Source organism: Brachycentrus maculatus, unplaced genomic scaffold (genome assembly GCF_059751285.1).
Source record: "Brachycentrus maculatus isolate JH-2025_06_01 unplaced genomic scaffold, ASM5975128v1 h1tg000086l, whole genome shotgun sequence".
Taxonomy (NCBI): Eukaryota; Metazoa; Arthropoda; class Insecta; order Trichoptera; family Brachycentridae; genus Brachycentrus; species Brachycentrus maculatus.
The window spans coordinates 2,436,097-2,580,275 of record NW_028280840.1 but is presented as its reverse complement, the minus strand read 5'-3'; the positions used below and the strand labels follow the sequence as shown (position 1 = coordinate 2,580,275).

Genomic DNA, 144,179 nt, shown 5'->3' with positions numbered 1-144,179 from the left:
GTCGATATTGCTGTCAGAATCGAATTCCAGCCTTATACAAAACTAACCTTCGCTTCATGCTTTAAGTGTTATAGTAATACATATCTTGTAGGCATAGAGATGCGGTTTTCTGAATATTCACATCACAAAAATAACCCTAATAGCACTGTTCATAAATTCCAAAATAGCTCATCGACTACAAAGGATGACAAAATACTTAAGTTTACGTTTCGTTGGTAAATATTAAGACAGCCTCAGCACTGCCCTTGAGTTTTTAATGTGTACTTTGTTTTGTACCATTTATACCTCTCAAGTGAAATACCTACACGTTTCAAACAGTATTCCTTCTTAACACATTTCAGAAGGGTATTTTTTATACCTGCGGACCTTTGGCGACAGGATTTAATAATAATGTACATACAGTTAAGACCTTAACAAAGAGATTGGAATATAAAATTCATATAAAAACATTGGATAATTCCTTCTTTTATGCCTTTGAAATGTGGCTGGCGTAAAAGGTAAAAATACCCTTCGCGTCGTTACGCATCAATTGAACAAATGTGTAGAAATACCTTTCCCATCGCACGCCCCTGCTTTTTAATGTACTTCTAATCTAGTTTAGCTATTGCAAGTGATTTTTTCAATTAAAAAAGAAATATATGTGTAATGATTTTGCTGTATATACCGTATCTAATTCATACTGAAAAGTATCGGTTTATTCCTAAAGTATTTATTCATAATTCTGATTAATACTTACATTTCTCAAAAAGCATTTTCCTTGGCAGCACAGCTTTCAACTCACATCCTGGTTGGGGGCTTTTTCCACCATTGACATAATAATCTGCATGTCCCATAGCTTCTGAAATACCTATTTGAACAGTAAACAGTATAAATATTTCATCATTCTGGCTACTCAGTAGATTCATATATAAAATTAGTTTTAAAATAATTAATTACTGATATTATGATTAAAATATTAAATTCAAAAAAACATTTTTGATGGTTTATAATGGACCATAAAACATTGAATATTATACCAAATATTATGAGTTTTATTATATTTTAGATGATTCAATAATATTATCAATAAAATAGTCTAAGGGGTGTATAATTTTTTTTTAAATAGTATAATTATACAATTTTACAAAAATTCATAATTTCATTTTGAATAAGATTGTAAACAGGAATATTCTAAAAGAAGAAATATCCTTATGAAAGAAGATGGATAATACTACTAGTGACCCTTATCCGCACCCAATGGTGCATAAGGCACTGCATTTTATCAATGCAAAGGTACCAGTCCAGGGTAGTATTAAATAAATATTTGAGTGAAAAAATACTTTATGAAAACTTTATGAATATTTATTTTGACTCTGCTGGGAATCGAATCTGAGACCACCAGCATGGTAGTCAAATGTGGTAATTACTACACTATGGAGGCAGAAAAAATGAGATGGATAATATTCGAGAATATATCAACCCTTCCTGCATATATTATTGTAAAATACAAATTGAATTTTTTTTGTGCTCAGAGTACAAAGTATCAAACATCGAAAATATTTAGAATGAAATGAATTTATTTAAGGGTTATTACTACAAACCAGACAGTTAACTTTATTTTTTAAATAAGTTTTTATTTTTATTTTTGGAATGAATTACAATATGTATTTGATTGTAACACCCGTTTATCGATATCAATAAAACCAATCTCAAGATGGCAATAAGCGGATTCCACTGTAATAAAAATAAAGTTATGGTTCATACAGTGGGGAGTGCAGTGCGTATATATTACCAAAAATGCCCGCATCAGTGTGGATTATGTCCACGAAGTGTGCGTCGCTCCGGTCCAGGCGGTGCGAGAGGGGCAGGCCGGGGAAGAGGGGCAGCGCGGGGTCCAGGCCCGTGATGCGCGCCGGGCGGTGTCGCGCTGCGCCACCCGCCACGCCCGCCTCCTGCGCCCCCAGGCTCATCCCCACCAAGTGCAGCATGCCCGGATCTAGTCCTCTTGTGCAATTGTTGACCCGCCATTATTCATTCGTTTGCATTAAAATAAGTTGGCACACATTTTCAATCAATTATGCGAGCAGTTTCTTCCTTAAACTATACTAAGAAAGTTTTAGAATATCGTCATTTGGGATATAATATGATGTTTATCGAAATCTATTCATTCATATGATGTCTAAGCTGGACAAAATTTGGAAAGACCGGGGTGGTAACAACACCAAGATAAAGCTTTAATAAAGATCAAGTCAAGAAAAGTCAAGAGTCTGATCCACTCCATGACGATGCTGCTGAAACATGGACCATAAAAGCAGTAGAAAGGAGAGAAATTGACACAATTGAAATGTGGTATTGGAAGCGTATGCTCCGAATTCCGTATGCTGCATGGACAGCTAGACGCACCTACGAGTCTATTCGTCAGGAGTTACACTTGGATGGCTTGATTTGGGCCAATGTCTGTACAAGTTCTTCAATGAGGCAATGAAAATAGTCTGGAATGACTGATTGTGATTGGTACCCTGGAAGGGAAGAGAGGGAGAGGAAGATGGACCGATCAAGTTAAGACAGCAGCAGGCACCTTGGTGGTTGGAGCGCTACATGCAGCGCAGTCAACGGATAGCTGAAGAATATTCATTGCTTCAACAAGGGTCACAACCCTCAGTAATAAAAACTAAGACTGAGAAGAAGAATTAATATCAATTGTTTGATTTGCTCATTCGCTTACATAGGGGAGGGTGGGGCTAGTGCGAATCCTTTTACTTGAATGTGTCAAAATCATGGTTATAATTTATTTAAAAGACTAAAATTTCGCAGAAATGTACTTTAACTTCCTATTTTATATGTACTATTATGAAAATACATTTGAAAAATAAATAACAAACATTGCTCTTGCTAATGTGATTTAAATTTATCGAGATTTGTGTAGACAATGATAAATTGATTACAAAAAACATTCCTTATGACTATTAAAATATATACAAAAGAAGCTGAAGGATATCATTTAGTCGTGCATAACTATTGACGAGGAATATTCTGTTTTATCAGAATAGAATGAGAGCAATGTGATAGATATTAGTTTTAGCATTGTATCTTTAACAGATTTTTATCCCCTAGTATCCTAACTTATTCAATGTCTTTTTTTTATCAATTTGCTTATCTTTTGGTCATTAGTTTATAAGAGCGAATCACCCGAACCTTTTCTTACCTGTCATATAAATAGTTAATAAATTGTGCTGAGTATAGTCCTATGAGCCACGTATTTCTCACGGCAGCCGGATACCACGGTCCGGCTGATAATCGGATCGAGGAGATAATTATCAGATTATGGTCACCTCTTATGCTGTACGCTGAAAAGTATGTATATCAACAATAGCTGCATAATTATTCTGTGAAACTGGCATATGAAAGTAATTTATATTCTTATTTGAGGACATTGATGAATTTTTTTTTATAAAATAGAATTTCTTTTAAGAAATACGGTGAATTTGAATAATTATGAAGTTTCTATTAGATATTTAATTTACCTTGCTTCATCATGTTACTGCTTGTGGATTCAGAACTTTCAAAGAATCCATGATAAAATATTGTTGTCGGTTTTCTAAAATCTATATGAGATTCTTTTAGTGATTTATCGTCTCCTAGCCAGAGTCTTTCTGCCACCAGAGGATTGTATCTGGGAAAAAATATGCATGTCTATGAACTTTTTACTATTGGAAAAGCATTTCCATTGACCATGAATGATATATTTATAAAATTAATTTGTTCAAATGTGTAAAAAATTGTATTACCGTTAATCAAATTTCTTTTATGTATAACTATTAAATACTTTTATTTTTAAACTTATTGATATTTATAGTAGGAAGAAATGAATGGAATGTTTTTAACACTAGTGCAATAATAAAAATTGTATAATATTTTAAAATCGAATTTTGTAGATAAATCATTCATAAGAGTTTATAGTAAAACAAATATCTGTGAAAATACTATGTTGTTTGTACCCCTCAACAAATGCACCCAAGTGGGATTTTTTTTATTTTGAATGAATGTTTTTACTATTAATCGAACAATGGTTAGTTTAGTTAATGGTCATGTTAGGTTAGACTTAATGTCCACGTTTTCTGCCCCTATAGTATGTATAGTGGCTAGCACATTTGACTACTGCGCATGAAATTTTGGATTTGATTCTGACTTTTTTAACATGAGAAAAAGAGTGTTTTCACTTTAATCATTCAATATGCCATACCAAACTTGCATCTGAAGCACAACACCGATCACTATGACTTGATTAATGAACACTGTATAAAATCAGTCCAATGCCTTATGCTTTGCAATGTGCATAAGCGAAATGGTGTGAGAATGGGAAATCGAATCCCAGATCTCAGATCTGAAGTTTTTGACGCTACCACCGGTCTATGACCCGATTTGTTAATCTTATCTTTTGATACTCACTTTGTGTATAGATCGAACGTGATGTCTTTACTAAGGTCATGGTGTGGACACTTGGCTGCATCCACTGGGTAAAGTTGCAAATATGCATCCTCATACCTCACTCCCGGAGGACCTGTTCCGTGAAATACTTACAAATTAGTACAAAAATGGCAATATTTATCAGCGCGTTACTAGGAATGATATTATCTACCGGTAAATGGGTAAAAATATGAAGTTTATACCCGTTTTAGTAATTAAGAAGGTGTCAAAAAGTGAATATGTTCATTATTTTATGATATAAAATATGAGTAGCAATAACAATATTATAGTCAGTATTATATCAGGTGAACTATAGAAATTTTGTCACAAAACACACAAACTATAAATACTTTGTAACTCATCATTAGCAAAATAGAAGGGGTCAAACTTCTCATAGTAGTCATAATCTTGTCAAGGAGGTGCAAGATGATACATTTGAATAACTGACTTGAGCCCGAAACTCAATTTTCGTAATGGTCCGTCAGATACTCCAGTGAAAAAAATCCTCAAATTTTAAGTACAAACCAACACAGAAATGTACCCATGGGGTAGAAGAGTTTGAGCGTTTTAACGCTTTTTGTGTTGCATATATTAATCTCACTGCCTTTTTACGAAAAATTGCAGATTTAAAATTTAATACTGGTCTCCGTCAGATTTGGTCCGAGTAGAAAGGGATTGACATCTTAATGATACATTTTTGTAAACTTTTTTGTTTTTGTTTTAACATTTTATTATACTCTGCGGTTGCAGTACTAGCAGACGGTAGACAATTGGCGATAGTCGACTGTTTTTTTGTTGGTTAGAAAATTATTTTGGTAATCAAGTAATGAAATTTTTTCATATTTACAAGGTAAACTAGTAATTTATGCCCTAGGATGCGCAGTTTTTTAAGAATTTATTTATTAACTAAAGACTACTAATGATTTCTACCAATGAATGCATTGTTGTTAAATAAATTAAAATAACAACTGATGTTTATTATTTCTTCAGACTAAATAGTTACCTAGTTATTGACTAAATACAAAAATATCACTAGAATTATAAATTGTATTTGTATTTATTTCCAATTAAGTTACATTCATCCAAATGCACAGAGTAGTTGATGTATATGATATGTAATTGCAATGTTTGTTGTATTGTAATATGATAATTATGCATTACGTGAAGCATGAAGAATAATGAGTTCACAGTTGAGCAATTTGTGTTCAAAAAAAAAAAGTTTTTCCCAGCTCTGAAACTATCTGTGTGAACTTAAATCACCATTTCACCTCTGGTGCACTAGAAAAATCACCATATAAACGACGATGTTTTATAAATTCAGATATTGTGTATTATTTAAGCAGATAATACTATTTATTGATTTAGCGTTTAATTTGTAGAACTCCATTTCAATTTATTGATTAATTTTTATATCAAACACAGTTTTTTTGAGTCTACTAAGTTGTATTTTATTTAAAACATATAAAATTAATATTGTGACAAATGTTCCTAGTTATGGCATTTTCAAAACTCGTTTGTGTTTTCAATAAAATACAACTTAGTATACTGAAAAAATCTGTGTTTGATTTAAAAATTAATTCATAAAATACAGATAATACTAGTTACTGCATTCCGAAAAACCGTTTGTAAAAACAATCGACAGCCTATGATAAAATTTTGAAATAACATAAGTAAAAAAGTTTACATCAATGTATCACAGATATTTTTACTTGCATCACGTCTAACTGTGAACAGTTTTGAATGTAAAAAGGTAACCCCGTAAGGTCCACCTTCGTAGTGTAGTGGTTAAAGGATTTGGCTGTCGTGCTGGAGGTCCCAGGTTCGTTTCTAGGGGGGTCAACTTTTATAAAGGTCATTATTTAATGTCACCAAGGACTTATTTGGAGCGCAGGACTGATCAATTTGTTTTCATGTAATAAGCGATCAAAGTAAAACTGGTTCCATCCAATGAATTGTCCTATGCACCATTGAGTTCGGAAAAGGTTTTTTTTTTTTTTTTAAAACATATTACATACATACATACTTAAGTCACATATATATTATTTCCAATAAGTAATTTCCATTGCTCATTTTGGGACATGGGATTAAGGTTAACAAGACTGGTTAACAAAATAAGTAGAAAAAGGTACCAAGATCAAAAGTGAACTAAACAGAGAGTATGAAAACACTTCTTGTGAGTACATTTCTGTGAAAACACATGAAATCAGTGGAACAATAATATTATGGCTCCATAGGATACTTAATTCATATTTCGAAATTTTTTTGTGAAATAAGGTCAGATTAAAATTTTGGTGATTATTATTTATTACTTTCGATAGCTTAAAAATAATATTTGGCGTTTATTCAATTATTTAACTGATGATTCTGTTTTTTTTTTATTAAAAGCCTTCACTGAACAGTTTTACTTTAAATTGCAGTACAAAGTTCGAATGTTGCGAATACCAGTTTTTAATCTGATATTTCATTACTCACTGTTTAAAAAAAGTTATAAACACTTAAAACGAATGTCACGCAAAACTATAAAAATAGGTAATTTCATTTCAGAATATTTTTCATTCAATCACAGCGAACGTATCACGGTCCAAATGCATTTTATTGCCTCGTGATTGAATATGTGAAATATTTATGCTTACATCATTAAAAAAGATGCATATTTTAATATCAAAATTCATTGGAAAATGCAATTACCATTTCATAAATAATAGCTGCTTACTCTCGGACATTTTCTCTGCATTTTCCAATCTTTTGCAGACATATCCTGCATTTATACAGTTACAAGTTTGTCATTACCTAATTTCCGAACGACTACAAAATTCACATGGCCTATACGCCTATACACATCGCGTACCATATTACTACATGGATGTACTGGCGTATAATAAAATAATATACGTATAACCTCTCACCGAAATAATTTACCGGTTTCAAGACGTACCCGTCTCTTCGTCAGGACAATCGCTACACTGGCATGTAAGCGGCACGATTCACACGCTTACACCTATAGAAAACATTTTCTCGAAATGTCTGACAGCAAAATCATGGTAAAAAAATATAAAAAAATAGCCAACCATCACGCCGCTTCTCCGCAGGGGTAGGCAGAGAGAATAGAACGCCACACCAATATGTTTTTGCACACAATCTTCGCCTCCTCCACATTCATACATCTTTTCATACATACACGCCGATTATTCCGAATTCTGACCTGACCAAGTACTTGAAATACTTGATCATCCTAAGGTTTCCTCGGTCTTCCTCTGCTTCAACCATTCGCCTCGTAAATTTACTATTCTTTCTTCACAAATTCGATTCACAAAAATAATGCTTTGAATATTAATAAAACGATTAAGGTTGTATTCCGTTACCAATATTCCAAGAATGCGTAACTCATTTTTACTAGTTAAAGGGATAAAAACAACTTTTTACGATATTTTTTTATCGCGGCAAATATTAATGATTCTTTTTAAATATTTTAAAGGAAAACTTTCCTTTTACTAAGAAAAAATTGTCAAAAAGGCGTTCTTGTAATATTGGCAATTATTGTAAAGTATACACGTAATCCTTTCTTGAATGTTTTTCGCAGATACTTTGTGGCATATTTTACAAACTTTATAAAATAAAACATTTTTTTTTGTATATTAAAAGCATTGTTTACTTGTGGTATAGTAATATAACACACTCCTACTACTATAATACTCTATTTACACATGTTCAACCACGATAAAAAATGTACCAATAAAAAAGTGGTTAAAAACAAAGTAACTTTATTTGATAAAGTATAATTGTAATTGTATAATACAAAAATAATGTAATAAATGTAAAGTAGGTAGGATACTCACCGGGCAACAACGCTAGTAGGCAGGCTATAGCGTAGGGTGAAAGTGCCATCTCTGATACTAAAGTTCATCAATTATGCACTAAATAACTTGCAAACTTTTACTGTAACGTCATGTACCTCATAGTGTTAATTTACTCAAACATTTTTCATCAAATCGAGAAAAAAATCCTATATCTCCAATGCGTTTAGATTGTAATTGTCTACATATAATAAGCCAAGGGATTTCTAATTGTGATTTCAGTTCTCTGTCAATTTTTTAAGTGCTCTAAATAAAATAAAATGTTGTTTTTCGACATCTCAACATAGATGAAGAAGAATATGGAAGTCTGGGCATTTACGGGGGTTACGACCGTCATAGGCTGGTTTAAGTGATCACTTTACACACGTGTATCATTCACCAATTCTTCCCATGATTAACAACCACACTACTCAAATTCTCGGAAGTTCTATGTATATAATATATATGATCCAATTTCGAAACATTGTACAAGAATCATTAGAATTTTCACGAGAGACGTCTATTGGTGAGATGAAGGAATTGTAATTCTTGTAAAAATTATTAAAGGTGGCATATAACAAAAAAAAGATTAATGAATTTATATTACAATGTTTTGAAATTGGATCATATATAGAATTTGATTAGTGTGGTTGTCAATCATGAGTAGTATTGGTGAATGTTACACGTGTGTAAAGTGATCACTTAAACCAGCCTATGACGGTCGTAAGCCCCGTATATTTCTAGACTTCCATCTTCTTCTTTATCTATGTTGAGATGTCAAAAAATAATATGCGAAATAACTCATATAATTGGAGATAATCCAGATTTGTGAACAAGTATTTGGACACACTCAAAATGTTGTTAAAATAAAATGTTTTTATAAAATCATACACCTTAACAATTTAATTTACAGACACGTTAATGTGTGTGCGTGTATAGAATGTTATAACACAATTAATGTGACATAAGTGTGTCATAAGTGTAATATGCCAGTGCCAACCAGTGATAATAATTTGTTTATAAATAAGTATATAGTCAATAAGAAGAACCCAATATTATTATCTTGTAATGATTGATGAATTCTTGTAAAAATTAATAAAAGCGGTATTTAAAAAAGGTTGATGAATTAATATCGTTGTCATTATTTGTTAGTACGTTTGGCTACCGTCCCGGAGGTTCGATTCCCATGGGGTTAAAATAAATGTAAAATTTTCACTGTAATAATTATTTATTTAATATCACTGGTACTTGAAGCGCAAGACTCATCACATTGGCACTTCATAATTAACGATTAAGACGTAATTAATACTACGTCGATGTGCTGCAGTGCTCTATGCTTCATTGGGTGCGAATAAAAGTTAGGATTTTTTTCTTGGGTGCCAAATTAAGTTTTTTTCTCTCAATATTATAAAATAAATTTATTTTTTTATCATTTATATTTCTAAACGACAAAATGCAGTTATTGCATTAAGTTGGGTGTACGATATATTGTGCGCGAAAATCACCGCACGCCACTGAGTATTATTATCTGTGAACTTTTCTTTTATTATATTTGATCAAATTCTTCGAAAAAATCTTAATTTACGCTTTAGGATATTTTAACTATCTATCACTTTTAAAGTTTTATCGCATTTGAATAGATAAATACCCTCGTTAAATGCACTCACTGATTTTTTTGTCAAACAGTATTTAAAAACAAACAAACACGAAAAGCACATTAATTTGTAAATGACTCGTTTTACAATGCGCTGTGATTATTTTACGTTCACTATCAGAGTATATGGTATACGTTTTCCTTTATCACTTTAGTTCTATTTACCCCTACCTTACTCCGGTTGCATCATCAGCCCCCACCCTTCGCGTATTTGTAACGAATCGCGTACCCTAGACCTCCGCATTTTCCGTGTAATTTTCTCGCTACGATACGAAACACTTCACATCCCCCGTATTTTCACAAATAAAATATGCGTATCGACCTTTCTCTTGTATGTTTTATTTGTCGTAATTACCTACGTAATAGGCAGTTCTGCCGGCGAGGAATCGTGAAATCAACTTGACCCGATGACATAGATGCCGAACATCGATATGTTGTGTTATATATCCGCCTAGGTATAAAAAAATGTATAACACGTTGTCGAACCGGTGTCATATAACAAATAGGCCTAATCGCGTCGAAGTGTTCGCGAAAACTGTCGCCGTTACCATTTTTTTGAACGTGACGCGAAAGCTTTAATCGTATTGAGAAACCGGTGATGAAACTAATCATCGTTTTAACATTCTGGTCGATTTATTGGCGGTAACAGCTGTTTCGTCCTATGAGGTCATTGTCAAACCATTGCCCCGTGGAATCTTAATTAATTTTATGTCACCATCATCATATTAGTATGTTACTTTATGACAATGACGATTCGTATGATTTTCCATTGATGGGATGGAATATATTATCGCGTTAATTTTTTTTTTACCTTTTTTCTCAAATTAAAAATGTGTTAGAACCTTTCAAATAAAATTATTTAACTTACATTTGAATCATTTGTATAGATTGCAGTCAGTATATCGTGGGAAATAAAATACACTTTTTGCAGAATATAAAAATCACATAAATCTCCCTATCTTTATAAATTGATTACTGTACATCGTACAGAGTGGTCAGTCTTGGTCAAATAAAATAAAAGTGGAAAAAAAACTATATAGTTGTTATTTTATTATAAATGTGTTTTTAACAGTAGAATTTGATCAGATCGATTGATAAACGATTAATATAACATGGTATAGTTCGGTTACTATTAACATTGTATAACCGGTTGGATTATTATTTCGGTTTTACACTTTTCCCTTCACCTGTATGCCCTCCAGGCGCCTATAGGCGCATCGTCTACGATGCCTATATCTTGTACCGAAACAAGAGTTCGACAATTTTATTTTGCATTCATCTGTAAACACCGACCTTTCTGATACACCTTTATTTTGCATAACGATTCTCAATCGATTTATTAAACATTTAAACACGATTTTACCTTGAAAGAAAGAGAAAATTTGCTTTTTCGTTGAGTAACTTAACTATTGCCAGAATTTTTATCGTTCTATCATTACAAAAAAACACTTATTTTATAGTGTCCATTAGAATAATTTAAACATTACGTTCCTATTACAAAGTTTTTTTTTCTAAAGCGTGTTTTCTTTGCATTTTTTCGTCTTTAATACTGAATCGTACCCATTAGCGCTTTCAACGGGAGCTAATGTGACTGGTGTGGAAGCTTGCGTTTTCTTTGTATTTTTATTGATTTTTTTTAAATGTATTTTTATAGTAAAAAATTACAGTTTAATTAAATGTTGAGTAATATAATGTAAGTTAATGATTGATTGACCTTAACATTTTTGACTTTGTGCTTTTAAGAATTGAAATGATTTTTTAAAGTTTTCAATTTTTTTAACGTTTTTTTGTTTATTATTTTTCTATTTACATTTGTCAAATAGGTTGGTTTACATCCCCTGTTTCATGCATTACAGAAAAGCCAGCATGTAGTTATGTCCAGAAATAATAATAACACAATATGCATGTAAAAAATCTCAAAATGCCGAAAAATGTCCCGTCGCGAATCGTTTTAATCGCAGAAGGGCGTATGATTTTATTATACTATGAGATTATACCTACATTCGCATCCAATGATGCAAAGGAGACTGCGGTAATGGAGTGATATATTGACCGTAAATTACATAAATGCAGGGTAATCAACCTTTCATTTCATGTGAACTAGTGAAGTCTAGGTCTGGAGTCTAGGGTAATATTTTAAATTTTACAACTTTAAAACACTGCGAATGTTGAAATCACAGGAATCAAACCCGTAACCCTGTATTTGGTAGCCAAATAAAAATACTATATTATGAAGGCGGAAAAATAGTATATAAGTACATCTTTTAAAAGTACTCTCTTATCAAAATAACCGTATAGTATTTTTAACGATAAATTTTGTGTGAATTCATTTGATTTATAATTTCCTTTTTTCATGTCGAATGAATTCTTAAGTAATATAAAATTTCTCAAGTCTTCAAGGAACAATGAATTAATTATGAATTCGCGGTTCTATAAAATCGAAGGTAAAGGAGTTCACCGCAGTCGCGAGACATTTTGTAATCAGTCGTCGATAATAATTAATATAGGTAAGGCAGTGCCAGGTGGTGAGTGAACTGCATACTAATTAATTAATACACACATTAAGAAATATGAGTGCAACATGTTTGATATGCATCGTTATACACTTAAACTTGCAAACTTGTGAGAAATAAGAAAATGTACTGCTTGTACTAGGTACTGTGTACTAATTAACTAACTTACCATCACGCCGCTTCCCCATATGGGAAGGCAGAAAATAGAAGGCCACACCACTCCGTCTGCAAACTTTCTTCGCCTTTTCCATATTCATGCATCTCCTCATACGTAACCGCCGATTATTTCGACTGCTGACCAGACCACTTTCAAGTATTTGAAATACCTGATCATGACAAGTTTTTCACAGTCTTCCTCTGCTCTTTTTTTCAACTGCATTCGCTTCATAAATACTCTGTACTATGTTTTCATTTTACGTAAATATGATCAATATATTATAACATTGTCATTTATTTTAGACGAAAAAAATACGCTTTGTTTAACTTTGCTACGTTCGGATATAACAGCGATAGTAACTTTTTTTGCGATTTCTAAGTATTAACGGTGAAAAGTTTTTTTAGTACTTTGTATTCCTATTATATCTCTAATATAAATATATGTTCCAATACATGATTAACAAAATTATTTTGTTTGGGTGGTTTCACGGGTGTGCCAGAAATCCCCTTGCATCGCGCCTGCCCGCGTCACGCTGTCACTTTACAAAACCACTTCTTTGCTGATTTTTCAGTTGCGCTAAAGTTTTCTTATGACATGTCGCTCACTCCTTTCAAGAACGTCATAAATCAAAAAACTTGATTTTTCAGGAGAACGTTTTTAAAGTTCAAACATAAAATACAATGAATGAAAAATAAATATCAAGCCACTTATTTAACTATTTACTGTGCAACAGATCTTTTTAGGTAAAACCTGAATATTTTTTCTCCATTTGAAAAATATTTAGTATATTTTAAAAAATAATTAAACAATACCTTTTCTTCAAAATGCAAAAATAACACTTTCTGCCCTGTAGCGGGTAAATATTAAGTTAAAAATATGCCGCTTTTGCTGGGATATAGTACATTTTCTGGGCATTGCGAAAACATGCACAACTCAAAATTGACGATTTTTGATTTATGACGTTCTTGAAAGGAGTGAGCGATGTGTCAGGAAAATATTCTGTTTTTATTATGGTTGTGGCTACAGAATTTCCCCTTGCATGGGGCCTGCCCCATGCAGGGGGGATTTCTGTTTATAAAAATACTTCAAATAATAATTATTTTTACTGATGCCGTTCTTTCTAACCCTTATCCACACCCAATGGTGCATAGGGCACTGCAATTCTAATAATGAACTAAGCTAATAAAGAAAAATATTTGTAATAATAGGAGCTCATTTTTGTACATGTATTCACATTTTATAATGAGTAAGGGTGTACTCTCGAATATACAATTAAGTACGCGACCGGCTGCACGAGAAGCTACTCTCGCTCTTTTATAGAATATATATTGAAATTAGATTTTTTTACAATATATGTATATTGAAAAAATATTTATCATATATTTTTTAACTCCTTTCCTTTCAATAATCATTTTCTTTTCAAAACCATATATTTATTTCAAAGAAAAACTTTTTTTTTAAATACGAAAATGGTGTATTAAGCGAAAAATTAAATTACGTTAAATGTTTGATTAACTGATTCAGCAGTCACTTTGTGGTGAAATTTATCCATTTTTAATTAAAATTTTACTTAGTAAATACCACTATTTCTTAAAATATTTGACATCCGTGACACGTGTTTCGATGCATTCCGCATCATCTTCAAAATCGTATACGGTGTTAAAAATGATGCGGAATGCATCAAAACACGTGTCACAGTAGATTTTAAGAAATGTGGTATGTCCTAAGTAAAACTTTAATTAAAAACGTTAAATTTTACCTGGGTTTAAAGAAAATTAAGTTGCGGGCTATCGATTATCCCGCCTTAATACACATTAGACATCATAATGTCATGTTCAATTTTTACAAACTAATGCACGATATAGTCCCTCGCATCGTGAGGCATCATTTGTTATTCACACACGCCGAGTTTTGTATACGGCAATATTTTTTCGAAGATTTTCGCGCTCGCTCGAGCGTGAAGGAAAATATTTTACAATGCAACGATTGGAAAATTTTCCTCGAAATCTTGTTTTACTTTGGTGGTCTGAACATTTGGATCATGGCTCAGAATGTGGTAGAACAGGTTAGATTGATTTTCCATTTTCATCTATTTATCAATACTTCGACCTCTACCAACTACTTAATAGTGTCTAAGGCACGACATGCCTCCATTGAAATCGTCTGAAATATAAGAAGGAAAAATAAACGGTATCCATTTTTTCAAAGTATAATACATGCGCAATATTATATTTATATTTTAAACATTTACTTTGTGGCTAGTCATTTTTCATTTTTACTTTGATATTTTTTTACAAAAATGTTAGTAATATTAGTACATAACCACTCGTCGAGATTTTTGTGTACCGGTTTCGAGACGTACCCGTCTTATATTCTAAACTTACTTAATTTGGTATTAATTCGTTGGGTTTGATGAAACACAATGATAAATATTACTCAAACAACGCGTGGTACCCCATCTGTTCATATATAGCGTCTGACGTGTACGTCTACAACGCGCGACACTATCTTATTCTATCGCTTTGTATCTTTGTATTAACGTCGGTTTCTTTTGGTCTACTCCCGTGGCGTCGGTATGTACTCGTATAGCTCTCTTTCTCCTCTTCATCTCTCTAACAAGAAAACTAGAAAATCAAAAAATCGACATCAGAAATACAAAAATTAATTATTTTAACTTTCACGCGCACCCAGTGGTGCATAGAGCACTGCATCGCACCTACGAAGTATTATCTTGATCGTTAATAACGTGAAAGCAGGAAATCGGTCAGATAAATGTTAAAAGTGTATATTCACTTATATTTTTGTTAACCCCTCCGAAAATCGAACCCGGGACCTTCATCGCGATTATTAAACTCGCTCACCTCTTCACTACGTAGGCAGACATACAAATAATAGTCAAATAATTTAAAACTCAACATTCGAGAACTCGTAAATCAAAAAATTAAGAATTCAAAAACTCAAAAAAAGAAATTAAAATCGTAACTCAATTTGTTTGTTTGTTAAAATTTTTATGAAATTAGCTACAAAAAATATTGCTTTTAAGCAATAAATCAAGTCGGATTCCGATCTCGTGTCGCAGAATCTGAGACAAAGTCTCTAAGTTTGAGGCCACTCTACCACAACTTGATTCCCATTTTTATTGATGAGCTACTTAGATCTACGAAAATACTATGAAATTTAAATATTAATGTACATAATAAAGCACGAATGTTCATACTTCTTTTTATTTTTCAAATCAGCAATTCGAATTGAATAATCAATAAAGATTTTAAAAAATATATATTTCAACAGGATTAACTGAAATAAAAACACATAATTTGCAAACACTTATTAATTCAAGGCTATATATACATTTCAGAGCGGTATGTGGCAGACTATCCGGAGTATTGGAGAATGTTTCACCTCCCTTTTACCTGAATAGGCCCCATCTTGCGCAGAGTAGTTCTGCAGAACAGAGGAATGCCATGCGAGCACCGACCTTCAGCGTCAACTGGACCACAGGACAATCGGTAAATACCTGTCAACCAATATCCTTTTACCTATCTATTTAGTTTTCATATCAATAAACTAAAAATATAACTAATATATTATCAAGGGAATGAATGTAGTTAGATAAAGAAGCAGAGGAAGACCGAGGAAAACTTGCCACAATCAGGTATGTCAAATACTTGAAAGCGGCCGGGTCAGGAGTCGTAATAATCGTCAGGTATGGTATGAGGAGATGCATGAATGTGGAAGAGGCGAAGAATGTTTGCAAGAAAAGTGTGGTGTGGCGTTCGATTTTCTCTGCCTACCCCTGCGGAGAAACGGCGTGATGGTAAGTTATATATTATCCATATTAAGGGGTCTACTAACCAGTGTTAAATTCTTATAAGAACCTTTCCTTTTATAATTTGAGCTCCGTATAAACCATTAAATTTATTTACTTTTCAGACTGGCGAAGTGATAAATGCGGTAACAGGAAAAACGGAATTGGGAAAACCATCCAGACTTTGTAAACAAAATTTGTTTAAGAGATGGCTCGACTTGGTGCCACATCTGAGACCCCTCACACAGTGCTTTGATACTAATTCTTACGAATCATTCAAAGCTAATATCGATCATTGCGGATATGATACTGCAAAATCCAAAGCAATTCCCTATCAGGTAATATTTCCTACTTCTATTTAATCGGCTCGGGAAACAAATTAAATTTGTTGGTCGAGGTATTACTTATTTTATCGACCCCCTCCTAAGTAAACTATCACTTCCTTAACCCGTAAATTGGTAATATTAAGCATTGTTTATGTATGTTGTATGTATTTCATTATGTCTTTGGTTCCAACTACATATGTAATAAAAAAATCTTTTGTAATCGATTACATTTTCTCCTGGATATGAAACCTTCAAAAGTTAAAAATCCTCAGTTTTTTTAAATTTTATCTGGTGATTTACAATAGTATACTTGGAGGGATCAATTTTATTATCTTAATGTATAATATTAATTTTTGTTTGTTTTTGATTTTCAGAATTGCAAATTAAGTTTGTTTAAGGCATTTCAAAAAGCTAATCTTGGCAATTGGCTGAAGAAGCCTATTGAACAAGATCAATTTTACAAAATAGACTGAAAATGGATTGTTGAGGATTCCTGTTTTTTTCCAACATTAGAAGTATTATTTTTATGCTTTTAGCGAAACGATGGCATTAAAATTGTAGTATGTAGTAAACATTATATTAAGGATACACTATACATTTTAATTTTAGAGGTGGCAATATACCACTATTGGAAGATTTTCATTAGTACAAGTTTTGATGTGACAATTTATTTATTATCAGTGACAAATCTCGAATTACGGAAAGCTTAAGGAGACCTTTTTATAGTGCAATAGAAACATTTAGTATTGGTCAGGATAGTTACATATATATAATTATGTAAATTACAAAAATTAGCATTTAGTGTGTATTTGTACAATACAATTTAAAATATTGGCAAATGAGTGGTTAAACATTTTCAAAACATGTTACATCCAATCACATTTTTTTGATGAATTTCTCAGTCTTTGATTATTTCTTGAATGCCTTTTTACATTCGGGGACCCCGAATTGCATATATTTTTAATATAAATATTTTGGATAGAAAACATTTTTATTTTTTGTATTTTTGTATTTCTGTTTATCAACCTTTTTAAAAAAATATATGTCATTATGTTAGTCAACAATATTAATAATAATAAAATAAAAATATTGTTATTCTTGAGATCGTCTAGTTCTGTCCTTTACTGTAACCAACATCTTACCTAATTAAATATTTTCACTAAATGTAATTGAATGTCAGCCAATCTGATAAACATGATGTCTTATTAATGTTAAAATACTATCCTTAGTTTCTCTGAAGTGGATTAGATTTTAGGCTAATCTGTCACTGTTTAATATAGCCACATTCCACTAATGATAATGTTAAATATTTTTTAATTAAAGTATAATCTATTAGAAGGCATAATTAGACAAAAATATTAACAGACATTAAATATTACATTATATAAAAATTCAAATAGTACAAGTTTAAAAGTGTAACACCTTGCAACTTAGATTATTATTCTCAAAGAATCAATATGGCAGTTAGTTGGTTAAGTCAGAACTACTACTAGAGCATTGGGGACTATTAACTACCGGTCTATTATAACAACAGATTAATTATCATTAGTAAAATAGGACGATAGAATTATCTTGCAACTTATGTATATAGACTCTCTATGGGTACCTCCTGGCTTGTTCAAATAAAATCAATAGTCAATATTAAGGGAATTACCCACTGAGTGTCTAATTCTAACAAGTTAATATTGTTATAATGTAATTTAATAGTGAATTTTCAAATGTTGAGTAGATGATAAAATTAATACTATTTCATTTTATCCAATAGTGAAAAGTATTATTTTACTTTAAAAATATATATATATATATATATATATATATATATATATATATATATATATATATATATATATATATATATATATATAACCCGAAAACTCGGCCTAATGTAGACTGAAGTGTTCCCAAGTTTTTGAAAATGTCGTGTTATCGGGAACGTGGTTGAAAAAAAATAAGTACGAATGTTTCCTCAGAAAATACAGTACTGTACTTGAGAATTCAACAGAGAATAAATTTCCCAAATATCATTACACAAAGGAAAAGTACATACTTCGTTTACTAATTTTACTCATTAGCCTTTACTATATAAAAATGAAAATTAATGAATACCAAGTTTATAGTAAAGTACTTTATGAAGGCGTAATATTAATCAACTAGCCGACTTTGCAAGAACTGGCTGGGACCTTGAACTCGTCAGAATGTGGCCGAGTTATCTGGACTGCCGGGTTTTAGAGTGCTGAGTTTTCAGGACTCTATTGTACTTTGTTTTTATTCTGGTCGTATAATTTTTATGATGTATAATTTATCATATATGTACTTATTATTACTTTTTTTATCATCATAGTCATATCCTTGTCCAGCTAGATATTATTTGTGGTATGAGTACACTAACCATGCTAAAGTGACATCTCCATCTGACCAAAATTTGCAAAACCTCAATACATCTAATTACATGGTTTTCTAAATATATGTTAACAAATCTAATAAAGTTTTTACATTGTTAAGAATATAACTTATATAATAAAACAGATCATTGGGTTTTTTTTTAATTTTTGCTGATTTTTCTTTATTACATACATATTAACAAAAATCCTTTATAACAGGGGCTCCCAACCTTTTTGTACTCCAGAGCACATTCTAAAATATCATTACGTACTGTCAGCAAAGGAACCACTCATACATAGAATATCGCAAACATACGGATGTATGTAATAAACCTAGGCACTCAAAAAAATTAAAACTAACAAATATAAAAATATTAATGTTTATGATAAAATAATGTCTCTGTCGAATTGTGGTGGGCACATACGAATCGTTCTGCGGGCGCCATGGTGCCGCAGGCACGGGGTTGGGGACCTCTGCTTTATAGTATAAGTTTAAGTCTTGTTAAATTTTATCAAATTGAGATGTCTGGATAAGCACAATAGAGTCTTATTTTATATTGGTCAATAATGACATGTCGTTCGATCTGTCAAAAATATGTTGAACAAACTCTTAAACTTGTCAGCATGATATGCAGAGGAACTCAAGTGTTATGTTCGTAAATAAAAAAATCAAAATACAAAACCATAATACATATTAGGTGACAAAAACCATGAATTACTTTCTTCTCTGTTTTATAAACATATAATATTTCATCTAACATCCTTTAAACTAAAATAACATACATCTGTTAACTACTTGATATAAACATATGCACTTATTAAAATTTGTAGATTGTATTTTTTTGAATTAATGTTCAAAATGAAGAAAAAAAATCTTTACAATGAACTTTGTTTTTTTTAGAGCCCCCTTTGTTTGTACCTATGGTGTATTTATAAAATTTTATTATCAATCTAAATGTTTTTTTGAGTACATAATTTTTCAATTATTGTGAATGTGTTATATTAATATGTCCGGGAGTGAGTTTCTGCGGATAAAACTGTATCTGGGAAGTCAGTTTTTTTGCTATTTTTTTATCATAGTCGATGCTATAAGCAATATATTTTCTTGAATAATTTCTTTTATTTACACCAGTCAACATGATTTATCAAAACATCGATAATTTTGACATAAATCATGTTTTAAACATGTTTTGATGTAAATCAAGTTTTGTATTGGCCGTACATGTATGGCCATACTCCTTTGAGGAAAATTTATTATGGCTGTACATGTACGGCCATACTCCCCTACAGGTTAACAAAGTGTTAAAAATTTCACTTTGAATTGGATGCTGTCATAATCAAACCAAGCTCAACAACTGCTAAGAATACAGATTTACTAAAGGTAGATCTACAATGGATGCTGGCATTATGTATCATATCTTTGGAATGAAATGGGAGAAATCACAGGATGCTATTGGGAGTTCCGGATATAAACTATTTTGTGCTTAGTTCACAAAGTATTCACAGTGCCTATTCAGTCAAGATTGTAAAACAAAAGTATCCTAAGGAACATCCAATCGTATTTATTTTATGGCAAATAATGCCTTTTATTATGACAAATGTCTTTTCTTTTCATACCCTCATCTGCACCTGATGATGCGTAGGGTACTACATTGGATCGACGCGGTGCTCACTTGATTATTAATAGTACAATCAGTCCTGCCCTCTACTTAAAGTACAAATGATGGAAATAACGGAGCTCAGAGTGAATGACATTACTGCTATATAGGAAAGTAAATAGAGGAGGAACAGAATTTAGTTTAAATAAAAAATAGGAGAATAGACGTCATGACTAAGTCAGGGTTATATACCCGTACTCCTACAACTTGTGTAATGTGCAATCCCTTGAGGAAAGATAATAGAAGTAGACAAGTTGATATCCAAAGAAATTGTAAGAATAATTTTTTTTCTAACCCTTATCCACACTCAATAGTGTATAGGACACTGCATCATATAGAGGTAATGTTATCTTGATTGCTAAATACACGAAGGAAAGGTGATCAGCCTTGCGTTTCAGGTACCAGTCCAGGGTGATATTAAATATTTATTAGACTGATAAATCATTAATATATATATTGAACCTCTTAGGAATCGAACTTGGGACCTCCAGCATGGTAGGCTAGCGCGCTGACCATTACACTACTGAGGCGAACCATTAAAAAAAATCTAAGGCATAAACATTGATTTACTAAAGTAATCCACGAAGCGGCTTATTTATAATTAAAATCACGTGGGAATAGAAAAAGTAGTTTTTGCGATGTATAAAAACAGGTAGGTACTTTTCTGGTTTAAGATTTTATGAACAGAAACATCATGCGGAAAATTTGTGAACAGGTGAATGTCATACCATTTAGCTTTTTGTCTTTGGTTTATCTGTCATTTTGTAATTTATCAGTAAATAAAAATATGTGTTCATATTATTTTATTATTATTTGACTCGGGAATAATTAATACAATGGCTGATAATGCTGCTGCCAAACTGGCAGCAGGGAGAAAAATGGTAAATTATTTTTCTTCCTTTACATGTCTTCTATATTATTATTTCGTTCATAAATTTTACTCTGCAGTTGGAAATTCTGTGACACGTCACCTTACCGCTTGTCAGTTTTTAATCAAAATGAGTGTTTTGGCGATATTTCATATAAAACCTTCAATTTCTTATTTTTTTAGCTTAAAGAATTCCAAAGTAAAAAGAAAACGGATACGCATCCCGTAGATTCACCATTTAAAACAAACAAAAATTCGGATACCAATGACCTGAGTGAACAACCTAATGCTATGGTATATGATCAATTCGATACAAAACCCAGCGGAGAGAATGATAACTCAACTGTTGGATATTTTACTACTAATGACAGCATATTTTCCCAAAGACAACCATTAGACATCGATGCATTCACTGGAACACAAGATACTTCACTAAGTTCTCACTTTTTCGACAAACTCGCGTCTCAAGGAAATCGAAATTCCCCTTCTAATGATGTAGCTGTAGAAAATGGTCTTCCATTAGCTGGAATTTTGTTTTCTAATCAAAATCAGTCACCTAATAGTTATATTGAAAACATTAAACCAGCCGGGTCGCTTGTGTCTGAAAATATCCCTCATGATGATACAACAGCGAATAACACACAAAACATTTATGAAATCAGTGGAACTCTCCCCGAAGAATGCGGAACATCGACTCCCGATATTAAAACTCAAGTTGAAATTTCAAAACTGCAACAACAATTACAATATCATATTAAAACTGTAGAGTTTTTAGTTTCAGAAAAAAATGAGCTCTTAGAAAAAGTCAATAGTTTTGAAAAATCAATATCTTTAGAAAAGAGTCAGTCAGAGGATCTAAGTGGTCGTCTGAATATATCGCGACATCGCGCCTCGCATCTCGAAATGGAATGTAACAGTCTGAAGCAGAAGAACCAAGATACCGAAAGTCGTATTGCGCAATTGTTACAAGAGAACGAAAGATTGAAGAATTCTGACAATTTCCTAAAAAGCCACCAGAAAGATGTGGAAGAAGAGCTTAAAGAGTTAAAAACTCTCTTAAATGACAAGGTAGTAGAAAATAAAAAGTTTAGCAGGCAAATTGAAGAAATGTCGTATCAATTAAATTCCAATCAATTACGGTTTCAACATATGCTTCAATTGCAAGAAAACGCCCCGCCGAGAATTGAGACTCCACTCGCTGAAAAGTGTCAGAAGCTGCAACAAAAGGTGGAAAATCTCCAACAGCAGTTATCTGAACTGGAAGTTGAGAAAAACCAATGCAGTTTTCAATTCCAAGATTATGTGCAGCAACTTAATCAACAAATTGAATCTTCAAATGTCCAACAAATCAATTTAGCACAAGAAAATGAACAGTTAAAAGAGAGAGAAGATCAGCTTATTAACCAAATTAGTGCCTTAGAGAAGCAGATGCAACTGTTACATCGGCAAAATTATATAGAAGAAGAAATACAAGCCAAGAAAAGCAATGAATCATCATCTATAGACATTTTACAAAACGAAAATGATAAACTAAATGTAAGTAGTTTTATTGTACATACCATTAAAGGAAATTTTACATCTAGACAGTTAAAAAATACGAAGTAGTTTTTCTTTCTTCTCTTCTTTTAACCCTTATCACTGTACCGTATCGACTGAGTGTTATCTTGATCATTAATTGCATGGATGCAAGGTGATCAGCTTGTACCAGTCCAGGGTGATATTAAATAAATATGAGAGTGAACATCACCCATATTTATTTTGACCTCTCTGGGAATCGAACCCAGGACCTTCAGCACGGTAGCCAAACCCGCTGACCACTACCTTACGGAGGTGGACACATAGTTTTTAGGAAATAAATAATTAAATTTAACTGAAGAAGAATGCCTTAACTTTATATTTTAAAGCACAAATTAATTTTATTAGTTGAAAATAATCCTTCATTTGATTAGGTACTTATCTCAATTATATATTTATTTTTCTGATCACCTAGATAATATTGAAAGGTACATACCTATATTTAAAAAAATTAAATTTGATGTAATTATTTTCTTGAATTTTATGTACATCAGCATTAGGGCTTTCGACATCGCTGTAACTAGATGTGTGTGTTTATATTATTATTAATAAATATATACATCTCTTTCAGGCTGATTTAAAAAGTATGGAATCTTCTTTGCATGTCAATATTGAAGAGATGAATCATTATCGGAGACAGGTGGAAGAACTTACTCAAACGATTCATCAAATGCAATCTGAAAGGCCTGACTCTGCCAAACTTAATGCAGCTATGGAAAGTGACCGGCTTGCTGCGCAAAAAGCAACTTCACAAAATGCTAAGATGAAATTAGATCTTCAACATTTGGAAAAGGCGTTTGAACAGATGGTAATTAATATTCTCTTTGGATATTTTTATTGAATTAAATAAACAGGTTAATGATTTTCTTTGTTTTGGTGACTGATAACCACTTTTATCACTGTTGACTTTATCATGAGACTGGTAGGTTTTATGAGCTTGTATGATTATTTGCAGAAGAAAAGAAATTATAGTATTAATTTGAATATCTATTTTCCAGAAGTGAGTTTCGATAAATAAAACAGTTATAGGAGAGAGAATATTTTTTATGACAGTAATTTTTTTTTTTTTATACCATATCATTTTTTTTTATACATTTCTATTCAGATACTCAAAATCATAATACATCATATAAAAGGGAGAAAATATATTTTTTTAATGGAATTGTTAATCATTGGTCAATCAGGCACTTTTTACTTGTAAAAAAACTCATTTCGTCATAGGATGGCAAAAATGTAGTTGGGAGTATTATATTATAACTGTAATTATTCTAATAACTTAAAAAAATATTATTATCTTCCTATCTTTTTGTTTATCATACAAAGTTTGCAGTTTTTTTTTTCTGTAACTGCTGTCAAAAATATCATGACATTAGCGGAATTTTTAACTAAGAATTACTCCCATCGCAAAAAATTAGTTCAAAACTTCAAAGAGATCTACTGATATCACTTATGTTTAATTTTACAAAACAAATCGGGTTATAAACAAATAAATCGACGTATGGGTGCAATCATTCTTACTCTAGCAAAGTTTTGTCTTGCTTTGTAGGTACGGCTTAATAATATCGACAGATTAATACATAGTATCATGTTGACACAACATACTATTACTATATTCTTCTAAATAATTTTCATTTTTGCAAGTTTGTATTATTCACCGGTATTCATTTAATCATACTGGTTTGACTGGTCTGACGATGTCGGTTACGACGAAACCCGGTTGCTGGTCAAATAAAATTCATATGGAAAAAATTACATAGTCGTTGTTTTATTATATAAAATGCAGTTCCACCAAGAAATGTTAGTACAAAACTTAAATTTAATAGCTAACAAGGATATAATCAGACCACTAAATGAATTGTCTTTTTAATATTAAAGTTATTTTAACACATTGTAGTCGGCCGCTTCGAACAATAGACTCTAGCCTATAGCGGATGTTTTTCGCGATTAGCGCAAAAATATATCGCCTTTTAAAAAATTTACACATTTTCTAAACCAAATAATATTTTCGCTTGAAATTTTCAAACAAATCATATATGACATTTGATCATCAAAAATAAATTTTAATTGCTTTGATTACATCATAATTTTTAATTAAGTATTCACAATTTTAGAAGCATTGTAAACACTAAAAAATAATTTTCCCCTCCGAGGTATCATTTCTTATACAATGCTAATATATTCAAATAATAAAATACCAAACAGTAAACAAAACAGTTGCGAGCGGTATGAAAAATAGTCCAATATGTGAAATGACTCAAACTAAACTAGAGATTGAGATCACATGAAAACTCTAGATTTCTGGTGACGCCTTTACACGCCTTGTCCGGATTGGCACACTAGCCAACCCGGACAAGGCATCTCAAATAGCGTCAACAGACTGTCGCCTAGCACCCAGGTAGTAAATTACTATTCAGGCGTTTTATTTCACGCTGATAACAAACCCGTATATTGCCGTTTCCCGCCAAAAACTGACAGTCGACATAAACGGCATTTGCCGTGTCCCGCAGTTGACCGACAGTCCGCGAAAAATGGCAAATGCCTTGTCCCGACGACAATGTGTTAATATTAAATTTTATCTTTTCAGACCCATAGTAAATTGGAATTAGCAGAACTTCTTCAAGCGGAAAAAAACCTTTCAAAAACATTGACTCTTAAATTAGTAGAAACTGAAGATACTCTAAAAGAAACTCGCTCTCGACTTCATGCAAAAGATGAAGAAATGATCAGACTTCAAGCAGTATCCAGCGATCTGGAGAAAGAAGTTCTGAAACAAGCTCAAATAGCTGATCGACTCAACCATTATGAAGCTCAAGGACAATCATCCGAAATATTACAATCAGAATTGCAAACTACCAAAAATATTGTTCAATTTCTGACCGATGAAAATGAAAAGCTGAAAAAATCTTTACTTGATAAAGATATTCCCGAAACGCATTCCAATTCTGATAATCGATCTGAAGCTGTAGAAGCAAAAGAAGAAACTAAAGTTAATGAAGAATATTCCACTATTTTACCAACAGCTGACGCTATGATTAAGTTAGAACAAAGGTTCACAAAGTTAATGAAGGAGGTTGCTGATCTATCAGATGAAAAACAAAAATTAGAACACATAGTTTTACAATTACAAGGGGAAACAGAAACAATATGTGAATATATTGCTCTGTATCAAAAGCAGAGAGGTATTCTTAAACAAAGAGAAATTGAAAGAAACGCTCAGTTAAATATTTTATCTAAAGAACGTGAACATATTAAAGCTCAACTGGAATCCCTCCGAGGCCTTATCAAAGAATTTGTTCCGTCTAATAATAAAATATTGACCAATGGTAACACTGACAGTGGAAATATTGATCATCCAAATGCGGCAGATAAAATAATGACTCTGCTAACAGAAATTAAGGGAAGTCATCTAATAGAGCCAGATGAAAACTGTTTAGGATTGGAAAACTTTCATCCATGCCCTTGTTGTTCTGGAAAGCTAATCAATGTTTAACAAAACATTAATACATGTATATCATTTTCTACTTTTTATAAGTTTAAAGTTGGCCATACGCTATGTTGAAACTATTAGATAACGATCCCTATGCAATTTTGAAATATAGTACATATACAGTAAAATAAATTATCCGTACTTCAACTAATTTTTATTGTATACATATTATAATTTTAAACCATAAACAATTTATTCATAATCTAATATTACATATTATTATAATTAATGAAATATATTTTGATTTTTAAAAATAAAAATAAATACTTTACTGTGCTTTACTTTGCACTCGAAACATGATGTATAAAAACAATAATGTAATGATGAAATAAGCAAAACAAAACAAAACAAATTCATTCATAATTGGATGAAAATTAGCACAGAATAAAATTATTTTATGGTAAACGAATGTGAACTGGCTAGCAACACATGCGTTAGATAAAAAAGGACACTGAGTTGAGACAGTGAGTGGAAGTCGGGTTAGCAGAAATTGAAATACATTAAGTAAATGTGACAATCTATTCAGTGGCATATTTGTATAGACAAATGTCAAGATGTAAGGTAAAAAAATAAGTCACACAAAAGCTACCGCAAAGTCACACAAATATTGTGACAAGTACAGCAGTCACATTTTTACAATGCAGGAGACAGACAGATATCGGGTTAAGTGATACTTAACTGCTACTCTATTTAACCATATAATGGACTTGCGCGATTATTACAAGACAGAATATCATGGTTGAGATGGTAAAAAATATTTAGACAAATTTGTTTATGCTGACCATTTGAGGCGTTTTGTGATTAATTAATTTTTAAATGAAACAATTGATTTTATTTTATTTCTTAATAATAATCTGGTCACTGTATTATGGACAAAAAATATTTGTCAAATTATGTACCAAAGTAATAATTATTCTAAACCAGTTTGGAGGGTTTTGAAATTAACGTACATAGAAATTTATTTGAAAATTGATTTTTTAAATGGATATAAATATATTTTGCGCTAAGTAGTGCCACGGTAAAACACATTTGTCTACTATGCTTAAGGTTCCTCAAGCTATATCGACTGCATTCAGGAAAAGGGGTGTAAAACCTTTAAAACTGCATTTTTCAAGAGGAATTAAAAAGCTTCTACATACTTTTAATCCAAACATGCCTCTGGATAGGATATAGATTGTAGTCATCATGTTGGCATTTTATTATTAAAATCCAGTTAAATTTTACACTTATTCAGCCAAATTAAAAATCTTATGCTGAGGATTACATTCCTTTTCCTAAACACAGTTAATATAATATTGTCCTGGACTGGGACTTGTAATTTACGGTCAAGATAATATGGTTTTATGCATCTCAACCTGAGAAATCTTTGCCTAAGCAACAAAAAAATACAATTTCTTTTCATAATTCATATTGTTAATTATAATAGAAATTATTTCTAAATGAAAAAAATATATAGAAGCTGAATTTTTATACTTCAAAATCTTTATTTTGTTTTTTTTTTGGCACAAGTCAAAAGCCCATATCAGAGAAGTCAAGAGGCCGCAGGCATTTTATAGTATTATTTATTTATTATATTTTTTAGCATGATATCCAAATTATTATCATTGGATTAAAAAAATACATGTACATATTTCTCTATTTTGTCTGCTTAATGTGGAAAAGTATCCAACTAATATTTTGTATAAAAATCCTAAATATTATGTTAAATATGTACATGTTCCCAAATTTGAAAAAAAAAATACAACGTGTATTTGAAAATTATGATTTTAAAAATAATTTGCTTGTAAGTAATTTGAAAAAAAATGTATCATATTTAATGCATCTTTAAAGAAATGTTTGTAATTAAAAGGCAATAAAAATACAATATATTTAGTTTATCGTTGTCTTTATTTCCTATTCTAGTTCTCTGTAAGGTTTTCATAGTTAGTGATTTTTGCAACAAATTGACCATTTACTTCTTACTATATCTTGTTTTTGTAATATGTTCATTAGTTAATACCAATGTCAAATATTTGGTTAAATTCATTTGTACATTTTGGATTTCTCAATAGTGTTTTAGGCTATTAATCAAAATATTAATTCATTAAAAGTACGATATTGCAACAAAGATACCCTTTTTATGCCACTGATGCTTGCACAATAATATCTAACTGGTGTAGTATTTTAGATTAGCATAAGATTTTTATACTGTATTAAAAAAATTATATTATCATTCTTTTTTTTAAAATGAACATTTATTAATAAATAATTATAAAATCATTTTTATTATTTGATAAAAATATTCACAAATTACACATTTTAGCTAAGAGTGTTAGCTATAGAATGACAGATCTCCCCTATTTTTATTTTGCTAAATATTTTAAGTAAAAAATATGTTTAACTGGCCATCGAATATATATGTATAAAGAGCTGGATACAATATGTATATAGCTACAGGAAAATTGCAATGATAACCCCAAGAATGATGTTACTTTCCGAATGCGGCAGCATTCTGGGTCAACTTCACACTGATTTGAGATTTCCATGGTGCAACAAGATTGGGTTGCCTGTATTTTTTCATTTATTGATATCAGGAATAAACACATATTTTTTTTGTTGTAAAAGACATCCTTTTTAACAAATACGTATCTCAGTTACGAGTGGTGGCATAAGATGCTGAATATGTCAGGATAAGCAGTAAGAAAAACATCTGAGAACTTTATATTTGAATACATAAACTTTATATGTATTTCTATAAAAAAAAAAACAAATAACTACATTCACATGGGTATCACTAAGCTGCTGCCTGTAGGTAATGTGGGAATAAATTATTTCAGAGGTTTTTTTTAGGAATATGTACCTGGTTCTAACAAGAATTTGCTGTTCTAATAAAGATGTCATTTTCGGGTTTATAAGTATCGTAAGGCACCTATAATCAGTGCCAAATCCACTATAGGTTTACTGAGCATATCCAGCCAGGAATTTGTTCACAAGGGAGGGGAGAATAATATGTCCATGTTAATTTACAAATATGTAATATTCCTGTTCCTTTGCAGTGACGAGGTGTCGTCTATGATGCTAAACCAGCAGTTTTGAGTGAATACACATACATATATTATTTAGTTGACGAGGCAGATCTAGTTCTGTGCTTTTGATGCAACATGAGGCAGTGTAGTAAAAAGGGCGCCGCATTCGAACGAGCGTTGAATTTTTTAAATTGTAGTTCTTCATAATTTAGAAAAAAACAGATAGTATTAATGAGTAAGGCACTGCTTTTAAGGAACTATCATTAAAGTTAACACGTTGTGGTCTGCTCACATATTAGTCTTCTTCACTAACTTCAAACCCTCATCTGCACCCAGTGATGCATAGGGCACTGCATCATATAAACGCAGTGTTATCTTGATCATGACCACATGAAGGAAAGGTGATCAGCCCTCCGCTTCAGGTACCAGTCCAGGGTAATATTGAATAAATATTTAGAGTGAAAAAATCACTTATAATTATTTAACCCCCCTGGGAATCGAACCCGGGACCTCCAGTATATTACATTACAGAGGCGGACAGTTAAATTTTTACTTGGTAAATACCACTATTTCTTAAAATCTATTGTGACACGTGTTTACATGCATTCCACATCATTTTCAAACACCGTGAAACATATTAGTACATGCGCGTTTTTGTCATCAGTATCAGATGACCATTCACATAATACATGTTCATGTAGTCTGGTTTTTTATATTAGTTTATTTTCTTTTCATTTTTGTCACTATTACGAATCAGCACAGAAAATGGGTGGCCGTAAGAGCTGGTGAATTAAAATTATTAAGTAAAAAAACACTGATCACCATGGTTATACTTTGTGGTTCATAACACACAAGTATGTAAAAACAATAGCATAAATTGCATTTTGACTTAGATAAATGCAATCAACCCTAAATGTATAAGGAATGGGGTGAAGATGAAGTCAGTGGAAATCAAACATAGATAGCTCCACTGGATGTTAGTCTCAGTAAATTGATATTTTAAAAATTACACTGGACAACATAAAATTAGTTTCAAACGTTTCTATTGGAATTGTTCTTATTTCAGATTAAAGTCATGTCAGAAAGTGGATATTTCCCTAGATCCATTAAGTGAATTGAGTCAAAAAAAATGTTTGGCATTTTTGAAAAATCAATACGTATTATTACAGATTAATTTAATAGACATTATTTTACCTCAAAAGACGTTTCAAATACTTTTTAGTTATTATTTAGAAGTAAAATCCATATAACTCGATGGCCAAATTTTCATTGGTTGTGGGGTTGTCTAGGTTTGATTTGCACTGACTCACATATATACAAAATAAAAAAGAATGATGTGGGCTTCAAGATTTTATTTAAATGTTAACATCACGGTTTATGCCTTGACGGCGTACACTCTTGGTTTGTTTTTATAGTTGTGTCGGATTTCTTTCCTTGTCTTTAATCCGGATTCCCGTTTTGAGAGAGCCCTACGGATAGCACGGGTCTTCTTGGGCCTCAAGTCCAAAGGCTTGTACTTCTTGTTCTTGTAAAAGCTTCGGAGGTTCTTCTTTTGCTTTTGGTGCATCACAATGAACACTCGCGCGATGGCCTTCCTCACCACACGGCTGAAATCAAATATAACTTTTTAGTATCAAACAGGAATTATAAACATAGCCAAAATTAAACCCAAATAATATTCAGGTTATGTATATTCAGTAGGTATACTCTTCGCAAAAAAACGTTAAAACACAGATAAATATATAAATTGCATAAATAACAAGACTAAAACAAAGTAACGACTAGCGAGGGTGGAAATTATTTATCCTCCAACATAAAATCGAGCATGAAGTGTTCTTGTCAGCATCTAGTAAAAAAAACATTCACAAAAAACATTCACTGGTGAAGAATCTATGTGAAGACACTATTTACAAATCCCAAACTATAACAAATGATATTAAAAGCGAAGCTATACATTGAATGTTAACGAATTTCAAACTAACTAGTGTTAAGTACTGAAGTTTAGATTTTCAAATTAAAATATTTGAATGAATTACATTTTTGACAGCTTGGAAGCCGCTCCTCCCGTAACCTTCGAAACCCGAAGGTTTGTGAGTTCTGTTTTCAACTCATCGAGTTGCTTGGTAAGGTCCTTCTTGTCTTTCGTCCTGAGCTCTGAACACTTGACTTTACCCTGAAAGGATCCAACAACAAACACGTTACAAAAACAGAAAAGATTATCTGTGCAGGAGAAATTATCTGAACACACTGAATTAAATATAACGACATTAGGCCAGGGGGATATGTTTTAAAGATAATTTGGACGTAAAACATTTCTAACAAACAAGGATTACGCCGAAAACGTCAGATTAATCATTTTCCATCATCTACGTACCATGTTGAAAGCCGAAAAGAATCACCATAGAGAAATTGAAACACATTACATAGAAATTTAATTTATATTTCGATGACGTACATAGACAACATTTCCTCGTCTATAAGATAGCCAGCACACGGACGTTGAGCGTCCTAACCCACCGAACCTATCTGCAGGCTTTTGAAGTTTTCCGCCTGTATGCAGATTTTTCCACTATTGAATTCCGAATGCATGAAGGAAAATTATATCGACCAAACAGTCGTTTTTTTCTGAGAATTTTTTAAAGAAACTAGCAGCGTCCATTATGTCCGAGTTTTTTTTTATAATGAGTTTAGGTTGGCGTTTTTCTCTTCCAGAACTTCATGCGCAAATAACTTTACAGTGAAAAATATTCTGCGTTCGGAGAAAAAAAAAAACGCAGACGGAAAACATATGCATACATTCGTATCACAAACCATGTAAAAATATTACTTTAACACGCTAATTTTTTACATCTTTATTTTGCCGTGAACGCCGAACAGGCCGGATTTTAACAATAGGTGCGGGGGAAACATTTTATTGGTTGCTACGGACAAAAATTCGTAAGCACGGGTTTTCTCTCGTAATAAACCTAGTTGGTTGTAACTGACAAAGCTAAAAGCGATTGTATACGAAAGGAACCGAAGTTTTTTTTTCCGAAGAATTTCCCATTCAATGATTTTTTTGAAATCGCCGCGTTATTTTCCGTTATAACAAAAAAAAGTTTGGTTGCCTAGTAGTGACAAAGTACTGGCTTATTTCCAGGTAGAAACGATTTTCAATGAAATATTTAAACGCCAATTTTATGGAATACATCAACTTTATAACGAAAACTCCACACAAAAAAGATATAAGTCGATTCTCATGCCAATTATTGTAGTACTTGCGTTCAATTTTGAATTTTAAGACATAGGGTATGAAAGAGTGTTGGCATAATTGTTTTCTGGATAATATCAATTTATTTCGAGATAAGATTAAGATAAAGTGGTTGAGGACAGTAGAAATCTGTTTTTATATTGATTTTTCCTCATGAGATTTCAAGTGACATTTCAAGACAAATTTCAAGTGCATTGTAAAAATAATAATAAGGGAGGCTTGCATACAGACTTTTCACAATCAAGATAGTTTTTTGCTTTTAATTTTTCAATCTTTAAAGACTGAAAATTTATAGGATAATTATTTAGTCAACAATTATATTTTTTTTATAAGAAGTGATGCCACAAATTTAATTTTATATCATTTATCAGAAAAATTTTGATTTCTCGTCCATAACACAATTTTTAAAAAAATTATCTGAACCAACCATTCATTCAGTGTGTAAAACACTTTTCCGAATTTAGAATCTGAAAACTCCCGAGTTCGAAAAACTATTGTGCGCGCAATGCTTCAAATGAAATTAGTCATAGATACCGGAAAAATATCTCGACGGCTGAAAGAAATGTCATAGGCGGTTTTAGGGAGAAACGGTCCCTGTTGGCAAAAATATTATTATCTTTTCTGAATATAAGTTGCTTATGAGTTTCGTAATTTAGAAGCTGAAAACATGGAGCACTACGATGTTATGATAAATCAACCTGTGGTGATCGACAATGTAATATATAATTTTTTCCAATACTTTTGAACGTAATGACACTCCTCAATTTTGCGAACAATGCTTACAATACTGCTATTAGATCTATAAAGTATTCAACTGATCATATAAACTGATATTAATAAAAACTGTTCCGTTTTTACAAAAGTTTATGGTATGTTTGCCTGCAAATGGGTTCTATTATTTCATTTAAGGGAGGTTAATTTGCCGATTTTCCATTTATTTTTCCCTAAAATTTATAAAATGTTTCTGTAATGTTAATTACTATCAACGAATAAAGAAAATAATTTAAACGTTTCAATGAACTAAAAATAAAATATTTTTAACGTTTGAAGTTTGTAAACCTACTACTACTACTACCATCACGCCGTTTCGCCGCAGGGGTAGGCAGAGAGGATGGAACGCCACACTCTTCTGTCCTGACATACACTCCTCGCCTCCTTCACATCCATACATCTAGTCATACATGCCCTTCGATTACGCAGACTTTTGACACCGCCAGATTTGAGGTTCTGATTGATCTGATCGTGCCAAGTCTTTTTTTTTTTTTGTAAACCTAATTTTATTTAACATTTAATTCTTATGACAACCGCGTATTAATTATGGTTTTTGAATATACTCAATTTGCAAATTAGATAAGATGAATCTACTAGTCTTTTGCTTAAATGCTGTCAGTATTTAAACGATATGCAAAGACATTGAGTGCAGACAAGTAATTCAATTGCAGGAATTGTGCCTTAAAATTTTTCTTGCGATGTAGTTCCAGGTTTATAAAAAAATATTTGAATTCTCTTTTTACTCGGTTTTCTGTAAAGTAATATTGTTTATTATTATTTATTTAGGGTTCCGGGGTTATAAAGGCAGGTTTTGCAGGAGACCAGATACCCAAATGCAGATTTCCGAATTAGTAAGTACTGTGTATTTCAATGTTCTATAAATATTATCTTTTATTCTAAATGAAAACATTTCTGTTAAACAACTTCACCCTTTATCTATTGAAAATATAAATTATGTTATCAAAATGCCTTCAAATTATTGAGTATTTGTTGGGTAACGAAGTTCAACTTTATCATACGCATTTTATACATAATTTTAGAGAGAAAAAGAATAGCAAACTTCAAAATGCAAACAAAACTTGATTCCTTTTTTAAAACAGGATTACCGAAAGCGAGCACGTCGATATCAAACAGTAATGTCACTTCACGACGAGTGTGCTAAAGCAATAAATAGAATTTCATTTGTGTTTTGTATTGCTTATTTATATCTAAATAACGTGTTCATATTTTTAAAAAAGAAGTTTTTATTTATTAATTTTAATCCTATTTTTATATAACGGACTTTCGACTTTAACAGACACCCCTTCCCCCCTGTTATATCGAGGTTTTTCAGTACTTAAAAAATTAAAAGTTATACGTTAAATACTGTATCACTGTGCATCGTATGAAATTGAAGCAAACCCGCATTTGTACGTTTGTCTTATAAACTCGACTTTTACAGTTGTCATCTTTGAACTTTGTTGCTCATTAAGTGTATATTTACTTTTTAAAGCATCGGACGACCAAAACATGTCCGAGTTATGGCTGGTGCTCTGGAGGGTGATGTGTTTGTGGGACCGAGGGCCGAAGAACATAGAGGACTCTTAGCTTTGCGATACCCCATGGAACATGGCATTGTGACTGACTGGAATGATATGGAACGAATATGGAACTATATTTACAGTAAAGTAAGTTTTTTGTTGAATTATTTTTTCTTTTATGGAATTTTTATTGTTACAGTACAGGGTTTACTATGCAGCAAGCTTTCCTAGCATGCTTCGTGTCTCAGATCTGACGTCACAGAATACAACCTACAGAATATCATCTGCTAAAGTTGCCATTTAAAAAAATATTGTTACAAGCATAAAAAAAATAGATTAATCACTACAGACCAAATGAGAGAAATCTGATAGCTTATGTGTTTGATAAGCTCACTTTGGGCATATATTTTTTGTTTGTTTACAGGATCAATTATCCATGTTTTCCGAAGAGCATCCAGTGCTGTTGACAGAAGCTCCTTTAAACCCCAGACGCAATAGGGAGAAATCTGCTGAAATATTTTTTGAGACTTTCAATGTACCTGCGCTATTTGTTTCAATGCAAGCCGTACTAAGCTTGTAAGAAATTATTTTTATATTTATATTTTTTATGGATACAGAATTTTTTGTTATAATTTCAATTCATACTAAAACTGTTTTTGTGATGCAGGTACGCTACTGGTCGCACGACTGGAGTCGTTTTGGATTCTGGGGATGGAGTAACTCATGCGGTGCCTATTTATGAAGGATTTGCTATGCCACATTCCATTATGAGAGTTGATATAGCTGGAAGAGATGTTACCAGATATCTCCGGTACATTATTACTTTTATTTTTGTCATTATATATTTTTTTACCTTTTCAAAAAGCTTAATAAGTATGTCTAAAAACATGTGAAATATTTACATAAGAATATATAAAGAGGGCTGCTAGCAAGATGTACTGTTTGTGATTTGAAGAGAAGCCATATTAATTACTCTTTGAATTATGATTACACATTCCTTAACCGATCTTTTTACAGGTTATTGTTACGAAAAGAAGGTGTTCAATTGCGAACATCTGCCGAATTGGAAGTTGCTAGAGCAATTAAAGAAAAAGTTTGCTATTTAGCTGCTAGTCCTATGAAGGAAGAAGCGTTGGATGCTGAACGCTTACAATATACTTTACCTGATGGAAATGTTCTGGAGGTAAGATAATTAATTAGATATTTATAAAAGCATGGTGAAAATTAGAGCTGTACATTATTTTCTTTTTATTATAAAATGATATTGATAATAAAAACTTTGGTATTCTTATCAGATTGGTCCCGCAAGATTCCGTGCGCCCGAAGTACTTTTCAGACCAGACTTGCTAGGGGAAGAGTGTGAAGGTAATAATTAATAAAACATTCTCCTATATTTTCAATAATTATGATTTCTTTTAATGATCTTTAAAATCATTTTTGTCACAGGTATTCACGATGTTCTAATGTTTGCTATTCAAAAATCTGATATGGATCTCAGGAAGGTTTTACACCAGAATATAGTTTTGTCCGGGGGATCTACTCTGTTCCGTGGCTTTGGTGATCGTCTGCTAACTGAAATCAAACGACTTGCACCAAAAGATATGAAAATAAGAGTAAGTAATCATTGATATTATAAATACCAGGTGTACAAGTATGAAATGAATTCGGAAGAATGAGAAAAAGTTGTGCATATCACGCTAGCAAAAATCTTCCCCTTTTCCCGCGAACCTTTCATCTATCTATTTTTTCACATCTTTGAATGAACCAAAGCGCTGCTCAGTAAATGCGTGGTTCATCGATGCAAACAAGAGTGTTAATCTGAAGGAGCCAAGTCTGGTGAGTAAGCCGCATGGGGTATCACTTTCTATGCAAAAATGACTTTCTTTTGTATCGTCCAAGCTATGTTTCAAATGTGATTTTGCACTTTTTCATCTGCCTCTCTTGTAGTATCAGCTTCAGCTCATGTGGTATCCATCTGCCGACCATCTGAATCTTTCCCATCTCTCGTAGGCGATTAGAAACAGCTTCTCGACTAACTTTCAATTGCTTTGCAGCTGTTCTTGTGTCTAAGAATTGTCTTCCTCGGGCAATGCTGGAAATTTCACATGTTCATATTTTTTTGGCGGTTTTCCGTATTGCTTATCTGCAACATCAAAATCACTACTTTTGAAGTGTCAAATCCATCATATCTTGTGATGAAACAGTTTTTTTCAAATGAAAACTTTAAATGCTGTCCGTTAATGCTCTTTATTTGGCACAAATTTTAACATATATGAAAACAGTACTATGCAAACACTTTTTTAACTTGTGCACGTTGACTTTTGTTGATGGCAGAAAATGCTGGGCCCACGCCAATGCAGCGTGTTTCTCCATACGAAGTACCGTCTATTGTCTGAAATAGGCACTTCATACTTGTGTACCTGTGTGTACATACAAGTCTATTATTATTTAATGGCTTTATCTCATACATGCAATAAAAAAATATTAATTTTGTTCACTCAAAAAGTTGAGAAAACCTTTGAAAATAATAAATACTTTAAAATTGAATATTCATCTATGCGATAAAAAATTAGTTATATTGATATGGTATACATATTTGGTTGAAAATCAACATTTACTGTACAAATCTGATTGAAGTGACAATAACTTGGGTCCAACATTCTGAATATGTCTTCATAGGCAACAGCGTTTGATGGATATAAAATATTTTCGTTATATTTTATCTTATCGTCTTTCAAAAAAGAACACAAATCGAAAAAGATCAGACCTTCAACAAATTCTTACATCATTGTCATTTAACAGATGTAAAATCTGTGACTTCCTGTTCCCATCTCAATAACTTCTCTGTAACAACTCAATATGGAGTTAAATCTAGCATTTATTTACTCTAAACATTGGTAATGGTAATCCTTGTTAGAATTAGGTGTTATTTTGGTTTTTCATGAATAATTGTTATTTTAGATCTCTGCACCTCAAGAGCGTCTTTATTCTACATGGATAGGTGGCTCTATTTTGGCTTCTCTCGACGCCTTTAGGAAAATGTGGGTCTCTAAGAAGGAATACGATGAGGAGGGTCAACGCGCCGTTCATCGGAAAACTTTTTAGTTCAAATATCACTTGCTGGCCTAAGTGTACGATGGACTCAGCCCAATATCAATGTTTCATAATTATTGAACGCTTTATAATGTTATATTTATTACAGATTTGAAATTTAATTATTTTATAATTTAGGTTAGAATAAAACTTTTTTTATAACGTAATATATGTATACATATACATGTAGAAAATAAAAACTGCTTTTGGAGCTAAATTTTAGCAAACATACTTGAAAGGTTTAAATATTTATTAAATAATATTCAAAATGCTTTTTTATACTTACGCTCACAACATTATTCTACTAATATTTTATATGATAGTGAATTTTGTTAACTCCAAACTGAAACCCTTTACAGTCACAAGTAGTTTTTGCATAAATTTATATTCTATAATACAAAACTCAATTTTCGTTTTCGAATCAATGGATGAAATTGCTCTCTGTTTATTATTTCTAGTAAATATCCAGTTACATTTATGGTTCAGATTTTTTTTTATATAAAAAAAACGCTATCTTTTATATTTATGTAGATGATAAATTCAAGATTCCAGTTTTTTTTGGCTTTGCTGAAAAATCATGTATACACGCACTATGAATGTCTAGAATATATTTTCACGAAATTGAAAAATAAATGAGGCAGCTCTTTCTCAGCAATTGCAACATGCATATTTATACAGTGCAGAAAGTTGTCATAAATATAAAGACATTAGAATAATATTTGTAACACCTGCAAAGTGGACGAATTAACAAAAGCATGCTATCCATTTTTGTATTACAGTATTTATTTTATAGCATAAATTAACTTTATACAATTTTGTGTTTTATTTATCCTGTTGTTAATACAACATCATCAGTTGTTGTGAAATATATACTTTATACCTCTGGAGGACCGTTAATACTAATAGAGTAGGACCCCTTTAATCCATGACCTCTAAAAACGGTATGGACGGAACGCAAAAATGGTGGGTGCGATTATCAGAAATACAGATAAAGTAACAAATATACTTGACTAAAAAATGACGATGCATTGTTCTCAAGCAAAAAAGATCACCACAGTAGTACATAGATACACATTTAAATTATAGATAGCCTATAGTAAAAAATTACTCAAAAAAAAAAAAATAATAATTCGTTCATCAGGTTCGAGCATGGTCAGTTCTACTTGAGTGGTGGATCAGCCGAAGGTGGACGAAAGTGGTTCTACTGTACATTATTAGGAGATTTTCATTAATTTTTTTTATTATGAAACAAATATGTACAAGTCAAATATGTTCCAAAAGTCAATATTTTTTTTGTTACTGCACCGTGCTCAATCTGGTTGGGGGAGATCTAGTCACAATAAAATTCAGTATGTTGCGAGCATCAGTAGAATCAGGATGACTGATCCTTATTTCGAGACCACATCATGACACGTGATAGCGGAACAACATTGGGTGATCAAATTTAGCACAAAATTCGAGAAAGCTGTCGAAACTCTAGAATTACTCAAGCAAGCTGACAGGGACTCTGCTCGATCGCATGTGCATGTTTCGAGGTGGTTCAAGGAGGCCCAGGAAGGGATGGACGATGACTTACACTCTGAATGGTTAAATCCATGAAAATATGACGTGTGTGCGTGAGTTATTAAATTCTGGCCCAACGGCCAGAATTCAACAATGAGTGTTTGGTTATTATCTGACACTCTGAAATTCCGAAAAAAGTTTTGGGTCCCATCAAATTTAACATGCGAAAGATGTGCGCCAAGCTGGTCCCTATCATAACATTGCACCCAGCCACATAACTTTGTGCGTCCGCAAGTTCCTGGTGAAGCGCAACATTACTTAACTCCCCTCATTTTAGTATTTGTTGGTCAAGCTTCAGATATGGTCTTGTAAAATGCTGGATTCTTACCACATACTATTATGAAAAAATAAAAAATAAAAATACACATATAATTCAAATATATATTTTTTTCAACACATTTAAGAGTGACAAAACAGTAAAAATATTAGTATTTGTTCTTTTTGAATCCTAAGAAAACCCAGATTTGCCAAATATCTCAGATTTAAATATGCATACTATTTCCGTCAGAGTATTCGCACACACACACACACACACAAGTAATTAATAGCTTGGTACTATCAGAATATAGTTTATATATTTTTGTGCTCTTATAAAGTAAATATAATTATTTTTGAATATGTATATATTATGTATTTAAAGAATAAAAATTGCACATCTTTATTGTGCTGTTTCCTTTTTTTTGTATTACATCTATCTTTTTAGAATTCATCATTCTCGAAAGGGTGGTACTTGTGACCCAATGCCCTGAAACAATTAAAAATATTGTATAATTATAGACAAAAAGCACACATGGTAGCAAAATCTCTTCACTTTTCACCTTATGAATAAGTCCTGTATTAAATTAATATAGCATGTTTGCGTAATTTTTTTAACAACTGAGACCATAGGGAATTTTGTTCGTTACATAAATTAGGTCTCTTCTTCTTTGGCTTCTATCCGTACGCAAGTGGTATACATATAAGGCACCACACCGAATAGACACGGTGTTAATTCAATCGAGATTATATAAAGGGAGGGTGATCAGTCTTGCGCTCCAGATTAATGAATATAAAAGTGGAATGTTTGATAGGATACAGATGACTCAGATATAAGGACATTACTGCAATACAGGAAAGAAACTACAATAGGAGGGAAAAGGGAGAAGAGCAGTAAGGGATAAGTGAGCCAGGGTTGCATACCTTTGTAACTCATATGTACTAGGTTGTGTAACTTGTACACTGCTAATATGTTAAAGTATTAGCAGTGTACAACTTACACTAACAACTCACTCTTAACGTGTCCGGGAGTATGGCCGTACATGTACGGCCGATACGGAATATGATTTATGACACGATTTATATCAAAACATGTTAAAAATATGATTATTCGATAATTCGAAAAATTTGATATACTTAAATCATGTTTACTGGTGTAAATATTTTTGTTTATTCAAGAAAATATGTTGCTTATAACATCGACTATGATAGAATATTATAAAAGTAAAAAACAATAGCAAAAACAAATTCAATCCTTAGATACAGATTTGTCCGCAGAAACTCACTCCCCGACAGGTTAAATGGTGTGTGCAAATTTGAAAATAACACTCAGTTACTAAATTATTGAGGATTGACATTTTTTTAGGATATAGTTCAATCTGTAATCTTCTAAAAATGTTGTCTTCTGAGATTCTACCTTTCCCACTGTGATTTTCAATTCTAATCAAACATTTTTTTTATTCAAAATACTTTGATCAACCATTTTAAAAACACGCCAATACACTTTTTTTACATATCTAAAATATTCCTTTGACATTTTTGTGTTAACCATAGAAAGGATTGAATAATTATATTTACCCAGTCATAGGACAGATTCGCCCATTGCAGTCAAATGTGTCGATGAGTTTCATGTCATCAGCAGTCAACTTAAATCCAAAGACGTCCATGTTCTGGGCAATACGAGACTTGGTCACTGATTTGGGGATGACGATGTGTCCACGGTCAATTTGATACCTAAAACATACAAATTAGTTTAATCAGTGAAAAAATTATTTAGTGCGAACCAATTCTAAATGACAAGTAATTTTCAAAGATAAACAGTTTTCATATGGGTTTTGTACCTTATCAATTGGTTAAAAATTATTAAAAAGATGATATCTGTTAAAAAAATATCTAATTTGATAATATAATTTATTATGGGTAATAGCATTGTTTATCTAAAGCCAATAAGTAGAAATAACACTAGATTTATGTATATATTTATTTTATAATAATATTATATTTCAGAGGTTAAAATAACAGATGTGAATTTCATATCAAACATCATCGAATGGAGTATTTTTTATTGAATGTGCTTAACTTTGTTCAATGATAAACATTCACAGACATCAAATAGGGAAAGGGAATATTGCAAATATAAAAAAGTTAGTTTACTAAAATTATAAAAATAATTACTCGCCGATTAGGAATATAAAACACCCATTTTTTATTTGAAATCATACAAATAAAGAAATCTTTTATATTTTTGTATTATTATAATATAATATATTGTCCTCGTTTAATCAAAAGTCAGCAACTAGAAATCATTACCCCTTTTCTGTAGAAATTAACTTCCACTTTCATATAAAAATTAAAAGGAAATAAGCAAGTTATTTCTGTTTAAGTTCTGTGTAAGGTGTTTGTTAGTGATTTATTTGAACACAGATAACGCAATAAATAAATACCTGATAACTATCTGAGCTGGCGTTTTCTTGTATTTCTCTGCAATAGATTTTAGCTTAGCGTCTTCAAGGAGCTGAGGATCTTCAGGCTTAGCCCACGGCCTGTCCGGGGAGCCTAGCGGGCTATAGGCAGTAACGAGAATTCCGTTTTCTTTGCAAAATTTGGAAAGCTTGATTTGATTGAGGTAAGGATGGCATTCAATCTGTTAAGAAGAATCAAAATTTGTAATATTCTAGATATTGCAAATAATTGGCAACCAGAAATTTATTATTTCGTAAGCATATTGTAATTTTAAAATCTACACATACATTGCATTATTACGATTCAATGTTGGATATTTAATAAATTCTAATGGGAGAGACATCACTCGAGGTTGACTGCATCAAATATGGAGGCCATGGTGGGTACAAATATAATTAAAATAAATTATCAAAAAGTAATACAGTAACACAGCAAATAATCTAGCAGTAGTATGAATATATAAAGGCAGCATACGTTGAAAGAATGCCGTATTACCTGGTTGGTGACAGGCTTGATGGTTGCCTTTTCAAATAATCTCTTCATTTGAGCTACATTGAAGTTGGATATACCGATACTGCGAACCAGACCAGCGGTCACTAAGGATTCCATAGCTTTCCATGTATCTATGTAATCCACATCTGAGAATTGTATTTGGTTGTCGACTGTAGGGAATAACGAATCCTGTTCTTCCTATAATAGAGATTCAAAGTTAGAAAGTGCACAAGTCCAATATTGAACTCTTAAAAAAAGTAAAGTGTAATAGATAAGCTACTATTTTATGCTTACTTTATATGCAAAAGGCCAATGAACAAGGTACAAATCCATATATTCGAGGCCAAGATCTTCCAGGGTTTTTTTGCAAGCTGGCAAAACCAAATCAGGGCGATGGAATGTGTTCCATAATTTTGAAGTGATAAATAAGTCTTCCCTAGAAAAAATAATAATACTTACATTACCAACATTAACAAAATAATAACTATCATATTTAATTGAAATTATCTTCTAGATAAAAATAAAACAGCATTTGATCAACAAACAGAAAAACATGAAGTGCTGTGCAATTACTAAGCATATTTTGCTGAGTAGATAAGAGATCCATATTTTCAATTTCATATCAGCTAAGTAAATATATATTACGCAAATCATTAAATATTATCATTAAAATCTACTAAAGCAACAACCATAAAGATGATAGACACGATTTGAAGATATGATATTATTTATTACAATATGAATGAAGTTTGTAAAAGCCTTTCATTGCAATGATTAATGTTCTCAAGTTAATGATTGATAGTTATTGTAAAATTTATACATCATTCAGAAATGCAGAAATAGAAATACATATAAAAGTGTAAACATATATTAAAAGTTACTAAAAGTAAAACTATTGATAATATTAATATTTGTGAATAGGGTAAAACGTTTTTGTCTTTGGTCACTGGTTTTTGATAGTTGCTAAGAGGCATATGTGTAATATTTATTGCTTAAAAAAAAAAAATTAAGTTATTTAAATAATCATTAAATAAACAAGTAAAATTTTGATAGAAATATAAAAAATGAAAAGCGATCTTATTTTTTTAATACAAAAATGAAGTTTTATATATTTTTGATCAAATTTATAAAATTATTGAACGAGTATGTATGTATCTATCTAACAAACAATAAAAAACTTAAATATTTCCTTTAAACAAATATGTAAATGACAATAGTTCATTTTGAAAGAGTGGAATATGATAATTTAAAGAAAAATTGGCTCTAACTTTTATGTTTTAAACTAGGTGCATTAAGTACATAGATAAAATTAAAAGCCATAAATTACGTTACAAAAAGAGAATCCTATCACCACAAGTAGTCACTGAAAAGTGAAAATTGAAAGTGGTCAGGTCAGGAGTCGGAATAATCCGCTGGTATTTATGAGAAGATGCAGAAATGTGGAAGAGGTGAATATTGTTTGCAAAGACAGATTGTGTGGTGTTCTATTCTCTTTGCCTACCCATGCGGGGAAGCAGCGTGATGATTAGTTGGTTAGTAAGTTTTACAAAAAGAGAGACCATTTTAAGTATGTATGTACATATTATATTTAAGAAAACAAAATGATTACTTAAAATAAAATAAAACATACCTTTTAACAACTCCTGCGCCAATTTTTGCCTTAAGGGCTGCGCCAACTTCTTTTTCATTTCCATAAACATGAGCACAATCAATGTGCCTATAGCCCACATCAATGGCAGCTTCAACGGCAGCTTTCACTTCACCAGGAGCCGACTAAATGCATTAAAAAATATGACGTTGATAAAGATTTGAATGAGTTTTCGAGATAACACAAAAAACAATAATTTTTTTAACTGTTTAAAATGTAAAAAAAATATCTGATTCTAAATTATTAAGGATTGTTTTAAAATGTATGTTATTTTAATTATTTTTCTTCAAACAATTCATTTGCATGAAGGTGAGGTTTTCGATCATTAATTACACGAAGGTCGGTGATGTTTATAAATATAAGAATTAAAAATCACACATATTTCTTTTGATTCCCCTGGGATTTAAATTCTAGTTTTCCATAACGGTAGACAAATGCACTAACAGTTACACTACAAAGGCGGACTGTTACGTATTATATCAAGTTTATTGTGGAATCTAAAATTCAATTGTGGAGTTACTATTGCATATTTTTATATTTTATAAGCTATGTTTTGAAGTACGTTTACTTGTTTCCCAAAATGCTTAAGTTCAGACAATTTTTTATTATTTTTAAATAACTCGTTTATTGTAAAAAAAATCATGAAACAAAAAGAATGTTCTAATTTTTTTTATTACTTCGTACTTTTACATTTTTCAAAAGAAGAAATAATGTAGTTCAAACAATATTTCTTCTGAGCCTTATCCATTTTCAGTGGTGCATAGAGCACTCCATCAGTTAATACAAAATGTTAAGTTATACGAAAGCAAAGTGATCAGTCCTGCGAAGTACCAGCCCAGGGTTTTACTAAATCAATATTAGAGTGAAAATCTCATTTATTTATTTTACACTCCTATAACCTCCTAACAGACATCCATCAAATAAAAAATAACCCTGTGTAATAAGTAACAACATTAAAATATGTTAATTCTTATTCAAAATGTTGGTTAGATTTCTGGAAAAGTCTTTACTTTCCAAAAGGTTTGGTTCGATCATTGAATACTATATCTGACATACAAGGTTTGAGCTCGAATTTTACAATTAGTCTGTCTTGAATATGCTATAGTCAAACGGTTTTGTTGGGCTGGACAAATGGAGAACCGTCAATTTTTGACATGGATAAAAAAGAAATACAGCTACATATTTATATATTTTATCCAACAGCATCTCAGCCTTGAATTATTTTAGACATCACCAAAAGGTGCAAGGTTTATTTTATTTTTTTAAACACCTAACCCCCTTTTCAAACCTATAATCGGAAGATACATGTCACTTGAATAAATAACTCGAAATACATATCGTTTGTTTTATACCCGTAGCCAGAAATTTTTTGTAAAGACTGATAGGTAAACATCGTTTTGTACTAATAAATTTACTCAAAATAAACGTTTGATCTGGAAAAAACATACACGTGAGGAATCCTTAGTGTCCTTGAATTCAGACTAATATCTTGGATTATTCCAAAGTCTGTATGCATAAGTATTTTGAGGATATTTACAAAAACAAAACGATCTTTATCTAACCATCGTTCACGATCAGAAGGGAAAAGGTAGATACATTATTATCCGACAGGTACTTTCCAATTAAATAAGGATAGTACCTAGAAACCGGCAAAAAATATTCGTCTCGTTGTTGTTAAATAAAAGCGATATACTGTTTTTTACCTTCCATGTTCCTAGTCCCAGAATCGGAATCTCATGACCATTATTGAACTTCAGTTTCGGAATTGTATTAGCCATTTTAGACGGTTTATTCACTGGGGTTTTTAAAGGAAAATAACTTCGCGCTTCTAACCTAACTCGACGAATTCGTAAACCGGTATGCGAAATTCGGTCGAGTGTGCTGTAATTTATGAGTACCTACTACCTACTCACAGTAATAATTTTAATTTATCGATTAAAAACGCGTCAACGCGTTATCGGCCATGATAATAGAAGAAAAAAGAGACGACACGAGATTGCGAGATACATTCTCATTCTGTCTCTTTCTGTCATTAGGGGAAACTCGGATAATTTCGTGCTACGGGTAATTTTGAATTTTGATGTACATACGTAGGGCGTTTGTGCACTACACGGAATTTTACCGTCCGGTACTTCAACCTTTTACTTTGTGAAACCTTTTTCCAAAAAATACAAAAATCTTTAAACAATTTTTTTTTTGTTTTCTTAATTATTTAAATGATGTACATCACAAAATTATAAATTTAAATGCGTACATAACTTACGTATATAAACTTACGTAAATAAATATTTAAAAAAATACAGAATTTTTTTAATGAAATAAATAATTTAAAAAAGGGTTTAAGAGTAGAAATATCTTATGATTGTAACAAAAGAAGGATATCCTGTTAGAAATGTGACTACCTATCATGAAAACGTCGATATGTGAAGATAATAGATTTGATTGATTGCTGGAACGCTTGAGGAAGGCTTATGGCATCTGTGATAAAGCACTTGCATGGTTTGCTCATACCTCTGAGAACGTGAATATTCAGTCATTTATTCAAAATTTCAAATCCCCTAATCATTCCGTCTCCACTGGTGTACTGCAAGGAGCAGTCCTAGGTCCTCTTCTATACCTTCTCTATACGAAAGACGTAGAGAATATAATAAAGTCACACGGACTGTGGTCTCACTGCTATGCAGATGACACTCAAATTTATTTTTATTGTTAACTGGAGGAAAAAGATGAACTTGTTGACTCTATAAGTGCATTGAGAGAATAGGAGAATGGATAGCTGAAAACAGATTGACATTAAACCCGTCCAAAACGGAACATCTCTAGATAGCCACACCTAAACGACAGAATTTGATTGATAACACGACACCACTCAATCCAAAGAGTACCACTACACCGGCCGTCAAACTGCTCGGCGTGTTCTTAGATTCTGATCTCTCCCTTGAGACTCAAATTAGCAAAACAACAAGTACATGTTTTTACCAGCTAAGGCAAATTAAAAGCATTCGCAAGAATCTGCCAGTTGATGCTGCCCGTCAATTAATAAATGCGTTTGTAATATCTAGAGTCGATTATTGTAACGGTATATACACGGGTCTACCAACAATAAAATGACTCGACTGCAATCAGTTAAACTGAAACTGCGAGACTGATTTTTGGAATTTCTAAATTCAGCTACATCACCCCACTACTTTACAAACTGCACTAGTTACGCTTTCCCGAAAGGGTTGAGTATAAACTCTGTCTACTCATGTATAAATCAATACACAATATGGCTCCAGAGTATCTAAAAGAGCTGTGTATTCCAAATGAATTGGTCGACAGACGTCTCACGCTTCGATTGGCTACAACAACTGCAATGGGCAAAATGATATTACCAGCTCGCAATCAGCGCGCTAAAATTGGCGAACGTGCCTTTGCTGTTGCGGAGAGATGGCGTGGAATGCTCTTCCACTAATGGTTAGAAATATTGAGAGTGAGTTGATTTTTAGAAAAAAACTTAAAACACATTTGTTTGCCAAATCATTTCCACCATAATATTTCCCCAATTCATTCGCAGTGAAGCGCCCTTGAGGTAGTATTTTACAAAAATGGCGCCATATATATCTATCCAAATTTATTATTATTATTGATTGAGACAAAAAGTTTATACAGTATATATACCCAAAATATTTTTTTTGAAAAGCGGATAGTTTTTTGTTGTTGTTTAAACTAGCCTTATTACGATGATATCCGACAGTTACCTCTGAGCAAACTGCAGTATCACAAATTTAGATAAAGGTATTTTCAGCAGATTTCAAAAACGTACAATTTCTAAAATTATGGTTTTGTAGAAATATTGTGTTAATTATGTTATTCATATAATAAAATTATGCAACACCGCTTATCATGACCATACTTAAGTTTCAAATGTATTGTTTTATAGCCAATACCTACTCATCAATGGATTTACTCTATATATTTAAAGTTATTATAATTTCATGTAATTCATGAGTCAAAATTCTAGTAAAAAACACTCCCTAAAAATCAAGTTGTATGAGGGTCGTTTAATGGAAATCTAGCTTTGGATAGATGGCGTTACCTAACAACGAATGCCATCTATTTGTTTTGACATCTGCCATCCAACAATATTGTTCAGTGATTAAGTTCCTTCACAAGAAAAGGAAAAACAATACATAAATCAAAGTCGAACGGAATGATGTTTATGGCGAGTTTGTTGCTGGAAACAGTCAATTTTAGAAAACTGAATTTGATTGTGGTTGTACGCGTGTTTTTGATAATTATTACCCAGGGCCCTCAAATATTGTGCTCGCTGCTCAAACATTGAACACCATCATACATAAATATTTGGATATGAAAAAGCTATCTGGGCGATGAGTGCTGCGTAAAGTAGTGATTGAACCACTGAACCACAAGGCCTTAACGAGAGCCAATGACTACCATGTACCATAAAACCCAACTAGATTATTATACTTTACTATCATGTATATTAAGATTTTTAATGTATAACCTTTCTGATGGCACCTAAAGTGTAATCATCTAACTATTGTGTAATTAAGGTTCTGGATACAGTTACTAAAAATGCATCGTCCTATGCACAATGGAAATAAAATAAGGAAAGATGCATAAATATTGATTCATGGCAATAATATTTATCCATAAGCATTCAATGATAACTTACATTCATTTAATAAATTAACCATTTGAAAACTCACAATGAAATCCAAGATAAAAACCTGACTGAATAATTGTATCCATCTTTTGTCTAAATTACAATATTGTTTTTACATTATGTAATTCAAATGATAGAAAATGTATACGAAAAATGCGTGTTTAAAAAAATATTACACTTGTTAAATTTTATATATACAGTAAAAATGTTATAAATGTATTAATAATATTTTTTTTACATTTAAGTATGTAATATAGAGAGAAAACCATGCTAATAATCTGTTTTAGCAGTTCCACGGGAGATCATTATTTGTAAATGTTAATTTTAATGAAATATTCCTTCTGTCCTTAGGGGGCTTGTGCACTACCCGGAATTTTACCGTCCGGCAGTCCGGTTTTGAAAAATGAAAGCGACTACGACAGTTTAGCGTGATCGAATTTACGCGCAACGTGTTCACGCACCGATCCGAAGAAAGATGAACAAAAGCACAAGCCGATCCAAGCCAATCATCGTTTTAAAACGCTAACTGACGTGCCGGACGGTAAAATTCTGTGTGATTGTTCACCATATCAATTGTTTTTGGAGATCCTCTTCCCTCAAATTCTTACCTGATCCTAATTACTTTGCCTTCATTCTGCCATCAAATTTTAGTCACAAAAATATTTTAATATTATTACTGCAATATCGTATACATTATGCTGAATTTGCAGCAAGCACTACCTGCCCACATTCAGATAGCTATTAAAGGTACAAACCTTGACCATTCATAAATGTCTGTTTTTGGTTGGTTGGATTATATTACTTTTTTGCAATAAGCTTCCCGATGTACATACATATTATACAATAAGCAATAAGTTTAAATAAATTGACATTTACATAAAAAAATAAAAAATACAGTAAAAAAAATCTCCAATTCAATGTTACCGACTAGTAACACTGAGATACAGATTTATTAAACTGTTTTTTTTAGTAATATTTAAATGTCAATTTATTTAAACTTATTGTAAAAATAAATAATAAATGAACATCCAAGCAATCCAAATAAATTTATTGATGAAGTAGTTTGCTGTACAAAATAATTATTATTTTATCAAAATATTAACAATTTTTCATCTTCATCTTATGTTAGGAACTTTGTCCTTCTTGAAGTGCTTGATTTAAATGCATTCTGGGTTCTTTTAAAAACCCTTTACAATTCATCTTTTTAGAAAGGATAGTATTTGTGACCCACGGCCCTGAAAAAATTACAAAATATCATTATTATAATTGAACTGTGATCTAAAACAAACATTATGAATGAAAAATCATGCACATTATTATACACACTTGTATAATAATTAATTAAAAACATTGGTAGATGAAGTGCTTAATGATTATTTTGTAACATAAATTGGTTTTTTATGTGAATGTATTTGACACTAAATAAAATATAATTTATTTTTATTTTCAGAAAATCCCTTTCAATTTCAAGCTTCATAAATTTTAAATTGTGACTACTTTACTGTACATGATGTTAAGGTTTCATAAATCTCTTAAACATATCATTCCACGTGGAAAACATACATTGTAATATTCTTTTGTACATCGACTTTATCAGACAATAAATTTTTATTTGAGACTGCTATATTTTGTGTTAAATTTACATCACTGTCCATTTCCGTAGAAGTAAGCCTCTTTGGCTACCGTGCTGAAGGTCCGTATAAATATAAGATTTTTTTGCGTTCATAAAATTAATCGTAAAGTAAACATTGCGTCGATTCCACCCCTATATCAAATTATTTGATATAGGAGTGGAATATATTTGATAAGAAACAGGTGAGGAGAAAAAAAAGATGGTATAGGTGGAAAAGGAGATCAGTGGAAGTGGCTAACATACCCCTTCTCGTACAAGCTTGTGTGCAAGAATTATAATAATATTTATACTTACTCTGTAAAAGGACAAATTCGACCATTGCAATCAAATGTATCAATAAGTTTTATGTCCTCTGCAGTCAACTTGAATCCAAAGACATCCATGTTCTGTGCAATGCGTGACTTGGTTACTGACTTAGGGATGACAATATGTCCACGGTCAATTTGATATCTTAAATATTAAAATTATTTCAGTTAGTAAATTTATATATATATATATATATATATATATATATATATATATATATATATATATATATATATATATATATATATATATACACACAATTGGTGCAATTTTGGTTGGCCAGGCCTGTTTTACTGTATAAATATGAAGTTTTAAAAATGTCAATACAAAATAATAATTAACAATTGCATACCTAATGCATATCTGAGCAGTTGTTTTCTTGTACTTCTCTGCAATAGTTTTAAGTTTTGGGTCTTCAAGGAGTAGAGGATCATCAGGCTTGGCATACGGCCTGTCCGGGGAGCCCAATGGACTGTAGGCGGTAACGACTATTCCATTATCTTTGCAGTACTTGGAAAGCTTGGTTTGAGTGAGGTAAGGATGGCACTCAATCTGCACAACAATAATACACAAAATGTGAATAAAGCAGTTGGGATATAAAGAGTTTTTTTTTTATCTAATAGGTGTAGATAATGATTGAACTATCAAAGTCCTACGTAAAATCGGCAAACAAAAGTATTTTATCATCAAATTCAGTTGACCTAAGTGATGCTAAAAGATTTCTCATTATTCTTACACTTTGTAAGTATTTGCCAAGTATTGTAATAATATTAACATATGATAAAATGTTATTTATTAATAACTACGTAATTTACCGTCCACCTCCAGTTACCATTTTGGTAATCGCACTAAAGGCTTCGATTCCGAAGGGGTCAAAAAAAAAGTGATTTTTTACTCTAATATTTATTTATTATCACTCTCCACTGATACCTGAATCAAGATAAAACAACATGGGTGTGATGAAATGCCCTATGCACCATTGGGTGTAGATGAAGAAGAAAAATATATAATACTATAAATCACTATGCAGTGCAAAATAAAATTATCATGATAATAAACTCTATTTTTGCACACAAGATTACTCGTAAGGACATGTACATATAATAATTTGGATTTCTTAAATGATTCAGAAGAGGAATATGTCTGAATTTTTGCAATCTCCCCTTGCAATACAGTATGTTAGCCACAGTGTATTAGCCATTTTTTGGTAAAATGCAACGAAAATTCTTTTACTGAATCTGGTTAAAAAAATAAACATCTGGAAAAAATGCTACATTTTGGAACAATCAAAGTACACTCTTAGAATCACCTAAAGGTGTGTGATTTGTTTTCAAATTTTGTGTTTATTTATTTTGACTAAATTTACTAAAAACGAATTCATTACATGACTGGCTGACGTTGTTTTGTTGGAAAATAGGTGATATGCATATTAACTCAATCAGAACTTCAATTTCCAAAAAAGGAAAGTATGCTGTCATTATTTAGATAGATGTCCATACCCAGTATAAGTCAAAGGATTAATGAGTTTTATGTTGTGATGAATCAATAGTTTCTGGTTTTAATTAAGTACCTGGTTGGTGACAGGCTTGATGGTTGCAGCTTCAAATATTCTCTTCATTTGATCTTCATTGAAATTGGAAATACCAATGCTGCGAACCAGTCCAGCAGACACCAGGATTTCCATGGCTTTCCATGTATCGACGTAATCAACCTCTGAGAACTGCATTTGGTCTCCAACAGTGGGGAACAAGGAATTCTGTTCTTCCTATAATTCACATACAATGTAAAAAAGAGAAAGAGTTATGATTTAAATGATAATTGTTACACACTTTTACAGTATGCTTACTTTGAATCCAAAAGGCCAATGAATGAGGTATAAGTCCAAATATTTGAGGCCAAGATCTTCGAGGGTTTTTTTGCAGGCTGGCAACACCAAGTCAGGACGATGGAATGTGTTCCATAATTTTGAGGTGATGAATAAGTCCTCCCTGGAAAATAAACAAAGAATACATATCTGTAGGTATGAGGCAAATAACTGTAAATCAAAAACATATGTATAGTACGTATTATATTGTATGAGTTTATTACGTTTAATGGTGAATGTTATACGACACATAAAGTATAATTTAAACCAGTCAATGAGAGGTCCTCAATCCTCCAAATAGCCTTCCACATTCCCATCTCAGTAAAAAACTTCTTTTTTGTTTGGTTATCAATAAAATATTGATATAAATAGTTCTTAAGTTGAGAAAATCGAGGATTTGCGAACAAAAATTTGGACTTGCCTTCATGTAAGTAACAATCAAGATAAAACTATGTCAATATGATGCAGTGCCATATGCACCACCGGATGTGAATAAGGATTTAAAAAAGGAGAATACATCATATATTATAATGATATATTATCATTGTTGAATTTCTAAACTATTTAGTATCTCCTATCCATTTTTATTATTCATGAAGCAAATACATATTAAAATTTTCAGTTAACCCTTTGTAATAATATTTTTAACATTAAATAAAAAAAACAGATAAAAGCGTTAATAGTAAAAATTTCTAATCTTTTGCATGCTAATTTGAGTGAATAAAAAAATGATAGCATTTGATTTTTAACTGTAAGTACTTCTTTTCATTTTTACTTTGGTGATGTAACTTAATAATTGGTTATTTAAAAATTAATATAATCTTAAAAAAGTATGTTAAAATATCTTTATCTAAAAATTAAAACCAGATAAGAGCATTAGAGTATTTTTTTTTAATATTCCGTAAATTATTAATACCTCTTTTAATTTTCAGTTTGATGATGTAACATAATTACCACGTGAGTATACATATAATCATTCAATATTTTGAGATAAAAAAACTTTATGAAGTGCTGTATAAATATACTTTGTAAAGTAGATAAAGCATTTCACATGTTTTGAATGTTATACACATAATGTATGAAAGTTTTTAAATTAAAATATAAGATAACATTAATTTATGTTAAATATATTATAAATGTATATATGTACACAATAGATGACTTAAGCCATTTTATGACGGGTCATAGGTCTTTCATATGCCCAGGTTTCCATTTTCCTTTTGTATAAATAAATACTTCTGTTGAGATGTCTATACTATTCTCGGCTTACCTTTGGGGGGTTAAATCCAGTATTTGAGAGCAATTAAATAAACAAATATGGTTATTTATTTATATGCTTACAATAGAAAGAAAATATAAAAATTGACAAACCTTTTAATAACTCCTGTGTCCATTTTCATTTTAAGAGCAGCACCAACTTCTTTTTCATTTCCATAAACATGAGCACAATCAATGTGTGTATAACCTACATCAATGGCAGCTTCAACAGCAGCTTTCACTTCACCAGGAGGTGACTTAAATAAGTATGAAGAAAAATATAGTTTTTCAGCAAATTCAATAGTTGATTAGGCTACCAGAAAGAGTAACAGCACGTCATTGAAAAATATTAAAATATTGGGATGAATATTTTTAAACCCTAAGGTACCTGCACTTTAACTAAGGATTACTTAAATAAGGTTGCATATTATGTACATTAAGTTACTTGTAAGGCGATCAAGAATTACACGTACTTTAAGGAGGGATAAAACAATATTCTGGGCAATAGGCATACTCAGACGAGAATAAAATCTAGGTAATTTGAAAGAGGGCAGGGAGATTATTGAAAAGTGGGGAGTAGAAAAATATAATATATCCTGCGGAGCAATGGACCCAAAGAGTTTGAGAAGCTGTGCATTACGTGATGTGTTGGTTAACCCTTTTAAATACACGAAAATGATGTATAATAGTATTATAAAACAAGTAGCACAAGATAAAAAAAATATCTTCTTCAATTAACATATAAGTCGGGAAAATGATTGCGTAATATAATTTTCTTAGGGCAGTACTGTTTAAAAAAACAATAGATTTCATAAATAAAATATAACTTAAATGCCTATCAAATGATTGGAATAAAATTTAAAATATATGTTTCTAATAGTGTTTCAAAGTTTTTAAAGTGACCTTATTTTTTTTTAGTTGAATTTCCCATCAATACAAAATTTATTTATCATGCGGATTCTGCGTCCACGGCACTAATGTGTTAATTAGAAGAAAATTTAATAGTACGTTTATGACATGAACCTATTAAATAATCTATCTAATATAGAATCTATTAAAAAAAACATATATATATATATATATATATATATATATATATATATATATATATATATATATATATATATATATATATATATATATATATATATATATAAATACACATACTACATACGGCGGTATTTTGTAAATTTAAATCTTTACACGCGTCAGCGAATACGTGTTTTTCGCGCATTCATCAATTTAAAATGTATGTAGATACTAGATACGTATAACTTAGGAGCGTAGATATCGGCTAAAAATATTGCTGCCGCTATATTTCTTGTAAACTTTATTTTAAAAGTATTTTTTTTACCTTCCATGTTCCTAATCCAAAAACAGGCATCTTGTAGCCATTATTAAACGTTATTTTCGGTATTAAAGCAGCCATTTCAGATTATTTACTGGATTTAAAGAATAACAAAATTACAGCACGCGCCCACTAGCCCGCCGAATTCGGAAACTGAAATGCCAAGGTCTCACGGCGTATTGTAATTTATATACCGACATCACAACTGATAATCGGAAATAGACGACTAATCTTTTAGGTTTTCCGAAAAGTAAAATGTTATTTTTTATTAAAATGTTATTGTTAATTGCCCGATCGGATGAATACGGTGTTTCAAATAAACATGAAATAAAATGTGAAGATATTTTTTTAGATACTAATTTTTAAATATGAAATATTTTTTGGGTGATTATTTTCACGTAACTTGCCTACATATTTTTTTGATCTGGAGCGTTGAAATTTTCTTTAAGTGAATAAACATTAAACATGCAAAAACATTGCTCATTAAAACACCCGTACATTGGTCCGATAGGGGTGGGAGGGGGGGGGGGTATGCAGTGAGCCATGAAACATTAAAGTATAACAATTTTGAATAATTTGCATTCTGCCATTTTCGCAAATTACCTCAAGGGCATCATAAATACAAAAAAAAATAGTAAAAGGTAATTATTTTCCATTTATTTGGAAAAGGACATATAGTTTTCAATAAATATATATGACAATTCTAAAATGTGTCTCCTTACTGAACGTTAGAAGCAGTAAGTTAAATGGGGTGACCATTGTCCTCACCCGACTCAAAATTTTATTAACCAGTATTCTGACTAACCCGAGCGTGACCCAAGGAGTTTATATTGCATTTGATGAGCCCGAGTACTGCTCGGGTAAATTGTATTCCGACTCATCATTCCTGCTTTCCCCGAGTTAAATATTGATCCATTTGTTTTTATTGAATAACCCGAGTGATGTTCGGACAGTCTTGTTTCGACTTGTGGGTGACAATTTCACTATTTTACTATTTCAAAATTTAACTATAAGTAGTTAAAAGGGCTCGGATATGAAATATCATTTGTTTGTTAAACCATGATATATGGAAATCACTAATTCATTTTAAATAGGTACATAATATAAAGTAATATTTTTAGTTTGAAAAAACTGTTTATTTTTTTAATCACATAGCACGCAGAATAATATAAATATTATTTCCCTGTTTGTGTGGATTTGCAAAAAGCGTATGACCGAGTTGATAGAATGAAGTTATGGAAGGTGTTACCTGAGTACGGAGTAAGCAGTAAACTCATCCAAGGCATTGCATCCTTGGACGAGAATAGCACTGCATGCATAAGGGTAAATGGCTCATTTTCATCCAGTTTTTACATCTCTAAAGGTGTCAAACAGGGATGTGTAATGTTGCCTTGCCTGTTTAATCTAAACATGGATAACTGCATGAAAGAGCTGAAAGGTTTAAATATTGGAGCTAGAAAGAATAATTTGACCGTTTGTTGCCTTTTGTATGCTGACGACGCTGGTCTTCTTGCCGATAGCAGAGAAGACCTGCAAACGTTGGTAACAAAAGTGTATTATGTGTGCAAGGAAAGTGATTTATTGATGAATTTTAGCAAATTCAAAATCATGTTTTTTGAAAGAGATGAATGTAGATCTGAGTGTAAAAAATTGGTAAATGGGGAGATTTTGGAACAAGTAGATAATTTAGTATATTTGGGTCGTATGTTTTCTAGGGATGGTAAGATTGATAAAGATATAGAAAGGAGAGTAAATGCTGGGAACAGAGGGAATGGTGCACTAAAATCAGTTTTAACAAATAAAAATCTATCAGCGAAAGCTAAACTGGCAGTACACAATGAAGTTCTGATTCCAACCCTTATGTATGGAAGCGAAGCATGGAGTTGGCAAAAGAAGGATGAAAGCAGACTGAATGCAGTCGAAATGCGATTCCTCAGACAAACGTGTGGCAAAACGATGTTTGATAGATGTTCGATTGATGAAATAAGGAAAGAATGTAAGGCTGAGATAAGCATTATGGATAAAATTAAGAAAGGTGTGTTGAGATGGTTTGGACATGTGGAACGTGTGAGTGAAGAAAGAACGGTTAAACAAATTTATGAGGCGAATGTAGTTGGAAAAAGAAGCAGAGGAAGGCCAAGAAAAACTTGGCATAATCAGGTATGTCAAATACTTGAAAGCGGCTGGGTCAGGAGTCGTAATAATCATAGATATGTATGAGGAGATGCATGAATGTAGAAGAGGCAAAGAATGTTTGCAAAGACAGAGTGGTGTGGCGTTCGATTCTCTCTGCCTACCCCTGCAGAGAAGTGGCGTGATGGTTGGTTAGTGGTTGTTTCCCTAGTATAATCCATTGGTGCATCATTGGTTTAGGTACCTATGTATCAATAAGTTTTATAATATAATAAGTGCTCTATTCAAGAATAAAAAAAAACTTTGGTTTTTACCATAAGATATAAAAGGTAAAAAGGTATAAACCTAAGATAGTGGTATTTACCAAGTAAATTTTAAATTAAAAACCAAAAAGAACATGATCTATAATATAAGAATCTTCTGTTCATGAATAATGACAAACAGTTTGTTATCAAAATATTCCAAGATTTTTATCAATTAGTAACACCAATGCGTTCATTTCGATAGTGATTATCTTGTCTTAAAATCACACAGTGAGTTGTGGTTTTAAAATATAATTTTTTTTATTTTACTTTCATTTCATGAGAAAATTCATAACAAATCTAAGATAAATAACTTCACCTTAATAAAACACTTAATAAACAATATTAGATTACTATCAAGATGTATTGTGATAGTAATCTAATAATCTTGTTTCTCCTTTTGAAATATGCTTTGTCATTTTGACTAACCCATAATTCTCCTCAAAGGATGCAATCTAAAAAATATATATTTTTTATTGAATTGAATTGAAAAATAATTGCATGTTTCCTCCCTACAGTCAGATAAATTTCCTGATCTCATTACAGGCGAAAGCTATTGTAAAATCTTATCTTATTGTTGATAAATTTTGAAATTTACCAAGAGATGTCAAAGATATGTACATTAAATTCATATTTTCTTCCCGAACCATTGCAGTGGGCCACTGTTATGAAGCATGCACACCCATATTTACCTACTTTCAGCTTATCTCAAAAAAGGGAACGATTTAGCTTGATTCCTTAAAGCATTAATGTTATTGATAAAAAATAGGAGTGTTTTGTTACTAACACATTCTTTTTATTACTACACAAGATTAACAAATTAATTTTAATATCTTGATGTGCAATAAAAAGTATTTTCCTTATCCTAACAGCATGAACGTGGGGCCGCACTCTATCTTATCTGGTATTTTATGACCCCACAGTTGGGGCGGTATGCACGGAGAGGTTAACACAGGTAAATAGTAAGTAAATTAATACACGAGTAGTAATAAAGATATCAATCATCCTCATTAATTATATAAACAGGTTTATGAAAACCGAATTCTGCTTTATGAAGTTTCAAATGGTGAAATGTTAATTGTAATTTTTAAATATACATATATCGTAGTCGTACAGGAGAAAGTGACCAACTAACAAAACGTAAAATGTTCAGGAGGGCCACTTAAGTCACTTTTGCTTAGCAATAATATAAACATCAATACAGATAGTAATTTTTAACAAGTCAATATATTATACTTCCCATTTTTAAAATCCTTTGGGATTTTTTCAGGGCAATATTAAGCTAGTAAGATATCAAATAGTCAAGGATCACGTTTTTGTAAAAAATGCACTTGGTCACTTTCTCCTGTATGACTATGACACTAATTTACTTACCTCAGTAGTTAGCACATTTGGCTACCGTACTGGAGGTCCCAAGTCCAATTCCCGGGGGATTAACATAAAAGTGATTTTTCACTCCAATATTTATTTATCATCACCACGGGCTGGTAACTAAAGTACAGGACTGATTACTTTGCCTATATGTAATAAACATTAAGATGACACTGCATCTATACAATGCAGTGACTTATGCACCATTGGGTGCGGAAAATGGAGAAAAATATGTTATTCAAGAAATTCACGGCTCTGTTCCAAATAGAGTGGCAGCATGTATCTTCTTTATTTTAATAGTCGCCAGTCGCATGCAGGGCCTTCATAAGACACTTTATGAAGACTACAATAAAATACTTCAGGTAAGGATTGATCAGTCATTTTGTCGTAACGTAACACGTTGCAATGCGAGCATTTGTATAGTCAGTACAGCGTTCCGAGTGCTCCATCCAAAGTCGGATGCGCGCCGCGAACTACATTACGATGAAATGCTCCGGTCAGTCCCCACCTTCTGATGTTAAAAGAAAAACTATTGTCAGACATGGTTTAGATTTAAAAAAAGGAAAAGGAATTAGTAAGGATAGGGAAGGTAAATGTCAAAATACATCACACCCAGACCTGAATTGAAAGTAAATCTTTCTTGAATTTATTTTGCACTTGACGGGAATCGAACCTGTGATGCCAGTTTCACAGTCGAGCGTCTACCCAACTACCATGGCGCCTGCCTAATGATAAGTATCAGTCATGCATCTAGCTGATACACACATTACAACTCTATGGACTATTCATTCTATAGAGATGTGTGTCAAATGCTTATCATATGTATATTCCAATGCAAGTCTGTCATTCATTTGCTAACAAATCATATCTGCTGCTAGAGATCACAAAGTTCATGATGGGGAATTTACTATTTAAATCCTTTGTGCACCCATTTTTGCCACCAGAGAAAGTTAAATCTTTTATATCTCCCCCATTCCCATTGGATGTAAGGGATAAGCAATATAACCCTTATGCTATCGACTGAATTGACTAAGCAGTTACATTGCTGGTGAAAGAAAATTCTACGCTTTTCTGCCTTAGTCCCCTCTATAGCACCCACCGGGGTCTGGCACCACCGTCAGTTGGGAATCTATGGTTGAAACCAGTGGTTTCTACAGACCACCTTGCGACTGCTGATGGGCTCTGTTGCAAATTGAAATTAATTAAGGGTGTGTGGATGACATTGGTGACAGTATAAATCAAAACAAAAAAGAATAATTCGAGACGAATTTGCTATGGAAAATTTTGATGTTTTGAATGTGCCAATCTCATAAATATTAACATATGTTAACTTTTAAAAAAAGCCATCCTCGTCAATTTCTCTAAAATGCAGTTCAAAAGTCTTAGTCCAGGAGAATTATTATTCGTTACTAGAAACAGGAATATAAATAGTATCATTGTTATGGTGAATCATTTCGTGTACGTAGCTATGTAACTACATGCATTTCAGAAAATAAATAATAATATTAGTAAAAAAGTGATATATTTTTCTATTTTTTTTCTGTAATAAGATACAAAAGAAATTTGTTAAAAGAAACGCCTCTTCTTTGACCCCTTTTTTGGGGTACTTTTCCTCTTCTTTTTTTTGGTAACAGGATTTGACCCACTTTCATCTAAAGCACTGTAGTCTCCGAAACTGGTGATTTCGTCACCGATAGTTCCAATAGTAGTCATTTTTCTTTTTCTATGCTTTTCAGTTTTTGTGAGTGGTAAACGAGTCAAGTAGTTCTCTTCATATTCCGTCTTCTCCTGTTCAAACTTGGAGACAGCTTGATGATGCCGGTTTCCACTAGAAACTTCCAACGGAGTGTCGAGGTACTCATCTCGCAATTCCCGCATTACGCTAGAGTTCAACGCCTTCCTTCTGTTTCGCTCAGCCTGACGAGTATCTCTTTCTCCTTTGGTTTCATGATCTGCATAATGAACAGCGGCAAGTTTAGGAGGAACGTAAATTCCATTTCCGGAATTTTTCTCTCTATTTTTAGGTTCTTCATTTCCACTTTGATCAGACTCATCATCAGAACCATCGGCGAGCTTACTAACTAAATTTTCCGGGTGAGCTCTATAAAGATTGGGATTGTTTTCAGAACTGACTCCAGTAATAGCATTTTTAACTACTTTGTCAATTTGATATTTAAGTTTGGTATCAATAGGACGAATCTTCTCTAAAATAGTTCTAATTTGAATTAGTCTGTCAATGGAGGGATCGGCTTCAATTTTTTCTCCAGAACATTTTCTCAATACTATGTATGATAAATCAATTAGGTAACTCAAGAGCATCTGATATTTAACTTCGAGAAAACTCAAACCCTTATCGGTCGTCATTTCCCCATTTTTTACCCTTTGCAGCATGCTGTCCACTAACTGGGTGACTTGTAGCACGCTACTATTCATTTCCTCAAGTAGATGTACAGCTTGTGGCAAGTTTTGTTGTTCCATTTCCTCCGATGCCTAGTAAAGAAAAATCATAGGAGTAAATTACTTATCCACAAAAACATATTCACACAATTATTACTTGAGAATAATCATATATTACCTGCACCATGACTGCGAAATAGTTGAGGATGTGCAAATAAGCTGCATGTAGTGACTAATGTTCAAAGAATTCGTGTTAATGAATGAAAGTTCATTAAAGGCAAATTCCTCTACAAACTTAAAAAAATATTAAATCCAGTCATTTATTACAACATGAGTTGTAAAAAACATGCCATAAAATTATCTCACGATATAAAACAACGTCCACAATGTTACCAATTTCACGGCACGTCGCAAACACAACATAAAATGCATAGAAGCCAGAACACGTGCATCACAGACTAACTATTTTATACTTCTTCTTCTTCTTCTTTTGATGGCTTTTCACCCTTCTTGGGTGTTATAGCCAGTGTCGAGTTATTCTTTATTTACACTTTTTACATTTGACTTATAAGTGTTAGTATTCCTGTTAGTAGGGTTAGTTTTATTAGTTATGTTAGTTTGTTTAGTGAGTTATTTTAGTAAGTTATCATACACCTTTACAAATTTATACAATTAATTTTAAGATATTTACAAATTATTTTATAAACAAGTTTGTTAGGGGAGGTTAGTAAGGTTAAGATGTTGGTGGGAAATGAGACGTTTATGCTGGAGAGGTCTGAAAGGAAGCTCGGGTAGCCGTCATTCAACGGGCACCCAAAGAACATGTGATCTAGATCCTCCTCTTCAAGACGGCATTCACACATGGCAGTATCCCGGACATGTATTCTAAACAAGTGAGCACTGCAACAGCAGTGGCTTATTCGCATTCTGCATAAGGATGTTGTCTCGAACTTGTTTAGAGTTATCCGGGAGAACCAGGGTTTCTCCGTTACCAAAGGACATATATTATACAAATTTTTACCCTTTATTTGGGCAGAGGTATCCCAATGTTCCTGCCATGAGTGAAAAAGTCTTTTCTTTACAATAACGAGGAGGTCATCGATGCTAAGCTCATTCACATATTCTGGGCCCCCGCTAAGGACGGCCTCCTTTGCCAGGGTATCCACCTTCTCATTTCCCTCTATGCCGCAGTGGCTCGGAATCCAGGCAATACTAATTTTTTTATTTAACGAGGCCGCCCGTAGTAAGAGGAATCGAGTCTCGATGCAGCATTCATCTTCGGGGTATAGGAAAGGAGGAGACTTCAATTTCTGTAGGACACTCAGAGAATCCGACAGAATTAGGAACTTGTTCTCTTGAGAATTTAATGCATATTTTACAGCCTCTCTAATAGCGATATTTTCTGCAGTAAATATCGATGCTTCCCGGTGAAGCTTAAACAATTTTTGAAATTTATTGTATTCGCAATAAAAGGCCGCTCCCGTGTGGGCCGACGAGTCCGACCGAGATCCATCAGTGAAGATGATTTTCCAACCTGTCCACTTGGAAGCCCGGATTTGGTGGAAATTTCTATTGGGTTGGAGGTGGCTCTGAACTCCGAACGAGAGTAAAACACTTGGGGATTGATAAATTCCAAGTGTAAGTTCAAAAGGATTTTTCAAATTTTATTACTGAGCACTTGCGTAAATTCCAAGTGCAATTATCAACTGAATCTATTAAAGATTGATTGTATGCCGTATTTTAACACGTAATTTAAACGTTCTGTGCCTTGAATGCGGCTCCCGTGTCCATACAAAATTGCAGCCACATGTTGAACACGGGGTAATGTAAAATAAAGATAAATATTTGTAGCCGGTTTTATGTTTTGCAAACACGAAGAAATGCATTTATTTATGATGTTTAAATAGAAAGTAGATTTTGATTTTGAACAAAGTTAAAGGTTTTCAAAAATATTCCCGAATATGGTTTATCTGTATTATTTTATACACAGTGAATGTTTTTAAAAAATGTATATTTTTTTTGACAGATTCGCATAAAAAATTGTCTATGTTAACTAGAAATGTATTTCATCGTCTTTGCAATGAAAATCTGACGTTTCAGAATTTTGTGAGCGAGTCTTAGGAAAAATTGTGTTCGTGAAAAATTCGATAAAATGACAATTTTGGTGAAAATTTTATGAAAACACAACTAAATTCCGAGATAAGAAGCCTTAAAAATTTAAAAGCCTCACTATAATAAGTGTTGAATGTATTGTTTTATGTTTTAAAACAAGAATACTATTGTCCCTTAGTTGTACTCTTCTACATGGATTTTTTGTGAATTAATCAATTTATTGCTGTGTTGCTATGGATATCGTAAGTTTGAATATTGGTAAATTCACAAATTTATTAATTCTTTTAGTTTATACTTTGATAATCTTCTTTTATTTTGTTTCAGATAACATTGTATTTTGCTTCAATACTTTTTTTTTGTTCTACTGTGAATGGATTCTATGTCCCGGGTGTCGCTCCGGTTGAGTTTCGGAAAGGACAGAAAATCGATGTTAAAGCTGTAAAAATGACGAGTGTTCACACCCAGTTACCTTATGAGTACTATTCACTTCCCTTCTGTTTGCCTAAAAATGGCACATTTGTGTATAAGTCGGAGAATTTGGGAGAGGTTCTCAGAGGAGATAGAATAGTTAATACACCGTATACGGTACAAATGGCCGAGGACATACAATGCCGACTGTTGTGTCACACCAAAAATAATCCCATGAACTGGAATGCAGAGGAATCTCAGAATGTTGGCAATCGAATTGAGCATGAATATTATGTACATTTGTAAGTAAACCAAAGAGTTGAAACTGTTCAAGGATCCATACTGTTAATATTGCTTTACAACAAATGTAATGTATTACCAAGTAAAGAGTGTCTGCTCGAAGACATATTCATGAAAATACTATGCTGCGATGCCCCTTAATTATTGCCTTGGACAAATTATTTATTCTTTTCACAAACATAATGCTCTCTCCCCTTTGACACTTTTTTTGTTGATGATATCAAATGGCGAATCAAGTATAATCCTAGTAAATATTTTAAGTATGTCAAAAGTATGTTTTCATCGCTTTTTGGCTACTAGAGAAAAAAATAGTATTCACGGAGAAAACTGAAAAAAATTAAGTGTAGTGTGATTGGTTTATAAACATAGAAGTTTCTTATGATTTTAGTATGTAAGATGTAAATTCTATATTTTTTCTCCTAGATTGGTTGATAATCTTCCTGTAGCCACACACTCCCTAAAGACTGGAAATGTGGAACAAATAGTTGAGCAAGGATACCGACTGGGAGTAATGACTCATGGCAAACCTTATATCAACAATCACTTGAAACTTATCTTACAATATCATCCTCGGAGTGGGTATGTGTAAATTCTATTTTACTTCAGGAATTTTCTATTCTAGGTGAATTTTTACAACTGGATTGTATCTTTTTCTATCGAGAATCACTTTCCCAATTTAATAGAAACCATGTATGGTTTCCATTGAGCGAGTAGGTGAATTCTACATTACGAGACTAGAACTGTTGATTAGGCCATATTAGCTTTGCTTCTCACTGTCGTTTTTATAGTAAAAAAGTTATTCAGTTATGGTTGTAAAGTAATAAAATCTGTATCTCAATTTAATCTTAGGTTAAATTTAATTTATTTAACATTTAATCTTCATTAACCAATCACTGGAATTCTAAAGATGCATTATGTATGTTATTTTCTTAAAATTGAAACTGAGGTTGATGAAGTTAACTGAGTTAAAACTGAAACTGATTGTCAAACAAAATTGAAACAATTTAAGAATTAGATATTGATTCCGTATTTATCGCAATACTTTTAGTGCACATAGATGTTCCATTAAGTTTTCATTAAAAATCATTTCATTTCAGTAAGAGCATATTGACAATAATCTTTTTAGAATCATGCTTTTGGGATATTTTTTTTCCACATAATAGTAAAATTACCATTATGGGTTTTTGTTTCTTGCACCTTGTGTTTGTGTTTTTTTTTTTAAATACAATTTTATATAACTTAGTTTCTATTGTGTAAATAAAATTTGTAAAACAACCACTAAAAAATATTATACTGATGAGGTTAAGGGATATCGATGTTAACCCTTTCTCACTTGCTCTTTTAAAAGGATCTTTGAGATTACAGATGTATTTAAAAAAAAAAGTTTTATTTGTAGTATAATATAATGATTGGTTCTTCTTTAGGGACAAGTATCGTGTAGTTGGGTTTGAAGTGGAGCCGATGTCGGTTGATAGAGAGGAATTACAGTTTAGTGGAGACTCGTGCAGTTTCCCTAGTGAACCCAAACCGCAGCTGGTCAATACTGTCACTGGCACAAAGCTTTTTTTCACATATTCGGTTGAATGGATACAGTCAGATATCAGCTGGGCATCCCGATGGGACATATACTTAGGAATGAACGATGTACAGATACATTGGTTTTCCATCATCAACTCATTGATGGTTGTATTTTTTCTGTCAGGTATGTATTTTAGTACATATTTGTTTGTTTTTTTTTTAAAGGTAAAATTTACAATTCTATGTACTTGTCAACTTCATAAGTGTAACCAAAGTCGGGTCGTGGTCCTGTGGTTACTACCGTGGACTCTTAGTTCTAGACTTTCTAGGTTCGAGTATACTCTACGACAACATTAATCCCATTTTTAATGGCGGGCTGCTTAGGTCTTCAAAAATAGTATAAAATTAAAATATTTGTTTATATTAAAAACACAAATATTTCCCTTTGAAAAAAAAATTTATTTTATTTTATTTTAATATATATTTCACAAACATGGAGAATACCTTTTTTAAGATTCAGTCACAATTGTTACAATTTTGAAATCAGATCTGCACATAACAGTTAAAGGTTATTTTTCTCCACTTACAATTAAGATATTTTTTGTACGGTTTTTAGCATTATCTGGTTACTTTATTTTCATCTATGTCTTAATGATATAAGTGCATATTATTTTTGGGATAATCTTCGACTAAGATTATGGAAGAGCTGAAATATTTATATACAAACCCTGTAGATCATTGGACTTTATATTTCTATTTTTATTTTAGTTTAGTGTGTAAATTATTCAGAGATGAATAATTGTTAAATATTTTCTTTAAGGTATATTAACTATGATCATGATACGCACATTGAGAAGAGATATAGCCAGATACAATGCTGATGAAGGGGTAGACGATGTAATTGAAGAGACTGGATGGAAATTAGTTCATGGAGATGTTTTTAGACCCCCGAGGCAATCTCGCCTTTTTGCTGCCGTTATCGGAAGTGGGATTCAAATATTTTTTATGGCATTAATCACATTATGTAAGTACTATTTTGAACTAATATAAACAATATATTTTTTATGCATCCATATTAATAAATATAATATATTTCAAAAATTATTTTGTTAAGGCTTTACTTTTTGATTAATCATAGGTTATTATAATAAAATTAAAATTGTATAAAATAGTGCTTAATTTGAACTACATATTTTTTATTTATTTATCGTATGGTCATAAGTTGCCACATCACATTGACATTCTCAGTATAATCTGCATGTATTGGGTTGAGGAATAAGTTCGTAGCCAGTTTTTTAAGGTCCTCTTTGTTGTTAAAGGTAATGCCACTTATTTGGTTCCACATTGAGCGGAACAGGTGGTAATCACTTGGCGCCAGATCCGGAGAGAGCATTTTTCGGAAAAGGATTAGCGCTGTTTTGTAGAACAGAAAGAGTTTGTTCGAATAAATATAAACATTTTGCCAAACAGCAAACAAATCATTCAGGACAAATGAAAACATAAAATGCTACACACTTATTCCTCTTAACTACTAAAATACTATTTAAGCAAAAAATAAAATGTTTAGTAAATTTCACAATCTATTTTTACATTACTATGTATTAATTTTTATTATCTTTTATACTGTGTGCAAAAGTTAACTTTATTGGCTTTTATATTGGTTTCTTATAATCTTTGTAATAAAAACTTTATATTCTTTTGTCATTAATTTAAACCGTCAGGTTAATGTATAATAATTATGTTATAATCTTACTAAACGTCATTTAACTGTTTCAGTTTTTGCCATGCTTGGAATGCTCTCACCGGCATCTCGTGGAGCTTTGATGACGTCCGCCATCTTCCTTTATGTATTCATGGGGCTCATAGCCGGATATTTCTCAGCCCGCCTGTACAAGACCATGAGAGGTCGCGAGTGGAAGAAAGCGGCTCTGTCTACTGCCACTTTCTACCCGGCTATTGTGTTCGGGACATGTTTCTTTTTGAATTTCTTCATTTGGGGCAAGCACTCCAGCGGGGCAGTTCCATTTACGACCATGATGTCATTATTATGTCTGTGGTTTTGTATCTCGCTGCCTCTCGTTTATTTGGGATATTACTTTGGATATAGAAAACAAGGCTTCCAACATCCCGTTCGAACCAACCAAATCCCGAGACAAGTTCCTGAACAGCTCTGGTACATGAATCCTGCGTTATGGTAAAAAAAATTATTTAGTACTTTATGTTTTAAAATTTGTAAATGTACGTGTATGTTCCAAAACTAATGTACTTGTATCATTTCTTTTCTAGCACATTGATGGCTGGTATACTACCATTTGGAGCTGTTTTTATTGAGCTGTTTTTCATATTCACAGCCATTTGGGAAAATCAAATATATTATCTATTTGGTTTCTTGTTTCTAGTCTTTTGTATATTGGTGATATCGTGCTCACAAATATCCATCGTCATGGTCTATTTCCAACTGTGTGGAGAGGTAAGTATTGAGAATGTTTCAATATGTACTAGAGTAATTGTATAGATGTACCTACATTGAAGTTTCTTGGAAATTTAACTCAATTTGGTTTGTGAGATTCTCACATATTGAAACTGGAGTAGTCCATAGTGTAATATGTATAATTCCAATTAGTAAAATAAGAGAAATCCTTCACATTGAAAATATATTTGTCGATCGGTTTATTTTCAGGATTACCACTGGTGGTGGAGGAGTTTCTTGGTGTCTGGAGGTTCTGCAGTATATGTACTGGCATATGCTGTGTTCTATTTCTTCACCAAATTGGAAATCACAGAATTCATCCCAACCCTACTTTATGTAGGGTACACAGGTATTTATCTCAATAGTTTTCAGTATAACAATATTTGTTTGCCTCTGGATTCATAACCTTACATCCATCAAACTGCACAATATGAGTATGCATAATGGTGTGGATCCCTGGATTCAATCACATTAAATTTATAATGAATTTATTTTTTTTTGGTTTCTTTTATTAATATTTACACATGTTATTAAATATATTTCTATATGGAATTGCATTTCATTCCATTTTGTTTTTAAATTCCCACTCCGAACGTGGTTTGTTTGAGAAACGAAAGAGAATGAATACTGGTAATTTTGAATTGAAGTATTTTAGGGTCAGGATTTTCTTCATTACTGGCTTTGATTATCCAACCGAGCTGGTCGCCTTACTCATCGTTTATACTCTTTGTACCTCTCATGAATTTACTGACCCTCTTTTGAATTATCTATAATGAAAGAGTAGACTTCTCATAAACACCCGATATCTCTTTGTAAATGGTTTTCTCATTTTTTTCTCGTTCAGTGAGAAATTTGTTAACAGTGCGGTATTTAAGTTTGTTTAACTTGTGGGTGTGGTCATCTTGCTTGTGTTTTGACAAAAGCTGAATTGTATATCTTTGAATCTTGTTATTGTTATGACTCTTAGTATTTAATATACTGAGTGAGATACTTAGAATATATTGAATGTCCCTCATATTTTGTAATGCCTTTTCATCTTATAATGTTCCACCATTGACAATGTTCACGTACACGCTGAAAAAAAGCTACCATAAAAATAACTTAATTAGTAATGCATTGCATTTAAACAAATTCAAGAAAATTATTTAAATACTTATTCATAATTTTAAAAAAATCACGTTTTTACACTTGCTTACCTTAAAATTTTTGCTTTATAATCAACCTTTGAACTCTCACTTTTATCTTATACATACTTAATACTAAATACAGCTCAAATTCACCCGTATTGATTCAATCAGGAAGAGATATTTTGGATACACCCAGAATATTTTGTGTTACATAAAAAAACAAAGAAAGTAGATTCTAAAATTATTAAAAAATGTCTTAAAACCAGGGTATCCAAAAAAAAGTGAATTTAAAATTTTGTATATATGCCTCTAGACATTATCATCTAACTTGATAGCAAGGCCATTATCCATTAGAAGATTTTGAAGGGATAATAATAGTGGTTTGTAATGTGTATGTTTTTAATAAACGTTAATTCACCATCTTTATTTTGCAGGCTTGATGGTCCTGACATTCTGGTTACTAACCGGAACAATTGGGTTCTTCGCAGCTTATGCATTTATAAGGAAGATCTATGGAGCAGTAAAGATCGATTAGTGTTTAAAAAGTGAAACTTTTCGTAAATCAAATTGGACAAATTTGAATGTAAATTAATTGTTTATTTAAGGAAAAACCAATTGTGAATGTGACATAAATTTTAAGGTGACAAATAATAGATTAATTTTTGTTTTATATAATATGTGTATCCGTAAAAATTATTAGAAATACATGTTTTCTTTTTATTTGAAATAGTGGTTTTTCTTAGTATATTTTAATGATTGATCTCATTTCAAAACAATAATAAAAATAAAAATGAGGATTTAACACAAAAAAAATCATTACGTTTGTTATTACAATATTGCATTTTCATTTAATTTATCAACAATTGAAAATACTTATAATAACCTGCACCTGAGGTTCTGAGCTTAGTGAGGTATTGCAGTTCAAATGTATCGAGTTCCAGGGTTCAATAATTTGCGCTTGTACGACTTAATTCCATTTTTCCCATCTTAAAACGGTTAAAAACATTTATTAATGAAGAGAAAATGGGTGGACATTGTTTCAAGATAGTTGAAACTTTAAGGTGCCTCTAAAGGTGGGGACTGACCGGAGCATTTCGTCGTAACGTAACATTTGCGGCGAGTATCCGAACATCAAATGGAGTACTCTGAACAAACCGGCTCGCTGTACTGACTATACGAATGCTCACATTGTAACGTGTTACGTTACGACGATATGACTGGTCAGTCCCCACCGTAAGCCAACACACCCAAACACTTTGAAAACGGATCTAAAAGTTAGGCTATCACGGTAAATTAATTTCTTTATATCCCATACTACACTTTTAAAAATATTAAATGCAAACTGAAAATTCAAAATAGCCCTGTACACAAGGAAGATTATGCCATATAGTAATGAATCACCTACCCTAACTCCGGTAGATGAGAACATGCTCTGTGTTCGGAATAGGAAGGCATTTTGAAAAATCTTTGGATTAATATCGGTGAATGGACAGTGGACAGACAGGTTGAATGTGGAACCATGGGTTGCAGGCCTTATTTGGTGAACAAAATATCTACATATATATATATATATATATATCTTAGAAAACTGGCTGAAAAAAGGAATGGCTGGGGGGTCGGGTGAAAATTTTTGGATGTTAAATTTTGGTAGATCTACGTTAAGTTGGCCACAATCCACTGGTCTACTGAAATAGAGTAATTTTTTTTAGTTTGTTGTTTTGTTTTACTGATCTTCGACACTTCTTCTAAGGGGCTCCTGTTTTTAGGGTCTGTCAAGCTTTTTTACCTTATCAATTACCTTATCAATATGATTGGCGCCAGAAATGTTTTCGCTGGAATATTTTGGTTGACATTTTTTTTTAATTTTCATCATTTGGCTGTCACTAATTTGAACAAGAAAAAAGATTTTTGCTTCATTCAGATTGGCAGCACTTGTGCATGGGTCGTGTCAAATTTTTTTGGCTGGTAACACTAAAATGAATGGTGGACATCTGGGATTTTAAGTGGTAGCAAAGTCCTATCTTTATTGAAAGTTCACTTAACATTTTTATCCCAAGTAATAGTGTGATGGCACAGTGTTAACGCCGACAAACATAATAACTAAACATAATTTACTGAAAGCGGTAGAATTTCACTAGTATCTGGAATTATAGATAAACTGGATAGTCCGCCATATGCATTCGCAAAAACAGTTGCCTGTGTATAGAAGCTAAGCATTTGTAAAAGAAAGTAGGTCCTCTTTTTCATTTTTGAAATGTGGTAACTCTAGAACTCTAGACAATAAAGTTGCCAGTCTTAAAGCTAATATCCTGCCAAGGAATAAAATTTTAACTTTTTAAAATTTTATGTAATCATCAATTTGGCTCTCTTTAAAATCATTATTTTTAGAAAGAGCCAAAATCAATGAAAACTAATATTGCACCAGAGCAATAAGCAAAAAAAATATTTTTTCCTTAGGAACTCTATGTAAGTTGAGGGGTAACTCGTGAAACTTCTGTCTATATAGGCTTGTCTAGCAAATGAAGTACAGTAAATGTGGAATATGCTGCCAATGTGGAATTTTAGAAAACTCAAAATTGGATGCGGAGTTTATCTCGTGTGAATATGTATAGACACATGTACAAAAAAATAAAATATCAAAGAATCAACCAGTAAAGGATAAAAACTATGTTGATTGAATATGGTGTATTTATTTATCTGATACAAAAATAAATAATTTTATTAACATTAAAAATATTTTTATTATTGATTTATGATTTTATGGAGGAAAAATTACACATACATATTCTACATACATATGATACTTTTTGGTTTGTCAATATAAAAAGATGCCCTTATTTAGTTGATCCATCTTGTAGGAAACCATCCGGTCCTTCTGCTCGCTTTATACATATAATACATTGTAGATAATTTAAATATTTAATTATAATGTCAATAAATGTAATAATAATGTAAAAAATGGATGACGGCCGTTAAGAGTTTAAATAACAGACGGTAAAAAATGTCTATAAATTTGGCTGTTGATTATTCTTAAGGCTGTTTGCACACTTACGGGAAATCACCGCTAAATTAAATTCTTTGCGTCTTGGGATTCTTCGTTTCAAGTGAGCGCCTGCACACTGGCGTTGATAAACCGCAAACGCGTTTTGATTATATTTTGATTACATTTCGATTAAGTTTTTCAGATGCCACGACACTCACTGTTTTATTTTATTTCTAGCGTCATCAATTAGTACCGTAGTTAATTTGTTTAATTAGTGAGGTGAATACTACTAAAAGCTTTCATATGAATGTACTTAAATAAAAGTTTTATGTATCCATGTAAAATTTCTAGTCACTATTTCGGCTAATATGATCGCAGAGCGCCGAAAATGTGCTTGGGAAACAAATAAAACCTATTCGTATGATTTCATTTCATATTTCACCATGTGATTATAAAAGAGTTTTATTAACACACGTAAAGATTATATTGGTAGAACCCTTTTAAAGTGACAGGATGATTTAATAAAAACATCGAGATATTTTCTACTAACGAACCTCAAATATTATATAGCCCTTAATACTAAAGGATAACGTTGTTTACAAAAGAACCGCAAAATTTATTTTGAACGTGACAATATCGAGGAGGTTTTCATTTACGTTTTGCATAATGATTCTTATTCGTAATAATATCTTATACATATGTAGGTTTGAATAACGGTTCGTAAATTAACGACAATCACTCTTTTGATAATTTTGGGGAAGACGAATTTTCATCGTATGTTTTAAATAGGGTGAGGAATTAGTATTCAGTCAATTTGTGGCTGTCACGGGGCTCTAAATGGAAAATTTTGCCAACCCGAGCGAAATTTAACGAACCGGAGTGTCTATGACATTCTATTTTAGAGCGCACTGGGGAGATAATATATTGGCGGGAATCTCACGAACCATAGGTATAATTATCGGAATAGACACACCCAAAACATATAAGTACCTAGACAAGTACTTAGTGATTACAAATAAGAGGTGAAACATATTTTTATTCGAAGAGAATATGGAATTCTGGTCATACAGTAGGCTTATGATCTGGCATTGGCTGGGTTAAGTGAATAACTTACCTGAATTTTTAAAAGTTATATTGCATAGTATACGAGTACATGCAGTATTATAAATTAAAAAAAGATAATAAATTATGTAAAGCATTAAAATTGTGGTCACCATTTTCGTTGAAAATATTGTACGTTGGTCTTTGGCCCAGCTATAATAATAAAGCATGTGTTGAGTATTTTGTGTAGGTGTAAGTGTGTGAATAGTTCTATGGTAGAAGTGCATAGTGTTACTTACATACCGGTGTCGTGATTGTCCTGACGAAGAGACTGGTACGTCTCGAAACTGGTAGAATTATATCTCTACTAGTGGTTTTGCATTTACTAATAAAACTAACGTTTTAACTTTAAAAACAACTAAACTAACATTTTGTCGGGTTGTGGTCTCGTGGTCAGTGTCTCGGACTCTTGAGTTAGAGTTTCTCGGTTCGAACCCACTCTACCACAATTTGATACCTATTTCTAATAATGAGCCGCTTAGGCTCACAGAAATAGTATGATATTGAAGTATTTTTGTAAATAGTAAAAACACAATTATTTCTCTTTTTAAAATAAATAAAAAATAAATCAAAAAAATAAAGCGGTTAACAAAAGTGATTAGTCAAGATTAAAAATGTAACTAAGGGGTGAGAAATATTATGGCAAAACACTTCATTTATTGAAAATTATTGTGTATTAAATATTATTATTTTGCTTTTCAGAAATACGGGTGAATAAAAAAGAAGTTTGAGCCTTAATTTTCAGCTATCATGATTTATTTGGGGCAAAAAGATATTTTAAAAATAAAAAGTGTTTATTTCATATGTTCTTATTACATTATTTGTTTGTCTTCAGTTTTTTTTGACAATTTTTACTACCTAAATAGCGATTTAACAAAAAAAAACTAATTCATAGAAAAGTTCCTTTTGAAAATTATCAGATCCAGGAATGCGGTGGAAGCTTTCAATAATGTCCGCTTTCATAGTGTAATACATAGATTTTGAGTTCGTCTACCATGCTGGAGGTCCCGCGTTCGATTCCCAGAGGGAGTAAATGTATAAAAGAGATTTCTCTAATATGAATCTAATATCACCCTATACCACGTAAGTAACTATAAAAATAACATAATATCTGTGTGATGCAGTGACTTATGGACCACAGAGTGCGAATGAGGGTTATAAAAAGAAGAAAAAGGATTAGGTAACTAGCTAGGTTAGGTATAAATAATAAAACGTTGGATTGCGTAGTGTAGAAAATTGAGCTGATCAATTGGATTAAATTTGATACGAAATGGAATATAATTTTTCAGTGATCTGATCAAGCACCATTTTTCCATTGCGATATTAAAACCGAATCCAATTCATTCATAATAATTTTGTACTTGTCTACTTTTCACGAAGGCTGTAGCGGGGGTAGATTTGGCGCGAACCGGCCGCGGAATCCAGTCAAAATTTGGCGTCGAAGTGAATGCACGCCGGACGCGGTTCAACGGGTAGTTTTAGAAGTAATATTGCTATGTTTTAAGTGTCATAACTTTACTCAGACGATCGGGAGCAATATTTTTTATTTATTTATTACAAAGTCATTGTGTTTTGAATACTCTGCTGTGCAAATTATCTGGACTAGTGACGAGTTAAGAGTGATTTATTTATGCGATACACAAAATTCACATATTACGTGTACATTTTTTGGGGATGTTATTGAAAGTGGTTATCTTAATTAATTATTTTGATTTATTTAAAAGTTAAAAAATATAGATAAAGTAAACAGTTATTTGTTTAAAGTTTATATTATCAATAGTTACATACATGATAATTAAATTATATAAAATAAAATGCACATGAAATCAATTTAAACCTTCCATATATTAAAAGTAGAAAAAATGTATAAAAGTGTAACTGCTACACTTTTTTTAGTTAACCGATAAGATATTTCGTATTATAATTTTATAAAAAATATACCCAATACATCGAATTGTAAACATAAATAATATGCACTAAAACGAACAAGGTAAACTTTTTTATTGTTGCTTTACATAGAAACATTAGAAATAAAATTATAATTTTAAAGTAATCCTTTTTCATGTCATTTATTTTTCAGTCAATTAAAGATTTGGGATATTACCGAAGCAAACATATTACAGATATACCTCGCTTAGTCCGGATAAGTGCTTTCGTTAGTATCCGTGTCTTCGGTCAGTTAATTTATTAAATCAAAAATTATAAAAAATAAAAAGCAAAGTTTAACAAAAGAAGCGTATTTAGCAATAGTGTATCACATAAAGGATAATTTTTAGAGTTGCCTTTTTTTGATTTTTTTATTGACAAGGGCCGTGGCGTAATTGGACAGATGATCGATGAAAAATTGGCGTCACAGATTAGATTACCACCAATTGATAAATCAAGAAATATTATTTTTTGCCTGCCCTAAACCCTCTAAAATAGCTTATTGCATTAGTAAAAAGAGTAACTATATTTATAAAAGTCCTTATGTTTTAAAAATCGCTTTAATTGATTGAAATACAAGATAGTTAACTAATTGATCATCAGATCTTTTCTTGCAAGGGTACGCAGTTACAGTTACGTTGCTTATGCGTTGCTTATAGTTGCTAGTGCTTCGTCCGTGAAAACGTGAAAATCGCAAACGTGAGATTCGTTTAGCGCCAAAATGTCGTTTCAACAACATTTAACTAATCTTTAAATCCGCTAATTGTAATCACAAAAATTAATTAAAAAAATACTGTTAACATCGTATTTAAATAAACGTAAATAACTTTTAAAAAAATTCCTAAAAATAAATAAGCAATATGAAAAAGACATTTTCCCAGGAGGATTTGCAAAAAATAATGATATTTTTTATTGTATCGGCCACCGGATTATTCATGATGATATGTCAATATTATAGGTGTTACTTGATATGAAACCTCTATCGGTGGTAAACCCTGGAATGCTCAGACCCTTCAATGCTGGAATGCTCTTCTTTCATATAAAAAATATTATATGTTTAATTTTGAACTGAGACACCTATAGGATTTGCTAATGTTGGTGAATCAACCGGACTATAACTATAAAGAATCCCGATCGATTTAAGCTGACTAAGCGAGGTATTTCTCTATATCACAGAGTTTATAGATATACATGTATTGTTGACTCATGTTTCAACTTTGCGAAGGTGAATGTACAGGTACACCCTTACTGAATGGTGCGAAGCTTGAACTTGTGATGTTTTGTTCATCATAAAGTTTTTATTACGTTATTTAATGCTAGGTTAAAGTAAAGTATAAATGTTTTTGTTGTTCTAAAATATAAAATCATATATTTTAATTAATAAATTCGAACTGCACCCATTAAAAATAATAATATAAATACATTGAAAAAGTATTTACGTTTCAATAATTCTTTTCTTTTCGAAACCATATATTTATTTCGAAGAGAAACTATTTTTTTAAGCACAAAAATGGCGTATTAAGCGAAAAATTCAGTTAAGTTAAATGTTTCCTGGGGTTAAAGAAAATTATGTTGCGCTCTATCGATTATCCCGCCTTGACAAAAAATATCTCAATATCTTTTCAATTGTACTTAACCGTATTACGTATATGACTAAAATTTTTTGTATTATTTTTTTACTATTTTTAATTCCATGTATTGATTTTCCACATATTAATATACATCATTTAAAAAATAAGCAGAGACTTTTTAAATTACATTATATATTTACAAAAAAGTTTCTTTCATAATATTCTCCTGGACCTAAGCGATATGATGAGTTTTAAATTATAAACGAAATCTTTAATTTCAATTTTGCATAATTCTATTTTTAATGTTACTTTACTTCCCAAACGAAAAATTATTTTGTTACTTATGAGATGAAATATCTCATCTCATTACGGGGTATCGAAATTTATTATGCGAAAGAGAAAAAAATCATTATAAATATTTATGGAGACACTACTTTGCGATGCTTTTAACTCTAAAATAATTTATTGAAAAAACCATATTAAATCACAATAAAAGTAAAAATGAATGTATTTGTATTTTAACGTATTTAAAAAAAAATATTTTTTTAATAACAAAATATGAATTATAATTATATAAGTATATAGAATAGAATATCCTGAGAATGAAATTACACAATGGTTTTATGAAATAGCGATTAAAATAGAGAAATATTAGTCGTACTGAAATATGAATGATTTAATTAATACCTACTGACTGGGAAATCGGGTTACCAGAATTTATACACCCGTTTATGTACATTATAAATCTACATACATAAATATGAACATTCGCACAGCCCAGTAATAAATTGGTTAAAATGAAAATGATGAATATTTCCGACGGTATCTATTTTCCAGCAAAATGGTCAATTCCGGAACGCGTTCTAATCTAATGATATACATACGTATTACATGGTGTGGGGTAAAACAGGCCATTAATTACATAAATACATTTATTCAGCCGTTTAAACTAATTATGTATTGATAGGATAACCATTTTACATAATTAAGTCCAGACGTAATGGAGCCACTGATTTCCACCCTGTTCTCACGTGTTCACCTACAATTTTACTAGCTAAAAATATATTATTGTGGGTGTTTATGTGTTGCAAATATTCGAAATGTATATGCTATGACACAGTCATGTTCATTTATATTTTTACAGAGATGATACACGAAATGTGTTTAAGTATACATTTATGTATCTCCTCTGTAAAAGATGTCTTATATTTCGACAAAAGATAGTTTAAGTGTAAGATTTGTCACATTTATTTAGATTGTATATGCACTAAGTATCATAAATGTATCCTTTATCGATTAATTGCAAAATTAAAAGAATTGAAAAAGTCATATGTTTATTAATTTTTTAAAAAATAAAAATAACGTTTAATTTAATATTTTACTCATCTATATCTATCTATAAATAAACGTCAAGACGTAAAAAATAAGCGTGATATAATTTCAGATTTAGTAATGGTAATAACAGCAATCGTAAAAAACGCTTTTTGTGAAAAATGTACGTAAACGCGGATACGACAGTTAGTCAGGAAAATAACAATGAATGCTTTATTGTTATTTTCCTGATATGATGTATCTGATATCCATATAAATCATATAAAAAAAACATACTTGTATTTTACTAGTACCAATTAAGGGCCCAAAATACTAAAAAATATCTGGCATCTGAGAATATACATACGATGAAGTCCATTTTTTTATTCACATTTTACTCACATTTACTTTTGTCAGAAAAAAATCTCGTGAAATAATTCTAATATCGAATAAATATCCACACTCTAGTAGAACAAATTGTGTAATACTGTACATAGCTTCAGTTGCAAAAAGTTAAGTCCATTAGTTGGATTATTATGGACCAAAAACCTAAAATTCTACCTTTTGGCTGGTGAACGTGGTCTAGTATTTCACGTCTCCGAATATTATATGGAACGCAGAGGATGTTATACAATGAAAGCATTTCTATAAATGGAATATTTACGAAGTCTGCGTTTGTCACCCAATAACATCATCTGGTTGGAACCGATGATAACATTTTCGTCTCTGAATATCCACTAGGTCGTGGGCACATAAGAAATATGTATATATATATCCATATATATATATATATATATATATATATATATATATATATATATATATATATATATATATATATATATATATTTATTATGTACGGGTAAGGGTTGGGGGCTGAAATGTTACTTTACCTCTATCATGATCATCACGATCACGCCCGGTTTTGCAAATGTTTACTTAGTAACATTAGAGTACTCCTTAATTATTATCTAGGAAATGTTGAAGTTTTATGAAATCATGGGTGAGAGAACAGAGAAATATCTTAAGTTCAAGATTTATTAAGGTTGAAGTGTTATCCGAAATCCCGTTTGATATTTCTTGTTGATTTGGATGTAATACCCAAAACTTTATAACACTTTTTATTAAACACTGGCAGTACTCGAAGTTTGTGGTTTCAGTACACGAGTTTTGATATAAAAATATCGAATATCGTTGTTGACGGTTTTCCGATAAAGGCCATTCTTTTGTTCTACTTTTATCTTCTCCCATATGGTGCATAGAGCACCAAATTGTGGTGAAGGACATTAATGCTATATAGACAGGAAATGGAATTTCATTAATTGATTTCTTAAAATCTGTTGTGTAAGTGTTACAATAGATTTAAAGAAATTGTGGTATTTACTAATTATAACTTAAAATAAAAAGGCAATGGAATAATAGGATAATCAATTTAGAAGAGAAAACAGAGAACAGCAGCAATGGCTAGTTTAACAATGGCATTCAAGTCACTGGAAAATTGTGCCTTCGAGGTTTAGGTCATTGGATGTATAATTATGCGGGACACAATATGTGGAGGGTTCAGTAGTCATTTAGTATTAGTCAAATTATTTCATAAATATGCTTAGGGAGCTAACACGGAGAAATGAATTATTTTTCTGACATTATGCCAAAAGGCATGATTGTATTAATGCAAGAATGAGCTTACATTTGTATTACTTGACTGTGAAACGGTTTAAACTCTGTGAAAAATTTCAAAAAATAATATCAATACTCGATCATTGTATGTTATCATGGACGGTAAATTTACAATTTTTCTGGGCATACCTAGTTACCTCACAATTCACATCAGCGTCAGCATAATGTCAGCGACATTTTTGAAACTAAAGCCAAAAAAAATCATTTTTGATAGCAATAATATTGAAAATTACAATTTAAATAATGAGAATTTAATTTTGTAATGTAAGATGATTAAGACATGTAAAATTTATTCATAAATATGACCCAAATAAATTGCGTTATAAAAGCACGTTATCACTATGTATTTATTTTATAATCAAAATGATATTTGATATTGTTTTTTGAACTTAAAATACATTTTATAATTAAATAGGATATATTTTAATGAAACTGTTATATTAAAACATGTTTCATTGAATTGTGAAACGCTCTAAGCTAAAATTCAATTATTTCTCTCCAGTTCTTCATGGATTTATGGTCAATATCAATGACTGATTAAACTTCTATTAATTTTTTATTTGTATTGTTTATTGCCTCCTTTAGAGAACATATTTTAAATATTATTTCACAACCCACGCTTTATTTAAAAAAAATTGACTAACTAACTATTTAACCGTCATGCCGCTTCACCGAAGGGGTAGGCAGAGAGAATCGAACGCCACACCACTCTGTCTTTGCAAAAATTCTTCACCTCTTCCTCATACATACTCGCTGATTATTCCGATTCCTGACCCGACTACTTTCAAGTAATTGACGATCTTGATCATGCCAAGTTTTCCTCTGTCTTCTTCTGCTCCTGTTTCCAACAACATTTGCCTCATATTTTTTTACAGTTCTTTCCTCATTCTTTCGATCCGCATCTCCAAACCATCTCAACGCACCATTCTTTATTTATCTCAACCTTGTATTGTTTCCTTATTTGCCATTCAAAAATCTATAATAGTCCATATTCATTATTCTTTTGCCAACTCTATGCTTCATTTCTATACATTAGGGTTGGTGCCGGGAATTTATTGTGTACTGCCAGTTTAGAGTTTGCTGTTATGCTTATCTGGTATTTTAAAAAATATTCTTCCATTGTAAGGCTGTACAATTTTAGAATTTCAAAGAACATTTTCATTTTGCTTAAATATCTGATGTATTGATAGAGTCCATGAAATCGTTGTTTTAAAATACACCTTTAAAATCACAAAAAATGTATTTAATGATAAAAGGAGAATTCGATATTATTTTCTCAATTTTTAATAAAAGATCGAATAATGATTTTCAGATCAAGATTGCTACACAGAAAATTCAATCATAAATTAAAGAAAACTCATTCATACTATTCACAATCATGAGATTGATTGTATTTTTCAAATTCAATAAGAAACGAAACGGCATTGGTTTTCTTTTTCTATAACTGATAATATTCATTCATTTCATTCATTCAAACCCTTATCTGCACCCCAATGGTACATACGGCACTGCATTATACTAACGCAGTGTTATCTCGATCGTTAATACATGAAGGAAAGGTGATCAGCCCTCCGCTTCAGGTACCAGTCCAGGGTAATATTGAATAAATATTAGAGTAAAAAAATCACTTATATTTATTTGACCCCTCTGGGATTCGAACCCGGGACCTCCAGAACGGTAGCCGAGCATGCTGACCATTAGACTACGGAGGCGGACGGATAATATACTACATATTACTGATGCACAGAAATTTCAAAATTACATTTATTTAAAATTTTGAGTATTTACTTAGACTTATCTTTTTATTTTATATTTTACTGTAAATTTTGTATACATTTAGGAATGTAATATATATGTATATGTAATATATATATATATATATATATATATATATATATATATATATATATATATATATATATATATATATATATATATATATATATATATATATATATATATATATATATATTTATATATTTATAAAAAATTTAAAAAGATTAAATCCAACATTTCCTGAGTATTTTTAAAAAAGTAATTAATGTCTGATTTTTATAATGGAAAAGCGATATACTTGTATTGTTTTATTTAAGACTTGGGAACCTGCTTAATGTTACTGATTTCGAGAATATTAAATTCTTATTACACAACGAAGAATCAACCTCAATTCGTTTTCAATATTTGTAGGATTACTGTGTGCCTTCACAGGCATCGTATTCAAATTTCCTTGTGACCGGCCTGGATTGAAAGTCGTATTTGACTCGATATGCTTGTGCCTCCGCTCTACGAGTACCAACGAGAGTCTCTTGAGTTTCTATACTTTATACAATGGTAATTAATGGAGGTAGCAAGAATTGGCGTTTAATTGAATGATTTAGGTCCCTTCTGTACAAATACACGTACAGCGTTGCTAAATAATGGACAATTCAATAAAAATTAATTAAAATAAAATATCTCAAGAAAATAAGATATTTAGACGTTAAATAAGATAAATAGAAGTCAAAAAAATGTAAGACGATGAAAATGTAAAAGAGTAAGTACGATAGAAATAGAAAATGAACTCTAGTTTTTTTTAGTTATCTTCTTGGCGCTCTCCTTCATTCCTGTTCACGTATTTTGATTCACTGAACCAGATGTTTTGCTTTCTTCGCCTTCTCGGTTTTTTAAATGCGAGAGAATTTTACTCCATGGAAATAAACGAAATGCAGAACGGAATTGTGGGCAATGCCGTACCTAAGTGAAAATCATTTCTCAACGGATTTGCATTAAAAAATATATTGTGGTGAAGTGAAGTGAGTCCTGGGCTTGTTAAAATGGACAAGTGAAATATTTCTTTTATGAAAACCATCGATGATTGAATTTTTTAAAGGGTAGGCTACGTACCTTTATTTAGTAAGTAAAAAAATGCATTGGTTTGAATTTCCTGTCACCCTATTTTAATTTAAGCGCCATAAAAGATAAGTTGTCTTATCTTTTAGAAGTATGTAGGTACATGCATATCTTAACGTTTAATAAAAAATTAACTGAACCTTACATTTGGAAACATCTTGAAGTGTTCATCATACCTATATAGAATGCGTTACAAGAAATGAAACTTGATTTTCTAAAATGTTTGCTTTCCATTTGTGTACTTTTAAGCGTACGATATGTTGATACGGCATTAGTGAAAACAAGTTAATAGTGAGATCGTTTGAAATAACTAAAAGTGTTAAAATATTCGCCGAATACGCCTGCGGGATAAAACATTAAAAACATTTTTAAGACAGTGTAACCTACATAATATATGCCTGCTTTAGGGCATTATATCAAATGGCATTATTATTATCTTTCCTTTTTACTTACACCCTACGCCTACGGTTAGAATTATGGTGAAAAAATAACGCGTTATTTACTTATTCACTGTAGTTCTATTCGATAAAAATATTAATTAATTTTCTTTTCGGTACAATTAGCTTTCTGACAGTACTGATCGCTAAGCAGTTTCAAAATAACGAATTCGTTTAAATAAAAGTACAGAAAAATTATCGTCACTACTTTGTCAAAAAAATAATTTCCATATTATTCCGGCCCTGGACGTTTATTTATGAGTTTGGAATTTTTAAACCGGTTGTCGATGCATATTGTAAGTACATTAATTTAACTGAATTTTTTAAAAACGATATTTTTTAAGGAAGAGAATTAAAATTTTATTTGTCAAAAATACGTAGTAAGAGTGTTAGTAATACCATCTCATCTAGAAATCGCTGGGGCGTTCCGTTTGTAAACGTGCCTTGGCACTGGGAAAACTAAGTCGAAGTTTGAGGAGAATCCTGAATACATATTTAAAACTTACCTAAAAGGAAAAAAAACAGTGTAAAAACATTTATTTACCTTTAAAAAAGGTTCTGATAATTATAATAAGTGCAATTAATGAAGACAAATGAGACCTATGCAAATACGAGTAAACTAATATAGTAGGGGATAGCTAATAAGGAAATAGTATTCTGTAAGTGCCATACGAATAAACAAAAATATTACATACTCTTGAACCATTTTATTTTAAAATGAATATAAATTTAATCAAAAAATAAAATAATAATAATAATGTGGCACAGCTAATGCAAACCGGTAATGTAATTTTTGTAATTAAATAAATGGGTTCAAAGCTTGAATAATATGAATGATTGAATTTGTATACTTTTTTGTATGAATTACATTTTACTCAAATTGGATTGGACTCCCGTAAAGAGATCCCCAGGGAGTTACGATCAAAGGAGGATTGACAATCGCCAAATAATTAGATGTCGGAAATGTCTGGACTTAGTTGGTCGAAAAATAAGGTCGAACAGAAGTTAGGTTCGCTTGAATTCACACATGCAAGGGGAAGCGGAGAAAAATCTGAGATCCAAGGCCAAATGTTTCTATGTCTATATCAAATGTTCGGTACTTAAACGTAAGACTTGAAAAAAACGAGTTTCCCAAAAAAGAGAATGTTTTATGACTTTCTACATAAAATAAATATTGAAAACTTAAGTTAAAATGACGCCTGGGGAGATTTTTGTAACCGGCGAGAAAAGAAACATGAGTTGTTGAAACATGAAAATAACAATGAAAAAAAAACTTCGCCCATTTCCACAACGTTTAACAATTTTATAAGTAACTAAATTTATATAATTTTTTTTTATTGATATCTCAACATAGATGAAAACAAATATAGAGGTCATTTACAGAGCTTACGATCTGTGATTGGCTGGTATACGTGATCACTTTACATACTGTGTAACATTGACTATTCTAACTATGCTTGACAACCACATTACTTATTATTTAAAATTTTTACTTATGTTTCAAGTAAAAAGATTAACCACATAATTTCTTTGTCAGTGATATCAATGTTGAGATATCGAATAAAAATCTTGATTTGAATAACTCCTCGTGGAACAAATTTTAATTTAAATATATTATATTTTGATATGCAGTAATCGATAATATACTTTAATATAATTTAATATGATCATGAAACGTTAGTCCCCATAATTAAAAAAAAACTAAAACCTTACAATAGCTTTCATTTACTTTAATAAATAATTCATTTTTGTGAGCACGTTTGCTGCATTAGGTACTGCAGTAAAACTGCTCAGAATAGTAAATTTAGTCTCCGAAAACGGTGGAATATTTTTATGTTGATGTTTCCTTTTCTTACTGCCATTAAACTGAAGTGAAATGACAAGAGAAGCTAGGCAAAAGTTACAAGTCCCACACCTAATAATCTGCTTCAGTTTATAATAAATTTCAACTTCGTGAACTTTAAATAAGTCACGATGTGAACGACATCTTTTGAACTATTTTGAAAAGTCGTGCTAGCCCTAATCATAGAAATTCTATCATAACTTTATACTAATCGAAATTTAACTTTGGTATACGAATTCAAAGTTTTAATAGTATATTTAACAAAGATACCGTTTTGTAATGAATTACTTATGATTTAAGTTTTACTTGGTAAATATCAGTAATTCTTAAAATCTATTGGGACATTTGATTCGATGCATTCCGAATAATTTTTAAACTCAGTATGTGAAGCTGAGTCTAAATTTGAAAGATGTGCCCTTGGGACATTGAAGGATGAAGGAGTAGTTTCTTATTTTTATTTATTTACTATTTTTTTTTATCCGTGGAAATATGTTGTCAATATAAATAGTAAGGGTCAAAAGTAAATTATATGTAGCGTTAATGAAACAACAATTTGATTGTAATTTAATTTTACATGTATGCATTGAGAATAGCAAAATCGGCGCGTTTGTTTAATTATTAATTGATAAAATAAATATTTGTGTTTTTATTATTTGCAAAAATACTTCAATTTGAAACTATTGCTGTGAGTCTAAGCGGCTCATTATTAGAACTAGGTATCAAATTGTGGTAGAGTGGGTTCGAACCGAGAAACTCTGACTCAAGAGTCCGCGACGCTAACCACGGGACCATAACCCGAAACATTGAGAAATTTGGATTCTTAATTATTAAATGTCCAACCCGATGAGAGTGCTTAAATTAATATACTCAATATAGTTTTAGAAATGACTTAATTTGCAATCAAAGAATGTTTATTCGGAAAGTACCTACTAGAATCAATATTAAAACTTCTGTTAAAATCTGTATAAAGCGTAATAATCATGTTAGTGCAAGTTTTATAAAAGCAGTACCGCATATTCATTACTCTGAAGCTAATTACAATTACGTGTTTCTGCATATCCGGCCCCATAGTGTAGTGATTAGGGTGTTTGGCTACCGGGCTGGTCCCGAGCTCGATTCCCAAGTGGGTCAAAATAAGTATAAATTTTCACCTTTATATTAATGAAATACTATTTTGGACTGCTACCTAAAGTGCAAGGTTGATCTCCTTTCCTTCAAGTATTTAACGATCATGATAACACTTCCTCTATAGAATTCAGTATCCTATGCACCATTGGGTACGGGTAAGGCATTATACGGTTTTAACAACAAAATTACCAGTTTTTGAAAACTTGTTTCATTATATTATATAATAAATCTGTTTGATATGAAAGTTTCATATTTTACATCCGAGTTTTCAGTGCTTCCATCGTTGAAAGGTTTTGTGAAGTCAATGTACTTGAGAGTTCATGTGAATCCCTAGAATTCCACATTCCCTTATCGAAAACTTATTTTTCTCTGTTGAGAAATAAATTTAAAATATTTGTAAGAACCTGCTACGAGGTTAAACCCGGTTTTTGTGTATAAAGATTTAAACACTATCAAAACAGTATTATAATAATACATAGTATTACAACTTTGGTCACGTACCTCCAAAGTTTCGATGATTTGGGTCAGGAAGGAGGTAATTTATCACGTTTCAGTAGTTACCATGTATTTCCAAAAAGCAATGTTTTTCCATCTAAATAATTTTGGAATTAATGAAAGCACTCTTAGTGTACGTGTCTTCAGCTTTCAATTCTTACATGTACACGGTCATGTGTATATCATACTACAGTTAGTAATGGAGTGACTGAATTATAAAAATACTTTTTTTGTATACATGTATAAAAATATAAATGTTAAAATTGAACACCTTTGTATTTTGGGGTATTTTATACATTACGCATCAAAAACATACAAACATTTATTAAATAAATACATATTCTAAAATAAATGAATATTCAAAGCCACTTATCAAATCAGGGTAATATTCAACACCATTTTAAATCCCAATCAAATTTGTATGTTTGGATGTTAGGATATGTTTGCATCAATAATAAATCAAAATATAGACTGGTTAACCTGTAAAAATTAAATCATTTATTCAATTGACGAGAAATCTCTTTTTGTAAAAAAAATATTACCACATCAGTTATTACGGGGATGACTGCCAATTAAACATTTGAGATTTGCTTTATGTTACCATGGAGTTCAAACTTACCCAAATTAATCGTACTTATCACAATATATATATATATTAATATTTATACACATGTATAAATATTAGTACATATATGCAATATAATACGTAATTACTAAAATAAACACGCAACAATAAGAGATTACTAGGCAGCTACGCTACGTTTTATATTTTTTCTTCTTCCGTACTACTTTGTTGAGAAACTAGTGAAAAAATGGTAGTTTTATTTCTTTAAACTGTTTGTAAGAAGGAAATGACTATACTTTTTTGGGATCAAATGGTTGTTTAAAACGTGGAAATAATTTGTTAAATCACGGGTCGGGTTGCTGTTATTTATTAATGTTACATACGCACGAGGATGTTCGGATAAACTTGGGATTATCCAGCAAATTGAAAAATGTGTTGCGGTTACCAAAATAAAGTAAAGATTAAAAATTCTTCTTCTTCTTACCCTCATCCACACACAATGGTGCATAGGGGACCGTATCAAATTGCTTCAATGTTAAGATGATCGTTAATTATTTGAAGGCAATGTGACCAGTTCAGCTCCCAGTCCGGGATAATCGAACCTGGTGCCTTACAGTATGATGGCCAAACGCAGTAACTACAACACTATGGAGGCAGACATTTGCAGACAAAGTCCATTTAAGACGGAGATATATTTTTCATTATCACTCAAAACAGTACTTGTTTTTACAAATTAGGTCATTTAGATATTCGATGATATCTCAGACACTTCTTACCAGGGAATTCTTATTTTCATTTGAACTGGTTTCACTTGAAACCTTTCAATTCATGAAAACCTGTTTTTAGGCTTGTTACTAGGTAAGAAAAAACTGGTTGAAGAAAAGTATAAGTATTTAAACATTATAAAGGTTATAAAAAAAATAATTAAAATAAATATTTATATTCTTACCAATAATTGTTTGTCTAATATTAAATAAAAAAATCAATATGTTTAACTTTAAAATTTCAATAAAGGAATAAGTAAAATTATGCATGGAAGATCATATGTGCATACGTAAAACGTCATCATCAAGAGGGAAATACTTAAAAAGTGAATATGCATGTGTAATCGCGGGTCGTACTCCCGCAAAGTGATAACATAAGTGTAGTGTTCACAAAGGAAGAATTATACCGAGAGGCATGCCCTCCAACGGGAGCGAGGGCTATCCCGAGTGGAGGAACACTTCCCAGATGGGAAACGGCTCTCTCCCCCAGGAACAAGAGTACATATTCGACAGGACTGACGTTAGAGCAATATTCATCACTCTCTACACGATTGTCTTTTGTTGTTGCTTTTTTGGTAAGTATCAGTCCCAGTTCTTTTGATCACTGTACATCTCATACTTTGTGCATGCTTTGTCTATTTCACGAGCAAAGAAGAGTACCTACGTACATACATAGGAGTACTTATTGTTTTCTTTCTGCCGTTGCGAGTTGTAAAGAATCATTGCCAGAACTAGGATATTACGCTTCAATTTGCGAGAACAATACGGGTGGTAAGTATATACATGTAAGGAACAATACGGGTGTAGGTACAGCTATTTTAAACTTTTAATCATATGTAAATGTTTTAAAGAAATAACTAAATACTTATAAACTTTGAAAAAAAACAATAAGGCAAATTTTTATTCAAATAATCTGCTGAAATTCGCGTAGGATTACGAAAATTTAAGAAAGATATTTAAAATAATATCTTAGTTTAATAATTTATTTAGATCATATTTCTTTTAAATTAAATCATTGAAATATGGTTTAAAAAGTGTGTTTAAGATTACTTGTAATGAATTTATATTTAGGAAAATCGCTGGTACATAAATACTATTGTTTTATTATTAGGTACCTAATTTCACAAAGGTATACATTTTTATAAAGAGTGTATTTTTATACCAACTTTTGTAAAATTTATTTTTATCGCTATTTAATGTTATTTCAAATAAAAAGTTTCAAATATATTTAAAAAATACACGTTTGATAAAAAAGTATGAAATATTTATCATCAAAGAATTTATAATAAAATATTATGGATGTGGGTGCAAAAATAAATGTAAGTTGTAAAAGTTATAAAACGTACCAAATTGAGATGCCGCCTTAGTCAAATATTATGGTAACATGAATATGGCTTTTAGGAGTTCGGATTTTTGTAATTCGGAGGAGTGATGTTACGTGTAAAATGTTAAAGCAAATATTATTTTTTGAAGAATAAAGAATTTCGCTTTCGATAAATATTTTTCGTGATTTACGTAACTTTGAATCTGATATGATGTTCACCAATGGATTTTAGATACACACTCATTATAAATGTGGTATTAATTACATATTTATATTAAAATGTAAAAATTATTCATCGGAAAATGAGGTTTTAGCCCTTTTATCGAGAAGTGGAGACCTATGGGCGGAATAATTTCAAGGAAAAAATCGAGATGGGAGAGACTATCGTCTTTCAACAACCGCCTAAGCTTAAGTGTATACAAAAGTCTCTTATTTATTCATCAAGAGGAAAACTTCGATACGGTTACTCTCTTTAAATCGGATTCGGGCACCTTTGGATACAAGTATTAAATTATATTATTACAAATATGATTTATTAATTAATTACGATTGTTTCACTTGCCATATTACTTAAACTTAAGATTCTTAGATAATGAACTTTAACATGAATTACTTAATATTAAGATTAAAATAAAACATGAATTACTTGATTTTACAAATAAGAAATGATTTACGCTTAATAAAACACAAGCATTAAAGGAAGCTTTTTAATTAACCTGAAATACTTCAGCAGAGCTTCGGCGCCCGGCTCTGTACGCTTCCGAGAGATTAGCTTATTTTAATGATGAAAGCAAACAAAAACTTACAAGCACAAATCAAGGCAGGAGGTGTGGTGAAAATAAATTTCAAGATACAACGGTTTTGTGTAAGAAGTAGTACGAGTTATGGTAATAAACGAAAATGATTACAGCTTTTACGGTCGAAAAGCATTGGCCAGTAACGGAAATACAGCCAAAACTAGGAAAATCCCAGTAAACATCTTCGTCATATTATTACAAGTGTCCATTTTCATTTTACTATAAGCGTTTTGGGAAAAGTTTATTGCGAGATTCAGTAATTTTTTTGAAATTATGCCCGCATTTTTCGAAACGGAAAATGACGCTCAAAAATAGAACAAAATTTAAAATAAAACACTCCCTGACATTTTCTTCTTTTTGTCATCAAAAGGTTGGAAGACGGACTTCCACAAAGGAAACGTTCAATAGATTATAACTTATGACAGTAAAACAATAATATGCTAAAACCATACTAACATATGCATTTAATTATTCTAACATAACAAAAGAAAGCACCTTCCAGCAAAACACACAAATCGCAATTAACATACTTTATGGAAACGTACATAGAATAACAAGATTTAAATTATTTAATTCAGAATTTAATTCAGAAACACGTCAATAGTATCGGTATTTTGTAGTGACTATGAATTTTATCTTCTGATTTAATGTTTTTCATAAACGATGATTTCAAAAGAAACCATTACAAAATCTTACTTATATCCAACGTTATGGTGTGAATTCAACGAAAATTGTAATACTGCCGACATAAAAATACATGAGAATAACTTTATAAGTTAGTATTGTTTATGATAAATCGCATTCATTTACTGTTGCTGAAGTTTTATCGCGTTTTTATGACTTTTTCTCGGTAGATTTTGGTAATTTAGGTTACATGTGGGGTGCTGCATAAATGATGAGAGAATATGAAAAAAACTCCAGAAAACATTAGAATATTTAAAAAAATGTTCTGCTTTGCATACTTTCACGTCGGGTTTTTAATGACTTACCGATGGCAAAATAAAGATTTTTTATGTGCATCCGTAAATTCTCCAGATATTATAAATCGGTGATCAATACATACATTATTATGATTCCTTAAATCACAAAGCTTCTTTGTGTTCAAAAGTTGAATGAAATAATGGTTTTTAACGGCTATGGATGATTTTATGGTGTTACATATCGATCCATATGTAATACTATTAGATTGATTCATCCGTTGGCTGAAAAAATCTTGAAATTCGTTTATGAATTCTTGAAATTAGTTTAGTTGAGAATTCATCAATGTTGATAATAGCCAGAATAAGTAATTCAACATGGCATTGATTAGATAAGATGTCGCCCAAAAATTGAATCGATTATTAATAAAAAAAAAAAAAATTGAAATTTAAATCTTCTTTTCGGGTTTTACAGGCTAATAATATAAAAAAAAAACAATATTACTTTGTTTAAAGAAAGATGTCTACCCTTAATTTTTTTGCGAATATTAGCAGCTTACTAACAACACTAAAAAATACTAGATTCCCGATAAAATTAGGAAGCTACATATGTTTGTATTATATTAGGCAATATATTAAAAAATATTATTTATTGATTCGGCATTAACTTTGTGGAATTACATGACTATTTTATTAAAATTAAACACTTGAATAAACCACTTTAATGAGTTTTATTTTTATTTACGACTAGTTTCGAAAATGACAGGGATCTTCTGGTACAAATTAAAACAATTTAAGTTTTAATTTGTACCAGAAGATGAACACATCTGTTGTTTTCGAAACTAGTCGTAAATAAAAATAAAACTCATTAAAGTGGTATATTCAAGTGTTTAATTTTAATAAAATATAAAAAAAAATCTTCAATCAATGAAAAGAGATGAAATGCTCTTGAAATTTTATTCGCTTGCGGAAAGGCGTGGGATTGTAATTTATTTCATGTATACAGCCGAAGAAATAATATAAATCGACGGATTATTATTTGTTTTCTCATTGCTGATATTGATGTTGAGATGAGATATGAGTAAATATGATTTTGATATTGTGAAATAAGAATTACAAATATAATACAGTATGGCCTGAAAGACTTTGAAATAAATCAGATATTTTTCATCGATTGAATTTAGTAATTGCTTTATAATACATTGGCAGTAAAATCCTTAAGGGTTTAGGTTTTCTCACTATTTTTTTGGACCGAATGGCCATTATTTTTTGTAGGTTAAATGTTTTTTTTAGCATTTATACACTTATGAGCTTACGAGGTATTTTTTCAGTTCGGAAATATAATTGTTTTATTTCTACATTTTCCAAGAGAAGTTAAGGCCTAGATCTCGAGAGTTCAAATCACAAGCCCATTTAAAATATATATATATATATATATATATGTTGGAATTTGACTTGATTTATAATAAAAACATATTTAAAAACCAGATTTTTTAAAACTCCTTACCATTCAATAACTCATTTTTTTTTAAAACTATATACCTATTTCGAATAAAAACAATTTTTTTCAATACAAAAACGGCCTTTTAAGAAAAAATAGTTACGTCAAATGTTACCTGGGTTAAGAGAAAATTAAGATGAAATATATTGTATATTGGGCACTAATACCATAACTTGATTCTCATTTACAAATACAAGCCACTCTGACTTGCCTCAAGTTGAGTTGAAATATTTGTCTAAGTAAATATCATAATAAATGGTAAATATTACCTTACTTAAAAACTCCTATTTCTACCTAATCGTATTTTAAAATAATGTTTATTTTTAAAACAACAATAGGGATAAAGCTCTTATCATTTAATTATAATTTCAGTAAAAGGTTACCGAGCAAAGGGAAAATAATTACTCACAGCAAAAGTTTTCATAATCTTATAGTTTTATCTTATGAACGTGGAATAGAAATAAGTGTGCCCATTCAATTTAAGTAAACTTGGGCGGTGGGTTTACTTCATGAGCAGAATTTTCTTCAACTTGTTACACATAGAATTAATTATTTCTCTGGTAACGAGTGAAATGTGATCATTAACTTACTTTATCTACGAGCAGTTTAGTACGGTTGACATTTGTTGTAGCTAAACTGCTATTGTGAGGAAAGCGTTTATGTAGATTTTCTGGTAAAATAGTTCCCACACGCCTGTTGTCAACTTGTAATATACGGATTAGTTATTAGGGTAGGAAAACTTTGCATACATTAACCTGAAATGTTTATATCGACCCCTCCTACGTATATATCTATGGGTTGTTTCAATGAAATATGATCTCACATAAATGTTTAAGAAATCATAGTTTTATTCTAGTTGATGTCAAAACGATATGAAATCACACGATCGAATGAGATTGTGGTAAATGTCCGTATGTTTTTAATTTATAAAAAAAAACAAGCTGTACCCGGCAAACGTTGCTATTACACAGTTTAGTTAAATGAACAATTAAGATAAAAGAAAACACATTTCTTATATGTTTCATTTCACAATGCTTGAGAAAAAATTAAATCCATGAAACAACAATGCAATCGAAAGCATTGAAAATGCTAACTGACAGTACCTGTCAAGAAGCACGTTATCCGCCATTAGAAATGTTTGATATTGCGCGTGTTGCTGTTATGTTTGATCGATGGCACTGCCATTTCTGTAAAAATACATGTCATAGGTAAAAACATTTGTCACATAAAAACTCGCATGTATGAATGCAATGTTTTGCCAAAATTTAAAAGTAATCAAATAGAAAGCAAGAAAATATATGTAATTATTAAAACATAAATAGAATGTTCTGTGCAAAATATATACACATTTTATAAATAACGTTAACCCAGAAATTTACCATTAATTTAAAGCAGTACAGTAACCATAAAGAAGCCTTTCACGTCACCATAACACATTTCCCATTAGTTTAAGATAATAAAAGACGTTAATTATATTAATTTAAAGCTCCATAAAATATTCTAAAAGCTATAGATAAGCATGTTACTAAACAAAGCCCGATATTAAAAGAATTCAAGGTTTCCTTTCCTTTGATTTCAAGCAATATAAAATAACTGTTTTGTGGTTTATACATGTACGAGTACATAAACCATCCTACTGTGAAATTATTTATGAACTTCGATATAACCCGTGTTGTATTTCTCGGCAGCAAATTTTATAACGAAACACAAGGGAATATTGTTTTTGTAGGTAGGTAAGCAACAAAAAAGGGGAACACTTTTTAGGCAGTAGATATTACCACGCTTCATTTTTTGTCGATAAAAACGTTTAAAGGGTGACAAAGGTGTATGCTCACGACACGTCACGTAGGGGTGGCCTGAACGATGGAAGGGTTATTTTGGACAATAATTTGGTGGTCTGTTTTCAGGAAATTTGCTGGTCATATTAGTCGTCACACTTTCGAGAAGACTGAGATCAATAACGAACTTCTTCCTTGCCAATCTGGCTCTGGCGGATTTGTGCGTGGGAATCTTTTGTGTATTTCAAAATCTGTCAATATACATCGTACCAAGGTGAGGATAAATAATGGGAAAATCGGTATAATTATGTGTTAATGATTTAAAAAAATATTGCGTAAAGCTGCGTATCTAGTACTTTCGGGAGCATGTAGCGTTCCCCAATCGCTTTGTATAGTGTATACCAGTGGCCGGCAACCATTTGAGAGACTAGGCAAAAATCCATTTGACATGTGTAAAAAAATGTTTTTTTAGTGGCTACCTTGGTTTTGAATTTTCTAAGAAATTTTTTTCATAATATATTTGGCAAATATGTGGTTAACTTGAGTCGAACACAGAAATCAAGATTTGCTAGCGTAAGTCTATTTTGCAGCATATTCTGGACACATTTCATTAGCGAAAATGTTTGATCACAGGAATATGTCGAACCAAATGCTGATTAGAGAGCAAATAGAATTTTTAAGCATAGTTTTTTATAGTTATGTCACCCAACATGATTTTATTGCATCCAAGTGATCATTTTCTGTACTTTAGAGATGCTGACGAAGATCTTTAAATTAATAAGTGCTTGAAAAAAACTTAATTACTTATTCACCTTACTTTTATAATTGTTATTTTGAATGAATAAATCTTTTTATAAAAAATCATCATCATATTTTCTTAATTCAATTACCCGTGGGTAGTAAGTTGCCGACCACTGGTGTACGAGTATACGTTCACACGATCCGAGCTTGTTACGGTCGGTCTCCAAAGACGGCGTTTCATTCCATGGGTGGAATGAAACATCGTCGTTGTACCCGGAACCGACTCCGAACATACTGCGAAAAACAGCAATGCATATTGCAAAACGCGTTGTTTGCGCAGTTGTCGCAAGCACATCTCCTTCGGAAACTTTCGGATACTTTAATGTAGTGGATACCCAGCTTTAAGTTTGTATTTAAGATAAACTTTAGAAGTAGTAAGTAATGATTGAATTTGATTCACTTCAGATGAGAACAAATTTTTAAAATTAATACTAAAAAACGTTTTCGAAATTCATCGAAAAATAAAAAGATATCAATGAATTTTATTTTGTTTTATTGTTATTTTCATATTTAAATATGAGAAATTTTAATTATGTTCTTCAATGCATACTTGTATTTATAAAATAAGTGAAAAAAAAATATATCTTAAAAACCATCAAATTTTATGTGATTATTTTTTCTATTGAAAAATAATCAACGGTAGAATGGTGAATTTTACACGTACGTAAGATATTCACTTAACCGGCCTATGACAGGTAGTATGCCATGAAAATATCCAAACTTTTAAGTTCTTCTTCATCGACGTTGAGTTGTCATAATGTAAATATTGTTTTTTCGATTACTATAAATGAATTAAATTTATGAAAAATATTTTCATTACAAATAGAATAATGTGTTTTATATCGGATATGCTTTAGCCAAAGGAATAATGATGTATTTTTATTAACAGTTGGGTGTTCGGTGACTTCTTATGCAAGATGTATCAGTTCACAAATTGTCTAAGCTACACAGCATCCATATTTATTCTGGTAGTAATCTGCATGGAGCGATACTTTGCTATAATCCATCCCATCACGTGCAAGCAAATACTCACTCCGAGGAGACTGAAGGTAAATTATAAAAATATTTTAATTGAATACCTAATAACACAAATGTGTATGTTAAACCTTAATGTATGTATGTGTTAAAGAAAGAAATATAAACTATAATAGATTCAAGAACTTAAAAAAATTAAGAAAAAAATTATAGTCTGTGGAAAATTTGTTGTGATATATATATTTTTTTTGGAAATAATTACCTGAAACTTCAATTATTTTTGGTAAAATTACCCCAATGTCCATTATTTACTGACATTCATAATGAATATAGTATAATTTATTCTTGGTTCCACATCATTCGTAATTATTTTATTCCATAACTATTTTAAAGGAACGCTGGAAGTTGTCGTGTGAAGTAATTGTAGCATTATACAAGCAGGCTGAATAAACTCGAAATTCGGTTTCTGAAGAGAGTGCGCAAGAAGATATAATACATATTAGAAACGAGAAATACATTAATAATAAAAAATATAAATAAGAATTTCCTTCAAAATTATGAAAGATTTTTATAGATATTTTGGACATACGAAACAAATGAATGATGAAAGAACGAGGTGAATGTAGTTGGAAGTAGAAGTCGAGGAAAGTTGGGATTGACTAGTACATAAAACACTTGAAAGTGAACAGGTCAGAAGCCGGAATAATATATGAGTACGAGTGTAGGATACAGGCGGTTCCAGTTAATCTCTATTTTGTTGTTGAACTCTTCGTTTCCAGGTCAAATTTTTAATAGGATCACAGAAAACTGCTTTTATTTTGATGTTGTGGAAATGGAAGATTGCAAAGGTTTTGTGTTAATCTATTATTCATTATTCGATTCGATTCGAGATTAGAGTATTCAGACCTTTATTTGTTTCGTATTTGCTATGCAAATTTTCTAACACTTATATTTTAATCATAAAACACTTCTTTTTATTTGTAGTTCGTGATTGTTGGAGTATGGATAACCAGTGCCCTTTATAGCGCCCCTAAATTCATATTTATCCATACTTTGACGAATAAATTGGAAGACGGCCAAGTTGAGATAATTTGTTATGCAAAGAGGAAAATGTTTGATTCGGAACTATTCGACATGATTAACTTCGCATTACTGTACGTGATACCCCTTCTTGTGATGACTGTAAGTATATTTAATAATTCAACAAGTAAAGTAATATCGCATTACTTGGTACGTGATACCACTTCTTGTGATGACTGTAAGTATATCTAGTAACTAAAAAAGTAAAATAATAAAGCATTACTGTACGTGATACTACTTCTTGTGATGACTGTAAGTATATCTAGTAATTCAACAAGTAAAGTAATATCGCATTACTTGGTACGTGATACCACTTCTTGTGATGACTGTAAGTATATCTCGTAACTAAAAAAGTAAAATAATAAAGCATTAATGTACGTGATACTACTTTTTGTGATGACTGTAAGTATATCTAGTAATTAAACAAGTAAACCAATTTAGCATTACTTTATGTAATACCCCTTCTTGTGATTCCTGTAAGTATATCTACTAATTAAACATGTAAATCTCCCAATGAGAGTAAAAAAAGACAACGTTAACGCCAATTTTACAATGGTACTAATCGATGAGCGAATGAAAATATAAACGAAAATTTTATAATAAATTCTAAAATATAAATTTTATAATGAAAATTTTAAATCAATATTTTTTTATCTGCGATGCTAGTTTCGGTGTTGCGTGTTTACCAATCTACCCGCATTATTCCCTTTTTTCCAAGGAAAACTTTTAGCTTATTATGTTTTTAATACCATTTTCTTGAAAAATATCAGCAAAACTAACATTCTTTTTTAACAGGTATAGGAATTCAAGGTAAAATGTGAAAATCAAAGCATGAAAATAATATATATTTACCCTTGAAAAAAATATTTATGTACTGAAAGTGTGAAAGAAATAGATTTTTCTCATTTTTTTCATGAAATGAAAATGAATCTCCGATTCCATTACTTTGTGTCCTGAAGCTGATGTAATACAAACCCAAACATGTCAACGTAATGATTATCTGATATAAAATGAACAATGTAAGAAAGATATTTCAGAGCCCTTGTAATGAATTCGAATCATAGAGTTACGTCAACAGTACCTTAACCCAATTGTATTCGAGAGAATCTACAGGGTGAACCAAAGTTAAGTGTATGATAAAATGATACTCCCATACTCATTAAATGACAACGAATCAAAGAATCAAAGTGCTTCGGTTTGAATTTTAAAAGTGTAGACCCGTACAATTTATTAATAACAAAACGTACAAAAAAAGTGAGAAAAATGTTCACATTGTAATATGATAATTTTGCTACAAGTGTTTCTTGGACCTTTCGGGAATCTTAAAATTCAGAGATAATACATTGCCACCCATTTGGTAGCATTATATATCATCTGTGAATTTTGATCTGACAGACTTATTTGTGGTGTTACCTTAAAAGCCAATCTGAAAGTAAATATGTTTTCCTATATTTCCGACGGTAACATTATACTACGCCCTAAAAGTGCTCAAAAACGAACCGAGACTGCAAGCATCAAAGCTAAAAATAAAAAAAATATTTATATGCGGATTAGTGAATACACATTTCAAATATTTTATTTAAAAAATAATGGAAATATGAGAATACAGCACCCATAATGATATTTCTTCTTCTTCAAACCCTTAACCGCACCCCAATAGTATACCATTAGGGTGCGGATACTAATATTTACTCTAAATTTATGTTTTAACATTTAAACCTGTAACTACATATTACATATACAATAAACATGTCATAAATGCAAGTTACGGGGTGTCATTTTAAATATCGACTGAGGGTTGTGCACAAACATGTTTTGACGAATGATTCTTGTTACAACAGTATTATTCTGAGCTTCCTTTATAAAAATGTTTTTCAAGACGAAGAATGAAAAAAACATAGCATCTAGAAAAAATATTTTGGAGATGAGAAATACGACGTACCAAGCAAATTATTATGAAAAATGAAAGGTAAACCGGACGAAATGGGTGTTTTCCATATACGGGATAATCACAAGATAAATGGATAAGAACAAGTAATAACATGTGTAACAGATTGATAACATTACAATGACACATTATTATGACGGTCTTCTTGATACCTGTGTAAAGAATTATTTTTCATCTAACATATTACTTACCTTTATCCAAAGGATCTTCTAATGTTCCTCAAATATATAATGTGCTTATAGTGCTACAATTTCAAATGTTGTAATTTATTTTAAAAAAAAACAGCTTTTAACGATGAGTTTTCCTGACAAAAATGCAAAAACTGCTTCAACCACAAGTACAGAATATATTTCAAAGATATAAAAAATACTAATTTTAAGTTATTATTTTATTAGCAAATAAAAAGTTTTTTTTTTCATGTAAAGCGGTGGAACGGGGTTCCGGCATCTTTTTTCACGGAATTTGAATTTAAAAAAAAAATCAAATAGAAGAATTAATGTTTGTGCTAACGCAATAGCAATCTAAATTTATATCATCCGTCATAATGATAAAGAATGGTAATGTATTGAATATTTAAATGATAATTGAATCTATTTTTTTAGTAAAAAGCGTGATATGAAGTGAGTTCCGTGACCTTTTGTTGTTTAAAAAAAACCTTGAGTATACATATAGAGAACTATGAAAACATTAAAAATAAAAGCTTGCTTTTCTATTTCAAAATTATTAAAAGTCCTAAAAAAGTTAATATGAGATAAAACATTCTGTAATTCCTTTAAACTACCTTTGTTTTTATCCATTGTCAAAGAGATTTATATAAAGTATTATAATTATTTTCTGTAGTGGTTAAAAAGATATATGGTTTATACCTTGGAAGAGAAACCTCGGTATAAAGTTTAGTCTTATATTAGTATTCGGGCGAAGCTTTGTATTGTTGCGGTTTTGTTAATCGTGTAAAATACTCTACTCACGCAAGTTCTCCAGGTTGATTGGTTCCTCTCTCCGTGTTAAAACAATGTATCTACTGTACATCGCGCATAGGAGATACATCATTTTGATACTAACCAGTTGATATGTACTTAATAATCTAGGATTGTTTTCAGTGGACAATAGCTTTAAATGAACTGGAGCTTAAACGTTTTATTATTTTACTCGTTAATTCAGCGAATGATCATTAGGTAACCCAAATAGACTAAATAAATCACTGTACAATGATGACTCGCATAATGTATTTAATTCGTTTCAGAAGCAATGTGTAACGCATTTTCCCATAACAATAAACATTAAAAAATATTTATAAAAATATAAAATTCATTAAACTTTATAAAATTAAACAACATTGTTTTAACCACTTGTGTACTTATATATACTTATACTTATGGTCATAAAATGTGCCACAAAGTATCTGCCAAAAACATTCAAGAAATAAAATTCACTTCTTAAAATAAAATATGATAGTGTAACATCAGCCTTATGTTGAGTAGTGTCTGATGGCGGCAGTTGAGATTGGTTGATTTAATTGGTCCTTCTTGTTGTCAGATAAAGCTTTCCTTTGACCTTCATAATGTTGCTGAGCTAGAAGCGCTCGGAGTTTTTCAGTTGTCAGCTCTTAACTGCGATAAAGCCCGCTATGTGAAGCGAAGTTCGTTATGTGAGTCAGGAAATGGATGAAAAGAAAGTTCGTTATACGAAACATCACTCTATAAATTTAAAGAATCGGCTGTTGTTCAGAGTTTGTTGTATGAAGTCACTCGGGGAGTACAATATTTTCGTGGTCTGAAATTTGAGCATGATCATTTCGGAATTGTGTATTTTTAGGTTCTGTATACGAGAATAGCCATGGGACTGTGGCACAGTGCTCGCAGTATGGAGAGGAGGATCTCCCGCGTCCCCGCCACCCCCGCGCCACCCCCGCCCGCCGACCCCAAGCAAACCTCCTCCCCCGAGGCAGTAAGCTATGTCAGTATTATTTTATGACACCACCAAATACGTGAAGTTTCAAGTAAAAAGTATATTGTCAAAACTACTACATGTAGAGTCCTCACCAAAACGTTACATTTCCATTATAAATGATTTTAAGTAATCACTAATTCTAGCTTGTAAAATTGTTACATTTTGGTGCGATTCAATAATTTCATATTGGTTTAACACAGTATTAGCCACGTTTTATCGCAAATTTAATTAGGATTTCGATAAGATACAGCAAACAGAACAGATTTGCATTTAAGGGATTGTTTGTGCAATATTGTAAATTTTTAACTTTTTGGTGAGGACCTCCACAAATAGTCTTCGATTCGAATAGCGAGTTTTTAGGCAGTCATCACAAAAAAAACACATATCGTATTTTGTGAATGACTGCTTTTATTGAATTGTGGCGGTGGATGTTGAATGTTGGATGTTCGAGGCGTTGGTATTTTTGAGTTTTGATAATTTTTTAAAATTATTTTTTAATAACTTGAAAAAAAAAAATTTCATAATGTATTTGACAAAGTGATCACAGATACTTGTGATTTGTAGCATTCAATTCGGATTCAATTCTAACAATGTAAAAATCACATCAGAAGTCCCTCAGGGATTTAATGAAGCCACTCTACATCGCGTGCTTCTATGATATTAGTGTCTGTTTCCAAAACGTCGAATACGAACTTTACAAAAATGATGAAAAAATGTACACAACAATATTTGCATGAAAAAAAAATCCCATTCAATTTATGATAGTTATATTTTTGATAGTAAAAAACGCTATATACATTAAAGGATTTTAAATTATAACGATTAGATCGAGATAAACCGTATCCTTCACTTTTCCATATAACAGTCATTCTCTCTGATCTTCTATCTAACGGTACATAGGGCACTGCATCGTCTAAATGATGCTGTGTTCCTAAAAGGAGTGAAAGAAAGGGGATCAGCCCTGCACTTTTCAGGGTAATATTAAATAAACATGTCAGTGAAAAATCAGTTATATTTATTTTTAACACCCCCTAAGTATCTAACCCGGGACCTCCAATACAGTAACCAAACGTGCTGACTACTACACTATCAAGGCGGATATATTAAAGTAAAAGTCCGGGCAAATAAGTTATGTTTTAGGTTAAACTTCAGAATAAAATTAATACCCCACCCCTGGGGTGTCCGCTCCCTACTCTCCCGCTCCTTCAATGTGTTTTTGAAATATTTTTTGAGGATGATGTGTAACTTACCTGGACTATAACATCTTTCACTTTTAGCACCTTAGAATAAATCTGCAGCCCATCAAACATATTACACTCCTAAACCTAAAAACTTAAAAAACACAATTGATTACCCTCCGAAAATGAAGAATTATTAAGAAAAAGCAGGCTTAAGTTATACGAGTTGTCGACAAAAATATCAATTTCTTTGTTTGTAAAGTAAGTAATACCTTATAAGTCGGCAAGTTAGATCTAAGGTCGAAAGGGGCTGGAATTGGTTTTGTGCTCAGGGAGGGTAAAGGTTTCAAGATTGCAAATGAAACGACAATTTACGTCAAGAATACTTTATTCATGTTCAGAATAGGTATTCTAAAATGTCCAATTTTTTTTAATGTTAAGAGCATACAATTAATGATTTTATTATAAAAGTATATTATTATAAGTTAACACATTTTTTTTTCATAGATATGAAGATAATTTATACAACTATATATTTTTGTAAAATACATATAAATGAATAAATAATACGATTGAATTGATCAATTATCTTGGTCTTCCCTTGGAACGGGTAAGCATATATAAATAAAAACAATAATTCAAATAATATTTACAATTAAATTTGTATAAAATTTCTTCAATTATGTGTAGGTATAAACGTATGTATGTATGTACCTATCAATATTATCATTTTATTAATTATCAGAAATTTTTTATTTTTATTTTTTATTTTCTATTTTTCATCATATTAAACGTGAAGTCTTTACTTAATATGATGATATTCCCATATTGCTAGATGGTTTTTCTATAAAACGGTATTTGGTAGACTGAGAAGAAATTACACACATGTTTACAATCGCGTTTACAGTCAGTATGTGCGTAATCACGTAACACAAATATACGTCTCCTATTAACATAGTAATGTATTTGTAGGTTCCATTGTCCGAAGGCGCGGTAGCCGGTACTGTCACTCCCGCTGTGGTGTCCACGTGGCCCGCTGGCGGGAACGCGCTGCGCGGCCGCCATCTCAACCACCTCTCCAAGAACGTACTGCGTGCGCGGCGCGGCGTCATACGGATGCTGATCATCGTAGTGCTGACCTTCGCCCTGTGCAACCTCCCCTTCCACGCGCGCAAGATGTGGCAGTCCTGGTCGCCTAACTACCAGGGCGGCAGCGACTTCAGCGCCCTCTTCACGCCGCTCACCTTCCTCATCACCTACTTCAACTCGGGCATCAACCCTCTGCTCTATGCTTTCCTGTCGAGAAACTTCAGGAAAGGAATGCAGGAGCTCTTGCATTGCGAGTGCGCCAGCAGTCAGAAGAAGAAGAAGCAGATGAGGCTGAACCAGCAGTCCGGGAACCACCAGCAATCTCTCCTGAGAAGGAGCTCCACGAGGTCCACGCGCGCTCCTTGCAGCACCGCTACTATACCAGCCGGTGGAAATGATTCTTGAAAGTTAATAAAGAATGCCAAGTCACCCTGTATGATTGAGATGAAAGAATTTCAACCCCGAGGGTTTAACGCCGAATGAAATTTTGACTATGTACAGGGTGTACATTTTATACTACATGGCGTGTAAATACGAACTCGTATACGATTAAAAACGTTTAATATCAAGATTCTAAGTAATTTAATATTGTGGAGATGAGGAGAAACTCGAACTTTGTGCGTTGCCTCAAATGTTTTATTGTTAAGTGATCCCGCAAATTATATTGCTTTTACTTTCATTATTTCATATGAATCTCCTTTTAAAAGACTGCGTGAATGGGAAAAGTTGGACGTGGATAACGTTTATTTAGTTGTGTACTTATTTATGAAATTAAATGTATTTTATCTCAGATTTCTTATTTATTCGCTTTACAATATTGTATCAGAGCTGTGTTAATATTACCAAGAGTAAAATTGGAATATTGAATTACATGGAAAGAGTTAATTAATTAAAAAGTTTTTCATCTCGTTGTATTTATTTTATGAAAAAAATCCAAACAAATGCTGGAAATAGTTTTCTGTGTATTAGTTAATTTAATAAATTTGTAAAGTACTCGTTGGATCGAATTCAAAATCTTGATGATATATGTATGTTTCATTATGTAAATTTAAAAATAATAAGAAAATCAATAAATCTGTATCTATTTTATTTAAAATTTTGTGGTCTTATTATTTTAATAAAATCATAGTATTAGCATACTAACAATGATATTTTTATCACATTTCGACGAAATTTATTTTGATTCATGATTTCATTTTAGCTTTTGATCAGTGCCCAAGTGTTAATACAATACTTATCTGATATACTTTATAATTAGCTATTGTAAAAAGTATATTCAATTATATGTAGTTATAACTAAATTTTAAATAAAATCAATTTGTTATTAATAGTGAGCATTCGAAATAGGGAACAGGCGAAAAAAACAAATTTATTTATTGGTTTTATTTATGTGAATAATTCTATTTTTAATACATATCACATCATTTCGACATTGAAAATATAATCTTTGAAAGTGTTAAGGGACCCTGGGACGATTGAGAAAATCGTCGTGTTTTGATGAATGATATTCATTAACGCGACCAATTATACGTTTGAAGAGGCAATCCAAGCAGTTTTTATCACAAATAAGATGAAAAGATCGATGAAGAGGTGTTAAAAATATATTTCATGATTCTAGATGGAAAAAGTTATTCTTGAAGTAGCGAACAAAAAAATAATTGACTTAAAATAATTTTGACCTCAAACGACGGCAAGTTTTCACAAATTTTCATTGCTAGTATTTTCCATTTCCTATCCACTATTTTTCCTTCATTTCCTTTCCCTTTAGTTAGGTTTCAGAACGTCTCAAGCGGTGCTTATTAAGACATTTTCAGCTAATTTAAAATATACATTAATGATGTAGCTAAGCGATGTTTGATATCCATACAAATATTTCATGATTTTAGAATGCTTCAAGAAATCGGATTTTTTCAATCGTTAAGTCGTACTTACATAATTACACATATACACACGAATATATATATATATATATATATATATATATATATATATATATATATATATATATATATATATATATATATATATATATATATATACATATATATATATATATATATATATATATATATATATATATATACATATATATATATATATATATATAAATACATATATATATATATATATATATATATATATATATATATATATATATATATATATATATATATATATATATATATATATATATATATATATATATATATATATATATATATATATATAATTGACTTAAAATAATTTTGACCTCAAACGACGGCAAGTTTTCACAAATTTTCATTGCTAGTATTTTCCATTTCCTATCCACTATTTTTCCTTCATTTCCTTTCCCTTTAGTTAGGTTTCAGAACGTCTCAAGCGGTGCTTATTAAGACATTTTCAGCTAATTTAAAATATACATTAATGATGTAGCTAAGCGATGTTTGATATCCATACAAATATTTCATGATTTTAGAATGCTTCAAGAAATCGGATTTTTTCAATCGTTAAGTCGTACTTACATAATTACACATATACACACGAATATATATATATATATATATATATATATATATATATATATATATATATATATATATATATATATATATATACATATATATATATATATATATATATATATATATATATATATATATATATATATATATATATATATATATACATATATATATATAAATACATATATATATATATATATAATATAAATATATATATATATATATATATATATATATATATATATATATATATATATATATATATATATATATATATATATATATATATATATATATATATATAATTATATTAATATTAATATATAAAATAAAATTATATTAATATATATAATAAAATCTATTTATTTATATATATATATATATATATATATATATATATATATATATATATATATATATATATATATATATATATACATATATATATATATATAAATATATATATATATATATATATATATATATATATATATATATATATATATATATATATATATATATATATATATATATATATATATATATATATATATATATATATATATATATATATATATATATATATATATATATATATATATATAAATAAATAGATTTTATTATATATATTAATATAATTGGAGGGCATGTAGGGCTAGATGTTGGGATGTGAAGGAGGCGAGGAGTTTATGTCAGGACAGAAGAGTGTGGCATTCCATCCTCTCTGCCTACCCCTGTGGGGAAACGGCGTGATGGTAGTAGTAGTAATTTTTCTGTAAATTTAAGTGAAAAATATTGAACAAAGGTACAGTACAATTTCAAAAATTGCTTTTTTCATTATTTAAATAAATTGTTATTACAATCTACAAAAAAATCATTTAAAACTTTATTAGTAGAGAATGTTGGGTATGTCCCAATCCTTGTTTACAAATCTTGGTTTCTCCACTTGAGAGTTATTTTTACAGCTCACAAAGGCAAAAAATGTTCTCAATCAGCCTATGACAAGTCATAAGCCCTGTAAATACTCAGGCTTCTATATTCTTCTTCCTCTGTGTATGTTAAGATCTCAAAATGTAAGAATAAGTTTAAACAAAAAAAAATTGTGAAACAAGTCTAATAGTTAACAGAAAAATTAAAAGAAACACATGAAATACGACAGATTGCCAGTGCCTCAAAAAATATTGTTTTTTTAGTTTTATTGTTGACTTAGTCAAATAATACCAACACTCATTTGTATTTTTGATATTTAGGTAGGTACAGTAGACACTTAAAATCGACATTTATTTTAAAATAAATTAAAAGATTTAATATGCTTGTGTAAATATTTAACACCTTAAAGTTGTATAAATTGTTATGTGAATTTTAGATTTTCAGCTGTTGTTGACTTTTAATGTCTTTATTTTTATTCTTATCTGCCTTGTAAATTTGAATAAAGGATGTTTGATAAAATTCCTTAAGTCAGTTTAAAATGTCCCTTGATGATTTAAAAAAAAGGGAGGTTACTTTATTACACTTTAGTGCCAATCACAATTATTTTTCCTTAAAATAAGAAAAAATAACAATAATAAAGGGTTGAAGATTTCTGTAAATTGAAAAATGTGGAATAATCATAAATTAAAAATTTATTTTTGAAAAGCAAAGAGCTGACACGAAAGTGTTTTAAAGTATATTATTGTAAAATTAATCTGGTCAAGTTTTTAAAAATATCATACTTTATAATTATATTGTCATATACGTAATTACTTAAATACTAAATATTGATAAGGATTTTAAAATATATATTCTATTTTATAAGTAAGTAATAATGTTGTAACTATTACCATGTAAAATAATAAAATGTAAAGGTGTTTAATATACTTAATGTACATGAATAAAAATTTTCGGGAAACTGCGTCCTTTATTTCTTAAAATTTCTATCATCTCAGTTATCAAATATAATCCACGATGACACAATTTTCTTCTATTCTTTACATTATTTTATTTTTTGAATTGGCCATCTGTTTCTGAATGAAGGCCACCTTTCGGAAAAATAAATATTGGATTCAATACAAAGATATAAGTAAAATTTATGGTTACAACAGGACTCCTGGCTCTAAGTTTTAAGTTATTTGCTATCCCCAAAAAATCCTTAGGATTGTTTGAACTTACGAATCACTTAAGTGAGTAATTTGATTTTATATTCATTAATAGATTCGGTTGATTTTCGAATAAATAAATAAGGAGAGAGATGATTACACCAACTGTATTTCGTAAAGTAAAATAGTAGCTACGGTGATCTATATGGTGCAGGCTGCAGTTATTTCCGGATGCCTCAGAAACTCGGTGTGGAGGATCAAACACATGAAAATAGAAAGTAAAATGAAAATATACAAAATATGTGTTCGACCAATAGCCACTCATGGGATTGAAGCAAGAGCGGATACTTCCAAAATATAACACAATAATAACAAAATCTCGACTTTGAACCTCCGAGATGAAGACTCTCCGATCCATAACCGGAAACACATTGCAAGACCGAGTATGAAATACCGACATCCGGAGCATGTATAAGACGAAGAATATCGTGAGGTGGGGACGACAACGAAGGCGATACAGAAGACAGACTTCCACGTATCGCCCTTCAAGGTAACCCTGACGGACGTAGACCCCCAGACAGCCCTTCGAAAAGATGGAAAGACAGCTGGGAGTCAACATCCCAAGAGCGACATGCGGAGGCACAAACAGATTCCTAGGATCTACAAAAAGAAGAAGAAGACGAAGACAGTAAAGTAGGATTATAAAACTTAATAACTTTAAGGTGATTCTAATAAAGTATTCCAATTTGAAATTTAAAAATATATGTCAAGAAAAAAAAGGAAACAATCATGTACATTTGGGTACATATGCATTTGGGTGGGTGTTTTTTTTTTCATCATTCGACCTCACGACTTTTTCAGAAGTAGTGAAAACAAAACTTCTCTAGTTATTCAGATTCCGAATGTATAAATTGCAGTTGAGAAATAAATTTACATTTTATGTCTAAAGCTGAAATTCAAAAGCAGATAGATAAGCGCATTCAGTGTAAAATAGTGCATAATTTATGAGCAGAACTTCCATATCACAAGAGAGATTTAATGTCTTGCCTATTACTAGGGACGTCTATGCTAATAAGCAATTGGAGATGGTATCTAGTACCCAGCTGATCTTTTAACTCAGTTATAAACTATTTTGTAGAATTCGTTAAAATGTTTCGTACGAAAGTATAATAAATTATTTGTTTATGATAAAATATAAGTACGAAATACACACACACACACACACATATGTGTATATATTTATATATATATATATATATATATATATATATATATATATATATATATATATATATATACATATATATATACATATATATATATACATATATATGTATATACATATATATATATATAAATATATATATATATATATATATATATATATATATATATATATATATATATATATATATATATATATATATATATATATATATATATATATATATATATATATATATATATATATATATATATATATATATATATATATATATATATATATATATATATATATATATATATATAATTTGTATCGGTCTTGTACAAAACGAAAAAATTTTTGAAGATTTTAAATTATTTATTTTACTTCGTAACGGCTGAAAGATGACTTTGTCTCCTCTAAATTTAATAAAAGTAAAAATCTTAATAATATTTTTTTTGCCAATTTTGTAATACTTCCTCAAGGGCGCATAACTTTCATTATCATATAAAATATGAAAATATGTAAAATATATAAATTGGACCACAAAAATCGTAACGCCTTCGAAAATCTTTTACTCCGTTTACATTTTCTACATAATTCTCAGTTTATTTATTCAAAAATACTCTAAATTCTATGATAGAAGAAGAAATACAATTGTCTTCCATTTTTATTAGAAAACTTTTTTTATTAGCATATTTTAAAATTCCACAAAGAGCTGCCATAACAAAACTAATTTACATTTTTAAACATTAATATTACCTATCGGAATCAGAAGCAGACTCGATGATAGCATGAAGTGACTTGGAAATTTTCTATTTGAATAAATGAACTTTTAACAAGATAAAATATAAGACATAATCTCGCGCTGTGCATAAAATTGTATTGGAGAATAAAAAAGCTGCCGGTTGCCTAGTAATTTATGCATGAACATATATCGCAGAGGTTATACTTGTGGTCGATCGCTTCCGATATGTTAGTTAGGAATGGAGAAAATAAATTGATTCAATGTTGAAAATAGCCATTATTAAAAGTTTCACTGCTTAGCTACTAATATCTGAAATTTTATATAACATAATATGGTAAGATGAGATGCAAGGGGGACGATCATATGATTTGTTGTGTTTAATTTAATCTTACAAAATGTAAATCACTTAGGTTTTGGTGTAATAAGAAAGTAAACCATACGAGTATGGTTTATAACGAGAACCGTTAATAATTTAAGATAATGGCAAGTAATAAGCGTTAGGTTAAGCAATTTTGAACCAAAAGATTATGAAGTGCCGAATAATAATGAATAAAGCTGATTAATAAATCTTTACGGATATTCTTCAAATACTTTCTTGTGTACTGATATGAAGTGTTTATACTCGTTAAATATATATAACTCGATAAATATATATATATATATATATATATATATAAATATATATATATATATATATATATATATATATATATATATATATATATATATATATATATATATATATATTATATATATATATATATATATATATATATATATATATATATATATATATATATATATATATAATAATTAATAATTTAATAATTTATATTATATTCGTTAAAATTATCCACCTCCGTAGTGTAGTGGTTAGCGCGTTACGCTACTTTGCTGTAGGTATGTGTTCGATTCCTAAGGAGCTTAAAATAATTATTGGTGATTTTTCAACCTAATATTTATTTAATATCTCTTTGGATTGATAGACCTTGTCTTCATGTGATTAACGACCAAGATAACAAACACTAAGTCGATACAATGAAGTGAAGGTGCATACATCGAAGGGGGGCGGGGGGGGGGGATAGAGAAAAGAAAAGAAATATATTAATCTGTTTGAAAAAAAAATTGGTTCGGTCCATTCAATTCTGAAGTTTTAGAACCTTGAAAAATATACTTCGCATTGGTTATAGGTATTAATTTATAAAAGTTTTTGAGTCGAGTAAGTTTTAAAATGTGTTTTCTTTAATTAATAACATTTAAAAATTTAAGAAATAACCCAAAGAAATATATACTGCCTACTATATGTACTAATTTTTAAATCAAAAACAGATTTTTTGGGTCCACTAAGTTGTATTTTTGATGGCATTTTCAAACGAATGACATTCGTTTGAAAATGCCGTAACTAGGCGAAAAATTGTCACAATATTAATTTTTATGTGTTTTTCAAAAATAAAATACAACTTTGTTGACTCAAAAAACGTGTGTTTGATTTAATAATTAATCCATAAATTAAAATGGAGTTCCATTAAATTAAATGCCAAATCAATAAACTGCCTACTAAACATAGCTCTATCATGTTGGAAGACCGAAATCGTAGGAGAGCCGATGACTAAGCGTAAGGTAACCCGTAAGATTAACTCCTGCCTTGGTTATATGGTTTAGAGCTAAACGGCAAAATGTTTTTAATTATATCAATGATTGAATAAATAATATAAGTTAGTTAATAAATCAATTAAAAAATATATGGAATAAACGTTTGTACTTTTGTGTACTAAAATTATTTTTCAATTTGCTAACGGAAAGGAAAAAAGTTAAGGAATCATGGTTAGTTTTGATATAAAACTGCATAAATACGATATTTGTGAAATGCATATTTTGGAATAGATTTTAAAGGCGCGGTTTTCGATAAAAATTAAACAACTCCGCCATGACGTTTGTTAATGCAGGTGAGGCGTTTAAACTTGGTAATGTATTTAAATGTTTCAGTTATGACTTGTTGGCTGAAAGTTGTAGGAAGGTTGAGTTACGTAGATGGTACGATAGGACATGAGTATGTGAGAAATTACCTCCGCTAGGCTGATATGCTGGAAGAGATTGCACTAAGGTCGTCACGTCACTGCCTGCAAAACGCAGTTCAGAATAGTATCTGAAACATCATATATTTTAATACTTTCAAAACTATTTTCCTTTAGAATTCCTAAACCGAATAATTAATTTTGAACACAATGAAAAACAAATGTCTTAGAGCAAACGTAAGCCCTAAATGCCATGTTGTCAGATATAGACTATTTTTATCGTATATTTCATTCCTATAAGTATTGATTAAGAATTGAAATAAAAGTAAGCCTCTATATTTGCATAGAGGTTTATTTGCAGGTATGATAGAAAATATAGGGAAGGTAAACATGAAAAATACATAACCAATACCCAGACTAAATGAAAATATATCGTTCTTATGAAAATATATTTATTTTGAAATTATTGCGAATTGAATCCGCGACGCAAGATCCGTAGCGAGCGTCTACCTAATTATGCCACGGTGCCTGATAAATTAAAGTAGTTACAAAATATAATCAAATTTTAAGTTTAAATTAAAACTGCTAGTTTTAAGAGAGCAATTCGCTTATAGACAGTTAATTTAAAAGAAAAAATATTCGGCGTAAAATAAAAAGTTTTCCCCCAATTTTCGGCAGATTTGTGTTAGGGAAAGTTTTATAAGTTAAAGACTTAAGCGTACTTCGTTGTCGACTACTTCAACAATTTATGGTAATTTTTAAAGACATTTATGGCTCAGTATCAAGGGTGAAAAGAACCCAGGATAAGCTGCTAAGTGAACTGTAATTGAATTAGATTCAAAGAAGAAAATGAACTGTGAAAGAAGTATTAAATAAAAAAAAATATATAAAAAAAAACATGTCTGCACGTCCTGTGGCTGGTGACGTATCGCTCACTCCTTTCAAGAGCGTCATAAATAAAAATTCGTCCCGTAAGCCCCGTAAATGCCCAGACTTCCATATTCTTCTTCATCTTTGATGAGATGTCAAAAAATAATATGAAAATAACTCCTGTAATTGGAGATAATCCAGATTTTGTGAACATGTATTTGGACACACTCAAAATGTTGTAAAAAACTCGTCAATTTTCAGTTGTGCATATTTTCGGAATGCCCAAAAAATGTACTATATCCCAGCAAAAGCGGCATATTTTTAACTTAATATTTACCCGCTACAGGGCAGAAAGTGTTATTTTTGCATTTTGAAGAAAAGGTATTGTTTATTTTTTTTAAATATAATAAATATTTTTCAAATGGAGAAAAAAACTTCAGGTTTTACCTAAAAAGATCTGTTGCACAGTAAAAAGTTCAATAAGTGGATTGGTATTTATTTTTAATACATTGTATTATATTTTTAAACATTAAAACGTTCTCCTGAAAAATCAAGTATTTTGATTTATGACGTTCTTGAAAGGAGTGAGCGATATGAAAACACTACACGTGGTTTTCAACTGATGACTGATGAGTGACCAACTTACAAAAGGAGAAAAATGCGAAGCCGAGCAAGAGATATACCACCAAAATGTTAAAAAAGGATCGATTCACCTGGAAATCCAGTCTGACATGCATCAGTGTGGAGAGTCACGTGATTCGTGACTCATACATACTGCAGCTAGGTTAGAGTCAATAGTTTCGAATTACTGCGCGTGACTATGAACTTGTTGTAGAGATGTGGATTTAAGAGCCCTAGTTGAGGTTAGTATATGAAGAAGATGCGGTCTACTTTATTGGATACCGTCCGATGATTTCAGGGTCCAAATCTAAATTCGACAGATGGCGAAAAAATCCAGTATACATGGTTATACCAGAACAAGGTAAACGAAAGTATCAAAGCAACCTTGAAGCATTTAACTGGATATTTTTATCGATTACTTTTGTTGTCCGTAGTGTAATGGTCAGCACGCTCGGCTACCGCACTAGAGGTCTCTGGTTCCTTTCCCAGGGGGGGGGGGGGTAAAATAAATATAAATGATTTTTTCACTCTAATATTTTTCAATAATATCCTGAGACGGAGGGCTAGTCACCTTTCGTTTATGCGTTAACGATCAATATATATGATGCAGTGCCCTATGCACCATATAGTGCGGATAAGGGTCGGAGAAGAAGAAGATTTTTGTTGTTGTTGATATCTCAACAAAGATATTGAAAAATATGAATGTCTAGGAATTTAAAGGGTTTACGACTTGTTTACGGCTGGTTTAAGTGTTCAATTTAGTCAGTGTATAACATTCACCATTACACCCATGATAGATAAACACATTAAATTTATGATTCAATTAATTGAAGATATGAACTCTAAAAGAAGTATAAAAAGTACTTTTCGATACTTTTTCAAAAATTTTACGCGCGTGTTACTTCGTCAGCGATATCTATTGTTGAAATATATAAGTTTTTTTTATTATTAGAAAACACTTAGTTTTTTAATTTAATTTTTTTTTATGAAATGCATATTATTTTAGAGCTTTCGTATTTTCCCCAAAATTTTTTTATGAAACGTTTTTTACTGTAAATATTTTCAGTACATCTTTGAAACTTTATAGATTGAAACTTAAACACCGTATTAAACTTAAAACTAAAGAAAATTCATTAAACGTAGAGATTTTAAATTTTAATTCTAAAATTAATGCTGGGATTGTTTATTTAAGATAATTATCGTGTCGAGAGTAGTTAGTACTTCTTGAGTAAGTTTCATTTAGCGTCTACTGAAAAAAAGCTCATTGTGTCAGCTTTGCCATCGCTTCGAGAATTGCTGTGATGTACGGTATAACTACCCTGAAAGTTTTGTATTTAAATTTGTAGAATGATAATTATTCATAAAGGAAGAGACCTACACCTGAGCTAGCTCTGAGGTGTTTCTCCTTTCCGCTGTAAATCAAGATATAGTTGAAGTGTTTTGAACTTCCCTTATCCTTCTTTTATTGTTTCTGATATTCCGCAAATATCCACCTTATGATGATTCAGATCTGCAATTATTAGAAACTATGTGGGAAGAGCAAGCATAAAAAGTAACAGACTCCCAGGTAGACGATAAAGATCTAAACGACAGAGAAACAACTGGTTTTCCACCTCCCAGATGGACTGGAGAATAACAGGACATAGTCCTAAATAAAAGAAGGAAGAAAAAGAAGATAACTGCGTTTATTTACTGTTCACGCGTCAACTTGAAATGCTTCAATAAAGTATATTTTTAACTAAAAGGAATATTGGAATATTCTACAATACCCACATATCTGATCGATTGAGGTTTTATTCAGTAAACTCAATATTATAACCCAATAAACAATGAACCAACATAAGGGTAACGTAATATAAATTATTAAATATATGGTCTAATGAGAAATGGGACTTATCTCTAGAATTGATAGTATGTAAAGTCCATTTTTCAAACTGAGACAACTTTTCCCAAACTGTGATCGGAATATCCAACAAAGATTGTGCATGGTCCGTTATGACAACTTTACCATTCTTCTATACGAAGAAGTGAAGACAAATGATATCCATTTAAGACACCTTTGTGAAGTAGGTGTATAGAAATATATCTTGAAACCTTATTGATAGATCAGAGTCACAAATATTGAAGTCCTTTTGAGTATCTCAAGATAATGAGAAATGAAAATCATTATCAAAATATCTTAGTTATATTATAAGGAGAGCATAGTCTGAAATCAACTTATCATAATAAGAACTACTAATTTATAGATATATTTAATGTAAACGAAGATATTTTAAAACATCTGCATTAGTCAGTGAATTAAGATAAACTGGAAAGGTATAAATTACATATCTAAATGTTTTTGTATTTTTGACGTATTATAAAAGCAAATAAATAGCATATAAATACAAATGGTATCAAATGGAAAAGTTTAAATTAAATGGTGATTCCAAAAAAATTTTTGGTTAAGAATATCCAAAATCAGAAAAGTCTACAAGTGAGCAAACTCATCAAAACTTATTAAGTAACCATTTCGCGTTTCCCGCACAAGACATAGATGATATAATAAAAAACCAATACGTTTTTGCTGATATTCAGAAATATCAAATACTTCGTTATTTATTGTATGTGCGGCACGGCTGCTAAAAGAGTAGAAGAAAGGAGGGCTTTGATATTTTTTTAGCTCTAGGAGTAGAGAACTGCGATTTTTGATTTTTTGCTATCTGCAAGCAGGGAAATATAAAAAAATAAAATGAAATATCCAAAATTTCCATGGAAATTACATTTTTACATCTCAACATACATAGATGAAGAAATATAAAAGAGGCTTGGTTACGTGATCTCTTTACACACGTGTAACATTCACCAATTCTGCCCATGAGTGAGAACCAAACCATTATTTTTTAAATATTGATCAAACTCGTGACACAGTTCACGTATGTTCACTACCACCATCTATTTGTATACAACATTTTGAGTGTGTCCAAATACTTGTTCACAAAATCTGGATTATCTCCAATTACAAGAGTTATTTTCATATTAAATATTATTATTTTCATATTAAATATTATTATTGATTACAGGAGTTATTTTCATATTATTTATTTCCAATAGATGTCTCTAGTGAAGTTCTAGTGATTCAGGAACAAGGTTTCTAAATTGGTTCATATATATATGTAGAACTTCCAAGAATTTGAGTAGTGTGGTTGTCAATAATGGGTAGAATTGGTGAACGTTACACGTGTGTAAAGTGATCACTTAAACCAGCCTATGACGGTCGTCAGCCCCGTAAATGCCCAGACTTCCATATTCTTCTTCATCTTTGATGAGATGTCAAAAAATAATATCTATTTGTATGTTGGATACATTCAAAATATTCCTTGAAAATTCTTGGGGATCGACCTTGTGACGCAAAGCAAGATTCGCAGCCGAAACATGATGATCCCATTTTTCAGAATGGATATTTTTATTTCTTCGACACCTATCAACCCTTAGATGGAGCATAAGGTACCGCATTGAATGTGCGAAGTGTTGACTTGATCATAAATTATATGCAGGAAAGGCGATCAATTCTGCTCCCTTAATTTTTGGATCCAGGAGTGGCATACACGTACTGGGATATAAATTGGGTAAGTTAAGGACTTAACTAGGAATATAGGAAAATAATTAGGGGAAATAACAATAGGTTATATAAATTAAGAAGTGAAAAAATAAAATAGCAGCAATGGCTAGGGCACCCGAGGTAAGAAAACTATTTGATTTCCGGGTTCTGGGTCAGTCTCTACGTTCGAATCCACTGTGCCATAACCAGTGGCGTGCACAGAGAATTAACTAAGGTAGTAGACTCAATGAGAGTGGAGAGAACACGGCTCTTGATGGCTGGAGTGCAGCGTCGGATGGCACTGAGGGTATCCATGGGATACCGAACAGTGTCTGAAGATGCTGCACTCGTCGTGGCGGGAATGGCCCCCGTGGACCTAATGGCCGCCGAAAGGCAGGCCACGTATGCGGGCATGGAGAAGGCGACCGCGCGGGTCGCCACGATGACCCGTTGGCAGGAGCGGTGGGACTCGGCGGCGAAGGGAAGGTGGACGCGGAGGCTGATAGGCGACCTCAGTGCGTGGGTGGAGAGGAAGCACGGATGCCTCAGCTACCACCTGACCCAGCTGCTGACGGGACACGGCTGTTTTGGAGCCTATCTGAATAGGATAGGCAAGGAGGAATCAGCCACGTGCCACCACTGCGACTCTGGCGAAGACTCGGTGGAGCACACATTATTTGAGTGCCCCTCCTGGGACCCGCTCAGGAGGGAGCTGGAAGAGTCTCTCGGTGGGGCCCGAGTCTCACTGATAGAGATGGTCCCCTCCATGCTCCAAAACGCGCCCTCCTGGTCCAGCTGGGAGAAGTTCGCGAGGGCGATCATGCTCGCGAAAGAGGCTGAGCGGGAAAGGCGCCTCCACCCTCGCCGCGCCGATGCGGGCACACGCGGAGTCCCGCAGCCCGGTGACACAGGCGAGGCGCACTAGGTGGTCCTTCGTTGCATAGGTGTTGATAGGTCGGCGGTCGGAAGTAGACAGCTTTAGGGACGTCTGTCACTGACCGGGCCGGGCAGACCGTAGTGCCCAAGTCGAAAGAGGCGAGGGAGAACCTCACAGACCGGCAACCCAGCGAAGTAGTAGTAGAAAGTAGTAGAAATTTGACTGTAGAAACAATGTTCTTTCAAACCTTTTCAAGATATAAATAATAAATTAATGTGATATAACGTAGTGATTGACTAAAGTAAATAATGGTTTGAAGTGCCTACGTGCCTATATATATATATATATATATATATATATATATATATATATATATATATATATATATATATATATATATATATATATATATATATATATATATATATATATATATATATATATATATATATATAAATATATACATAACTTAATGTTTAAGTTTATTAACCTTTAAATACAGATGATCGCCAGAAAGAGTATAAATTCTATAATACAATAAATGACATTTTCTTTTGGGTAGCCAGAAACTTCCTCCGTGGATTGCAGAATGGATTTATATGTTCATTTAATACCAAAGAAACACAGGGGAACTGAAGAACATCTACATACTCTTGATTTGAAGAAGGAAATTCATTGTTTTATTTCTCCTCTGGTGAATGGAAACGAGAGATGGAGTGTTTGCTTTATCTTAGAGAATGCCTTATTGGCTGGGCAACTTTTCCAATCTAGGTTAAAAGTCTGATGTTTTAGAGATTGTGTCATTGATAGATTCAGCCTTGTGTCGCTTTACTCCTTAAACGTACAAGTACTCGAAAAGAATGGGTTTACTTTTTGGCATTTTGAAAGCGTAAAATATATGTTATAATATAAAAACCGTAAGTATTTACAAAACAATCCGAGATCGTACCGCTTTAAGATTGTTTTCGCAAGACGTTATAAATTTATGTTTCTCAAGAAGCAAGCTTGTTGACAATATTTTTTTACTGTTTTGATTTTATCGGATCTAGTCGTATTAAATGTGTTGTACCGTATTAAGTTTCATTGAACGAGACTTCTTACCATATTTAACTTGGTTCAGTGAGAGTAACAAAATTTAATTTTGTTCGTTTGGAAAACAAATGCGTTTAATATTTTGCCATAAAATTGTAAAAATGATTGTTATCCAGTTATGTCGAAATTTTTTTCATTTATAATATTAAATCCGTATGGAAGCTGCCACTGATAATAGGTACAATATTTTTTTACTATAATGATACAAAGTGTTATTTTCACTTCAGAATAATTGCCATTTTCTTAGATTTACCTGTATTTTTATTTATTAATAGAATCATATAAATGTAGTTATAGTGATTTTTAGTAACTTCTTAATTTTACGATTTTACATTACATTTTTTCAGTCATATTTTTTTTGTGGTGCTTTTTAAGATATCAATGTCTAAAGTATGATATCAATGTCACGATTTCTTATTTTTTAATATGTATTTAAATGTATGTATATACATTTAAATTTCAAACATCCTTTTCTATCTCCTATTTTTGTGATAAATTATGATGTTCAGTCTGAAAAATAAAGTTACCAAACTAGCATCTGAAAACTATCTTAATATTTCGTGTAAAACAGCCATAAATTACGTGTTCAGAATCACAGTTAAGATAGAAAACGAAGGTAAAAATGTAGCACTTTTGGTAGAATCTCATTTTTCATAGCGGCAAATTGCACAAGGCTAAAAATCGTGACGTAGATTTATGCATGTTACTCGTACACGAAGAACTGAAGCCTTGGCTTGTGTAAAAGCGATTTTTTTTTATAGAATTTGACTTCTTTTTTTGTAAGACATGACTATCTACAATTCGTTAGTATATCTGCCTCCATAGTACAGGGGTTAATGCATTTGTTACCGAACAATAATGTTGCATTTGCGATTCTAAGAGAGATCAAAATAAATCAAGGTACTTCGAAAATGTTCTATCTACAATTCTATGGAGACGAATAGAATGAGATAAAAGGGATTTTTTTCTTTTCTGAAATATTTATTTGTTTTATTAATTCATTACGTTTTACAAATACAACAAAAAGTACAGTAAAAGTGTAAGTAAGATATACTAAATATGTAAACACTTTCAGCAATTCAATTTATATACATATATCAAATAAAAAAAATTTCAACAAAACATTATTTATAATAAACGTTGAATGAATGACTAACTTTTAACGCTTTTCGTATTCAATATGGGTAACCACTTTTTAACTTGTTCAAAATATCCCTATTACTGCCAAAGCAAGGGCACTTTTAATAACTAAGTAATCGGTAATAATAACTTAGTGATGGTTATCCAAATCATCAATTTCGATTGTCAGTGACAGACACATTGAATGCTATTAAATGTAGTACAATCAGTTTACATATTTCTTTGGATGTTTATATAATATATTTCTCTATCTAGTTCATAAAAACATGCTCTGCTAGTTTGGTCTGACAGAAGCCAAGGGCTTCTGTATTGGATCCAGAAATGTGGCGGGAAGCTTTCAATACATCATTAAGTATGGATGAGGGTTCGGAAATGTTAATATTTTGAAAAAATACATATGCAGTTTTATTGCGACATTAGAAGTTGATAAAAAAACATTGTTAGTTCAAGTAAAATTGTGAATGATGCATTAAAATCAGTTAAAGCAAATAAAAACCTGTCAACTAAATCTGTGGAACGTCTGAGTGAAGAAAGAATGGTAAAAAAAAAATATGAATCAAATGTAGTTGGAAAAAGAACAGAGGAAAACCGAGGAAAACTTGACACTTTCAGGTATGTCAAATACTTACGTGGTTATGTGTGAGGAGATGCATGAACGTGGAAGATGCGAAAAATGTTTGCAAAGACGGAGTAGTGTGGCGTTTTATTGTCTCTGCTTTTCCCTGCGGGGTAGCGGCGTGATGGTTAGTTAGTAAGTTTTTAGATCTAAACAGTTCGGTTACATGACTTTAAATGAGTTTTTTTTAATGTTAATTTTTTTATTATTTTTATAATCACAAAACACAAAAAATTGGTGAAAAAATACAAAAGCTCAATTATGTCTCTTGTTCACTATCTATCAGGTCATATTTATTCCTATATTGCGAACAACACCAGCTGAAAACAGCACGTGTTGGTGTAAAAAATAAATATAATAAAAATATTATAAATTTTTTTATTATTTTTTAACAATTAAACACTTGAATGTACCACTTGTTAAGTTTTATTTATATATACGACTAGTTTCGAAAACTCACAGATGTTTTCATATTCTGGTAAAAATTAAAACTGATATATGACGTTTTTTTAAATACAGTTTTAATTTTTACCAGAAGATAAAAACATCTTAATGTTTTCGAAACTAGTCGTGTATATAAATAAAACTCATCAAGTGGTATATTCAAGTGTTTAATTGTTAAAAAATAATCAACATGTTATTCCACGAAGTTAATGCCGAATCAATAAATAATATATGTATTTTTTTATATTCATGAGCGATTAATTATTCATACTAGTAATATACCGCATGTTTAGCAGAAAAATACAGTAAAACCACGAGAAAGCACACGTGTTTTTGTCGGAATCCAGTATTATTTCCAGTCTACAGATTTTTGATGTGATCGCCTTAAAAGATTTCTACTCATTTGAGAAGAAAATCTATATGATAACTTTTTGTTTTGAATAAATAAATATAAACAGTAGAAAGATGAGTACCGACGTAGCTACTCGGTAAATTGAAGATAATACATAATGTATAAAGACATTAAGAGCTTGTCATGCCAACTGGAAGATATTACAACGCCCTCATTTGTACTTTATTTTGGAGAAATTTACGACGAAAGTAAACACTAAATCTCCAAAAAATACACAAAAAATGGCACTTGAAATCTGAATTTAATAATTTTGTTTTCTAAACTTATAACATGTTTTTTAATAACGGATTTGAAACCATAGGCTTGTAAAAATTTGCTCAACTCAACTCAAAGACGCACAGTTTGTAAACTGTGCGTCTTTGAGTTGAGTTCAGACTATGTTTGTTCTCTGCCTTAAACTCACCAACTAAAATAACCCATTAATCTGATAAACCACCATTTACCATACAGTATGATTACTTTCACAATGCTTCTGGGTATACCATATTTTAGCACCAGTCAAAAAACACTATCGCCATGAGCAATGTTTGATATGAAGTGTTTTTCTGTTACTTTTAACAGATGGCGCTGCCAAAGCGATTAAAAAATGTTTTAAAAAATCATGTTCTTACCCGTTAGATAAAAAAAGCTGTCGTTTAAAGGAGATTCAAGACATTGAACAAACAAGCAGTTACATTTTTAGTTATATAGGTTGTCATTTTTGTTATTTTGTTTTTCTCACAAAGATCATTTAAAACACTTTAAAACAAATGTAACTAAAAATATAAAATCGTGAAATATATATATGGTTCAATTTTGAGAGATAGTAGAGTGAAAATTTGTAACTATACGATGTATTTTTTACAGATAAATTGAACATATAACACTAGTCTGTACGAATCCCACATTGATGTATTAATGTACTGCATTGATGTACATATGTGTCGCCTACTTTCGAAATCCGCCAGATCCAATTTTATAAGATTTTAAAATAACTACTCTATCGAATTGCCAATTATGGATTTTATTGTTTAAAATATTTACATTCTGGAAAATCCTGCAAATAATAATTTAAAACGGCGTTGTATCACAAATTCCGGTATATTCATGGAACTTGCCTTCTGACCCATATCGGCCAATCAGAGAGCGGGAATAGGTCAAAATTAAGATAACTTCATTATCGGTTTGTGTCTCCTGTTTTTTTTTTAAATACTGAAAATATTTCTCAAAAAAAGTTTTTTTTTTTTATTTCATGATATTTTATTTAAAGATAGACATATATTTTAAACATAAATGTTGCTTGGAGAATTTTGTATTTTTTGTAAAATCGACTAACATGGATCTGGCGGATTTCAAAAGCAGGCAATACATATAAGCAGTGATCAGCAGTCTACTTAGATTTTTTTCCGTACAGAATGAAAATCACGAAGGAATATTTTGAAAAAAGTAACAACCAATTACAAACATAATGTGTTGTGGCATTTTGTTTTCTAAACATAATTTTTATTTTATTTCAAATACTATTACTGACCCTTATCCATACCCAATTGGGCATAGGGCACTGTATTAAATTGATAAAAATTTATTTTGGTAGTTTGTTATATGAAGACAAGGTGATCAGTCCTGTGCTTTAGTTGCCAGTTCAGGGTAATATTAAATCAATATTAGAGTAATGCAAAATTAATGTTGCTCTTGACCTCCCTGGGAATAGAACCCGAGGCTTTCAGCATAGTATTAAAATGTTCTATAATGGAGGCGAATAGAATAAGCTAATACACAATATTAAAAATCAGTTAAAATATAAAGCAATGAAATCATTCACTTACTCTAATTACAGACGATTATTCAATGTACGTTTTACTACAAAGTACCGCTTGAAGAAGAAGTAGATTTTCCTTCTATTTCAATGATTTGGCTCGAATCACGTTTGTGCCATTTGAAAAAGGCTGAAATAAGTGACGGAAACGTGATATTGTGCAGAAACGTTCTAACAAATAGAAAACCCCACAGATTAGAGACAGGACCTAGAGTACCAAAAAATATAAAGACACTAACTCTAGACTAAGTTGTAGACAAACTTTATCGACAAACGTATACAGACAAGTATTGAAACTCAATACAATCATTATCGTTATACTAAGTTGGAAAATGTACATTTTGTACATATTTTTTCTTAACTTACTCGCACCCAACCGATTCATGTGAGAAAAAAGTCAAATCAATCGAGTATGTACCTACTTGAGATAAATTCTTACTTTAAATTCTACCGCATTTCGTTAGGGCAAGGCAACCCTCTTGTGTATTTCAACGAGACATACATACACACAAATACATATAAAGCAACATCTATTAAGCAAGGCAAAGTTTTAAAATCCAATCGACGTTTAGACTTTGAAAAAAAAACATATAAGTATGTACATATATCGAAAAATATAAAGAAAATAAATTTTATCTTAAAATTTCATCTCACCAATAGATGTCTCTAGTGAAGTTCTAGTGATTCAAGAACAATATTTCAAAAATTGGTTCGTATAAGTATCAAGAATTTGAGTAGTGTGGCTGTAAATAATGGGTAGAATTGGTGAATGTTACACGTGTGTAAAGTGATCACTTAAACCAGCCTATGACGGTCGTCACCCCGTAAATGTCCAGACTTACATATTATTCTTCATCTTTGATGAGATGTCAAAAATAATATGAAAAATACTCCTATAATTGGAGATAATCCAGATTTATGAACAAGTATTTGGAGACACTCAAAATGTTGAAAACAAAATAAAATTTACAAAGTTATGCTTCATGTTTTAGAAAAAACGGGTGTTGGACTTTTTTTTTTGCACTGAACAAAGTGTGTTTATTCCTCCCTAGTATAGTGATTAGCGTATTCGGCTACCATGTTGGCTGTTTCGGGCTCGATTCCCAGGGGGGTCAAAATAAACGTGAGATTTTTTTTACTCTAGTATAGATTATATTAACATTGACTGGTATTTCAGGCGCAAGACTAATTACCTTGTTTAAACATATTTAATAATCAATTTAACACTATGTCCATTTGATGTAGCGTCCCATGCATCATTGAGTACAGGTAAGGGTCAAAAGAGAATATATATATATATATATATATATATATATATATATATATATATATATATATATATATATATATATATATATATATATATATATATATATATATATATATATAAATATATATATATATATATATATATATATATATAAATATATATATATATATATAAATATATATATATATATATATATATATATATATATATATATATATATATATATATATATATATATATATATATATATATATATATAAATATATATATATATATATATATAAATATATATATATATATATATATATATATATATATATATATTTATATATATATATAAATATATATTATAAGTTTTATTTAGTAAATATAACCACTTCTTTAAATCTATTGTGACACGTATTTCATTGCGCATCGAAAAACGAGTCACAATAGATTTTAAGAAATAGTGGTTTACCAAGTAAAACTACACGTAGTCTTTTACTTGTTATCGATTTTTTTTAGGTAAGTAATCAAAAATTTATAAAAAAATAATGTGACGAAAATAATCCATTAAAATCACATGTTTATTATATCATGTACAATTGAAATATTTGTTTTTAATGTTAAATAATATCGGTTTTGTATGACCTATTTTTTGACAGTTAACGTATTTTTTTCTTTACGAATGAGGCGAATAAATATATAATTTTAAATGATCCAAAAATTGAATGTGCTTAGTTGTTGAAGATATCACCACAAAATTTTTGCAAATTTGCATAATTTAACACACTGTGAAAGCATATTTACTTAGCGCCTCACAAAGCATTACAGAAGCCAAGGTTTAAACTCTGGAGCTTAGCTATTATTTTCGAAATGTTACGATTAGTAAACATGGAATGTTGAATTTTGATTATTATATATCAGAATATCCGAGGAAAACATACTTTAAGAATTAAAATATTAAAATTATTTCTAATGGTTTTTTTTGTAAATTATTATATTCATAGGATTAGCGATAAAAAATGGCAAAATTAATATAAAAATGCTTTATATTATATTCTAACCGCGATTTAGTATTTAACTTGAGAGTTATTTTTTTCAAAGATAGGAATTTTAAAACATCAGTTTTAAGTTACCATAATTTATAACTTTATGCGTGTTGTAATCATGAATTGTATGTTAAATGTTGCTGTGAATAAAATAATGAATGAATGATAATAATGCAAGAAAATAGACTGGCTCGGATTGCACTTCAAGAGAACCCAGAAGGAAGAAGACCACCTGAAAGACATTCAAAGCGATGATGGCATGACATATGGCAGTAGACGTCACAAGAGACGGATAATGGAACTGACAGATCCGAGGATCCATAAGAAGGATGAAGAGGTAAAAGAATAACAAATTTATTCACTCAAACCAGTCACAAACCTCGTTAGCTCTGTAAATGCCAAGACTTCCATAAGAACCTTTCTGTCTGCCTTAACATACCAATTGAAATCTTGACAACAAAGCCTTGAGGGGTGGAAATCTAGTATTTATGTACAAAGATGATGTCACTTACATACAGACAAACTAAATATTATTGATAATTGATTTTATTCGGTTTACTATAACAGTTTAAAATATTACGTTACAAACATAAACAAAAGTTTTAAGCTTTACACATTTTAAATACATCATTATTTTTTTTACAAATAAAAGGATGTTTTGTGTTGATTTTGTACTGATATTTATAGAAAATGAAATATACATGGTTTATATAGAGAGAAAGTCAATCAAAGTGAGCCCTTTATTGGTAGAGACGTAGAAGGTAAGGTTAACGAAGCGGTGATTGATATTCTACTGTATTTGAAGGAATTGACGTATTGGTATTACATATATCAGTTTAATGTTAGTGGGTGTTTATTTGTGCGTGATATTGAATTAAACCCACTATTGTTGTGGTGTTTAGTGTATTGAGGTTAGGATCAAATATCACAATACAGGTGACTTAAATTAGTAATCAGGAGTTATAAATGTTTCGGATCATTACTTATTGTGCATTTACTGGGAAATTTGCGTATCTGCCTAAACTACCTATGATATTTTTGAGATATTCACGCAAGTATTAAGTACTTTCGTGACAGTATTCATCAACCTTTTCATCTTTTTTACATAAATATATATAAATATATATTTATACATATTTATAAACGTAATGTTTATTTCCATTAAACCAGATTCTATATCACCACTGTTATTAGAACAATATCATTTTGTAATAACGAGCACTTTAAAATATTGAATTAATAAGTATAAATAAATACATATTTATCTATATATAAATAAACGTAATATTTATTTCCATTAAACCAGATTCTATATCACCACTGTTATTAGAACAATAACATTTTGTAATAACGAGTACCTACTTTAAAATATTAAATTAATAAGTACAGGGGTTTAATAATTTCTTAACGAATTAAAACTGATTTGTAAGAATCTACCTCTGCTTATTTTAAGTGCATAATTAAATTGAAATGTTAAGAGTTAAACAAAGAATTCAAACAATTATTTTCGATTAATGACTAGCTTCGAGTGATTCATACAACATTTGAAATTACTAATTTAATTATATTAATTTGACTTATTCATTTGACTTGAAATTTCAATAATTATGATATTAATTCATTTTCTTTTATGAAAAAATGAGACATCAAGACTTGCCAATACATTTATCTTTAGTTTATAATATTGTACATAGAATGTATAAATATTTGGTCACAAAATCTGGATTTGATCCAAAAATAAGATATATTTCAATATATTGTATATATTTTTTAACATCGCGATAAAGTTTTTTTTTATAATGAGGTGGTTATATGGAAGTATGAGTATGAATACAATTAACAGCCACTTATTTTAGTTGGCTGATATTAGTGATCACTTTATGAAGTTTTCAATAATCACCACGGTTGACAACCTTCTTCTTCATCATATTGTGCAACTCCATGCTGAAGATTGGAAATCACCATGGCAAATTTCAATCTTCTTCTTCTTCTAAACTTTATCCGCACCCAATGGCGCTTAGGGCACTGCATCGTATTGACGCAGTGTTATCTTGATTGTTACTCACATGTAGGCAAGGTGATCGCCCCTGCACTTCAGGGGCCAGTCTAGGGTAATATAAAATAAATACGAGTGAGAAATCACTAGTATTTATTTTCATTTCCCCTGGGAATCGAATACGGGACCTCCAACACGGTGGCTAACCACTACACCACAGAGGCGGAATTTTAATTACACGATTTCAACAAAACTTCCATAGAATTTAGAAATAGAGTAGAAAATCCAACAATGAATTTGATTCAATCAACAGTGCATATCTAACGTTCTGTTAACTAAAAAAATCTTATCAGAAAGAAAATGCTGTTAATTTTATAAAATCGTTCAGAGTAACATAACACACGTTATGCGAACTATTTTGATTGAAACTTTTTCGAATAGGTACGTGAAAAATCATTTACTATTTTTTTTTAACTTAAGGATACACTAGATTGGTTTAAATCGATATTTAGACAAAAACTTTTGTGCTTTTTGCAAAGGTTCACTCCGGTAGAAAAAAGGTCAAAAAGTAAAAAGACTGGTTTTGCTTTAATGGTTCCACCGGAACAGTGTAATTAATCAATAAACCACTACCACGGAACAATCGCTAAAAATACAAAGGGTTCTCGGAGCAATATGCGGAGTTTTTGTGGCATTGTTTATATCGTCCCACACAATGACAAATATTTTTTATTGTTCATTGTTCTATATGCTGAAAGTAATAACACTTTATTTAATAACGACTATTGATTTTGGACTTTTGAGTACTATGACTGACGAATATTTATTATGGACTATTGAATACTATTACTATAACGACTTTTGACTATTATTACTTTAACAAATATTGATTATGGACTGTTGAATACTATAACTATAACGACTTTTGACTATTATTACTCTAACAAATATTGATTATGGACTATTGAATACTACAACTATAACAACTTTTGACTATTTTTACTTTAACAAATATTGATTATGGACTATTGAATACTACAACTATAACGACTTTTGACTATTATTACTTTAACAAATTTTGATTATGGACTATTGAATACTATTACTATAACGACTTTTGACTTTTATTACCTTAACGAATATTGATTATTGGATTATTATGGACTACTGACTATTATTACTTTAATGAGTAATGATTCTTAAATATTTGGTAGTATTACTAAAACAACTATCAATTCTGGACTATTAACTGATATTACTATGACAACCATCGATTCTGGACGCTTTACTATTGTTACTTTAACGACAATTGATTCTGAACTATTGACTACTACTGATTCTAGACTTTTGATGACTGTTAATATAAAGACTATGAACCTTTTTCCGGAAAACAAACATTGAAAACAGTTATGTGAATACATTTTTATAAAAAAGGGAAATTTGTTCTTAATAAATAAACATTTCTGACATCATTTGATTTGACAGAAATCTTATGGTAACAATAAACTATTCTATCTTGGTTGAAGCACCATCTCGGAAGAATCTAAGTGATTGAGAACTTTAATAAAGATGAGAATTCCTCTTTCAATTAATTTCAAGTAACAGGTTGAAAAATGATTGAAATTAAAAAAAAAAAAATTACTCCTTTTTTTGTATTTGTTTGTTTGGGTGTTTGTGATGTAATTTTCATATTTACCCTCCCTATCCTTACTTTTCTACCTACAGACAAGCCTCTAAAAGTCAAAGCTTTACGGGTCAATAAAGTATTTTGGGTGTATTTAAATATTTGAAAATACAAGTTCCCGGATTGAAAATTGATATAAATTCAAATATCTAATGCCCTAATCCAACCAAAAAATAATTTAAACCAACCGTAATTACAACATTACATTATACGGCAAATTGTATTGCGGCATCTGGTTCATTTGCACTAATACGGCCCTCGAGGAAAAGTTCAGAAACTGATTTCTTTAAAACATATAAATGATTCATTCTGTTCCTCATGCCAGCGGACACGTGGTAATAAGAAGATTTATATCACGAAAATCACTGACACTTAAAACCTGACAGACACGAACGTCTTTTCCCCAGAGACTGAAAATCGAGAGAGAGTTTTTCCGGAATAAATAGGGTACGATTTTTTTTACAGGAAAGGTATGTTTTTATTGCTTTCTGAACGAAAGCAAATTCACCACTAAGCATATCATCGCTTTATTATGATATTCTTTAAGCATGTCAATAAAAGTATATTAATTAATCATATGTTTATTGTATCAGAGCTTTTTATAAGTTATTAATTTTTGAGTCCCGGTAGCACAGACAAGAAACAAAAACATTATTCAAAATCCCTTACATACCAACCCCTACCATAATTTCTTTTTAAATAGAGCCTGCGATATGTGCAATCAAATGCTTCATCATATTGATGTTTTAATATTTCTTTAAAAACGTTATGGTATTATATTGTATTATTTATGTAAACGACAGTTATTTAAAAAAAAATCATGTGAAAGCTGTAATTGCTAATTTTCATGTATTTTTTTATTACATTTTTTACTCTCGTAAATATTCTGTTGGTATTCCCCAAAATAAAAAGATAATCAAAACAAGGCATTTACGAGGTAATGTGTTATTTTATTTGTCGTAAAGAAGTTACAATTATTTCTAGATTTTTGTAATACATTATTATATAGTATATACAAATCCAAAAAATATATAATACTTGTTCCCTAATATTCACATAATAGTATACTTTAACATTGTGACCTTTACGACATTTTGAATTTGAAAAAATATAAATAAAGAAGAATATGGAAGCGTATTTACAGGGTTAACGACCTTCCATAGGGTGGTATATGTAATCCAAACCTGTATATCTTACAGCACATTTTACTAAATTACGTTTAAAAATTAAAAAAAAAGTACTAAAGTGAACTAATGACAGCAAAAGTATTTTTTCCATAAAAAACGTTAAAAGAAACGTGTAAAGGGTACCTAATCAATTATTATTTTGAAAAATATAAATTTTCAATATTTCCCTTAGATGTCATGAAAATTTTTAAATCTACCAAATATTATATTATAGTTACAATTGTGCGTATACAATTTGTAATTAAGTATTTAATTTATCAATTTATCAGTCAGTTTATGTGAAAAGTAACCTGGCATACTTACTGATTTATTTGTCTCCGGTTTCAACAGTTTCAGTGTATGTTTATGTTGAGAAACGGGAAAAGTTGTTTCACTAAGAAGATAGAAACGGAAAGAAATAAATGTGTTTGAAATTGTAAAAACTATGAAAAACTTTACGTCAGACCTTGGGTAAGTACGTATTATGAATATGTTTGAGGCACAGTATTATTGGTATTTCAAAAGAAGACTTCAAGCTTTCTACTTCAACCTTCTGGCATTGTAATTAAACTGTTCGTCATCCTCTCCGGACAGTTTTTCTACATTTCCATGTTAAAGAAAAAATGTAATGGGTCTTTTTTCTCTTTAACCGAATTCCTTAATGACAAAATATTTAATATATTTTCAAAATTGTAAATATTTAATTTAATATAACTGGTTTATTAAGGTCGTTTTATTTGTTTGGAAGCAGAAACAAATAAGTCAAATTGGTACTTCGTTTTAAAAATAAAATTTAAATAACATAATTACATCCCATCAGAATATTGAGTTTTATCAAAATCCATTAACCACTTTTTTTATCAAATGTCCTATTAAATTAACATTATTGGAAAGTCTCTTTATTATATCGAACTAATATAATTTTATATTACTTAATTTTTTGAGTGAAAAAAAGAGCAGAGACAGCCCGAGTAAAACATGGCACGATCAGGTATGCCAAATACTTGAAAGTGGTCAGGTTAGGAGTCGTAATAATCGTCGGGTATGTATGAGGAGATGCATGAACGTGGAAGAGGCAAAGAATATTTGCAAAGACAGAGTGGTGTGGCGTTGTATTATGATGGTTAGTTAGTTTAATTTTTAAAGTTAAATATTTGAATTTTCAGTAATACATTTACAAAATATTTCAATTTTATACTTTTTTCGTAGGCTTTGAGGTTCGTTATTAAAAATAGGAATCAATTTATGTAAGAGTAGGTGGTTTGGCTGGTACTTGCTCCCACATCATTTGAAATTGGAACGACTTCAAGTGTGAGTTCGTCAGACCCCAATTAAAAACAAAAGAATAAAATAGTAGCGTTTTTTCCATACTCCGCAACGGACAAGTCTTGTGCACTGCTACTCATTTTATTGTGCCACCAACCAAGGACAACACATCAAGAGAAAATCACCCTGATCCCAGCGCTGGATCAACTACCAACCAAGCATAAGAGGTCAGTTCTTTTATTTCATCTGTAGTGTTAGCATTTGTCGGAATCGCCGTCCCTTTGTCTTGAAGGTTCTGATGATACATCATCAAACTAACTTGAAGGGATTTCACGACTCTAATAATGATCACCATATTTCATTGGTTTAGAATCGTCCTCTCATTAACAGGGAGAATACGAGATTCTCCCTGTATTTCGAACGTACGTGTCGGTACCACGTGGTCGCCAATTATTTGAGGACACCTGGTCCTCAAATAATTTAGTTCGCACTGTGGCGAAACCATCGGTCCCACGTGTTTGTTCACACGTGTCAAACAAAGGTCCTTCGAGCTTTCAGTTTGTTTTTTTTTTTTTAGTTTAGTTTCGTACTATGGCGAAACCAGTAGGTTCGAACTCAAACACTTCACTCAGAGCCGTTAGACTACCCATGGAACTACAACTCAGTTTTATTTCAATATTAAGCTTTGGTAAAATAGCCCAACAATTTTTTTATACGATTGGTAAGTTAAAGTTTCGTGAAATTTGAGCATAATCCGAATAATTCAAATTGTGCTTATCCAATTTGAAAGTGATAATTTATAACTAAGAAACTTTTTCAATTGTGATGAATACTTAAGGACTTTTTGTACAAAATTTGGAACTCAGCTTAATGATGCAAGGGCTGTAGAATACATAATTTATCCGAGTTCCTGCAAAGTAAAATTGCATTGCTTGTGGTCAATAAATATTAAATTTAACAGTTATAATTATGATATCATTTTGTTTGATACAAATAATTTAAAAATATTTTATAATTTAATTCCAATTGAATGGGAATTGAAACAAAATTATAACCAAAGTATTTGATTAGTCAAATTTTAATTATTGTTTAATGAATAAAATGGTTTCATTAAATTAATGTTTAATCATATAGTTTTACACTTATTTGAATATAAACAAAGGAAACAAATACTATTAAACTGAGGAAATCGAATAAGTGCCGGATAAAAATTTATTTAAACAAAGGTTTTTCTTCCATTTTCCTAACACATTGAAAATTAATTCTTCTAAGGATTTTATAGAAAGTCATTTTGGTTGTAAGATTTAAAGGTGTTCATAAAAAAGCAACAATATGATGTATTTACGTTATTTTATACTTAAGAAACAAAACAATTTTAGTTGTAAAAACTGTCATTATGACAAAAACACAGACATTGTCAACGTGACGAATAATGACCAAAATACAATGTTTTCATATGAATGATTCAAATGTAACGTATTTGTCAATGTATGTAACACATTTATTGACGTACATATACGAGTATATGGTAATACGTATATTGACGTATATGTAAGAGTATAGTTCTAAGTTATTACGATATCAAATCCATCCGAAAACTCTTTTTACTTATCATGTATTACGTATTAATTCAAAGTTTCGTGGGAAGTTTTCAGATGGAGATTTACAATAATAGCGTAAACCAAATACAAGAATTATCATATACAAACAATATTTTAGAAATATTATTATATTATTTCAGCCTCCATAACTTATTTTTGATTTAGGAGTTTGCCTTAGGTTAGACTCTCAGGGGTGGTTGTATAATAGTGATTTTTCATTAACATATTTATTTGATGATACTTTGGACTGATACTAGACTCAGGACTGATCAACTGGCCTTCACAATTAAAATTATCAAATAATACTCCATCTATTCAACGTAGTACCCTTTGCACCCTTTGGTATAAATAATTATCATGTAAATGTGTATGTTAATTTGCTTCAAAGTGACAGGATACAAATGTCCGATAAAAGTTTCCCAATTTCGAACCCACATAAATCGGCTCACTAAAGTACAGAGAGATCAATAATGGAATAAGGTTGCTCACATCTGCCTTAATAGCATTCGTTTTTGTGTAACTTTTCTATGAATCAAATGTTTTAAAACCAATTTAATTCTTCAAAATAAAATGACAATCATACTTTTGTAAAACACGTAATTGTATGTATATTGCCAGCCGGGAAAGGAATCTCAAATTAGATCTTTGAAGTACTAAAAGCTACGAATGTCGTCAAAAGAATTGGCACAGTTTACAACAAAAGCTAAGTTTTTTCAACAGATTTTATAGAATTTTAAAACACGCATATAAGATTTTTGAAACATCTTTTTTGTTATTTTCTTTTTGTTGTTTTTTTTTCCTACAACTTGATAAAATATACCTTTAAAGATTTTTCAAGTAAGCAAACGATAAATTTTCACTGGTATTTTTATCCCTTTATATTATACATTTCTCAAAAACCAAATATTATTATCAGCAGGTTATTTCTTCAGGTGTAAAATGGAATTCATTTCAGTCGAATTATTCCATAAACCGTAACTTTCGGAAGATAAATTATATTATAAAAAGTAATGCCATACTTTGCTCTTAAATATAAGTTTTATACTCACAATATGTTATTTAACATATTTTAGATAACAATGTGTTATTCGCCTTAATATTTAGTTAAGTTTAAACAATATCGATGCCGGAAAAAACTGTATACAGCCTCTATCTACAAGGGCACTGGGTATTTACTATGAATATATTCAATAAAATGGGTAATATTTTATCAAAATTTATAAACGATGATATTGATAAATATGGAAATTAAAATAAGAAATGTTGAGTAGGTACTCACTGTTATTTTTCGTTGTTGTTGGTCATAGCAAGTTTTAAAAACAGCAATCAGCTCTTTAAATGGTATATAATAGGTGTCGGGTTATGGTCTCGTGGTTAGTGTCGCGGACTCTTAAGTCAGAGTTTCTCGGTTCGAACCCACTCTACCACAATTTGATACCTATTTCGAATGATGAGCCCCTTAGGTTCACAGAAATAGTTTGAAATTAAAATATTTGTGTAAATAATAAAAACACAGATATTTCTCTTTTTAATTAAAAAAATTAAAATCTGGCTAAAATATAAACAAAAATATTTTCTATCCTTTACAAGGTTAATTCAATGAATTGTATCAGTGGAAGTCTGCCATACTTAATCAAATTAATTATTTTTTTGGCTCCGATTTTCCGTAGTGATAACTGTATTTTTGTTTTTCAAGTTGCTGAAATGTTGTTTATTTGCATATTTTTCAAAATGCGGCAGTTTTAATTTACAACTAATCAATTTGAATGGTGTTTCATAACAATTATGCAGCATTTTCGTTATGTGAACCGTATTTTTCAATAAATCGGTTGTATCCAAATAAAGCAAACGATATTAAAAAATGGATATACTGCAATTTTGCTTTGTGGGGTAAGAAATAAAATGTCACACAGAGCATTGTTTCGCAAGGATGTAGCATATTATGTGAAACACAAATGGATCTATCCAAATACCACTGGAATTTTTTTTCTTCATATTGGAAGTTATTTTTTTCCAAAAGCTATGAACGTAATCTCGATTAGCGATTGAATATAAAAGTGTTGTTTATTTCTACGTTTATCATTCAACATAAATTTGAGAAAAATATAATAGCATCGAATCCATTTATTTAAAATACAATCTTCCATTTATTTAAAGAAAATCTTCGTTATATTTGTTTCTTGTTACAAGGCATCGGTTGATGAATGGCCACTGAAAAAAAGGAATTATTTTTGGACATTAGATTTTCATATATCCAAGGCTATCAATCTTACTTTTGATATATTACACATACATATATGATAAAATTTATATTTTAACTTAAAATGTGTTTTATACAATATAATTTTTTTGACTGAGTAGATGAATTTTTATTAAAATGTAATATTAAATTTGAATACCAAATTCACAAAAACAATGATCGATAGTGGTGTCCACTGGAAGAATACGCAAATATTAATTCAACCCATCAAATATTTTTTTGCAAGAAGTCAAAGACCTTTTATCAATTTTCTTCATATGTAACTGAAAAAAGAACAACAACAAAAAAAGTTATTCAAATTCGCAGTATTTTTAATACAAGATTAAAGTATAACCAAATAGTCAAACACGTGTTATAATATGGTATGTTACAAGTAGCATCACAAATTTATTACAAGTCTTACCATAATAATTATTTTACAAAACAATTATAAACAACCCTTGTTCTGTATAATGTGGCACCAGGGGATTTTTTCAACAGCCGTAAATCATATACCCTTTCATGTATTATTCCTAAGATTTTTTGAGACGAAGTTTTAACTTTTACCAATCCCTTGTATTTAGATTTGTTATGAAAAAAGTTTGAATATGTAGTTGAATTGACTTTTTATCTATTATGTATATTAAATACAATCCTAAATCTTTCATTTTACTTAACAAAGTATACGATTTATAAAAAAAAAATAATGTAAGAAGACGAAAAAAAAACAAAAATTAACGCATTATTTTGGTGTGTTTTATTTTTCTTTTATTGAATACCAAAAAATTGAAAAATTAAATAACACAGAATCATGTAAGATAATGCAGGATCATGTTTTTTAAGCCACTTTAAGATTAAGAATTATCCCATAGTTAAAAATTGTGTATGAAATTTATTAAATGATAATAAACACTATAATTTTACTCTGTTATTGTCTTTACGATAAAAACACAAATTAAAACAATTTGTAATAAAGGTTGCCCAACTAAATTAATTAAAAAAAACATCTATACCAAGTCAAGAGAGTGGAACTTTCCCCATATCCATACACGTATACATACGTGTAGAGAACTAAGCGAACGTGAAAATGAAAAAAGTTTCGAAAATACTTGATAAAAAGGTAAACTATGTTTTTACGTTTGAATTCTGTGTCTGTGCTTATTTTTAAACAAAAATTAAATGATATGAAAGTTTCAGAAAGTGAAAAAGTATTAAAAACTTTTGATTTCCGCTCTTATGATGGCGGTCGGAAGCTGCTTAATATCTGTAAAAAAGGTTGTATAATATTTACAAAATGATTTTACTTCCGTTCACTTTTATGTAGTACAGAGTAATTTGCTGTTTTGAATTTGAAATGTCCTTCCATTACCGATTTCAGAACAGTTCACGGATGTTCTGCATCACACAATGGATTGTATTAAGAAATAAACATAATTTATCCGTATGAAGCCTTCATCTATGTCGCTGATTCCCAAAGGGAGTGACTGAGAGTGCAAGGCGTATCTTAAAAATGACGAAGGAGATCTCATTTGTTGCTGTAGACCAATCCATTGGATTGAGACCAAAGAAATAGGATAAGTTAGTTTAAGAAAATTAATTTTGATATTTAAACCTAGAGATTTGGTTCTTAAGTATAACGTTGAATCATTCTTAGAGTCAAATGAGTTATAATTTTAAAAAATCCATCAAAAAGACTTTGAATTGATACCTGATGCATCAGCCCTTTATTATTGCTTTCTTCAATTTTCATTGTCTGCTCCGTTGAGCAATCCATAAAAGTTTAATGAATTTCATCTCATTTCTATTGCTTTCAATATATGTGTATACGTAAAGCAGTTTTGTGTAATGTTAATTTTTCACAACCATTTCGATAAGATATAAAATAAAGTAGAAAGTTGTCAATAAAAGATTTTTGAACGCAAGGAAAATTCTCACGAAATCTTGTTAAAATATAATATTTCAAACGCATAAACTATTATTTTATATGTATTTAGGTACATTCGATGTTTATGGTAGAATCTTGAAATCGACGGGTAATAACCTAAATATATTATATTGGAAAGAGTTTGTTTATCACAAAAAATATATAAAATGAATTTTATAAAATATGTTATCATATTAAAGATCCTTTAAAAAAAGTTTCAGTCATTTTAATTGGGAAATTCGAGCTCAAGTTCACTGTGGAATGCTGATGGCGCTAAATGTAAACGAAAATTATACCAATATTATAATAACCGACCTAGCAGGCGTGTATAACTGTGAGTCGACTGGTGACGTGACAAGCTCTTTCTGTACTATTTTTACATTTTATATTATTTTTAGTTCCTTAAAAATATTAAAATACACATGTTGGTTTAAAACATTTTATTTTAAAACGTTGGTTTTAGCCTGATGATTCGTTAAAAACGAACAAAGCTTTTATTAACACTCTTCTTTATATCCATCGTTCACTTTGTGTAATGTCACTCATAAGTGAACGATGAATGGAAAGGTGTTATATATATCATAAAGTGAATAATGCTTTTAAAATACAAAATATAAATCATTCATTGTTTGAATTGACTTCCAATTTTTATGTCTGTATCGAACGTTGTACCCTTGTGTATACATAAACCTAAAAAAGTTTCAGCAAGTCAAAGCAAGAGTTGAGTGACTGAAACGTTTGGTTCTTTTTGTAACAGAACTTCAACATTAGTTTTCATATGATTGATATTTATTTTACTTTGAGTGTTCGGTTACAAATATTCTAGAGACTCGCTGGAATTGAAAGCTAAGTCAAATCCTTTAACTCAATAATCTTCAATCTCTTTGGCATTGAACCGAATAAAGTACAATGAACACTACTGACTCATGAAAAATGTTTTATTCTCCATTTTAATTCTTCATTATATCTTGATCATTAGTTGAAAATACGTAGAAAGTGGAAATAATACATTAAATGATTATAAACTTTGGACACGAATTTCCCAAGTTTTTTAATTTTATTTGCGAGATTAAACAAATTTAGCATGCATCACCAAATGAACCTCGCTTTTATACGATTCAAATACAAAGAAAGGTTGATTAAACTTTATACAACGACATTACAACCTTACCCAAAAGTTTCTTACATGATTTAGCCAACTCGGCAGGCTTAGTACTTAGCTCGCGCTCAGACATGCTTAGTTCTCGTGATGAACATTTTGTCATTCAACTACATATTTATGATAATGCAGGGTGTAAGTTTTTCTAGAAACTATATTTACTAGGAACTACATGTTATATAAGATTCATCATCAGATTGGTGACTACCGGTTTAAACCCTGTCGATGGTCACATAAAAAAATATTTACCATAGACCCTTATCCGCACACAACACATAGCATCAAATTGACGCAACGTTAAGTTGATCGTTAGTTATTTGAAGGTAAGGTGATCAGTCCCGCGCTACAGATACCAGTTCTTGGTTATATAATATTTATTTTAGAGTAAAAAAAAAACAGTTATGTTTGTTTTGACTACTTTGGGAACGGAGCTCTGGACTTCCAGCTTAGTATCCAAACATGCCAACTATTACACTACAAAAGCAGACAAAAGTTGTTTGGTGTTTGTTTATTTTTATATGAAAATTGCTTATCTGGCATATATTATGTTTACATGCAATGTGATTGAACATCAATGATTTTATTAAATGTATATTTTTTAATAAACTTTATCCATAATTTCATATTCAAGTTTCAAATAATTATAGAGAGTTGGATTTTAAGGGTGTAAAAATATCGGTAAGAAAATTGAAATGAAGGGGAAGGGAACAATAGTTGCTTTAATTGTAAATTTTAAGATTTTTAATTTAGAAACTGTCTGGACTTCCTACTTCCAGTGTCATGTTAGATGGGGAACTCCCCTTGAACAATACATTTATCTTGGCTTACGGAAATGGAGTTCGGAGGTCTTGCTTCATTTGCCACTACAGTAAATCCGGTCTTACGTGGAATACATCGAATCAAGATTAATTAATCATTGAGGAGTCAAATTTGTTCCCTTCGAAAATAAGGACTGATGCTGCTAAGTCATTAAGTACCCTGCAATGTTAACCTATTGTTATTATTTACATTAGAGTATGCCCAAATACATTAAAAATATCATGTATTAAGGCACACTCAAAATGTAGTAAATAAAATAACTGTTCAAATTATATGGAACATAAAAAATCATGTTAGCTGGGTCTCAAGTATATGAATATAATCCAAGATTCGAATCTTGTATAAAAATAAAAGGAGTCTCCGCTAATTCAAAGCTTTCCCCATTCCAACAAAGATGGCTGTTGTGAACTCACATATATTGGGTGAAGAGATCAATATTTTTAGGAGTCCGGAACATTTGGGTAGTGTGGTTGTCAATTCTGGGTAGAATTTTAATGTTACACGTGTGTAGGGTGATAGGTCGTAAGTCCTGTTAATACCCAGACTTCCATATTCATCTTTATCTTTATTGAGATGTATATAGTCAAAAAATGTATTGTTATGTTTAAAAAATATTAAACAAACAAAGTATACACAATTTAATCTAAATAAAGATACTGCGTTTATCAAGACAAGACGTCAAACTCTTAACCATACATTTAGCATAACGTCACAAGATATTTAGCTTTATTTAAATAAAATGCGTTTAATGTAATGCTCAAATGTATAGTGGTAAAGTAAGAAAAACTTTTAAATGTATAAATGAAAAGTAGATTTACAACATTTTGAGTGTATCTAAATACTTGTTCACAAATCTGGATTATCTGCAATTACAGGAGTCAACTTTCATATTATTTTTTGAAATCTCATCGAAGATAAAGAAGAATATGGAAGTCTGGGCATTTACGGGGCTGACGACCGTCATAGGCTGGTTTAATTGATCACTTTACACACATATAACATTCACCAATTCTACCCATTGTTATAAGAGTTTCTGTTCAATAAAAAAGGTTCTTTTCATCCCACCAATAGATGTCTCTAGTGAAGTTCTAGTGATTCAAGAACCAATTTTTGGAATTGGTTCATATATATAGAACTTCCAAGAATTTGAGTAGTGTGGTTTTCAATAATGGGACCGCGTCAGCTCCGTAAATGCCCAGAATTCCATATTCTACTTCATCTTTGATGAGATGTCAAAATATAATATGAAAAGTAGATTTACTGACACGGTGCTTAACGTTCAGAAACAAACACAAACAGAATAAATACATTGTAGTCCCAAGATCCTACTTCAGATCAGAAAAAACACATTATCCAGTATGGAGTTGAACGATGATTTACACTTAACTCGGTACGAAGAAAGAAAACAATTGAACGGTGGCCTTCAACGATTCACAAAAAAGTAAACAACTTAAGTGGGGTTAGAGGCGGTCACGTTTTTAAATTTAAATTCTAACTACTAAGCGACTAAAACTTCAAATCATTTTTTAACATGATAATCAGGCCTTATTTCGAGTTTTTTTTTCGTGAATCGTACTGCAATAATTAGCGAAGGTTTCTCAAAAACATTATCTGATCCTTATCTCGGAAATAACTTACCTGAACGGTATTCCTATGGCACTAACTTTACGATAATGGCGCCGCATAAATTACAATAAAGGGTATTAATGCTTGAGCGGAAAATCTGTTTCTTCCTACTCTTATTATTATTAGGCTTACTCTAACACAATGGCCATAAGCCGGAACACTTGTTGGAGGGTTTATAAAGATTTTCTTAATTTGTTACAAAGTAACGGTATTACAAATTTTATAAATGTCCATATATATATATATATATATATATATATATATATATATATATATATATATATATATATATATATATATATATATATATATATATATATATATATATATATATATATATATATATATATATATATATATAAATATATATACAAATATAAATATATAAATATATAAACAAATATATATATATATATTAACTATTGTTCCCTGACCTTTTTAAACATAACCAATTATTTTGTGTCTCCATCTTTCAAAAATAATATCATTTATATTTTTCATATTATTTTGTGACATGATAGTTGAAAAAGAATATGAATGTCTTATTTAGACCGGATTATAGAGATCCGAACCGGATTATTTAACATACTGGGACATACCTGAAAACACGATTATCAATTTTTAAGTAGCTCATAATTTGACCAAATTATTTTATAATATTTTAAGGCGTCATTTTAGGTTCTCTACGGTGGAGAAACCCAGATTTGTTGACATGGATTTGGATACACCCAAAAACGTTGCAAACGATTTTTTTTTGTTTTTTCGTTGATAAATGTGGTATGTAAAACGGTCATCTCTTCGTAAGCGCTTTTGACGCCCTATTTGCTTCTGTTGCTAAGGTCAGACGGGTTGTTTTTACTTATTTCTATGTTTTGTTGGATTTCGAATTTATGTGTTTTCGAGAGGTCGTTAAACACTTGTTATTTTCAAAGGCAAATGTTTTCATTATACAGTTTTTAACTACTATGCCATACAAACCCATAATTAAGTATTTTACAGGGCGTTGAAATATATTATTTCATGGTTAATTATTGAGTTATAGCTAAAAGTAGAGACATATTTGAAAAAGAATGAAAACAATATTATTTAATGCGGAACATGTTTACTTTTGTCTTAGAAACCCACCTTCAAGGACAATTAAAACAGAAACATATCGCTCACTCCTTTCAATAACATCATATATCAAAAATCGTCAATTTTTAGTTGTGAATGTTTTCGGAGTGCCCAGAAAATGTTATATATCCCCGCAAAAGTGGCATTTCTTTAACTTAATATTTATCCGCTACAGGGCAGAAAGTGTTGTTTTTGCATTTTGAAGAAAAGGTATTGTTTATTTAATATTTTAAAGAAACTAAATATTTTTCAAATGGAGAAAACATATTCAGACTTTACCTAAAAAGATCTGTTGCACAATAAAAAGTTCAAAAAGTGGCATGATATTTATTTTTAATACATTTAATTATATTTTTAATCATTAAAAACGATCCCCTGAAAAATAAAGTTTTTTTTTAATTTATGACGTTGTTGAAAAGAGTGAGCAATATGTAAGACTGTTGTTGTACATGTTATAGAACCCAAATTTCTGAATTCTTCTGTCACTTTTAAATTATTAACCATAAATATTTTGTTAATTGATTCGGCAGTCACTTTGTGGTAAAATCTATCCATTTTTAATTAATGTTTTACTTAGTAAATACCACTATTTCTTAAAATCTACTGTGACACGTGTTTCGATGCATTCCGCATCATTTTCAAACACCGTATGTGAAGCTAATTCTAAACTTTAGAGTTGGGCTTACCCATGGGATCTCCTTTGTCCCCAATTCTTGCGGACATTTTCATAAATAACTTAGAGAATGAACTCTTTAAGTCTAAGCATCCCCTACTCAAATTTGTAAAAAACTGGTTCAGGTACGTTGACGATATATTGGTAATTTGGGAAGGAACAACAAGACAATTGGATTCCTTTCTAAATTTTATCAATATATTTAACGATAAAATACAATTTACATTAGAAAATAACGGAGGTAAACAAATCAATTTCTTAGACCTCAGTTTAGAAATTATAGATAAAAAAATTACTTTTGATGTATATCGTAAGCCCACACATACAGATACTGTAATTCCCTCTTGTTCAGCCCATCCACTTAATCATAAACTAGCTAGCTTTAACTCCATGATCCATAGAGCACTACAATTCCCATTAAATGACAATATGTTCAAAAGAGAAATAAATACAATTAAACAAATTGCTTACAATAACGGTTATAACCCAAATATAATAGACGCGATATTGGCGCGTAAAAATAAAAAGATTTTAACAAAAACATTTCTCTACTCAGCCGATACGTATAGTGAAAAAGTAAAAACCAACTGGAAAAGAATCATTTACATAA

The 144,179-nt window shown here is 30.9% G+C and overlaps 10 protein-coding genes across 10 annotated transcripts in view; 5 read left to right on the top strand and 5 right to left on the bottom strand.

Annotated features, from left to right (window-relative positions):
- Adar (Adenosine deaminase acting on RNA) overlaps positions 1-20,018 on the top strand; it is a 30,899-nt gene extending 10,881 nt beyond the window's left edge. The window contains exons 13-15 of the mRNA XM_088257693.1: positions 15,962-16,112; positions 16,537-16,749; positions 17,112-20,018. Of these exons, the coding sequence (XP_088113819.1) occupies positions 15,962-16,112; positions 16,537-16,749; positions 17,112-17,210 (463 nt within the window). The 3' untranslated portion in view covers positions 17,211-20,018. The remainder of the gene's footprint in view (positions 1-15,961; positions 16,113-16,536; positions 16,750-17,111) is intronic.
- LOC148310886 (pancreatic lipase-related protein 2-like) lies at positions 726-8,331 on the bottom strand. Its single transcript, XM_088257718.1, has 6 exons — positions 8,283-8,331; positions 4,429-4,540; positions 3,504-3,652; positions 3,185-3,326; positions 1,772-1,983; positions 726-847 (listed from the first exon to the last, which is right to left on the bottom strand). The coding sequence occupies exons 1-6, from the start codon at positions 8,329-8,331 to the stop codon at positions 726-728; spliced, it is 786 nt and encodes a 261-aa protein (XP_088113844.1).
- A 1,499-nt stretch (positions 20,019-21,517) lies between the features above and the next one.
- Positions 21,518-26,858, top strand: LOC148310884 (golgin subfamily A member 2-like). Its single transcript, XM_088257691.1, has 4 exons — positions 21,518-21,657; positions 21,828-23,180; positions 23,791-24,027; positions 25,804-26,858. The coding sequence occupies exons 1-4, from the start codon at positions 21,613-21,615 to the stop codon at positions 26,707-26,709; spliced, it is 2,541 nt and encodes an 846-aa protein (XP_088113817.1). The 5' UTR covers positions 21,518-21,612; the 3' UTR covers positions 26,710-26,858.
- Positions 26,859-31,048: 4,190 nt separating this feature from the next.
- Positions 31,049-32,117, bottom strand: RpL35 (Ribosomal protein L35). Its single transcript, XM_088257692.1, has 3 exons — positions 32,086-32,117; positions 31,748-31,884; positions 31,049-31,318 (listed from the first exon to the last, which is right to left on the bottom strand). Exons 1-3 carry the CDS (start codon positions 32,086-32,088, stop codon positions 31,087-31,089), a joined length of 372 nt encoding a protein of 123 aa, XP_088113818.1. The 5' UTR covers positions 32,089-32,117; the 3' UTR covers positions 31,049-31,086.
- A 1,389-nt stretch (positions 32,118-33,506) lies between these two features.
- Arp1 (Actin-related protein 1) lies at positions 33,507-39,158 on the top strand. Its single transcript, XM_088257690.1, has 9 exons — positions 33,507-33,676; positions 34,519-34,583; positions 35,225-35,399; positions 35,677-35,828; positions 35,920-36,063; positions 36,270-36,435; positions 36,548-36,617; positions 36,699-36,865; positions 38,214-39,158. The coding sequence occupies exons 1-9, from the start codon at positions 33,629-33,631 to the stop codon at positions 38,355-38,357; spliced, it is 1,131 nt and encodes a 376-aa protein (XP_088113816.1). The 5' UTR covers positions 33,507-33,628; the 3' UTR covers positions 38,358-39,158.
- A 1,117-nt stretch (positions 39,159-40,275) lies between these two features.
- LOC148310881 (aldo-keto reductase 1B-like) lies at positions 40,276-46,629 on the bottom strand. The gene is made up of 7 exons (XM_088257689.1): positions 46,470-46,629; positions 44,749-44,891; positions 43,413-43,554; positions 43,122-43,316; positions 42,608-42,807; positions 41,742-41,897; positions 40,276-40,653 (listed from the first exon to the last, which is right to left on the bottom strand). The coding sequence occupies exons 1-7, from the start codon at positions 46,542-46,544 to the stop codon at positions 40,608-40,610; spliced, it is 957 nt and encodes a 318-aa protein (XP_088113815.1). The 5' UTR covers positions 46,545-46,629; the 3' UTR covers positions 40,276-40,607.
- A 3,833-nt stretch (positions 46,630-50,462) lies between these two features.
- Positions 50,463-56,006, bottom strand: LOC148310880 (aldo-keto reductase 1B-like). The gene is made up of 7 exons (XM_088257688.1): positions 55,850-56,006; positions 54,610-54,752; positions 53,221-53,362; positions 52,945-53,139; positions 51,727-51,926; positions 51,363-51,518; positions 50,463-50,670 (listed from the first exon to the last, which is right to left on the bottom strand). Exons 1-7 carry the CDS (start codon positions 55,922-55,924, stop codon positions 50,640-50,642), a joined length of 942 nt encoding a protein of 313 aa, XP_088113814.1. The 5' UTR covers positions 55,925-56,006; the 3' UTR covers positions 50,463-50,639.
- A 5,148-nt stretch (positions 56,007-61,154) lies between these two features.
- On the bottom strand, positions 61,155-62,464 carry LOC148310879 (neuroguidin). Its single transcript, XM_088257687.1, has 2 exons — positions 62,225-62,464; positions 61,155-62,139 (listed from the first exon to the last, which is right to left on the bottom strand). The coding sequence occupies exons 1-2, from the start codon at positions 62,231-62,233 to the stop codon at positions 61,216-61,218; spliced, it is 933 nt and encodes a 310-aa protein (XP_088113813.1). The 5' UTR covers positions 62,234-62,464; the 3' UTR covers positions 61,155-61,215.
- Positions 62,465-64,136: 1,672 nt separating this feature from the next.
- Positions 64,137-70,815, top strand: TM9SF4 (transmembrane 9 superfamily protein member 4). Its single transcript, XM_088257686.1, has 9 exons — positions 64,137-64,400; positions 64,483-64,868; positions 65,290-65,445; positions 66,291-66,568; positions 67,205-67,408; positions 68,161-68,578; positions 68,671-68,854; positions 69,065-69,203; positions 70,416-70,815. The coding sequence occupies exons 1-9, from the start codon at positions 64,392-64,394 to the stop codon at positions 70,514-70,516; spliced, it is 1,875 nt and encodes a 624-aa protein (XP_088113812.1). The 5' UTR covers positions 64,137-64,391; the 3' UTR covers positions 70,517-70,815.
- Positions 70,816-89,086: 18,271 nt separating this feature from the next.
- Positions 89,087-105,361, top strand: LOC148310877 (trissin receptor-like). The gene is made up of 6 exons (XM_088257623.1): positions 89,087-89,246; positions 95,118-95,262; positions 96,679-96,838; positions 97,749-97,946; positions 101,608-101,739; positions 103,893-105,361. Exons 1-6 carry the CDS (start codon positions 89,087-89,089, stop codon positions 104,412-104,414), a joined length of 1,317 nt encoding a protein of 438 aa, XP_088113749.1. The 3' UTR covers positions 104,415-105,361.
- The last annotated feature ends 38,818 nt before the right edge of the window (positions 105,362-144,179 follow it).

Excerpts from the sequence above, each read along its gene's own strand:
- Arp1 (XM_088257690.1), top strand. The coding sequence starts at position 33,629 with ATGGAGCACTACGATGTTATGATAAATCAACCTGTGGTGATCGACAAT. Across the intron at positions 34,584-35,224 it reads AAATGCAGATTTCCGAATTA|CATCGGACGACCAAAACATG; the intron begins GTAAGTACTGTG and ends TACTTTTTAAAG. Across the intron at positions 35,400-35,676 it reads GGAACTATATTTACAGTAAA|GATCAATTATCCATGTTTTC; the intron begins GTAAGTTTTTTG and ends GTTTGTTTACAG.
- LOC148310881 (XM_088257689.1), bottom strand. The coding sequence starts at position 46,544 with ATGGCTAATACAATTCCGAAACTGAAGTTCAATAATGGTCATGAGATT. Across the intron at positions 44,892-46,469 it reads TGGGACTAGGAACATGGAAG|TCGGCTCCTGGTGAAGTGAA; the intron begins GTAAAAAACAGT and ends TAATGCATTTAG. Across the intron at positions 42,808-43,121 it reads TCAAGCCTGTCACCAACCAG|ATTGAATGCCATCCTTACCT; the intron begins GTAATACGGCAT and ends TCTTCTTAACAG.
- LOC148310877 (XM_088257623.1), top strand. The coding sequence starts at position 89,087 with ATGCCCTCCAACGGGAGCGAGGGCTATCCCGAGTGGAGGAACACTTCC. Across the intron at positions 95,263-96,678 it reads TCAATATACATCGTACCAAG|TTGGGTGTTCGGTGACTTCT; the intron begins GTGAGGATAAAT and ends TTTTATTAACAG. Across the intron at positions 101,740-103,892 it reads AAACCTCCTCCCCCGAGGCA|GTTCCATTGTCCGAAGGCGC; the intron begins GTAAGCTATGTC and ends ATGTATTTGTAG.
- LOC148310880 (XM_088257688.1), bottom strand. The coding sequence starts at position 55,924 with ATGGCTGCTTTAATACCGAAAATAACGTTTAATAATGGCTACAAGATG. Across the intron at positions 54,753-55,849 it reads TTGGATTAGGAACATGGAAG|TCACCTCCTGGTGAAGTGAA; the intron begins GTAAAAAAAATA and ends TACTTATTTAAG. Across the intron at positions 51,927-52,944 it reads TCAAGCCTGTCACCAACCAG|ATTGAGTGCCATCCTTACCT; the intron begins GTACTTAATTAA and ends ATTGTTGTGCAG.
- TM9SF4 (XM_088257686.1), top strand. Across the intron at positions 67,409-68,160 it reads TATGGCATTAATCACATTAT|TTTTTGCCATGCTTGGAATG; the intron begins GTAAGTACTATT and ends TAACTGTTTCAG. Across the intron at positions 68,855-69,064 it reads ATTTCCAACTGTGTGGAGAG|GATTACCACTGGTGGTGGAG; the intron begins GTAAGTATTGAG and ends GTTTATTTTCAG.
- LOC148310886 (XM_088257718.1), bottom strand. The coding sequence starts at position 8,331 with ATGGCACTTTCACCCTACGCTATAGCCTGCCTACTAGCGTTGTTGCCC. Across the intron at positions 4,541-8,282 it reads CCTACTAGCGTTGTTGCCCG|GTCCTCCGGGAGTGAGGTAT; the intron begins GTGAGTATCCTA and ends TTCACGGAACAG. Across the intron at positions 3,327-3,503 it reads CAGTAACATGATGAAGCAAG|CGTACAGCATAAGAGGTGAC; the intron begins GTAAATTAAATA and ends CATACTTTTCAG.
- RpL35 (XM_088257692.1), bottom strand. Across the intron at positions 31,319-31,747 it reads GCTTCCAAGCTGTCAAAAAT|CCGTGTGGTGAGGAAGGCCA; the intron begins GTAATTCATTCA and ends ATTTGATTTCAG.
- LOC148310884 (XM_088257691.1), top strand. The coding sequence starts at position 21,613 with ATGGCTGATAATGCTGCTGCCAAACTGGCAGCAGGGAGAAAAATG. Across the intron at positions 21,658-21,827 it reads TGGCAGCAGGGAGAAAAATG|CTTAAAGAATTCCAAAGTAA; the intron begins GTAAATTATTTT and ends TTATTTTTTTAG. Across the intron at positions 24,028-25,803 it reads AAAAGGCGTTTGAACAGATG|ACCCATAGTAAATTGGAATT; the intron begins GTAATTAATATT and ends TTATCTTTTCAG.